General features: G+C 32.0%; 2 protein-coding genes across 7 annotated transcripts; both read right to left on the bottom strand.

Annotated features, from left to right (window-relative positions):
* Positions 1–45,597: 45,597 nt before the first annotated feature.
* Positions 45,598–113,008, bottom strand: LOC113397984 (uncharacterized). Of its 6 annotated transcripts, none has more exons than XM_026636524.2 (9): positions 112,731–113,008; positions 70,939–71,031; positions 50,703–50,786; positions 49,012–49,122; positions 48,355–48,468; positions 47,789–47,912; positions 47,209–47,296; positions 46,346–46,444; positions 45,599–46,058 (listed from the first exon to the last, which is right to left on the bottom strand). In XM_026636524.2, the coding sequence occupies exons 1-9, from the start codon at positions 112,789–112,791 to the stop codon at positions 45,735–45,737; spliced, it is 1,098 nt and encodes a 365-aa protein (XP_026492309.2). In that variant the 5' UTR covers positions 112,792–113,008; the 3' UTR covers positions 45,599–45,734. The 6 variants fall into 6 exon arrangements, with proteins under 6 accessions (XP_026492312.2, XP_064072767.1, XP_026492309.2 ...); XM_026636526.2 differs by having other exon boundaries at positions 47,804–47,912; XM_026636525.2 differs by having other exon boundaries at positions 50,712–50,786.
* A 5,501-nt stretch (positions 113,009–118,509) lies between these two features.
* Positions 118,510–120,304, bottom strand: LOC113404385 (uncharacterized). The gene is made up of 2 exons (XM_064216672.1): positions 118,856–120,304; positions 118,510–118,521 (listed from the first exon to the last, which is right to left on the bottom strand). Exons 1-2 carry the CDS (start codon positions 120,155–120,157, stop codon positions 118,510–118,512), a joined length of 1,314 nt encoding a protein of 437 aa, XP_064072742.1. The 5' UTR covers positions 120,158–120,304.
* Positions 120,305–144,179: the final 23,875 nt, after the last annotated feature.

Genomic DNA, 144,179 nt, shown 5'->3' with positions numbered 1-144,179 from the left:
GGGTACGACAATAGTCCAAGAGGTCAGGATCGATCCTGCGACTTTTTACATCGCTAGGTGGCCCGTAAACCATTGCGCTATTGACGCTTAAATATTATTTAGTAAATTTTTTTTGTAATACCTACATCTCAAATCTATACCTATGTCATATCCCATATCAGTGAATACAGGTGTTAACAGAAATAAAAAAATAAGGTATTTTTAAAATTATTATTTCAGCTTTTATGGTAAATAGGTATTTCCTGAGAAGGTATCATCATCAAATATTAATGCTGTTAAAAGCCGCTTGGATTGTTATGGAAACTTCGCAAACAAATTATTTATTTGTAATTTATGCCGCTACTGCCGTATTGTACATATTTATCGTTGGTTCAATTTAACCAACCGTATTTAATAGCTGTATAGCCGGAAAGAAAATAGTCAGTCAACGTACTTTTCTGGCCAACGCTGCTGAAACTACAAAACCCGTTTTTGAGAGATTTATCGTTTTATTTATAGACACGACAGGTTTTAATTAAAAAAATGGGTAAAACGAAATTGAAAATTATTGTATCTCCATCTATACGGTATGTATGTTTGAGTATATATTGAGTTAATCAATAACAATAATTTAGTATTTTCTGCAAACATTTGTTTTTACTTTGTCAAAGGTGAACCGGAAAAATAAAATCTACCTTCGAGTGTTGCTACATTTTGTATTGGTTCCGGTGTTTAGGGCAAGTGAGCCAGTTTTATTAGGTACAAGGGTAACAACGCATTAAATTATTATCTGCAAACATTTGTTTTTACTTTGTCAAAGGTGAACCGGAAAAATAAAATCTACCTTCGAGTGTTGCTACATTTTGTATTGGTTCCGGTGTTTAGGGCAAGTGAGCCAGTTTTATTAGGTACAAGGGTAACAACGCATTAAATTATTATCTGCAAACATTTGTTTTTACTTTGTCAAAGGTGAACCGGAAAAATAAAATCTACCTTCGAGTGTTGCTACACTTTGTATTGGTTCCGGTGTTTAGGGCAAGTGAGCCAGTTTTATTAGGTACAAGGGTAATAACGTCTTAAATTATTATCTGCAAACATTTGTTTTTACTTTGTCAAAGGTGAACCGGAAAAATAAAATCTACCTTCGAGTGTTGCTACACTTTGTATTGGTTCCGGTGTTTAGGGCAAGTGAGCCAGTTTTATTAGGTACAAGGGTAATAACGTCTTAAATTATTATCTGCAAACATTTGGTTTTACTTTGTCAAAGGTGAACCGGAAAAATAAAATCTACCTTCGAGTGTTGCTACACTTTGTATTGGTTCCGGTGTTTAGGGCAAGTGAGCCAGTTTTATTAGGTACAAGGGTAATAACGTCTTAAATTATTATCTGCAAACATTTGGTTTTACTATGTCAAAGGTGAACCGGAAAAATAAAATCTACCTTCGAGTGTTGCTACACTTTGTATTGGTTCCGGTGTTTAGGGCAAGTGAGCCAGTTTTATTAGGTACAAGGGTAACAACGCATTAAATTATTATCTGCAAACATTTGTTTTTACTTTGTCAAAGGTGAACCGGAAAAATAAAATCTACCTTCGAGTGTTGCTACACTTTGTATTGGTTCCGGTGTTTAGGGCGAGTGAGCCAGTTTTATTAGGTACAAGGGTAATAACGTCTTAATTTTATTGGCTAGTAATGCATTTTAATGTGATGTTTGGTTATTATTTATAATGGTGCCAGATTTAGTCATTTAAAATGACAAAGTCCTTGAAAGAGCCAATTGAATAAAGCATACTTTGATTTGATTAAATTGTACAAAATGAACATTATTCTTTAAAATTTTGTTACCGGAACATTATATTACATTAGATGTAAAACTAATACAATTAAAAAACACGTCAACCAATAAAATTTGTGATTTGATGTGATAGCATGTTTATTGATATAAAAAAAGAATCATTGATGAGGATTTTAACCAAATACGACTCATTTCGAAACGTCACGTCATATATAAACGTATTATTAATTCTATAAACGTGAAATTCGGTTGGTTTAATTGTAAAAAATAACGTTTAATCGATCGTAAGAAATATATAAACGAAGACCGGAGTTATCCTAATTAATTTTAAAATCACTTTGTCCAATCCAAGTTTGGCATTCAATTTTTTTTCGAATTGAAGTAGTCAGAAACGAATCCTCAAAAGCGTTCACTGAGTCAACATTGCAAATTGAGGTTCATCATTCAGAGACATGAAAAAGGAAATTATTTTAAAATGTTATTATAAGCCGACAAATCAAATTGCGCAGTTGACTTCGAATAGACGACGTTATTGGTTTTCTATTTTCTCGTATAATAGTGCGAAACAGCAATACATTTTTGTTCCATATTCCTGTAATTATACATCTCTACTTAGTATAAAACGAAGTCGCTTTCCGCCGTCTGTACGCTTAGATCTTTTAAACTATGCAACTGATTTTACGGCGGTCATCAATAAATAGAGTGATTCAAGGGGAAGATTTATATGTATAATGTATAATACATGCATAGTATACTACCGAAAAAAGATTTTTTATTTTTATGTTCGTGCTTAAATCTAAAAGGTGTATACCCGTTTGGTACGGGTTACATTAGCAGCCTGTAGATTTCCCACTGCTGGGCTAAGAGCCTCCTCTCCGTTTGAGGAGAAAGCTTGGAGCAAATTCCACCACGCTGCTCCAATGCGGGTTGGTGGAATACACATGTGGCAGAATTTCGTTGAAATTAGATTGAATTAGATTCCTCACGATGTTTTCCTTCCCGCCGAGCACGAGATGAATTATAAACACAAATAGAACACATGAAAATTCAGTGGTGCCTGCCTGGGTTTGAACCCGAAGTCATCGGTTAAGATGTATGCGTTCTAACCACTGGGCCATCTCGACTTACTATACTTATGGATCTCGACTTATGGTACGGGTTGCTAGTTATGAATTATTTGCGTGACACACGTAAGAAAAACTCGAGTCGTTTTTTATATAAAAGGAAGAACAGAAAAAAAAATACATAGCACATTTTTTAGGTTTACGATACAATTAATTCAGAATCAATAATAACATGGTAATTATTAAATTTTAATTACTCTGTCTGGATATAAAAACACTAAGCTCGATCAAAATAATAGAAAGCTTAGACAACACGTCGTCTAATCTCCCCTGAGAATGGTCGCCGTTGTCATCGGTAAGGAGTTGCAATGTTGATGCTAAATATACTGCAGAATGTCTTACAAAAGTCAAACATGGTCGCCCTTTGAACTGTCATGTCATTGAATTTTATGCATTTAATATCGAAATATCTCGATTATACGATTATTGCCCATATATAAAATAGTGTCGATTAAAAAAAAAATTGTTAACGTTCTATAATCGTGCATAGGTTTCGATAGGGTCTAACGTAGACTTGCACGAAATTATTAATGTAGATATTATTATATTAACATTTTCTTGGTGTCTTTGCATACAGAATAACATAGGATATAATTTGATATTATTGTATGACTAACTAACTATTCTATAGGATATTTTTATACCGTTTATATGAACGAAGCCGCAGACGAGACAGCATTTCATTAAAAATATCCTTATTATGAAATGTTTTAGTAAAATCAGATTTTAAAATGGAAATGTAATCAAGAATATAATTAAATTTCATATTACGTTCGAGTAAAGTGCGCAAAAAATGTATGTTATGTGAGAACCTAATTGAAATTAATTTCATATGCGCACTCACGAAATTGTAACCGCAATGATCACATGCAAATGATAATTTGGAAAAAAGACATCGTTGAGGTACGCGTAACATATGTAAAAAAAAGTGTTTCTTTTTTTAAATTTTTCGAATAAAGAAATTAGATGGCCAGTTACGTTTTTTTAACATCCACATTAGGATAGTGAATGAGTTTTACTTTTTCATATTGGGTAGTCATTTTATAGTCTGAGTTTTTCCTCCTAATCAATTATGTTATTCAAAGGATGTTTACTGACACAGAAGATATTATAGTCAATTTTAGTTGTAGTAGCATGTAGCATTATTTATTCCCTCCGCCTTATAATTCGATGGAACGGCAATTTGATACGACCGGAGAGAGTTTAGGCGCAGAACTAACAGCTTTCAGTACATTCTGAGCCACGGAAGTGATAACATTGCCAACTTCCAAACATTGGGCCAAACATCGATAATTTAGGGGACTTTTTTTCTTTTTGGTCTTAATCGGCGTTTGAACCCAGGCTCACGAGATCTGCAGTATTATGAGGCAGTCAAATTGTTTAAAACATTACATACTAATGATTGTGCATATTATTTTCTTAAACATCTTCTAATTAATTAGAATCAAGACTCAAGAAATTTCTAAAACAGATTTTTAAGCAAGAAAGCCGCCGTAATTAGAATTTAGTCTCGTATTTATTTTGACGAGGATAGATATTACGTTACGATATAATTAAGCTAAATAAATAGTGAAATTTTGCCACAGAAAAATTTCGGTGCCGAATTTTCATTATCGTTTCAAGATAATTAATTTTAGGGTTCGAAGTATAAATGAATTGCGAATTGCGAAGTAATCAATATTTATTTCAATTTCCCTTTGAATCGTCATGCTTGAATTAGCAGTATTGAATTGTATGTAAAGCGACTACCGGAATGACAATTCTCGCGTGCAGAAACGGCAAGAAACTTTTCGCCACCTATTTTTCAGATATGTTTATTAAATACGATTACATTTATTATTTAGCCAGAATGTTTTTTTTTTATCGCCTATATAGTATTTCTTTCTTGTCTATTGAGTAATAATGTTTTTTAAATGATATCAAATTTGTGAATTTGTGGCCCAGTGGTTAGAACGCGTGCATCTTAACCGATGATTGCGGGTTCAAACTTCATGTGCTTAATTTGTGTTTATAATTCATATCGTGGTCGGCAGTGAAGGAAAACCATCGTGAAGAAAACTTCCTTTGTCTAATTTCAACGAAATTCTGCCACGTGTGTAACCAACCCGCATTGGACCAGCTTGGTGGAATATGCTGCAAACCTTCTGCTCAAAGGGAGAGGAGGAGGAGATTAGTTAAGGACTCAGCAGTGGGAAATTTATAGGCTGATAATGTAATGTTAATGTAAAATTTGTTAATAGATGTTGATTACAAGAGATTTATGTAATCGCTGGTTTTTTATAAATCAATGTTAAACATAACTTAACTTAGTGTAAAGATTTTATGAAATAATGAGTTCTAAAAAAGCGAATTATTCTAAAACCCGCTTGAATTGAACTCGAACAATTGAACCACTATGCATAAACTTATAGCCGTTTTTTGGGAAAGGTTCAAATATATAATATTATGATATATGTAGCTACTAGCTTAAATTTCATGTTCTCGTATATTCTATAATTATTGTCAATGCGATTTGTTATATTTTCATACGCGATTTGTTCTGCTGACAAACTAAATAAAAGAAATATATAGGAGTCGCATGGTGAAATCATTTGTCTAGAGTTTTATACGAAAGCTGTCAGAATAAGGCTCTACAAAGTTAGATTTGTTGCTCACCAACAGCGAGTTGTAAAAGAAAACGAAAAAGAATAACAACGCAAGTCGAATCTTTTATTGATTCAATAATTGTGTTGTTTTGATTTGATTATAAGTCTGTTCAGACAGTTCAAATCGTTGTCGATGTGAAGTCTTATCGATTAAAAATAATCATCTGTCAACGTCATTTTTCATTCGATGGTGGTTCATCACGTGACCTATCGAAAATCTCAAGAAAATTTACTTGAAATTTAGAGTTGCTCTTTGGTCTTTTACACAGATAATTTTTATTTATTAGTGCTCAGATAGCAGATGTTTTCTGAACTATATTTTTAATAATACATTAATTAAGAGTAATAAAACATTCAATCATTTAATATAGGCTAACGACCCATTCAATCAGCCGAGTAAGGTAATTTTGCCCATAGCAACTGTAAGTAATATTAATCACTCCGCCAATACTTTGTCAACTATGGAAACTACGCTACTGCGACGTCTTCTATGCTTAGAATTACACTGGCTCACTCAATGTTTAGATCAAAACACAATATAATGATATTAATGATAGATTTGTTTAAAGTTCATAAAATGGAAAGTAAAAGTAAGATTACATTATTTTTAATTTCATAAATGTTATTTAATAGAAGTGATATTTAAAATAAATTGTTATTTAATTTGAAATATTGATTCTGTAAATAAAATATTTGCAAGTTGTTTTAATTTCTTAAATTCTTGCTAATATTTTTTAAATATTGCACTTCATTAATATCAATACTAACAAGTAATTCCAAGTTCCAAATTCCCAGACTGTTATGTGTGTGTAGAATTTTTCGATAAAAAACGCAATAACTTTTTAGTAGTTCAAACTGAAATTTGAAATACGAACCTCGGGATCTGTATCTTTATTTCTAGCCACAAGACCAACGAGGCAGTCCTAATAATATATAACAATATCATCAAAGTAGTTCGTACTTTCACCCGCTTTAAATCTATATCGTTGACGTGACAAGCTCGTGAACATTTAACAGTGTTTCAATTTATAGAAGATGCTTTCAGTTTTGATCGTTAAAACGTTACTCGTTACATTTTTGGGTCGAGGATATAAAATATCTTCAATTGTAACAGACAACATCAACACGTTATTTGTCATTCAACCGAATTTAGCTCTTATGTCTTTTGAATATGTATTAAAATTAAGTGTGTCAATATGCTTAGGATTCTTAAAAGTGTTCATAGTGTTTATTGCTTATTTTTTATTGCATTTCTGCTTTTGAGTGGAAAGTCGTATTTTATTGTTGTTACGATATCTCTTCATAGCCAAGTCGTTTATATTTTTAGGATAATAATACTTTTATGGAGAATTTGTTTTTAAAGATGTTTGCTTATAGCTTTTGTGCCTGTTGTTTTTAGATACTACAGAAATGGAAGTCACGATTTATGGAAAATTAAATATAATAATTTAAATATTTTTATGAATATGTGTAATTTCATTTTTGTATAATTTTTTCGTTACATTTGGATATTCCATGATAAATTTTGCTATGCGCAATTCTGTAGCATCAGTGCGTAGCTATCGGCGTCACGTAGCAGATGCTACGATTAGCGTAGCATTTACATAAATATTACTCCAATTTAGTCAGTTTTCGGAGAGCTATTACAAAATATATTATTTAATCCTGATGTATTTAGTATATAATAGTCAATTAAATTGTATATAAGGTTTATTTATTACAAACAAATAGGATAAAAAAAAGACATTTACAAATAATTAGGAAATCTTTTGCCTCTCAAATGTTCGTTACTTCTAAGTATTTGATCTTTATAGTGAACATTATTGGCTAGTGTAATGCTCAGGTATATTTTCAAGCCGCAAAATTTAAGCCATTGGAGTAAATATTGCATAAGTGCACAAGAGCAGCACTAATACTCGCCTAAGCCACAGAACTAACAGCTTTACTTTGTATCTAAGACCTGTCTAAAATCTGTGGAAAACTTAACAAAAGACAGCCTTTGTAGCGTTTCCTCTATTCGTCAACCGATTTGTTTCATTCAATTGATGAGCTTTATTATTATTAATAAAAACATTGGAAACAGAACTTTATTTATTTAGAACAGTTGATATAAATTATTGTCGACTTTCGAATCACTGGGCGAAGGTTTGTTTATAAAAAACCCGACTCTCTGATTTAAAATCAGGGCTTGAGGATCTGTAGTCATATTAACTGGCCACTAAACAACCAAGGAAGTTGAAAAATATTTGTTTTTTAGTCTATAAGTAATATGATATAACTAAATATTATAGTACTTTAATTGGTAGACATAGAACGTTTATAATTCGTAATTGTATTTTTTATTATCCACTTGCACGTGAATGTTGTAGGATGAATGATGCTATCTACAGTACTAGTTGTCACCCGCGGCTTAGATCGCGTTTTAAGGGGTTGGTCGTCAGGTTTTAGGTAGACAAAAGTAGCCTATGTAATCCTTGAGGTTCAGGCTTGTTTCAAACAAAATTTCGTGAAATATGGTTTAATGGTTTGGCCTTGAAAAAGCGGCAGGCAAAGTTACTTTCGCATTTATAATATTAGTATAATATATATTAGGTAAACGGTTTGTCCTCACCTCAAGTTTAGTAAACTACCAAGCTAGGTCTATAATAAACACAAACGAAACATTCCTGCCTTTGACGTGTTACTCCTTTAATATAAGTAACGTATGACGTATTAAATAAAAAGAAAAGTAATCAAATTTATATTGGGGATAAAATAAAGAGTAAGATAATTTTTAATTTTCAAAGTCAGGTCAAAAGTTATAATCTTCATATCTTGATACTCTATACTCTTGGGATGATGCATATTTGATAGCATGAAATTTAAACCCTTAGACTTGAGAATGAAGTAAAAATGATATATGCAGTTATATTTAATGTATTATACGTTTAATTCAAATTTACGAAACGAAACCACGGCTTCATAATAAAAATGTTTTGTTTTTGTTTAGGTTGCGTAATGTTTTTTTTTCTCTATTTTTTGTTAGATATATGTTTTTAATTTTAAAATATTTTATTAAGCTGTTAGTTAGTATTTCCGGCAGAAGTTTGGTCATCTTATTACTTTACCAGTTTTGATAAGGTTTGTGGTTATATCGTATAAAAATTATAAATACGATTCATAAATCCCCTACTAAGAACTATCAATGTAATTATTGAAAATGAAACTCTACCAATGTCTGGAAAAGGTGAATTTAAGTGGAAGATCTTCGAGTTCGCATACAGATTAATATCAAAGCGTACAAGCGCAAAATTTGTTTTCGATTTTATCCCTATTGGCATGTAAGATTGTCAATTGTATTATTGAATAAAATCCTTAGTAGTAGAACTTTGTGCAAGCCCGTCTGCGCAGGTAACACCTACAAATCAGATATTCTACCGCCACACGGCAGTATACGATTGTTGTATTCGGGTTTGAAGGGTGAGTGAGCCAGTGTAAGTACAGGTAGGGACATAATATCTCAGTTACCAAGATTTGTGGCGCATTGCTGATGTAAGAAATGGTTATTATTGGTGGAAGGACCACTTACCATCAGAAGGACAAGTTGCCTGGCTACCTATCGAAAAAAAAAAATGCCGTATCTGAAACAAAACCCGCGAAGTTTGAAGTGTATTTTGGATATGCTATTGTGTGTTTTGCGCAAAATTCCAGCTTAACATATTTTTATGCCATTTCTCTTTTTCACAGGCTTACTACAAAATTAGATTTTATAGAGATATAAATCTTGCCGCCAGAAATGCCTTTCATTTTTAACGGCGGCAAAAAGGAATCACAAAGGAGTCGTCGGAGAGAAATTGCTTCAGTAAATTTTGATTTTTCTCCAACAGAAGGGAACTGTGTCTTAGGCAGGATTATTATTTGAACTTATGATTTATCGAATATTCTTTCTATTTTTAAATTTAGTAATTAAATCGTATTTTTTGCGGTTTGAACTGTAACGACTCCTCTATTTATCAAGAATGAATTTTTGACTGAAATTATGACACAGGTTAGTTTATGGAGTTTGAGATTTTGTTTGGTTTAAACCGCAGAAGCAGTTATTCTATACTAATATTATAAATGTGGAAGTAACTCTATTTGTCTGTTGCTCTTTCACGGGCAAACTAATGAACCAAAATTGATGAAACTTACTTTAAAGCAAGCTTGAGTTGACGACTAACGAGAGAAGTCGCGGACGACAACTAGTATCTTATAAAATAAAATAAAAATATATTGTATTAAGTAAAGCAACCGAAGTTTTTACAAAATTCAAAATTATTTGTGCTAAAATTTGGAACGAATACTTTAATGAGAGATCGCTTGATAAGGGGATTTGGTATGAGACAATTCAATCCGAGCCTCCTCGGATACCGTGGTTTATAAATAGTAATATTAATAGAAGTAAGTTAGTTATAGCAGTCAGACTCAGATCTGGACACATTCGACTAGGCAAATTTAAGCATCTAATGAGGAAAAGTGACACTCCCAACAGTGAAGTATTTGGTGTATTAGAAGATGTCTCACACTTGTTATTGGCATGTGTCCGTAACCACAGTTTGAGAGAAACACTAAAATATGAACTAAATTTAAATTTGTTTAATATTGGTGCTTTTAATTCTATCCGTAGGGTTACTACGAGTATTTTAGCAATTAAAATCTATGAATTTGTTAGTGATTCTCTCAAACTGATTTAGTCATACTTTTTTAACTAATTTTGATTTAATTTAGCGTGTAACGATGGGGCCGAAATATAGGCTGCCTATAAAGGCCCTTTAAAATACTAGAATAAAAGAAAAAGTAAAGCTACTATCGGTTTGGAATGTAGATTCAACCGAGAAGGACCGGCAAAAATCTCAATAGTTACTCTTTTCCAACATTTGAAATACAAAGTCAAGTGTTTAATTACTGTAAATATATTGTGACGCAACTGTGAGCCCTATTTTGTTAAAAACATCCGAAGGGAGTCTCTAGCTCCGAGATTATAAATAAACCGGACAGCTAAGTAGAGCGGGCAGCAGCAATATTCTTAAGATAGTTTCTTTCTCAATGTAGATAACATTGTCCACGTGTAGACAGTAAGAAATAGAAGACAATATTAATCGCGAAAAGGGTCTGTTGTTTTATTTTATAAACGAATTCTATACAATTGCTTGCAAAACTCGGCAGACGCTGTTTTTTCTATTTTTATATATCAATTTTCATGGCGAACTAATTATCTACATAGAAATTGATGTGCTGCAGCGCCATCTTGCGAGTGCAACAAAGTCGATAATATAAACATATTTTTTATTATAAAAAATACATATTTACCAATTGCATGTTGATCGGTCAAACGATGTCAAAATCTATTAATATCAGATCAGATAGAGATAATCAGAACAAAAGCTGAAAAATTAAATTTAAAATATATTAATAGTAAAAACACACTTAAATGGCTTATTAAAGTATAAACATTCCGTGTATATTCTGTTATAAGTTGTGTTTTTTTTGGTTTGAAATCAATCTTGGGTTATCCATATTCATAATCATAAATCATAAATCATTATCCATAAATCAGGTCATGTTTTAAAGAATTTTAGTAACCTGACTTATATATCACGTTCAACGGTCGGTGTCGTATTTCGTTATACATATTATGTATTAAATAATTAAATAATTTACCGAGTTTGAGAATAATTGAATGTCAAGAGATAAATTTTTTATCAAAACTTCTGTGTGAATTAAAACAATAACAAAGAAATAGTTTAAATAATATGATATAAAACCATATGCAATAGAAAGAGAAAAGAAGAGGGGAAGGCCGTGCGGAGTGTGTTTAACGCTTAATGTGACGATTTCCATCACCAGAACTTCCAGTAAAGGAATTCGTTTTAAAACATCTGTAAAGACAGTGTCTATTCTTAGCCTATAAATTATTTTACATACCTAAAATATTTATAAATAATCATTAAAGGGCTTCTAGCTGTTGATTTATATTCAATCACAGAAATTATATAAATGTAATGAATACTTTTTGGTTTGACATTTTTATAAATTAAAGTAGAAAAAGAATATTTTTGACTTGGACATGGGAATTGTTTGAATCTGGGTCGAAAAACGGAAAATAATGGATGATTGTAACAAAAACTGGAAATATAAATATTGTATAGTATATTAAATATTGTTAATTATTTGACATTCCTGTTTACTTGAAGCTGGGTCTTCACTATGTTGAGGAGTTCCGTCGTCTAGAGCCAAGTCTAAGTGTAGAATCAGGTCAAGCTAATCATCGAAATGCATTTTTATCGCAACTGAATCAACGTCTCAAATTTCAATTCGCTAGGCTAAGGCCATTATTTCAATTCGGTTTTAACTTTGTAGTAAGTTTTGTGAAAAGAAATAAGGAGGAATAATTTTGTAGTTCTATTATTGTTACTACGAGCGACCATTTACCTTGATGTAGCAAATTGATATCTCGTGTTACCTGTAAGGTAAATGTCCTGCTTGGATTAGGGTTGTCAACATACCTTTTTCTAAGGCTTGCCATGTCGTTTGTTATCGGCTTAGAGGGTTTTATCTTTCTATGTCCTCGTGTTTAGAAGTGTGTCATAATTGTATGCATAACAAAACATGCACATGTATTTTTTTTATATATTATTAGATGTAAATAATTTTGAAATTATAATTTTAAGTATAAATATAATTGTAATTTTGGTAGGTAGGTATTTGTGTATTACGCTGTAATATCCAATGCACGGCGTTTTTGTGGCTTTCTGTGTTCCCTTTAAATAACCAACCGCTGCGCTAATATCTACTCTCCATTCGAGGAAGAGACTTTTTCCAACATGCTATTATTTTATCTTTTGTCATTGTTATTCACCAAGCAATGTTGTATTTTTAAATGTACATTAAAATCTTATTTTGCAATTCATATTTAAATGTGATTTAGTTGAGTAAAAAAACAAATTTGAATAAAGAAATCTATTTAAGGGGCATACGTATTCTCACCTGTTTTAATATTATACTGGCAGCCCTAGCTCTGGTCGTTTCCAGTTCGTTCGCATATGAACCTAATGTGTACCGACTATCGCTACGTTGGATACGACATCCTTGTCTGTGTATACTTCAAGGTAATTTAAGCTGGAACTACACGCTCTTAGTACAGACTATGAGAGTTTAATTTAAAAAACCAGGACACATATTGTGATGAAATAGTATATAAGAGTAAGCATATGAAATATAATATAGATCCCTTCACTCACGAAGGGTTGCCCCACCACTTAATAAATATAAGATAATTTGTATTTTTTACTGTCTTTAGACTTAGTGGTCCACTAATGCACGCCGATATTAATTTAACGTTACTAACAGTATTTAAAACGGGATATTTGTTCACAAGTCTCGTGAACAAGACATTCGTAGATAATGTCGAAATATCGAGCTCCACCAAATAAAAATAAAAAACATGGTAAATATCCCGTTTTAAATACTGTCAATAATAAAAATAACCATGTTAATTTAAAATATTAATTTAACGTTATTTTTTTTATTAGAATACAAGCAAATACTTGATGGCAAGTAGATAAAACGACGGTGTATTATATTAAGAAATCATTTGAATTATTACTCCACAGTATTTCAACGGCAAACGACATAAAAACATAATTTAGAATTAGAGATGAATAATTGCTCCGTTTACAACAATGAAATATCTTAGCGTATACACATCACATGGTCATTATTGAATATTATTATTCTTTCTATGAAACTATTGAAAATTTTGAAACTAAAATTCCAAATTCAAATAGACGGACAGGAAATGGATCAAAACAAAAAAAAATGGCTTCAGAGTTGCAGATCAAAATGTGAATTACGGTTGAACGGCGGCGGCAAGTCCTGTGGCACATTTCACGCGTGTGTCGTACTGGTAACATCTGTTCGGTTTCATGTAAATAAAATTTACCTAACACACTTTATTTTATTTTAAATACGAAGACTAAAGTTTTCTCTGAATATACTCAGTGGTAAGGCTTTTTAAGCCCAGAAATATTAAAAAGAAATCGTTGAAATAAAATGATGTATTAAAATAATTATAATGTTGGTAACGTTTTGGAAGTTAAAATGAAATAATGCGTAAACTTTAATCAGCCACGTGAACAACAATATATCATCAATTAGATTTATAATGAATCAACATTGCAAACATATATCATAATAGTGTGATTTATGCTAAATTGTTCTCATAATATGTTTGCAAAATTATCGAACAAAATGATGATATTAATAATTTATTAGTCCTTTATATAATAAAAAAATATATAGTGCCTAGTTTTGTTCCGCTATTTATATTTGTGTTTCTTTTATATATTTGTTTTATATAATATGTGTTGCTGATATCGATATTTTGATATCTAAGGGCTTATAGTAGTACAAAGTATCACGGGAGCGTGCGAGCGTTTAAGGATTGCTACTCGAGGCGGGTGGCTGGTTCCGACTAGGCCTCAGTTGGACATTCAGCGCAGACACCCTTGCAAGTTTTAGCGTATTATAATTATGTGTCCTGAGGGACGTTGCACTCCGCACAAGGCATACGCTGCACACGTATCAAACACTAGAAATATTTGAACCTGGCCGGACTGTAAGCTGGCACGCATACGACTAAACTCACTCAAGATATACTAAGACTTCATAGCGCTGTGTAGCTACTGATACTTGCAATTTCGCGTTGAACTTAAACTCTCCAGCTTAGTAATATCACCAGCTGTGTCCCACAAATACACAAAATCAAATTTATTTAAATCATCATACATTCCGATTTCATACAGTATCTCATACATACTACTAACAATCAAGTTATTATATTATTGTTTATAAATGAATTATTTTATTCAATATTATTTAATTCGGACTTGCAGTTCCTCATAGTAACGCCTTATATTATAAGACATCTCGAAATTTATGATAAAAACATATGTATGTCGGAGAACGGGTAACAAAATAAACGGTAAAACCAATTTATAAGTAAACAATGTATATTTAAAACGATAAGAATAAATTTTACTTATTCTTAAACACTAATTACAATGAATTCGATATAATATATAGAATAATTGAGATTAATTACAGAATAAGTACAAAGAAAAACAGTTCAGAGCTCCGATTGTGCCGTGTTCAACACTGAACCACTTCTGATCTCTTGACATCTGTCGAGCCTTTTTATAGCATCTTGTCCTTTTGAGTCAATAGCACAACCGTATTATAAGATCGGAACTTGATTAAAAATTATTATCTCCCACATGTATATGTAATTTGATTTAATGAGACCGTTTCCATGAGAGAGGATAGAAACAGTACGTATGATATAAACTGGAAATCTTGCTTATCTATGCTGATATTGTAAATGCGAAAGTAACTCTGTCTGTTAACCCCTCACGCTTAAGCAACTAAATCGTTTTAGGTGAAATTTAGTATGGTGATAGTTTGAGTCCCGGGGAAGGACAAAGGCGTTTTTTTTTAATTCACGCTTCGAAGGTATAAATTTGAGGCTGCTTTGGTAAAGTTTTAAAAATTTCGCGCTGGTAAAGCCGCAGGTTTATCTAGTATATTATAAATTCGAAAGTTTGATGGATGGGTATTTGTTACTCAATCAAGGCAGAGCAGCTGAACGGATCTGAATGAATTTTGGCACGGAGATGGATTACACTCTGGAATAGCACATAGGTTCTTTTTTATCCCTAACACCTGCATTCCTTCATCATCATAATTAATGACTTATTAACTAACAAAATACATTTTATTAGATAGAACTCACTTATTAATAAATTAAATCCATATTTTAATAAATGAAGTTTGTAGCAAACTATGGAAAGTTACATATATATAATCAAATGGAATATTACATATATATAATCGTTAGAAAACTTATGTTACTTCTGTTAAAGTAAAGCGTTTCGAATATTTTGTATTCGCGTGTGTTTCGTCTTTATCCATTCTTGGCCTTTGTTCAAGCGATACTCAATTTAGAGACGGAGAGCTAGGTCAAAGTTATGCTAGATAGTTATAAAAGTTGTGTATACAGCTGACTGACGGGAGTTCCACAATAGGTTCATGTTATTTACGATTAATATAAAATTAAAATGATTGTAAGTTTACTGTACGTAAATTATTGTACTTTACAATAATTTTCGAATTTAATAAATAAATTGCATTTTTTATTTTAACTACATTGGGACTGACTGACCAGCTCTGTTGTCATTCTCATTAAACTGACTGACGTACTGTGATCTATATGTAATATTAAATATCCAGCTTTAGTGAATTTTCATTAACGTCGCAATACGAGACTCCTCTTCCATGGTTCATTTGACTAACTACAGTATGTGTACATATCTAATATTACCAACTGACAGAAAATTAGCTACAGTCAATTCAGAGCATTTTATTACCTCAGCTCTTGGTCTATTATTGAAATATTGAATTCGAAGTTGATTCTTTGCATTTACTAGATATTGTATTATTGTATGGAACTAAAATGCGAATAAAATATGAAAAAGATTATTTTCCTTTCAGTGCAACTCAAGTTACGTTTGTATTTTCGTTTGATACTACTATTACTACTATTTTGATTTATATTGTTTATAAATAATTCATTTCTATGTATACACAAATCGGGTTGCAAGTATATTTAACAGCAGTGTGATTCAGAAAGAATTAATTTTGTGTCGCCGTCATGATATTTTGATAAACGACTTTCAGTGATTTATTTATTTATTTATTTATTTAATATGGAACTCCAACACAGGTACATATGTAATACAAAAAATACAAGTTTAGACAATAAAATATTAAATGTACCTCCAATTATAGGAGAACACAACCTGCACTTATAAAGTATTGAACTCTTAAACAAAACTTAAGAAATAAAAATAAAAGAAAAAGAAAAAACTAAAACTAATAATTACAAAACAATGAAATAAAATAATTTATCGAAAACTATTTAACAAATCTAAACTAAACAAAATGTAAACTAAACAAAATGAAAATAAGTTCATAAACAAATTATAGAAACAAATTTACTTTGATTAACAATTTGCATAAAAGGCATAACATTTCTTTTTGAAAGTGCTAAAAGTGTCGAAACCCATGTCGATAGTTGGTATTGCGTTATATAAGCGTGTCATTCGGGCTAATGGTGAATTTTTCCCAAGATTGGTTCTATTCTTACTCATTTTGAACAATGGACATGGGTTCCGAGGTGGTCTTCGTGGCACGTTTATATTAAGTTTTTCGAGCAAATATTTACTGTCCACTTTATTATGAAAAAGCTTATACAGAAAGGCTAAATCCAATAAGGATCTTCGCACACGAAGAGGTTGCATTTCGAAGTACTTAAGTCTATCGCTATAGCTTTTTACGTGTACCCTCATTCTATAACACAAGTGTCTCAATAATCGTTTTTGCACCTTTTCAATACGATCATCATATACCTTATATAACGGTGACCATACTTGACAACAATACTCAAGTTTACTCCTAACATAACAGTTATAAAGTCGAATCATGGTGGATGTCCTCCTGAAGTCTTTAGATTGTCTTATAATAAAACCCAGTGATTTCAACGCAGAAGTGACAATGCCATCAACGTGAGCATCGAAGCGGAGATTACTGTCAAATATAACGCCTAAATCACGTACCGTTTTTGACTCCTTTAGATGTTTTTCGGAGATTGTATATGAACTAATTATTGGATTTCTTTTTCTTGTGAATCTAATGAAACAGCACTTCAGGGGATTCAAATACACTTTATTTTTCTGACACCAGATTACTAGATTATTTAGGTCCTCTTGAAGTTCTAAGACATCAGACTGTTGCTTAATAATCTTAGTGATTTTGAGATCGTCTGCAAACATGTATACACGTGAGTGCTTCATTACCGTCATGAGATCATTTATGAACAATATAAAAAAGAGTGGACCCAAATTTGAGCCTTGAGGGACCCCGGAGGTGGCAATGTAGGGATATGATTCATAGCCATCGATGACGACTTTCGCTGGCCTATTACAAAGATAAGATTTACACCATGTCAATAAAGGATTGGAAATTCCGTGATGAGCCAGCTTAAGAAGCAATAGATCGTGGTCAACTTTGTCGAATGCCTTTGAAAAATCTGTATAGATAGAATCAATTTGCAAATTACTGTCCACTGCGTCTATAAGATCTGAAAGGTAGTTTAATAAATTTGTATTTGTGGACCGCATAGGAATGAATCCATGTTGATCGGGTGATAGAAGAGACTTGACATGATGAAAAATAAACGGGTAAATAAGGGTTTCAAAAACCTTCGACATTGCTGATAGGATCGATATTGGCCTGTAATTGCGTACACACTCCTTATTACCGTCCTTAAATATTGGTACTATTCTGGCCTCTTTCCACTTATCCGGGAATATTCCACTGTAAATAGAGGTATTATAGATAATTGCTAGTGGTAAAGATATAGAATCAGAACAGTTTTTCAAAAATATAGGTGGTATATTATCCGGTCCCGCAGTTTGATGCACATCAAGTCTTTTTAATTTAATTGCAACACTTTTTTGAGAAATATATATATATATATATATATATATATATAAATATATTTTCCATTTCGTTACAAGATGTTGATTTTGATACGTGTATCCTATAAATTTTATAATAATTATAGTCAATGTCGCATATCCCATCCTGACATTTGAGACTCTCGTTCTATGGTGAGTTTCGAGTTTCTTCTTACAGAATGCCTCAGCAGAAAATGAATTTTATATCACCTGTCAAGTCAGTTCGTACAATTAGTATAGTTTATGTAAGTTTATTCTTTACTTATTAAAGTGTTATTGAAATGAGAAACTAATGACGTAAAACAAAGTCGCTTTCCGCTGTCTGTCCCTACGTATGCTTAGATCTTAAAAACTACGCAACGGATTATGATGCGGTTTTTTTTTGCGATGGTATCTCTTAGGGATATGGGTTATATTGCACCCGTGCGAAGCCGGGGCGGGTTGCTAGTTTAAAATTTACAACATTTATTTATTTTTACTTTAAATGATACAGAATAAAAAATGTATTAATAGTAGTACGTTGTAAAAACTTGCATGACAAAATATTTTAAGTATTATAAATACCCTTCTCATTCTCGTTCATTTAGAAGAGAAAGGAAACAAATTTGTACACTCACAAAAAGTAAAAAATATAAAGCTTGCTCACGTAGCGTTTTATACTCTTTGTTGCACGCGCGGGAAAAGAATTCTAGTCAGAATTTTTTCACACAAACTTTACATAGCACCGTTGTATGTACCCAAAGTAAGTTTCGCTCCAACAAAATAACGAATTTTAAGTCATCTTGTTTTAATAAATCCGTGATTTTTCCACAACCGATGTGATAGATCGATTCATTAAATTATCGCTGAGATGGCCCAGTTTTGGAAGATTGTGGTGCAAAGCCCGGTATGCACCACCACACCATGTATGTTTAAATTATCAGGTTCTTAATTTGTGTTTGAAATGAATGGCGTGCTCGGCGGTGACAGAAAATATAAAGAGGAAATCAGCGTGAGTCGGATGAAAATTTACCAAATGTGCACGGACGTATATCAGAATAGCATAGTGGAATTAGCTTCAAGACCTCCTCCAGCTGAAAGGAGGGCTTAGTTTAACAGGGACATATTTTATTGCCTATAAAGTAACCAAATATCTGACTCGACTGGATAATTCAAACTTCTCTCTTTCGTACCAAGAACTTTGTTACTCAATTGTCATATTTTATAGAATTTAAATTATTTATTACTATAAAATTATTTGATTATATAGTACTGTTACGGGGCATTCTATACTATGAAGAAAATAAACGTTATATGACCTATATCGCTTAGTTTCTGAACTTCACGAAGCCGCAAATCGCTATTGTTTACAGAAACTTAATGGTAAATTATGGCGCGGTTTGAACTTCTAACGGCTTTATAAGACTAACGGTTTATGTTGCGAACCGAAAGTGTAAAGCATTATGTTTTCTTTATTTTTTTTTTAGAAAAACTGCTATTGGTACTATTTTCGCGAAGTATTTATTTGATTATTGGATAAATTCTTCCTCTGCCTGAAGAAACAAAAGATTTATGTATTACATGGGATGAAGAGTCCCGGGCCTAATACATATATGGCGCTTGTTCTATTTCATCCACTTCTTTTGTAGTTAGTACTAATCTTAAAAAGGTCACTGTTAAAATTTCATGATATTCTATTCATTAGTTTGTGAGTTATTGTACTAAGAGTGACGCTACTTTTGTTATTTTCAAAACAATGGATCAAACACATTTTCGTTTTTTTATTTTACACTGCTTCTTGACGAGAAAAAATAGCGTTCAGGCGAAGCAATGGCTTGGAAAGTGTTATGTTACTCTGCTCTATCAGAAACAACAATAAACCGTTGATTTGCTGACTTCAAACATGGTCGTAGAGACACCGATGATGCAGAACGCAGTGGACGTCCAAATGAGGCGGTAACACTAGAAAACATCCAAAAAATGCATAAAATCGTTTTGAATGATCATAAAAGTGAAGTTGCGTGAGTTAGCTGACATCGTAAAGATATCAAAAGAGAGTATTGGCTTTATATTGCATGAGCATTTGACTATGAGAAGGCTCTGTTCAAAATGACTGCCGCGCTTACTCACAGTTGACCAAAAACAAGAACGTGTTGATGTTTCTGAGCAGTGTTTGGCCATGTTTAAACGTAACAAACCGAATTTTTGCATCGATATGTGACAATCGATGATATATGGATCCATTATTTCACTCCGGAATCAAAACGATAGTCATCTCAGTGGACAGCAACTAGTGAACCTCGTCCAACGCGCCCGAAAACACAACAATCGGTTAGAAAGGTTATGGCCTCGATATTATGGGATGTGCATGGTGTAAACATTCACCGGCTATCGTGATAAGGGAAATAACATCAAGAGTGAATATTATATAGCGTTACTGAAGCGTCTGAAGGCCAAAATTGCAAAGAAATGTACGCACATGGCGAAGAAAAAAACGTTGTTTCATCAAGACAACGCACCGTGTCACAAGCCAATCAAAACAGTGGTAAAACTACAAGAATTGAACTTCGAATTGCTCCCATATCTACCATATACGCCAGATTTGGCTCCCAGCGACTACTGACTATTCGGAGATCTAAAAAAAATGCATGTCGGTAAGAAATTTCACTAAAGGCAAAAGATAAATCGTTTTACAAAAGTGGTATTGAAATGTTAGAGCGGCAGTGGAATTAATGCGTTGTTTTTCATGGAAATAACGTTGACAAAAAAAGCTAGTTTAAAAAAAAAAAAAACTTGTTTTCTTTGTCAGGCTTTTTTGTTAAAGTTTGTTACTTTTTAGTCCATGTGTTATATGTCGCAATTTTAATTTTACGCATTAAAAATGTATTGTTATTTTTTAAGACAAGGACGGGCAAATGGTGCACTTGGTGTTAGGTAGTCACCACCGACCAAATACATTGACGCTGTAGGAAGTATTATTTCTTTTATCACCAATGCGCCGCTTACAAGGTTAACAAGGGTTAACTACGATGTTATGTCACTGGCCCACTGACATACTGACAACAATACTGAGTATTGCTATTTAATGCTTACCACCAAATTATGGTACTCTCTCTCTCTCAGCCGAAGGACGTCCACTGCTGGAAATAGGCCTCCCCCAATGATCGCCACAACGACCGGTCTTGTGCAGCCCGCAACCAGCTGCTTATATTATGGTACTATTTCATATTAATTAGAATAAACTGTTCACAAATGTAATAATACAATTAAAATATTTAATCATATTTCCTGATTGAACCAAATAAACTTTATTTGCAGGAAAACTATGAATATTTAATTTTTGATTTCGGCAACCATGGATTTGATATATCTAACATATGTTTTTTTTTTTAAGATTGTTTAAACGACTTTTAAATAAAAAACGAGATGATTCTACTAAAATCATAAAACGATTATGCAGAGCCAAGTATGCGCGTGATTTTTGCACAATATTTTTGCCGCCTAATGCATCGATACCTTGTAGCGTAATACATTTAAAAAAAAAAAACGGGTGATCGCCTTTCACAGAGGCTTGGGTTTACTTTTTAGCGCGAAGTTTGGCTCAGACGTATTATTTCTGAATTAGTTCTCTAAGTATGCCGTTTTGGTTGGTTATTGTCATTAAATATTATTAATTTAAAGTAATTAATGTTATTGGTATTCACTTCTGATCGGTAAGAATATTTTAAATGATTTATAACGAACATGCGTTAAAAAATCCGTTGATTATCGATATTAATTATGATTATATACAAATATAACATAGTATTAATATACAAAAAATACTTTTAAGCAGGGTAACTATTAAGTTTTTTGTCATTCTCGGTAAAATCCACCTTTGGTGCTGTTTGACGATTTAAATATTGTCTCTTTAAATCTACAGGCTTATAAAATCGTTTGACCTGACTCACTATCATGGCACAGCCATAAATACTGATCATAGAATGCTGAATTATGGAACGTAAGTATCTGCTGAGATAATATTTTTGAAAATTTAAAATTTACGGGTATTACCCGTACGACGTTGGGGATGGTAGCTAGTTACAAAATAAGTTTTTATAGAATGTCTAATATCTATATATCTTATAATCGAGCCCTACCAGAAGCTTAATACAAATTTTATGAAAACAAATGTCCCGGATTTTTCAGAATTGATGCATATCGAATTTCACGGTAAAAGTGTTCATTGTGTGAAAAGCGAGGCGGCGAATTGATTGCTTTTTGAATACCTGTCTTTATCATATTTACATCTAGAACATTCGACGAAGTTCGAAATCGTAAACGAATTTGTGAAGATCGTCGCGCCCCTTAAATATATACGATTGTTTTACTGCTCTTGTATTTAATGATTTCCAATTACTCGGCTAAGGTGTCCGCTCTGTTTGGGTACAATATTTTGAGTTTTATTCCGCCTCGTTGCACCAATGCGGGTTGGTGGATAAACAAGTGGTAGATTCTAATTCAACTCATGTAGGTTCCTTATAAGATTTCCTTTAGCGAGCATGACATGAATAACAAACACAAATTAACTACTTGATAGCTGATAGAGTGATACTTGGCTCGGATTGAACCTGCAATTTTTGGTAAAGATAAACGTGTTCTAAACACTGAGACAGTTCGGCTTAAGGCTAAATCTTAATCTAGTTCGGATGTGCAATAAACAGAATTTCAAAGGTTTTAGTTAGAATTTATTTATTTAAATCGTATATAAGAAATAAATAAGAATAAATACCAATTGTATTTAACATTTAAAAGAAATCAAAAGACCTATTGGATTATGTCGGCGTAAATAAATTAATAGAATGTTTCAAAATTGAGGTTGTTAAAGTTTATCGAAGCTGACATAAATAATATTACATGAATATTAAAATTAAATTACGATTATTCACTGAATACTACATATATTTTAAGTTCTAAATAAATCGTGGTTCAGTTTAATTAAAGTTTAAAGTTAAATTACTGAATATGACATAGGTCTAACATATAATCTATCTTGATTAAAACAATTTATGCGATGAATGCAATATAGAGATAGTGTTCAATCGCTCTCGGTATTGAGATTGCTGATAAGTTTAATATATGCTGTAATTATTATCCCATAACCGCGTTACATGATATAAATTTTACTACATTCAAAAAAGTATTTAATTTGTCTTGCCTTGCACGTAAATAAACTATCACTAAAATGTTCTGCTTGCGAAGAAATAAAAATAATATAGATTTTTTTGTTTTAGTTAGTGAACTGTTTTGTCTTTCGTATTCATATACAATTAACAAGCAAAACCGTTACCAGACGTTGTCTGGTAAGTATTATGTACTAAAATCTTCTCCAAAACATGCTGTATCTTCTTAAAGATACCAAAAAACTACTGTATAATGTTTCCGATGCGATATCCGATCGGGTATACGGTTAATCATTCCATTCTGTTTCCTATCAGAACAATATCGAAGCCTATACCTTTATATACCTGTATGTTAATTTAATTTACATTACATTAGCAGCCTGTAAATTTCCCACTGTTGGGCTAAGGCCTCCTCTCCCTTTGGGGAGAAAGTTTGGAGCATATTCCACCACGCTGCTCCAATGCGGGTTGGTGGAGTACACATGTGACAGAATTTCGTTGAAATTAGACACATGCAGGTTTCCTCACGATGTTTTCCTTCACCGCCGAGCACGAGATGAATTATAAATACAAATTAAGCACATGAAAAATTCAGTGGTGGCTGCCTGGGTTTGAAACCGAAATGTTCGGTTAAGATTCGAAGAGATTAAGTTCTAATTTCATAATACATAAGAATTCTACATTAAATAAATGATAAGGTTTGTGTTCCCTAACGCAAAAAAAAAACTAATAAGTAATATTTATTCAAAATTTATACTAGATTTTTATCTGGTAAACGCGAGTCGGCGATGTTTTTAGCATACAATATTCTTGTAGGTGGAGGCGTTTCGCAGTTTCACGTACGGTAAATTGAGAATATTAACGTAAAAAGCGTTAACTTTACTTCTTGTAATACAATAAAAGACAAAAAATACAGCTAAGGCGCGTGTTGTACACGTAACGGCAACGAAACACCTTATTGCTTCAGCAGCGTTTAATTTGAAACGTTGGACCAACTTCAACCTTGAAGTTTGACTACCATTGCGCCCGAAAGAGTTTTACGTTAAAAGTTTCTATATGAATGATAACCGCATCCAATTGTGGCAAAAATGCTGGGAACGTTCTATCGTTGAATCGCAAATTCCAGTCGAGGTCGACGAATGTTACAGTTCCCTTGTCACTAGTGAAGGCAATAAATTGGGGAGTTAAATTTTCTTAGTAATATTTGGAATATTTCGATAGGAGATTAGTATTTGCGCCATGTGCTCAGCAATCGCAATGTGGTTTAATATATTACCAAAGTTTAACAATAATGCACATTGTCTGCGGTATTAATTGTTGTTGGTAAGTTCTGCCAGTTGGTCTTTCGAAGAGCGCCTCAAGCTCCGAAGCGCTATGGTTCCACAGGCTACCTAGTAGCAAACTACCACACAAGAAGCTTATGTGAAAAAAATCTCGCAGATTTCTATCTGTGTCACGAATGGTATGCGTAAGATTCCAAGATAATCGGTCACCCCTCTCGAACCCGTTTCGTAATAAAAATAGAAAAGCATACAGGACAGGCGAAAAAATTTTTTGTTATAAAATATTTATTCACGATGGAAAATAATTTCTAAAAAAATCTTTATCATGATTGAACCTACCGCTGTCAGTTTTCATATTTACTTCACTTTCTTCATAACGATGTAGCAATAATATTGTTTTTTTTTTCATAGCTATTTGAAGTAATATTACTTGGTAGCAATACATTATTATGACAATGTATTTCTTTTTTTTATGTCATTGGTGGTAAACGAACAGGAGGCTCACCTGATGGAAAGTGACTACCACCGCCCATTGATATCTGCAACACCGGGGGGCTTGCTGCGTTGCCGGCCTTTAAGGAAGGAGTACGCTCTTTTCTTGAAGGTTGCCAAGTCTACGCAAAATTTAAAATTAAAATTGTAAATTAGTTCCACAACATATTAGAAACAACAATTGGTTTACAAATTACGTATTTGTTCTCTTTTTTTATGAAATACATAAATTTGTCGAGGGAATTTGTCGGTTTCTGCGTCTGCGTTATATTTAAACGGGAAAATTGCGTAATAAATTCCTTTGGTCGACCCATTGAAAAACATTAAGGATTTTTAAACGCAAATTATTTGGAGCATTTTGGGAGTGCAATCAACACTAATTGCGGGACTTGAAAAAGAATTGTTTGTTTTTATGATTACGTAGACTAAGGGATCATTGAAATATTTCTTCTTCTGTTTATTATTCTTTGTATTGGCTCAACAACGATTATACATATAATATTACAAAATGTGTTTTAGTTATTATAAAATGAGGTTACTGTCACAACACAGTATAATTATAATAACGGGTGCATCGTTGGTCTTGTGACTAGACATATCAGATATCGAGGTCCTGATAGTAAATTCCAGGTCGGGCTGGTAAAAATTGCCTTGGAAAACACATAAAGAGTCATAAGAGTGAGAGAATTAAAAAGTGCACCTGTGCTTCCACATACACTTGTGTGACTTATTTTCGTGTTCCGGTTTGAAGGGTGAGTGAGCCAGTGTAACTGCAGCCACAAGGGACATAACATCTTAGCTCCCAAGGTTGGTGGCGCATTGGCAATGTAAGGAATGGTTAATATTTCTTATAGTACCATAGTACGGGCGGTGGTGAACACTTAGCATCAGTCGGCCTGTTTACTCGTTTTATATCATTAAAAAATAATCGATATCTGTCCCAAAATAATCACAAAACCGTTATCTATTTTTAAATCAAATTAAATTACTTTATTCAATAGAGATTCATTACAATTTTTAATTACGAAACTATAGACTAAACAAAAAAAATCATGTGATCAATATTGGGACACTAACTCATGGGTTATATTATAAACTTAATTTTAGCTAAAAATAGCTGTATAGCTATTCTGTACGAAGAAACTCGAAACTCATCGCAGAACACGAACGTAAAACGACGAATTAGACTATGTAATTATAAAATTTAAAAAATACATGTATTAAAATCACCGTGATTCAATTGTGAAAATATTACGAGTTAGATACGAAACTGTTTTTTTTACAGAATTGTAGCTGCGCTGTGTTATTCTATTAAAAGTCACTTCGTATCACACTCGTTCAATTAAAAACCTACTTTTTATCTTCCTTGTCACGATAAGTAAATAGTAGCAGTCGTTTTGAATGTTCTAGTCGTTATGCTCAAAGTCATTTGGTGAGTATCGAGTTCGTTCTTATGGAATAGCTCTACAGTCTTTATATGCATCATGGAAATTGCGGGCTTAGGGATAAGCTTACAAATTGGTAGCGAAGCGTGGACTGAATGTGAAATCGTGAGAAGATTTACGGGGACAGCTATTTTTTCTGATCGATGAATATTTTACTTAGTGGCTTGCAACATAAAACCTATTTGGTGTAATTATCATTATTGTTTCCACTAATTATCATTTGATGTACTTATATTTGAAGAGGATTTTGAGAACCACACGTTTAACTTTTTTCGAAGAGCGCTATCAGATACATTCCAAATACATAGAAAAATATTGTAATCTTATAATCTTTAAAACTCTATATAGAATGAACCCTGAGTTGCGATGGCCCAGTGGTTAGTACGCGAGCATTTTAAATGACTATTGCGGGTTCAAGCTCATGCAAGTGTTACTGATTTTCATGTGCTTAATTTGTATTTATAATTCATTTCGTGCTTGGTAAAGGAAAACATCTTACGTGAACCTGCATGTCTCACCAAGCCGCATTGCAGTAGTATGATGGAATAAGCTCCAAACCGGGGATGCCTGCCTTGGGACTAGTAACTGTAAAGTTACTTATTGTTATGCCTAAGTAATCGTTGGTCAATAAAGCTTAATTATTAAATAATTTTAACTTTTTTTTTAAATGTGGCTAGGTGGACGAATATATGGACCGGTGATAAGTGGTCACCTTTGCACATCGACAATGGCACTAAGAAATATTAACTATTCCTTACAATGCGCCACAAGCTTTAGGATTGTTGTTCACATGATTTTCGATAAATTTCAATTAGCTAAAACAAAGAAACTAACGCAATAAAGCCCCAAGGATGGTTAGCTACGAAACCGGGCATTCAAGTTAATTGAAATAAAATAGCCGAAAGAGAAATAAGGCCGACCCACGCAATTTAACACTCAGACATAATCTCAATTTGTGAAACGTAAAAGTACGTAACTAATCATCATTACAAACTCGAACACCTGTAACTGAGGAGCCTGGTTTTTATTTTACCGCAAATTCTTTGGGAAGTAAAATATAAATAAACACTTTAGATTCAACGCTTCAACAGTCGTTAAACGGTAATAATTTATTTTTTCGCGAATAATTGTTAAGATAATAAAAAATAATGTTGTTGCAATTTAGTCTACAATCATTTCTCGCCCTCAATTACATTGATCGTGATTTTCATATAGTTAATTGCCTTTCTGTGTTTCTGTTTCTGTTCGGTGTTCATTTGGTGTGAGCAAGGTTTGCAGTCAATAACATCATCACGTATATAGATTGATAGATATATCTAAAAATCACAGAATGCTGCAGTTGCTGTATATTTATATATGTTACAACCCGGTGACGATAGATGGCGCTAATTGAAAATGTCACTTTCCTGAATCGCGTTGTCTATATACTGTCTAGATAGATAGTAAATATACCTAAAATTACTATGAATACCCCACCGACTGCGTTCTGAGCCGAAGTGCGATCTCATAGGAGACGCCCTCAGGACGAACGTCACTCTCGAGCACAAAAGGGTTCACCTTAAGGCAGAGTTTTAACACTCGCCCCAACGTTCGGTGACGATGTAAAGGCCAGTAGGGCCAACAGCACTATTAAATCAAGATACAAAATACTATGAATTAAATTGGATTAATTATATATGTAAAACGTTAAATTTTATCAATATTTCGTAAAAAAAAACTGTAACACTGCTGACATAAAATACGTAACAGTACAAAAATATTTCTAAATCATTAAATTCTCTGTCGTATTACCTTCACTGGGGTAAGGAGAGCTGGTATATTTTTCGTCCAGAGAATCGGGAGTCTGATTCAACGTGAAAATGCTGCTAGGGTTCTTACCACCATTCCACGTGGTTCCATAATTTATATAAGTACGATTATTTTCGGTAGGATTCATATTCCATTAAATTGTAAAGTTGAAATTTTATTTCATCTCTTAAATTAAGATTAATAAGACCCAAGACAACATAGAAAACTAATGAACTTTTTCTATATCGAATCCGGGACCTCGGAGTGGCGTACCCATGAAAACCGGTGTACACACTACTAAACCACGGAGGTCGTCATATTTACGGAAATACAAACAGATAGACCACGATTGTGAAATTCTATACCCATAGTAAAAGTAAGTATTTTTATATGAGGAAATAGAAGAGCTATCGGTAGTCAAATTAATGTGCTTCATTAAAACGGTTCATTTTAATGTAAATTTTTACGCATCGTAAAAACATTCAATTGGTGTAAAAGCAATAAAACATTCTTTATATTGGGATATAATTTACATTTAAAGTAAATTGAATATGCTTTCGTTTCTCATCATTCAATTGTTGATGCTGCGTTTCATTCATCTGGATAAAGTTGGCAAAGGGTTGGAAAATGAAATAAAACCTATCTTAGTAATTGGATTTCGTTCTTTGTATGCTGTCTATTCTAGCTGGAAGTTATAAGTAGCTGGCTAAGTTATAAGTCGACACATATGACGTTGCAACTCTGAATATGTTATTTTATTAAAGCATCGTCGTCTCTGGTGAAAATATATTAAATTTTTAAAGTAATTAATATTGTTTTGTACATAGTAAAACAATTGAAAATAATGAGTTTATTTTCGCTTATTCTATTATAAATTCTAAAGTACTGAATCTTCTTCTCGGTATTTCTCGGCATAATTTACTTTTCGAACCGGCGATAGTTTTACATTTAATTCTAGATCGTAACATGACGATTCAAAAGTACTTTGAGTGTACTTGAATAAAGAATACTTTCATTTTGATTTTTTCATTTTAATAGCAAATACTAAAATGTGCAATTACCATATATTTTTAATATGTAGATTTATAAACTCAAAATATATGTAATATTATATTATCTACAGAATAATTTAATGTATTACTTTAATTTAAGACCTCTTTGTATACCACAATACCACATTTGTGGTTCGGGCTAGATCCACCAGACTGCTCGTAGAGCTAACTCTCGAACAAGCTATTTAAAACTGTCCATGCGAAAAAAGTCTTCTCTTAGGTCTACTTCGGCCATTTTAAAGATTTGACCTTTTGCTTTATTAATTGACGATGCAGAGTTTAAGTGCGAACTGTAACTTGAACTTAAAGGGATATTCTGATGGTATCAAAGATATTCTTCTAACTTTAAAAAATGACGGACTTCAAGACTAACCTATATATGAAATTTCAACTCCTATTTCAACCCTTAGGGGTAGAATATCCAGAAACGCGCATTTTTGTGCGCATTTCCACTTTGACAGTGTATCTAGACATATCTACTTATATATTAATAGCTTAAGCCGATTTCTGTCCCAGTGATTATATGACAATAGCTGCACATAAAAAATCGTCAGGTTATAATGAAATTACATCAAAACAAAACTGTCCTAGGTTTCGAAATTAGTAAAAATCTGTTGAATAAGCGCTAGGTTTCGCGTGCGACCCATTAGTAAATAATCAAAGATACAAATATTAACCGTACGACAACAGAAGATTTTCGAAAAAGCAAAAAATGTTCATTCGAAAAATGTACTGTCTAGAGACTACATTTTATGCAGCGGCAGCACTGCTCAAGAGTTTTGTTAGCATACTAAATTCATAGTCACTCTGCTTTAAGGGGTTGATTACTTTGTATAATTTGTGTTACTGGAAGATTGTAATACTTTGTTTTGGTAAAGGATTTGTTATTTGTTAATTGCCCAATCAAATGTACACTAACCAAGATAAATATTTTGTAGTAGTAATTGTTGAAATTTGTTTAAAATAATTTACAGATTTAAAAAAAAAAGTAATAATATGACGTTTATTCCCTGCTGAGCACGAGATGAATTATCGACAAATTAAATTAAAAAAAAAGTACTTACCTGTATTTGAACTCATCAACTTATGTTTACATCGTAATCTATATTTATATCATTTATTTGTTTCTGTATAGTACATGTTTTTTTAAATAAAATAACATATTTGCAAAAGTTTCTCGTATTAGCTTTTATCCAAAGATTTGCATTTACGATGTTCGTATGAATAAGTTTAATGCAACTAGTTATTTTACATACTGAGAAATATATTGCATGAATGTGTTTGGATATTACAATTTTGTAAAATATATGTATATTTTGGCAAGTTTAATTTCGTCCTGTCATGAATTTATTGCCATAAAACCGTTTGTACATCTGTTACTAAAAACGAAGTGAGATTTATATTACCATAACTTTAACGCAATTTTAACGAAAATATGCATATATTTTTTTCAAATTTATAGGCCTGGAAAATACTGTACGTTTGCCAAATCCGTATTGCAATACTTATTAATTAAATAAAGAGAAAAATTAAGTATCGAACAAAATTATTTTAATCCAATCAGATATTAACGTATTATTTTTTCAAACTCTTTGTAATGAGTTAAATAATATACAATTATATTATTTACGAAGAGTAACTGAAGTAGTAAATTGATGTCATTGGATCGTAAGTATTTGGTTCACATATAATCATAATCAAATATTTTTTTTATGGCAATAATATCAGTGAAAAATTAATGAGCAATTTTATACCGCCATTTCGCGCTTATCAAATAATACAACATCTATTCACTTATTTGAGGATTTTAACTTGACATTAATACAAAATAACTTTTTAATGGATAGGTATAATATTTCGAAAAACAACGCTCACGCGAATTCACACAATGGCAACACTCGTTCTAAGTATAATTATTAATGCTTATAAATGTCGAATTTGTTTTTTTTATTTTTTTTAATTGGACAACATCACATACTCTGATCCCAATGTAAGTAGCCAAAACACTTGTGTTATGGAAAATCAGAAGCAACGACGGTATCACACACACTCAGACCCAAGACAACATAGAAAACCAATGAACCCCTTCTACGTCGACCCGGCCGGGAATCGAACCCGGGACCTCGGAGCGGCGCACCCATGAAAACCGGTGCACACACTACTCGATCACGGAGGTCGTCACTTTCGTCAATTCGGATATAATGTTTCTTGCATTTAATAAAATAGTACAACAGTGCTTATATAATGTTATAATAATCTTCATTGTACTCATAAATAATTACTTAATTAATTTCACAAGCTATTTTAAGTCCATGAATGTAAATAATTGATTATCAGCTATTCATTACGACGGGAAGGACTGACTTGGCATGGGTCTGGCAGCACTGAGCCAAGTTGAGATTACAATGACGTTATCGGTGGCTGTCCGCAACGGATGCACGTTAACAATTTACGTTATGTACTATGTACACCATCAATATACTTTACTATTATAACCCGAGGCCGCCCAATAGCTGATAACGTTTAAATCTTAGTCGAATTTTCAGAAAAATATATTAGTGTTTTTTTTTATAAACTGAAGGTATTGTGATTTTTTAATATTTGTTGAAAAACAATGTTAAGTGTAAATATCAAAAGTTATATTTTTTTTTTACTCCTTTAAATCGTTCCTTTGCTGTCTGTATTTTTTATTTTATGAGCTCGTCGGTAATCCGAACTCATACGAATTTCCAACTTTAGCGGCGTCTCTGGGCACTGAAAAAATCCTTTCCCGCTATAGTTTTTTTTTATATCATTGGTACACTGACTGGCATTGGGTCACTTGATGGTATGTGATCACCACTGCTCAAAGACATTGAAGCCGTAGGAAACTTTAACCATTTTTTATATCGCCAATGCGACACCAACCACAAGAACTAAGCTGTTATGTCCTTTGAGTCTGGAGTAAAACACTCCTCAAACCTGAATGCAATAATATTATTGCTGCTTATCGGTAGAATATACTAGGAGTGGTGGTACCTTCCTTCAGTGAATATTTTCGATAAACAATTGTTAAATAAATAAAATGGCTCATTCATAGCAGAAAATTAATCTTATGTTTCAAGAAGATCTTCTCCTTTCTAAATTAATTTTCCAAATCTCTCCAGTGTAAAAACAGCGCTGACGATTTTACATGTTCGGTGACGAAAAAAAAAAGACTGGGACCTACTGGTCCATGTACAAGGAAGTCATAAATCTTCCACGGAGCAATCACGTCGCGGCGTAATGAAATAACGGTGCATTTTCTTCTGAGAGATTCACCATAAATTATATTATGTAAAAATCAAGTCACGTTTTGATTGCGGAGAGATAATAGAATCTTTATGTAACTCAATTTAGATCGATATTTTTGTGACGCACAGCTGATGCCATATGAGAATTTATTAATTTTCTTGGAGAAACGGGAGAATAGTCTTCATAATTGTAATTTATAATTTGAGGAAGTTTAATATTAATTTGAATGTTAAACTTCGCGTTAAATCTATCAACTAAGCGCAAAGAATCATCAAATGCTACAAAAATATATATATATATATTTTGACAAACAGATATCTTAAAGGCTCAAGATCTCAAGTCTTTAGGTATTAGATTCCATTTAGAAATAAGTATTTTCTAAACCAAAAAATACTTTAATTATTGTTTTAGAAAGATATAACTTTTCACTCATAGAAAACCAAGCGTTAAGAAAAATCAATATAAGTCACAGTATTAATAATTCATACATATTTTTAAGTACTGAGCCTGTAATTATTATTAATCAGTATTTCTTCAATATATTCATAATTCTATTAGTTTGATCGCAGACAAAAGTTAATTTTATAAATTATAATATAATTATTTTTACTTGTTTTAATAGACTCTCTTTTTTAGGAAATAATTTACAATAGAAATACAAAATGAGTATATATTTAATGTCAATGTCAACCAAATTGTTTTAATAATAGGTGCTTGATACTTATATTTATAATTTGGCTGTCAAATTTAACCTCGAAGGTATCACAGGGCCGTATTTCACACTGGGATCCCTCACTACACTTGAGTGGCATATTTATTTATGCGTTACAATCATATTTATGTTCAAATATTGCTTTATGAAATAAAACAAAAACAATTGAGTGTTTATTTTTGAAACACTAAATTGTTTTTGTATATAAAAGTTTGTTTTAATGGATTTCGTGTAAGAAATCATCAATCAATATTATGTACTTTCGGAATGTATAATATTTTACAGTAAATCTTACGACAAATTACCGTTATATACTATCAAATATTTGATGCGGATTGATAAATATTGCAGTCGATGAATCAGTATCGTGGAGTATTATGCTACTGCATAGGTTCATAATACTGATTTATAATTTTTCGATTTGATTTGATTTGACATAGTCCCACAGAGACACTTCCATGTCTGGCCAAGCTTTGTCAATTATTGCAATCGATGTTTGAGCCATTCCATTATTTTGATGGAAACAGTTTTTATAATGTATAATAATATTATAAAATCTATTAAACATTGTTTATCTTATGTATTTTTCATGTAACGAAAAGACGGAAAACATATTAGATTGGAGAAGAATAAAAATGGCGTGTGTTTTCTAACTAAAAATATTTACAGTAATTTATACGATATAAAGGGGTTTTCTATACACATTATAATTAATTTTTGAAAATATTATTGTTTTTTACATTAACAGCCTGAGGAGAAGGTTTATTTTCCTCTCCCTTTGAGGAATACGGGTTGGTGGAATACACATATGGCAGAATTTCCTTGAAAATTAGACACCTGCAGGTTTCCTCACGATGTTTTCCTTCACCGCCGAGCACGAGATGAATTATAAACACAAATTAAGCACATGAAAATTCAGTGGTGCTTGTCTGGGTTTGAACCCGAAATCATCGGTTAAGATGCACGCGTTCTAACCACGGGCCATCTCGGCTATATGATTGTTGCAAGCTATTATTAAAAAATGGTACATTATAAGTTGGAAAATTATAAATTACACGGTTTTTATTGAAAATATACCCTCGCTTTCGCGTTCATGTAATCCGATTTTGATATATTCGATGAAATACTGACGATTTTTTTTTATGTCATGCATTTAATATAACAAGTTTAGCGACACGTGAGAATGAAATATTAGGAAGTGTTGCTTGCGCAATACGGTTTTGAATTTTGATTATTTAACCTAATTTATTATGCTACTAAAATGATACTTTATAAAATAAGTATTTCTCCGTGGATCAGTTGTTATGAGATTTTATTGTACTTAGTTTATATATATTTGTTTTAAAGGCTTCCTTATTTTATCGATATCACTTAGTAGATGGAACTCACGCATCTTTACCTGATCGCATGTTCAAAATAATGTGTCACATGACATTTTGTCAAGGACTATTGATCGACCTAACTCGTAATGAGAAATTAGACGTATTTTTAGTAACACTGGTAAAGGATTCACCAAGTTCTCTACATTGTACGCTTAAAAATACATATTAATAAATCTCGACGAAACACGAGATGAACTTGAAATGAAAAATATATATTGGTATATTCACTTAACGTTTTTCTCAAAATGAGTCCGTACGTTTAATATGATTATGGCCGATAATGCCATAACTTAACATCAAAATTAAAATCCGTTCTTTACGTATGTTGTAAATTATGTAACGTATGTACGATATGTTGTAAATTTCGTATTTTTTTTCCTAGTTCCTAGTTCCAAGTTTCCAAATTTCATGTCTCTGTTTTAAAGTTCAGGTTTTGCATTCATACACAGTTAGTCAGAGATTTATTTATATGTTTATATTTATTTATTTATTTGCAACTAGTTTGAGTTGAGGATTCAAACTGCGATTGAACTGCTGAAAGTTATGCCTTTTTGCCAAAATAATTTTAGTAGTAGGCCAGAATTTGTCATGCATCAAAGCACTTGAATCCTACCGTTTTGACATTGCTGTCCCAATCCATTATGGGTGAGAGGGATTAGAGAATCCTTGTGTTAATGCACACAAGTTGCCAATTCTGTGTTGAGAATGGTCTCTTGTTCAAAAGTGGATCAAAATACATTATCATATTTATAAATAAGCGTAAATATTTTTCTCGAAACAACGTAAGTACTTTCATATAACTTATGCGGAAATCTTGGATTGAATTTTTCTTTTTCTTAAAACAACATTTTCTTGGGCAGCTTAACGTTACAACCCGGGTGTGATGCTTGAAATGGCGAAGTGTCCTTAAATCTTAATCTCAGAGATTTTTATCTCATATTTCTTCAAAGACTTTATGACATCTGTCAAGAGTTCTTATATTCTAGAATTATAAAACTAGAGCTTTATTTTAATTTCAAGATAATCAGATTGCATAATTTTGTATGTAGCTTTAGTAATATTAATAATTTCATGTATGTCAGTTAATAATAGAATATTCTTCTAGAAATTATGATACACAGACCATAATTACCAAGAACAAGCATAAATTAGTTAGGTATTATTTTAACTTCTTCTAGTCGGGTTATTTATACACTTTTGTACGATTATACAAAGGTTTTTGCAAAAATATCCCGAATATATTAATTTTAAATTAATAAAAAATGCAAAGAAAAGTTTGGTGTTGCAATATATTATAAATCAAATGTCTTTTTAAATGCTGACACACTTTGGTGCTGCCAGGTCATTTCAACTATTAAACACAAAAGCAAATAGAAACACCCTGCTCAGTTTCTTTCTCGATTAGTATCTATTATCTAATAAATTTATAAATTTCAAATAAATCACATTATTATATTTATAAACGCGCCTATATAGGATCTAAGCTTTTAATATTTATTTATATTGATAAGCCAGACATGAAATATTTGCAAATATTTGTGTAAATCTTATAATAAAAAAGTGCTTCCGCATTTACAAATATTTACGAATACTCTGCCCCACATTAAAGGATTGCTTTTATCCAATATAAATAAAGGTGATTAAACGATAAATATTTTCTGTAATGACTTTAAAAGTATAACGTTATTTCATATATGTGTCTAATAGTCCAAAAGAGAGTATCAAAGAATCTATCTTGTATAGTATACTCTCCAAAATGTCAAAAAAAAAAAAATAGTTTCACTTAAATATTGATGTCCAATTTTGCTACAAAAAAAAATAAAAATCTTCGAATAAATTCATTAATATTCGCCTTAAAGAAGAGCGGTAAGGGGAAAAATAAAGTAGGAGTTCACAGAAATATAAATAGTGATTAACTTGTTAACGAAATTAAATACAGAAATAACATATATATATCTATATCAAGTCGATTATTATCACACAAATCGAAATATATCAAGAGCTCTAACAATACTATGCTCCATACTATGCCAAGATTGGAAAGGGCTTCGGATATTCTATTTGGAGAGAATTAAGGAAAATCGTCTACACAATACGTTAAAGATCTTTTAATAAAAATGTAACTATAGGTACCGTGAATTGTATAAGGGATTATTAACTTTTTATATATATTTTGTGAGCCAAGCATCAAGTATTGGGAATTGCTCCAGATGAGATAGAAACGTTAAAAATATAAGTAATAACTGGTCTGATGCTATCTAACGACAAACATCTTCCGGTCTGTATAAACGCTACCGATTTCGTCAGATTTAACGGCGGGAATATTTTATACGTAAACATCAAACATTTCGTATACGTTTTAATTATTTATTATTAAATTTAGATATATATCAAAAACTATAGTCACGTGCATATGAACAGCATCGAATTCAGTAAAAAAAGGGAAAATTCTCAACATATGCGAAACTCGTAAACAAGAATATAAATTATTATTTTATTCATATTCCGCTGGAAAATCGTGACTACGTTATTTTCATAACTATTTTTTGTTACAGAGTATACAATGTGTATTAAGCGAAAGCTCCTATGCTCCACTCCTGCGTCAAATCTCCATTAAAATATTTAAAGAAATCACCCTGTGGTTACAAGAAACGTATTGATTTCAGTATAAGAGGAAATTGACTCTCAGGTAGATATTGGATGTGTTATCAAGGCCGCCATTTTTTTGTAAGTGGTTGGGCAAAACCGTTACCAAGGTAAGTGGTAACCTTGGGAACTAAAATGTTATGTCCCTTGTGCCTGTAGCTACACTGGTTCAATCACCCCTCAAACCGGAACACAACAAATTCAGTACTACTGTTTAGCGATAGAATATCTGATAAGTGGGTGGTACCTACCCTAGTTTATACATACCACCAACTTCAAATTAATGGGATAGCAGCAATCTAATAAACATGAATGATAATTACACGTGTATGAGCTTAAATGACTGCCAGACATATAAAATCATAACAAATAACAAAGCTTACTCAAAATTTATTCTTATGCCAATCACCAAATTGTGAGCTAAATATTAAGAGTTACCGTTGGTTGAGCCAATATCGTAAGCCCTGTTATGGGATATTTCTATTTTAAACTTAGGTTAGGTTTAGCACAGTGGTCAGTGTAATTTTGTCTTATGGTAACAGCGAACTGAATAATATTTAAGTGGATAGTAAACAAGTTATTTTATAATCATTATTTTATTTCTGATTCTTCGCAAGTGATCACGGGTTCAGTATATAGATTCTAACGAAAAGAATTGCCTAGTAACTCGTTTGTATATTTCAATATTGAATAATATAAACAACAGCGCCATTTTTGTGGCACTTTCTGCCTCGCGCAAACGCGTGAGGAACCAACATTAGACGGTGGTTTTTCTGAAAAGATATATTTTTTTGGGGACCATCAACAAAAGCGCCTACTCATTGATCAAAGGCCGGAAAAGTCCCTCGGTGTTGCAGATGTCCAGTCCAGGGCAGTTGCAGTCATTTTCCATCGGATGACTCCTTCGCAACGTTCCATCTATTATATAAAATAATAATAAACATATAACAGAATCTATCCTGCGTGATGATGACGAAAACTAATTTCACATCATTTATTATTTTTATACGTCGGAAATTTGACGATATCCGACATAAGTATAATAGGTATTAAGGGTCAAGGGATGGAGGGTATTCATTTTTGTTATCTCCTCGACTCCATTATCAAAAGAGAAATGTTTAGGAATATTAAGGTATTTGTAATATGAAATATGTACGATAAAATATCATTAATGTAATAATAATATATATTTCGTCCTAACCGTTTGTGGCCACGGCCAAACTCAAGGGAGACTAATCCCAAGACCAACTGCGCAGGACATAATAGTACACAAATGTGTATCCTCACTTTCATAATTCGATGGGACGAATCCGAAGCGTCATAAAAGAGATCAACTGCTTTACGTGCTTTCTGAGGCACGGGAGTGTACACACTTCCAATTTCCATACTCCGGATTGTTTCTGAGAATTTTTCGATTGAAAATTCCAATCACTTTTTTCGGCCCGATCTGGAGTTTGAACCAAGGACCTTGGGATCTACCGCCTTTTATCTAGCAATTGGACCAACGAGGCAGTCTATCATTCACGGAGGTAGGTAATCTGGGCAGACGAGAAGACTGATTGTCTTTTATATAATAAAATATCTACACATTAAAATGTTGTTATTTTTTGCTTAAAAATTATATGAACAATATCCTATGTAGGTATATTTTCAAGGTAACTTTTTATTGGTAGCTTTAAGTCATTGAAGGGTTCACTATTAAACTTCTGGTCACATAATCTAGCGTACGATATTACAAAATCTTTCATTCATCATCAATAAAAAAAGATTTTCAGCTAAAATATTAGGCACTGATTGGCTTTGGCAAGCTTCTCCACTTCAAAATAGAATAGCCCACTAAAACTCTGCCAATCGGCTTATCTAAGCTAACAAATAATTCTTGCCAACTTGAACTTTAGGCTATTAAGTTTCTGGACTTAAAATTACACTATTACATGCCAAAAGAAAAGATCGCATCGATATATTCTATTTCTGAAAAGAAATATTACTTAAAAATAATTTTTAATTTCCAAAATGTGCCTACATATACCTTTAATTTAAATACTTTGAATTAATAAATGTTTGCCTTTGTTATTGACGCAGACTCCCAAAACTCGATCTGTTTAAATTTTCTTCGACTGACTTTTCTTCTGCAATAATTGGAGAATGTTTGACATTCTCAAGACGTATATGAACGTTTTTTCATATCCGAAGGCTGCATGATAAAATTCTGTCTCAGAGTTTTTACTGCAATAAGATTTTTTTATTTTATTTTATCCACTTTGAAGACGTACATATATAAAAATAAATACCCGAGGAATCTAACTCAGTCGATTATAATTAAAGAAAACGAACGACTTAAAGTCATCTTAATTATGACACCTTGCTGAACATGTAAGGCTTTCTTAAATAATATTTGGGGAGTGATTTGTTAAATAATGTTATCTTCTTCTTTTGAATTTAGAATCAATAATGAAAGAAAGAGATAAGTAGCGTTTTACTAAACATCTGCTAAGCAAAGTTTATAATTAAAGCCGTCAAAATGTAAAGTAAACTCACATTCATTTATAATTGATTATTGCGAATTTTTTGTTCGGTCTGTACACATGCAGGCTCTTACAAGTAGTTTTGAAGCGTCCTTTATAATATTTGATTAAATTAGAATTTACTAAGGATATTGTTTTAAATTTATATGAATTACATGACAAAAATGTATATATTAATGGATATCGGGGACGAAAGCTAGTCAATGTGTACATCGCCAGATCGTTCTTGTATTCGCAGAGTATTTTTAATTCTTCATTTTTATTGTGCATATCAATATTAGTCTAGTTTAATAATATTCGTTGAGTTCGATCGTTACTTAAGATTGATAAGTTTTATTCATTTTTATAATATATATTCTAAGATATATAAATATAAAAATACATTAATATAATAAAAAAAATATAAGAGATAAAAGTACTTTTTAACCTCAATACCTTTTAAATTCCATACTAAATACATTTGACTTTTTGCAATTGCTTAATAAGGACATTATTATAAGTGTGTTTAGATTGTCATATAAATCTAAATTCAATCAACAATAGAATATATTTATAATACGATAAGGTATCATTTATACGGTCTCAAATGTTTAAAAGCTATTCGAAGCACGCGAGAAAAGTTGCCGGGTTTAAAGTTTATTGTCGATATAACATAGTTTCACAAGAACTCTAGTTAATATTTAAAATATATAAATTGAATAAAATATAAACTATGAAATAGTTTTAATACTGGATTTAATATATATAATATTTCATGTACGAATTTTACAAGTACAAGAGGACGCTTACGATCGATATCCTGAACAAAAAATCCTTTAGTCGGCTGCTATGACATCCATGAATTGAAATGTCCCCTTCTATCTGCTCTGCGGGAAACTGCTCTATTCATACGAGTACGTATTACCTACATATCGAGAGGTAAAAATATTATTAGTGAAAACACAGTATTTATTTTGAAAGATTTATTGATTTTGTTCAGATATGTTACATTGTTATTAAAAAAAAATATTACACAAACAAACAGGTTATTTCATTTTTTAGTAAATAAATTGTTGGAAACAAATTCTTAGGGGTAACCACTGGGAAACGGTACACGAGATCAGTGCTTTCAAACAATCAAAGATTTCAAAATATTAATATACATTGCATGTAAATACTTATCTATTGCTATAAAATTTTGATTTTAAGCTATTCGTAAGTTGAGTTTTAATGACATTTGATTTTGATTTTGGAAAATGACTAGACAGTAACACAAGCTTGGCGACTGCGAATATGTCTACTAAAATATTTTACACAATCTACACACGAAATAATATCATAACGATGTTTATATAAAAATGATTAGCCTCTACTTTTTTCTTCCACGAAATAATTAATAAAACGCTAAACATAAAAGAAAATATATCGATTGATAATTTGTAGTTGACATAAAAAAATGTAATGTAATTCTTTACTAAACATAGTCCCCGAATAAAGTGCACTAATATGTGTAAAAATAATTTCTTAGCGAGTGCGTACTTCATAAAATATATCTGTTTTATATATCGCTCTTTTTTATGATGTTTCACAGTAGATCCTGCGCAGATGATTAGATTTTAAGATTTGCTGCGTTGATCGAAACTAGTTAAATATAGAAAATAACTTCCATCAGTTGAAAAGAGAGCGAAATCCAATTTTAATTTTTTTTTTTTTAATAAATCTGTATATGGACCACGTGTTACATCTTAATGTTGGCTCTGACAGGTAAAACACGTCATTCAAACATATGTCGCTAAGCATTACATTATCAAAAGGAATTTAAACACTAGCTTTCAATAAAATAGAAAACCGAAGGTGAAATTAAAAAGGTAATCGAAGCGAAGTAAACAGTCCGAGAGAGTGAATGTGATAAAAACCTTTAGATTTATTGTATTTTTGTCTTAGTGTAGTTTGACCCTAATTCATAGAGTGCATATACTATATTTTTATGAAGTAAATCAGATCCATAAGTTTATATTTTCGAATACTCAAGTGGTATTTGTGTTATTGGTGTACTTTGATCGTCTTTTATTTAAATTTAATGACCTGATTAAGTAAGTATTATTATCATAATGACGTGTTATCTGCATTGTGTGAAAAATAGCCTTCGGGTTTAAGTGCCCTATTTGCAACTTCTTATGCAGCAGAGTTTTGAGTAAAATTTGTCTACATTTAAAAATATTTGATATCTTACACTCTCCATTTACGAAAATAGTGGTAAGCTTAAAGTAGGTAGTAGGCATACAAATGAAGTATTAAAGAATCCCCGTTGATACGTTACGTATGTTTAAAAAATATTTAATTTGAAAAGGTCAAAAGTATCGGTGCTTTGGATTTTATAATCAATGATTTATTATAAAAAAAAGTTTCGATAAAATTAAATATGATGCATTTCACTACAAAAATTTGTTGAAATTATTTTTTTCTTAGAAAACAAATATATTTTTCATTGACATTGTATTATTTTTTGGAATATTTTAAATTCTTTTTCAAAAACCATAGCAGTATAGCAGCGTCACAATTTTTTATATATACATATGTGTGTGTTCGAATATTACACAGCTTACATTAAAAACGCACACATTTTTATTAAAATAAACACATGTTTGATTGAGTACATTATTCATATTACAGATTACTATTTATCGGAAGTTTTAAATGAAATTATAAAATAACAATTTAATATCTAACATGTCAGGAATCATAATTGTATAAATAATTAGGTTAACATATAACATTATTAATTTTAAACGTAAAATATACAATAAATTAAATGTTTTTAAAAGCTTTTATTTAACTTGCAATGTATGTATATATGTATGTGCCGTTGGAATCTTGCTACTCAATTTTGAAGCGGATCTCTTTAACCGATTTGGCTGAAATTTTGTATACACGTTAAGTTTGGATGACAATACACGATGCTTGACGTCATTATAAGTCCAATATGGTGGAACATTCGAGATGGCAGAATAGTTATTTTTTTATGCACTTCTACAATATAGGTATCAAATGATAGGGCTTGTTGGGAGTAAATCGAAAAATAATGTGACGTCATTCTAATTCCAATATGGTGGAACATTCGAGATGGCAGAATAGTTATTTTTTTATGCACTTCTACAATATAGGTATCAAATGATAGGGCTTGTTGGGAGTAAATCGAAAAATAATGTGACGTCATTCTAATTCCAATATGGTGGAACATTCGAGATGGCAGAATAGTTATTTTTTTATGCACTTTTACAATATAGGTATCAAATGATAGGGCTCGATGTGAGTAATTCGAAAAAAAAACCTAGACAGTCATAACTAAAAAGTAAAAAATAAATTTAAAGCAAAAATACTTTTAAAAAAAAGTTTTTATTTAAATGCTCTAAAAAGAAGAAAATAAATTTTTCCTTTAAAATATTAACTATCAATTTATAACCTCATTATACACAATTTCTTTAATCATAAAAGCTTATCGCGAGATTGTCGTAAGTACATACATAGAAGTATTTAATTAAACTGAAATTAAAAAAAAAAAAATTAGCAAATTAAATTACTAAATTATATGGTACTAGTTAATTTACGCAAGTTTATTACGCGACAAGCTGTTATGATTAAAAAAATTGTGTATAATGAGGTTATAAATTGATAGTTAAAATTTTAAAGGAAAATTTTATTTTCTTCTTTTTAGAGCATTTAAATAAAAGCTTTTTGTAAAAAGTATTTTTGCTTTGAATTTATTTCTAATATCACTGTCACTATTAAATAAATATTTTGTGAAAATAATTATCGTTCTTTATATTGTTTGTACATCAATAAATATTTTAGGCACAATTTATTTGTAATTTAATATTGATACTATATATAATTACAAAATATATTTAATTTGGTCAAATTTAACACCGTTTGTGATTCGAATGTAAATTTTAAATAACACGCAGAAATATGATAAGGCAATTAATTTAGCTTAGTTTTATGGCACGGCCTGAACCAAGTCAATGTTAATATTGGTGGCATTTTTGATAATAGAGTAAATATGTGAATAACTATCAATTACCATAATCCAATTTTAATGTTAATATAATTCTAAATATCATTTGATACTTAAATATATACAAATTTATTTACAAAGATTGTTTTATTTGGCAATAAAATTATTTTAGAATAAGTTGAATAGAGAAAGGGAAAGTCTAGGATCTAAGCTAGGTCTAGGAAACATAGAGTTTTGTCAAACGAGGCACGAAGCTCTAAAAAAAAATTATAAAAATGTCACACGTATCAAACTGTTATCGCCGGGTTCCTATAATTAAGAAACGATTCGTTTTCCTATTGGTGTAACTGTCTAGAACGCGTAACTCTGAAATAAAAAAAAGGATTTCGTAAGTTTCAGAGTCGTTCAGAGACAATTTATAGGAACGCCTTTACTCGTCGTACAATATACATTAAGAATCGTTATATATAGGAACCGGCCATTCACGAATCATTAGTGATCAAAATATTATTATAAACTGATTTGTTATCTCTTATTGCGCTACGATAGAGCCCGTCGTTTGAATAATGTCGATATCAAGGAATACCCTTGATAAACGATATCATCATTATCAACAACAAAAGTTTTGATTCCATTGTGCGTATCGTTATGTAAGTATAAACATCACACAGCTAAGTTGAATTAAAAAAGTTTTTACAACTACAATTAAATAGTTCTACATATATGTAAATCTCATTTCACAAAACTCTGTATGTTGAAACGCAATTTAGTAATCGCTAGAAGTTAGGACGAATTTGACAGGGCTAAATTATACTAAGGTATCGATAGGTTAGATAGTTAAATAGTCTAGAAATGTTTGAAATATTAAATCGGAAGAAATAATTTGAATCTGAGCTAAAAATTAACTTGACACTGTCCTTTCCTTTGATGGATATGTACTTCAGTACCTTTTAAAATTGGCCAAAATTATATTAAGATTGTCCTGTCAGTTTTAATGACGTACTTCAGTGTCTTCAAAGTTAATTGTGTGTTTCGCTGATTTTATATATATCACCGTAGAATTGTAATCGCCGTTAAATTGTAATATATCTTGCGAGATTGTAAACTGCCGAAATATTATGAACGCTGATTTAACTCGAAATAAAACGTCAAAAATTTCGATGATATTTCGGTTAGGTTAGGTAAGTGTTTTTATAATTTTTAATTACCTTCGATAGATTATAATCTACCGAAAAGTATTGCGTTAATTTGTAAGCAGTATTTTACGGTTCACAATCTTTCGACAGTTCACAATATCGCGAGATAGATTATAATCTAACGGTATTTATAAATTTACGTTGACATATACATTAAAACAAATGCAAACATTGAATTAGAAACGGATATTGGAATTGAATTCAGTATCTCAAGATCTGTAGCCTTATAGCTAAGATGATCGATGCATTATCATGAGCATACACAAGCACTAGAAAACGTTACCAAGATACAGGAATGATACATTACAAACAATAGTGACGTCATAAGTAGCACCACACATCTACGTTGAAATAGAAATATTTAATCTGTACAGTTATTTTTTACTAATTACACAAGAAGAGATATGAGGGAAGATATATAAGGACGCTAATAATAATTTTAAAGATAGATAGATAGATTTAGAAGGATGATTAGTAAATCTTACGCATAAACTTAATCACAAAGATCGTTCATTAATCACCTTCGTTTTTATTGATAATAATTACATTATTAATAATTAAATTATACTTATTTTAAATATTTGAGACAATTGAAAAGCTAAATTTCACATTTACATCGAAATTAAAAGAAATATTGGTCTCAGTCAATGAAGCGAGTTCACTTGCGATATTACACATTAGTGATCGTTAAACGTCTCGGGCTTCTTGGTCTGTTCAGATTAGTCGCTGAACCTCGGACGTGGACCTGAACTGATCCTTGGGGCATGTCAACAGCCGAATGAAGACTCGCTGCTCTCGAGGTCCGGGGTGATGGAACACAGACTCTGAGGTCCACGGCGCTGTGGAGACTAGCGGCTCTTGAGGACCTAGGGGTACGCATCGGGTGGTCCGAGGGGGTTGTGAGTGCTGGGAGATCAGCAGCGGAACGCGATCTTCGCGGTGGACTCTCTGGTATCAATGCCATCCCACCCATGCTCCCGACGAAGACGGAATTCTAGAAAACGCAGGTAATGTCAGTTCCGTCGAGACATTATAAATTATATTATTAAATCAAGGTACAACTTTTTTTTTTTATTTTGTTTGCTAAGTTACTTATTGTCACAATAACGTTGTTTTTCTATTATATTTAGCATAACGTAATGTATCGTACCAGTGGATATTGTTCAATAAATAAATAAGTAGGTACATATCAGTAAAGTAATATGTTATCAAAATTGATCTTTTCAATTTCGGTAATCAAAAACAAATTTGTCAGCTTAATGAATAATGACTTCGTGTCACCTGTCTAGTTCGATGTCCCAGATAGCCACAGGGTTGATACGATGGAAATGTTCCCCCGCAGTCGTATGAAACACAACCTCTTGAAAGGGACGCTCGATGCTACGGTAAAAACATTAGGATTTTAATTCATTCGTTTCATGCGGTTTTTGTTATTTGATATAGGTTGGTTCATGCATTTTTTTCCTGTCTGGCAAATTGTCCGCCTGATGATGACGTCACTGTTCATAAAAATTAGGCTGTAAGAAATAGTAATTCTTTGCATCGTCAATGTGCTATCAATATTAGGTAGTAAGCTGTTATATCCCTTGTACCTATAGCTACACTCACCCTTGATACTGAAACACAACAATACTAAGTTTTCCTGTTTGACGATATAATCTATGATAACGTAGCTACACAGGAGGCTTGTACAAAGCCTTTAAATTTACGTTAATTTCACGTTAAACGTTACTGTTTCTGTGCCCATGTGCTTAGTTTGTGTCTACAATGATCCATTTCGAGTCGTAAGCTGAATGTGTCGGTCGATATTTGATGGACCTGCAATGAAACAGCATAAGCGCCATATCTTCTCATCAAAAGGCGACGTTTGCCCAACAGTAAAACATTTAGGAGCTCGTGTGATCTTTTTAAAATTTTAAAAAGAAATTTAAAATAACAATAAACATAAACGTTATAAGTATGAACACAATAATACATCAAATGTCATTTATAGCGTCAGACTTATGTTGTACTTCAATGCCATATTCATTTAAATAATAATAGATCATAGTAGAACAGTCTAGCAATTTCAGTGAAGATAATAACTCGTCTAATTTAAATAAATATACTGTGGAAATAGTTTAGAATAAGAAATTAGAACTTACATGAGGCGGGACGGACACAGAATTTTCCGCAAGAGCGCAACTTTGCCGATGTTGCTGTTGGAACTTTGGCTGATATGGTTCTAACATCCTACGAAGAAATAATTAAGGTACGTCATATTTTATGCGATGTTATTATCTTATATTTAGATTTGCATAATGATAAAAATCATTAATAAGAGAAATACGGATATCATACATTTCATTTAATATATTATTAATTAATTTGCATGAATTTAAAATAAATATCTACAATTACGAGCATATTTCAATTACATTTGCACCGATAGTGATAAAATTTATTAATAGGACACGTTCGAATATCATTAATTTTATTTCATATATCATTAATTCATTCGTATGAAGTTTAATGAAAAACAACTATTGTATTTAAATTCAAGAAGCATTTTTTTAATTATTTTTCTATGCGCACAAAAAAAAAAAAACTGTGAATGTACATATATTGCGAGCAAATTATACGATTCCACAGATATCATACTCATAACCAATAATAAAATTACAATAATTATTATATAGATAAATAAAGCGATTTTAAAAACGTGAAAGCAAGAAATCTACGTACAGTTTATAGACGCACCTGATCTTGCCCCAGCGGTTGAAGAAGAGCGCAATAGCGGCCACCCAAAGCAGTAACACGAACGCGACGATTAAAGCCTCCTCAGCTCGGACGACAACTCCACTCCCATCTAAGATTTAAAAATAACATCAAGGTATAAGCATACTTTAAATATTTAGTTATCTTTAATGTTCGAATAATAAAGAATAATGTTTGAAAAGTATTATATTATATAATTTTATTACTACAAGATAAAAAGTTGCAATTTAGCCATTGTATGACGTAATGAAACTGCACCATAAAAATGTAATTAGCAATGAAATATCGACAACGAGCGGAGGACAACAGTTTTTTGTAATATATTATAGATGAATCGTATTGATGATGTACGGAAGGTGGCCGGTAGAACATGGATGAGAAGGGCCGAAGATCGGGCTCAGAGGCGAGCATTGCGCGATGCCTACGTCCACAGTGGAATAACACAGGCTGATCATGATGATGATTATGATGAATCGTATCGATGACTAGCTCTGCGTACTGGTCAGCGTTAACTTAATATTCTTGATACTAACCAATATTAGCTAAAGACATATTGGCGATCATAATTTCGGGATGGGCTGGTTTTGTAGGGGGATGTAGCCGGCTAACTACTTCAGCGGGTGGACAATCGGTGAGTTTACTCCGCTCTGCAATAACAATAACAAATGTAACTACATACAGACCATGTGCGTCACTTGCGATGATTCTTAACTTCTAGATGATGGAATCAGCTAAGTCTTTCATTTTCGTCCAATGATATCAATTTTAAATATACTTACCAACATTTGAGAGTGTAATATGTTATTTTCAATTCAGCGTAAATTCTTTTATTCAATTATTTTTTACCCCTCCAATTAAGCTTAATGCTTAAAAATTAAGCTTAAGCAAGGGGTCAGGACCGAACCAGCGACTTTTTACTTCGCTAGGCTAAGCAGCCTGTAAACCATTACGTTAGACGCTTCATATTATAATGAAGAATTTTGTTTTTAATAAATAAAAGTGGAAAATTTTGAAAGCACTCACCAATTCTTGTCGATATACAAATGCTTGCACACGAAGAGGCCAATTAAGGATACTACCTCAATTTATAAATAGTCGAAATCGTTGAACGTTTGTTACTACAGATTGCTAATGATTTCGAGACCTTATTGATGTATATTATTTTAAAGATTGATAAATTGTCTGCTTACCGATTTCTGTTGATAGATTGAAGCGTGTGTGTGCGGGGTAAGCGGGTGTAGGTGAAGGATGTAACCGCAAGACTACTTCCGCTGGTGGTCCTCCAGTCACGCCGCTCCATTCTAGCAAAAGATTAAAAATACTTACTCTATATGTTTTTTTTTTATATTACCATTATTTTGATAAAGCAGTTATATATATAATCAAATTCTCAGTATTATTATCATGGGACACCCGTTTAGAACGAAGTTGTTTTCGCTATAGACTTGCATTAAATAACAGACACTATGAAATATATTAAAAGTGTTTGAGAATAAAATTAAATGATAAGAGCAAAATTGTCATTAAAACAGTAATAAGAATTAAGTTTAAATAATATTATATAAAACCTTATACGAGAAAGAGAGACAAAGGTCTGCCATTTCACTCGACTGCAAGCCGCGTAAAAGGAATTCGTTCCAGAAACAAAACACGATCATGAAGAAGCAAGAAACATTCTTATAATATTTGAATTAAACATACTCGGAGACTTTTATTATTGAAACTCTTAATATGAGAACAAATTCTATTTCGAATTACTTGGAAGGATGATTAAGTCAGTGTAACTAAATAAACAACGAAGAAAATATTTATCGTTCAATCATCTTTATTTATATTGGATAAAAGCTATCCTTAAATATGGAGCGGAGTATTCGTAAATATTTGTAAAAGCTGAAGCACTTTTTATTATAAGATTTTCACAAATTTTTGCAAATATTTGATGCCTCACTCATCATAATATATATAAATATTAAAAGCTTAGATCCTACGTAGATGCGTTTATAAATATAATAATGTGATTTATTTGAAATTGAATTTGAATAATTTTATTCATTCAGCGTCGATACCAATCGAGAAAGAAACTTGGCAGGGTGTTTCTATTTGCTTATATTTGAAATAACCTGGAGGCAATTATTGTGTATTTTCTAAAGTGTGTCGGCATTTAAAAAAGTCTTTTGATTAAAATATTTTGTAACACCCAAGGTTGCTTTGCATATGCACTTGGTGGAAGGCCTTTTTGAAAGCCCGTCTGTGTGCCGTTCACTCATCAGATATTCTACCGCCAAACAGCAGTACTCAGTATACAATGTTCCGGTTTGCAGGGTGAATGAGCCAGTGTAACTACAGGCACAAGGGACATACGATCTCACTTCACAAGACCGCTGGTGGTAATGTCAAAAATGGTTAAATTTTCTTACGGCGCCAATATCTATGGGCAGTGACCACTTATCATCAGGCTACATACAAAAAAATCTTAAATCATAACCTTTTGCTTTGCCGTAGACGTATAATTTAATTTACGCTTACAAGTATATTTTTATTTATAAAAGTATTTTCGAAAATAATTATCGACTAGCTTATCAATTTTTTGTTACTAAATTTATAATACGATACAATACTGTTTCACGTGACCTAGTTTGAATATATCCTTGACACACGTTCCTTTTTATTATTATTTTCGGAACGCGGATGAGAGATGAGGCATATGGTGATTTTCGTTCGCCTTCACCCCTTACTTGCGCTTGACCTACCATGAAAATTCAGATATATCTTTCTCCCTCTTTCAACAGCAATATAAGCAGCCTAGAAGAGTATAGATAGCTCTATCACTGAAAAACTCTGCTACGGCACTTGATTAAACCAATAATCATCAAATGATTACCACTCTCACCGGCGGAGATACGAGACGGATGCGCCGGTGATTTATGCGAACTTGTTTCCACTGGTCTCGTCTCGGTTGCACTATCTGCAAAAAAATATATCATATATTTTTTTTAATTGAAAGTAATTGTAGTAAAAAGTATGCAGTCCCATTTAAATATATATATATATATATACATAGAAAATCTTTAACACGTCAATTTTTTTTTTTAGTAGCATATCGTAATATTTTTATAAAAATTAGCTATAATTGTCTGTTTACATTTTTTTAGCTGTATGATCTTTGCATTGCATAAAACAATGAAACAAAAGTAATATTTTCTGATTTTCATAAAAAAAAAAAATAGATTTAAGGAAGAAAGTATTTAATAGAAAAACTATTATATTATACTGATTCCTTAACCATCATTGTCATCGTCATTAGCCAATTGCAATCCACTGCTGGACATATGCCTCTCGAAATCACCAAGGTGGAAGCTCCCGGTCTTCCACCTTCCGCATCCCTTCAGAATATGAAAATTACTCTTTGATAATTTATTTACTTTTAAATGTAGTTTACAAGTTCTTTGTCTGAATAGAAATAGTGTTAAAGGGTCGCCAAACTTAAAACAAACGATTTGGAATTTTCTTTCACTATCTATCCATCTATGAAATGAGCAATAAATAAACATAATAAGTTAATGTGTTTTGCGAATATTATCGTTAGAGCTCACTTTCCAATAGGATGTAGCTTTACATTGAATTAACATAATCAATCAACTTGAAGATCAACGATTCTGTTTGTAGGAATTTGTTTGAATAAAGTTGTTTTTAAAAATTCACATAATATTCCAAATGTCGGAGCTCCTGACATATAATTTAATATTCAATATTGAACGAAGCATTCTCGAGTGAGGGCATGACTATCATGTTAATGTACATATTACCTGACATCGTGTAATTGTCAGTTCAATATAGAAATATTCTTTTAATAGGAGTATATAAGTTGATTGTAAATTTTTATATATACCAAAAACAAATATAAGTAATTAAAAAGGGCCTATAATTGAACCCGGCGAGAGATTTTTATGTATGTACATAAAATAATTTTAATAATATTTATTTATTTATTGGAAAGTTTTTTTATTCGTTTTAAAGTATATTTATTATAAACGACCAGTAGATATTAGATATATTTTTTTGTTAGTTTTTTATTTATTTACAGATTTTATAAAGATGTAATCGAACGATGCTAAAAAGTCCTAAAGTATGAACGTAATTAAAACTTTGTTAACAACTGAAGTTTTGAACAAGGCCGTGACTCATTTATAACTTTTATCATTGTGTTTTACAAACAGCGTTTAAAAGGAGAAGTTTTGTCTTCTTGTTTTCGAATAGTTATCAAATTGTCCCCTTGTGTTTTTACTCTTTATTTTTTTTTGCGTTTTGCTTGTATTTCATACGTTATATAATTCTACCTTTTATGGCATAGTTTGGCAATGGAACGGTCACCACTGCCCATAGACATCGATGCCAAATGAAATTTTAACTATTTCTTACATAACCAATGTGCCATCAACCTCGGTAACTAAGTGATATCCCTTGTGTCTGCAATTATACTGACTCACTCACCCATCATACTGGAACACAAAAATACGAAGTATTGCCGCTTGGCGGTAGAATATGTGTTGATTGTGTGGGTATTTATCTTTTCCTTATAATTTCAATTAGAATTATTTTTTAGTTTTTTTTTTTTTGTTTTTGTTATTTATTTTATTTAATAAGCACAGTAGTTTTTTTGTCTGTTGTCTTTTCTTTTTAATATATTTGTCCATTATATTCTTCTTACGATGTACTAATGCTATAAACATAAAATTCACGTTTGATGATTTACTAGATTAACGCAAATTCATTATTAAAATAGATGGTTATAGATAGAAATAAGTATAGCTATATATTAAATTTCAATGCATATTAAACTGATCTATGAGCATACGTTGTCTCGCAAATTAATTTTAAGATTTTCGCCCGAACCGATGAGGTTTAAATTTGAGGCTACACACACGAATCACTTTGATGCTAGTGACAAAATAAGTGAGTTCTAAATATTGCAATTTGTTTAAAATCATCATCGTCATTAACAGCTTGTAAATTTGCCACTGCTGGGTTTAGGCCTCCTATCCCTTTGAGGTGAACGTTTGGAGCATATTTCGGGTTGGTGGAATACACATGTGGCAGAATTTCGTTGAAATTAGACACATGCAGGCTTCCTCACGATGTTTCCCTTCACCGCCGAGCGCGAGATGAATTATAAACACAAATTAAGCACATGAAAATTCAGTAGTGCTTGCCTGGGCTTGAACCCGCAATCATCGGTTAATATGCGCGCGTTCTAACCCCTGGACCATCTCGGCTCCGGTGTTTAAATTGGCTTACAAATAAAAAAACTCAAAATGTACTTTATTTAAGTAGGGAAGCACTTTTGAATTGACTTTTTACAAAACTATTATATATTAAGTAAAGTCACCAACTTAGCTTAGGCTTCAAATACTGAAATAAACAATTTTGAAACTACTAAAATATTCTCTCTTTTAATGCTTTATCCATGAATTCCATGCATTTCAGACATTAGCTATGTTGTATGGCTCCTTTTATATTATAGTTCTTTAGGTGAATGAACTAGCTTCGTTAAAGTATTGAGTGTCTTTCATATGTTTGTTAACAATATTAAATTAAAATCTACGTCAAAGAATTCAATTTAAAGTTTAAAATAGTATTTGTGATATTTTTAATCTTTAGCGTAATTGTTCAGATTATTTTTCTTACAAATTACAATACAGGCATAATTTATTCATTTCAAAAAATGTGTTCGAAATAATAAATAAAAGTATAAAGCTCGAATGATATTATGTTTTCACGAAATACCGCTTACAGATTTTATTTTTAATCGAAATTTGTACACCGACATAATAAAAACTTTAGTAACTACTTATAAAAAAAAAAAACACTATAAAATTTATTTTCTTTTTTTTTCTTTAAAATATTGGACAACGGCACATACATTACTCTGATCCCATTTTCTTTATATTATCGGTAGGCGGCCGAGCAAATGGACCACCTGATGGTAAATGATCACCACCGCCAATAGACAATGGCGTTGTAAGAAATATTAACCATTCCTTACATAACCAATGCGCCACCAAGCTTGGGAACTAAGATGTTACGTTCCTTGTGCCCAACAATACTGAGTATTGCTGTTTGACGGTAGAATATCTGATGAGTGTGGTACCTACCCAGGCGGGCTTGCACAAAGCGCTACCACCAAGGATTTTCTATCGTTATCAACTATTTGTATTATGTTGATTTACTATTTATTTTTTATCAATAGATATCAAGTAATTTGTCTTCATTTACATATTTAACATTGAATTCAATTAACTAAATTACTCAGTATGCAATTACATTCAAAATCTTCTTGTGTTCAGTTTCAACTTGCAAATATCATAGAGTTATTTAACTAGTCTAAACAAGATCTCCCGAACTATCTACAAATTTAAACTTCGCGGAGGTTGGGAAGTAGACAGCATGCTAAGTATCGTAATTAATAGGATATTCTAACATCGTAAACTATTTCTATATATTTAGAGAGCCGAGATGGCCCAGTGGTTAGAACGCGTGTATCTTAGCCGATGATTTCGGGTTCAAACCCAGGCAGGCACCACTGAATTTTCATGTGCTTAATTTGTGTTTATAATTCATCTCATGCTCGGCGGTGAAGAAAAACATCGTGACGAAACCTGCGTGTGTCTAATTTCAACGAAATTCTGCCACATGTGTATTCCAGCAACCCGCATTGGAGCAGCGTGGTGGAATTCGAGCTTTTACAGTACCTTACCAACTGTTGGAAATGGACAACTACAGAATTTTTAACCGGTTCTTCTCCGTAGAAGCTACAATCGGAACCGGTTGCAGTTTTACATACAATTCTGTAAAATGACGATTAAAAATCGCTTTTAAAAACTTACTTGATTCATGTTTGGTTTAATTTGATTTGACACATTATTTCTTAATTATCCTTAGGTTACAAAGTAGATTCCAAGACCCTGGATTGAAACTCCAGCCGATATAATTATTGTTGAGTGTTTCGGTTATACAAAAATTAGTTGCAATCAAAAATTAGGATATTGACACTGTTAACACCGTGCCTCGGAGCTCATCGCGTAAAGGCCCTGTTTTAACTCCCTGCAGTCGTTTCGGATTGCTGTACCATCGGGTTATGAAATTAAGAGACTTGTGAGGGTGTGTTTGTGCAGCTAAGCACTATAAGATATCCTGTGCTCTTAGTTAGTTGGCTATTGGTCAGGAAGCCTCATCATCATTATTTGTTATTACTCAGATGACCTTGTGAAATCTAAAATCTTTTAACTAAATATTTATTATGTCCCTAGATTAAAAAACAAATGATAATATATTTTATTCAGGTAGAGTTTTTACAAATGCTTTCGAATCATTTTATAAGGTTACTTGGTGGTAGGGCTTTGTGCATGCCCGTCTGGGTAGGTACCACCCATTCTACAGATATTCTACCGCCAAATAATAGTACTCTGTATTGTTGTGTTCCGGTTAGAAGGGTGAGTGAGCCAGTGTAATCACAGGCACATGGGACATAACATCTTAGTTCCCAAGGTTGGTGGCGCATAGGTGATGTAAGGATTGGTTAATATTTCTTACAGCGCCTTTATCTATGGGCGGTGGTGTCCATTTACCATCAGGTGACCCATACGCTCGTCCGCCAACCAATGCCATAAAAAAAAAAAATTAAACATCAAGCTACCATCGGTACGGAATTTTCTATTAAAATAGCGACACTGTTATTGCTGTTATTGATGCATTTCTGTTGTGAGCTGTAAACTTATAATCATTAGAAGCAGATGCGACGTAAGTCTTATTTCTCATGGATGTCTATGGGCTAATGAACGGTGAACACTTACCACCAGTTGGCTAATTTGATGCCTTGTGGTATTGTTCGATTTCTATAAAACATAATAAAGGCATTTATCGTTTGAAAAATTTATAATTTAGTTGTTATTTTATTTTTATATATTTTTTATAATTAATTATAATAAATTGCAGCGATAAAAAAGTAGGTTTCACGTAAAGCTAGCGTTATTTAATGATTAATTAAGTACAGCACGCATAAAATAATTATAAATTAAAAACAAGATAAAAAAACAAGTTTATATTATTTTATAATGTACTTTAGTACTAGTAGGAATATAAATTTATATGTTTATATTTTTAAACAATTAATAATATTTATACCTAATATAATATAATATTATTACGTGTGTAGCATTAGTTTATTGTTATACTTTAATATAAATATTTTAATGTTATAGTTATTATCTCCTCTTTCATATCAGCACTTACCTTTTATCTTACAAAATTTCTTTCACAGAAGTTTGTCTGTGACATATCGGCAGAAGCGATAAGACCGCCTTGCGCACCATGTGTTAAATATTATTATTTTTTATTTTGTTTACTTAAATGATGTGCAATAAAGCATTTAAATAAATAAAGTGTTAATAAGTGTGTTTAATAAGTGTTAATAACCTTATAACATTTGAGATATATATCCCATGTATCCTGCGAATTTCAATGTTATACGAATATATTTAAAGCTTACATTGCACTCTTATGCAGGCTACGTTATGTACATTATCTTAATGTGTTCCGTCACTGATACATTTCAAGACTGCCTTTGTTTTACAATCAAGGATAAAATTATATTTGATTGTAAAATGACTGTCCATTGGTAGAACATTTTCGTACATTTTTACTTACTAATAATTAAACCGTTACGCCTTTTAAGGGTTTGGCATGTTGACCCGTGTGTGCGATTTCATTGAAAAATTCCCTTGGCTCTAAGAGGTGGGTTGTAATACGTATATTATTTAATTAAAATGAATAATATTTCTGGTAATTTCCGGAGTCTCTTAATAAATGAATTTTTCTATTAATAAATTTACGGAACTTAAGTATAGTCGGGTAAAATAATATGTTTTTGTAGTTGAAAGGTTAATAACATATGTTGTCCGCGATGTTAATGTGGAAGCTAATTAATATTGTGGTTCCGTAACATCTGTCTTTCGTTTATGAAATAAAAGGAATATTAGGAGAAAACATATTTTTTATAGTATAAGTATGTAGTCACCACCGCCCATAGTCATCAATCATTCCTCACATCACCAATATCCCAAGGTTGGGAACTCAGATGTTATGTCCCTTATGCCTGTAGTCACACTGGCTCACTCATCCTACGTATCGGAACACAACATCACTGAGTACTGCTGTTTGGCGGTAGAATATCTGATGAGGGGGTGGTACCCACCCGAACGGGCTTGCACAAAGCCGTACCACCAAGTAGAAATGATTATTGTATTTTTAAGTGACATATTTATAAAATATCAATATTTTAATACTATACATTAATCTTGATCAAAAATGTTATTCAAAGTTGGCCAAAAAAACGCGAAATTCCTTACTCAGTGCACTTCATCGTGGCAAATCAATGTTCCTAAAAAAAAAACTATTAAATTAAACTTCAAATAATAATCACCTTGTCACCAAAGAGAATGAATTGTATAAATTAGAAGATATAACATAGCTAAACTGTTCGTTACATTGTACTATAAATAATACACCGTCCGTCGTTTTCGTTCGAACACTGTCGCTATAAAATTAATTGGAAGTCCATTTCAATCGATTTATGACCCAAGGACTCACAGTCACGTGAGACGCTGACCTTGGACAATCGAAGTAAATATCATATATGATATTGTTCAAATGAATAATCACGAAGTATTTCTTGTAGTTATTTTCTATTTAACTACGGCTTATGAACAAGTGTTAATTTTTTGGGAGGGAGTAAACAGCTTCGTTACGTAGCGCGTTACGGCTCTAGCGAGTCTGGTTTCTCGTTCTCTTACGCATCCGGCAGCAATTACTTTAAGTTATCACTCCGGGTGTCCCGAGATGCATAGATTTTTTTTTCAACTGCATTTTAAGCCGTTTGCAATCAAATATTATGCCCAGGTTGTTTGTTCTGGTGGCAATACAATTTATAATTTAAGTTTACTACAGTATATAAAGACACAAAGTCACTTTTCTAACTTGAATATTTCCGACGATTTTCTGGGAACCTGTTTTTTGAGCGTATATATTATCCAAAATAATCATTGGCCCTTGTGTAGTCACTGACCGAAGTATCCAGATTTTACAATAAGAAGTTATTCTTCTATACACTCGGCGATACGACGATACTACCCAGAAGAGCTTGCAGAAAATCCAAATACCAAGTTATTTTGACAACCGTGAATTTTCAGAATATTAATACTGTAAAAAATATTAAGCCAATGAAGGGAATACCGGTGTGTGTGTATGTTTTTTAATTAACAATTTATTCCAGCAAGGAGTTAATCTTCAAGAAATTTGGCTCTGGGACTACTATGAGTATTTTATTGTATTTTTGATTATGGATTCTAACGACAATAAAAGCGTCACCACAGTAAACGACTTATTTATTTGCACAGCTAAGCGGCTTTGAAACGTAACAACGTGCTGTCTACGTATTAATACGTCATTATTCAGTAGGTGCGCATTTAAGGTCGTCGTCCATTACATTATGCTCGGCGGTGAAGGAAAACATTATGAGGAAACCTGCATGTGTCTAATTTCAATGAAATTCTGCCACATGTGTATTCCACCAACCCGCATGGGAGCAGCAGGTGGAATATGCTCCAAACCTTCTACTCAAAGGAGAGAAGGCCTTAGCTCAGCAGTGGGACATTTGCAGGCTGTTAAAGTAATGTAATGTAAAAAAATACAGTCCAAATCAATATATATTATTACCGAATATATTCTACTAACTTTACTTATTAAGTAGTTATTAAATTAAAGTTCAATGAAGTTTCAGAACAAAGGTTTTGCATATACAAAACTACATTCATATTGTACTGTTACCTGCCTACTACAGAGTTGAAGCGTCTTCTCACGTCTTTGTCAGCCGTGTGCCAACATCCGAAATATTCCAGCTGTTCTAGTTATATCAACCGACAATCTAAATGGCTGCTTTCAAATGTGAATTATACGTTTTAATTATTGATAGATTATCAAACTGAGAACGCTTTAAAAAAATTGTGGTTAAAGGTTGGTCACTAAGTACACGAACACTAATAAAGTAGTTTGATGTTTGACGAGTGACAAGTGTAGCTAATACGTACACCAATATAATGAAGTTGGCACGTTTGTTCTAGTTCCTTGGTACTGTGAAACTTTTTCTTGATATACGAATAAATAGCCTTTGCTCGTGACTTAGGTCGCGTAGAAGTCGAAATATTTGTAGCCTAAGTATATTTAGCAGCTGTTTTAGGTACATTCCAATTTTATCATAAACTTCTGAATGTTTTGTAAGAAGATATGATTTGGTAATAAGACTCAGTACGGGTCTCATAATCTTATTCTGTAGGTAAATTGATTTAGTAAGTAGGTAATCCTGTAGGTAATTCATTTAGTAAGTATTGATCATTATTTTGTTGCGGAGTTATTTTATATCTATTGTATTTTTTAAGAGCAATTTGATGAATATTGTATTTATTTGGATAAGAACAAAGAGGAGGGACACGAAAAAATATATTTCATTCGTAAATTTGAATTACTTAAAAAAAGGTTTACTAAGCTTAAAAGTTTTTTAGAACTCTTAAAGAGAAACAATTCTGTCATATATAATATGATGATGATGATTGAGACATGACTTTCGCAAAAAAATAATAAAAAACGGGGACGTACGTGAAAGCTTTTTATCCCGTTTCTGCAAGATTTTTTATTGATCCGCTCCTATTAGTCATGACGTTATAGCCTTTTTCAATAAATTAACTATGTAATACTGAAAGATTTTTTCGAATCGAACCATTTATAATATTAGTATAGATCTACGAATAAACGTATAACCGGACAGACTTTCTACTCGTGTCCTCTTGATCGATTTGAGCCACGGCAGCAACTTTCAAGAGCGTTTAAAAAAGGAACACCGACACGACCGAAAAGAGTTTAGATGTCGGAACAACAGCTTTACGTGCCTTACGAGGCACGAGTGTCAATACTAACATCCTCCAGATTCCAGACTGCTACACGATTTGTAATGCAATAAGTTGTCAACTGACTGAATAAGTGTCAGTTGAGCTTGAGATGGCCCAGTGGTTAGAACGCGTGCATCTTAAACGATGATTGCGGGTTCAAACCCAGGCAAGCATCACTGAATTTTTATGTGCTTAATTTGTGTTTATAATTCATCTCGTTCTCGACGGTGAAGGAAATCATCTTGAGGAAACCTGCATGTGTCTAATTTCAACGAAATTCTGCCACATGTGTATCAGCCAAACCGCATCGGAGCAGAGTGTTGGAATATGCTCCAAACCTTCTCCTCAAAGGGAAATGAGGCCTTAGCGCAGCGGTGGGAACTTTACAGGCTGTTAATGTTGTAAGTATATAGTAGGAAAATCGATTCCTGATCGTGTAGCTCTTAAGACAGATTGTGTAATCCGTCAATGTTCGTGTAATAATGACCGGCGGCCGCAAATTCTACTTCGTTTTTCGTCTTTTGGTGATTGGAGTATATATCTGCAGGAAAACTAATAAAAAATCGCTTAACTATAATCAATCCGAATGTCTCCATTCTCCTATAGATAAGGTTAGTAACGGTTATTCATCAGGATTTAGTTTTAAGAATGTAGAATTTTAAAAACTTCTTATACTATACTAGCTGTTACCCGCGGCTTTGCCCGCGTAGAATATGAATATATTTACGAATTAACTTAAAATGTTACGTTAATGTAATACCTCTTTGTATACCACATTGGTGTGTATTTCAGCCCTTAGGGTAGAATATCCAGAAACGCTTAAATGCGAATCAACTGATTTTTAATTGGTAGCCCGAAAATAAAATTTCGACCTTCTAACTTCAAAATGATAGACTTCCAGACTAACCTGAATACGAAATGTTAATACATATTTTTCCCTTTAGGCCTAAAATATCAAGAAACGCTTAAATATGTATCTACTCATTTTTAATCAGTAGCTCAAAAATAAAGTTACATGCTTCTAACTTCAAAAATGACGGACTTACAGGCTATCCTATATACGAAATGTCAATCCAATTTCTCTCCTTAGGCGTAAAATATCCAAAAACGCTTAAATGCAATTCAACTCATTTTTAGTCGGTAGCCCAAAAATAAAATTTCATGCTTCTAACTTAAAAATAACGGACTTCCAGAATAACCTGTATACGAAATGTCAACCCCTACTTTTTCCCTTTAGGCGTGAAATATCAAGAAACGCTTAAATACGTATCTACTCATTTTTAATCGGTATCCTAAAAAAACAGTTTTTTGTTTTTAATTTAAAAAATGACGGACTTCCATAAAAACTTTCACCCCCTCAGAGGTAGAATATCAAGAAACGCTTAAATACGTATCTACTCATTTTTAATCAGTAGCCCATAAAGAAAGTTTCATGTTTCTAACTTAAAAAAATCCATACGAACGTTCAACCCCTATTTCACCCATTTAGGGGTAGAATCCTAAATTCCCTCCTGAGTGAGTGTCATGATATGTTATTTTATAAGCGTACAACCTAAAATATAAGTTTTATGCTTCTAGTTCTAAAAATTCTAAACATGACAATACTTTCAACAACTTGCAACCTTACATCCCCCTTTTCAACCCTTTACAGAGTTTTTTCCAAATAAAAAGTATATATTTGTCCTTTCTCAGGCTCTAGACTATTCTTGTACCAAATTTCATTTAAATCGGTCCAGTAGTTTTGGCGTGAAAGCGAGACAGACAGACAGAGTTACTTTCGCATTTATAATATTAGTATGGAAGTATGGATTGTTATTTCCCTCGCTAGAGAGCTCCGATAATAACCGCGTCCGATCGCGCGATCGCCGCTAAATTCGAAGTGCTACAGGGAGAACGCGGCCTCCGATGCGCCTATAGCACGCTCCCGCCGCCCCGTCCGGCCGGTACCACCGCAAACGCTACGTTCCGCAATTTTTAAATCTGTAATATCTTCGAAAATATTCATTTAATTTACATGCTGTAAAGGGCAATATTGTTCTATATTGAATGCACGATTTATTTAAGGTACCTAATTGGATAAGGATTAATGCTATATTGCTTAAAATCGCTTCGAAAATAAGCCATTATTTCTCGTAAAAAGTAAAGGATAAAAAATGCTTATTGTGGGTTATCCCTAAGAGATAGACATATATCATGGCAAATTTTTTTGAAGAACTTTGTAAGGTGTACAATACTGTAGTAGATGATTTTGATCTATCTTGTAGGGTTCAACCAGCATTGGCAATGTGAGCGCAAAAAAATATGTTTATTTACGACATCACTTTCGAATCCTCTAAAATAATCAGTGTTACTCTACTATTTTGTGTATGTATTGTAAACATATAAAACGATCTCTTGAATCAATCAATCTAGTAAAAAAAACCGCATCAAAATCCGTTGTGTAATTTTAAAGATCTAACCATACACAGACAGACATCGGTGAGCAACTTTGTTTGATACTATGTAATGATTTTGATGAAGATGCACACTTGTATACTGTACTGTCTTATTGATAATAAAATGATGTTTGTGATTTAAACTTGTCATTTTCACTATTTGAGAATTAAATACTCAATATGCCATATTGGGTATTCGATACATCTTATTCTTTACAGATATTCGTGTCCATTGCGTCTTTTTATCTGTACCAAGATATAACGTCAGTAGAAGAAGACGTATGGTTAATTGTACAGAATTAAAACAGATTCAACTGTTCGCAAATGAAGTTGGCAAGTAACAAATGCGTAATTCAATTCGCTAGTGACAAGATTAATTGAGATCTGTTGAAACAAAGCTGTCACACGCATTACAATGAAATTTCGGTTAATAATATTTATTATCAACAATAATCTGTGTCTTAAAGGTAATTTATGAATATATGTATATTTTATTTACATAAGATATAATTACATTAAGGCTTTGACTGAATACAATTAAGGCCAAAAATAGTAAATGTACAAATCATGACCGCGTGGAATAGTGGCAAGAATGCTAGCAGCAATTCCCTGTTGAATGGGAATTCCGATCCTCTGGAGAAAAAATGTACTCTCCTGATTCCATTGGATAAATGTTTATATCACCAACATTTTCTTCATGTTATTGGGTAATAAGGAGTTCTACACACAGTCATATCAGACATACGTAAGTTAATTTGGCATGATTTCACTCAACAGCTGTATGTCATCATTGCGCAAATCTTTCAACAAAGCATTACGATACAATACGTAGATAAAAGAATACATAATCAACCAATCGCTGTCACAGACATTACATCTACGAAATTGTTGCCTTAGACATAATTTAATTGAAGATCATGTTTTATTTTACAAGTGAACGTCATACAAGATTTTTTATTAGTTTTATAGAAAATAGAAAAAACTGTATCATATTAATCTCGTCAACCTCGATCATACCTGAGGATACCTCGTCAACTATATTTTTGTACTCAAAACAGATTATACAATGTCCTAAATAAAATACTAGTTGACAACCTCGCCTTCACTCGCGTTTTGGGGATTGGTCGTCAGGTGGTAGGAATAAAAAATACCATATCCTTGCTTGGGGTTTAAGCTAAAAAAGCTACCAAATTTTGTCAAATAAAGTTAATTTAACATTGATTCTCTGATTTGATTTGACATTGATTTTCTGATATTTGATGGAGTCAGCGTATCAATGCACGTAGAGTCCCATTCTAGGGCCCATCCTCGTTCCCAGCGAATCAATGTCAGTCCATCAGGTCTATGGACTGACATTAGTCGTGTATAATAATCACGACTAATTCCTGAGAGCTCAATAAGACCAGGAATGTCTATAGTGGTAAGATCTCTTTTTATTGTATCATTAAGAGAACCGTGTCGTATAAGCCTACCTGAACTCTTTGTACAAGAGAGACCATGTAATACGAAAGAGTCCACCTATTTTCAACACGTGCTTCTGTGCTCAAAGCACAGCGGTGTTCTCCGTCGGAGATCAATTGATATGAACATTCATTGTCTCATAGTGTTGCAAGATTTTGGTTTAAACACATTGGAGTAGCAATTGCAAAATACTTCGTTAAATATAACAGCTCGTCTTAAAGTTTCGACTGGTGACAGAAGAGCTGAATAATATTTTGCCAAGAGGATCGGAATTATGATTCAACAGGGAAATGCTGCTAGCATTCTTGCCACAACTTCACGCGATCATGAAACGTAATTATTTTTAAATCTTATTTGTATAAAGTAAGGATTTAATGTTAAAAATCCTTATATAAATAAAGTTTTATTTAATTACGACAACAGTGTTTATCTAACAATTTCGTTTAATATATTCGTGTAGTGTGTTATATGTTGGTACACGTGTGTGCATGTGTCTTATTTGATAAGTTTTGTACTTAGTGTTATTTTAAATGATACTGTTTAAATATAAAATTAATATTCAAAGTTTTCTCAGCAGCCAGTGCGATATTGTTAAAGTTGAAATAGTCTTTATGAAGTTTTAGGCCTCATGATCTAATATTTAACTTTTTTCTGAAAATTTCAAAGTCGTAATACCTGTATAACTTTGAGGTGGCTTCGTGGCCTTCGTATTTAAAGATGAAGAATTTTAAATAATAAAGAGCCTTTGGTCTGCAATGGTGCATTATAAGATAATATAGGTTTAAAAATACATACGCTTCATACAAAAAAAAAATGAGCTCTTAGTCCCAATTTCGCAATCTTGAGGCTTTATTCTGACACAATTGCCTGGATTGGATAAGACACATTGTTAAATTCTGCTCGTCTGTGGCTTCGCTGTCACAGATAACAAGTATTTAATCTTCGTCGTGTAGTTGTCTTCAATTCACAGTTTCTCGATCTTGTCTATTATTCTAAATTTAAATTTACTCTTTAATTTCACTTGTAATTCGTCTAGTTAAGTAATGAGTAATGGCCTTGACTATCAGAATATAATGTCGCAACGAATAGTGATAAATAATCAATATGGCATCAAGTATCATCACCAATACAAAATATTATCTATTATAATTATTTGGTGGTAGAGCTTTGTATTTGTGTTTACAATTCACCTCGTGCTCGGCAGTGAAGAAAAACATCGTGAGGAAACCTGCATGTGTCTAAATTCAACGAAATTCTGCCAAATGTGTATTCCACCAACCGACATTGGAGCAGCGTGGTGGAATATGCTCCAAAAACCTTCTCCTCAAAGGGAGGAAGGCCTTAGCCCAGCAGTGGGAAATTTACAGGCTGATTATGTTTATGTTATGTAAACCTATGCGACCTAAATTCGATAACTATTACTTGTATCGTACAATTAAACATTTTTATTCGCCTTTTCTCTATTCCTTTCAATTACGCTGCCTTGTTTGTTTATTTATATTAACGTTTAACATGTCAAGATAACTGATATAATCATAGGTTTATACTATTATAACTTGTACAAGTTAGGAAGTCACTATCATTTTAATTCAAAGGAATATATCAATTACACTAACTGTGGTAAATTATGATACTCTATTATAACTTATTATAAAAACCTTTATAGCTGACTGACAATATTATTGTCTCAAAAGGATCGCCAAAGGCGCAGGCGTAAGAGATAAATTGGTATTAAAATTCTAATCGCAATTTAATTTATTTTTATTTTATTTAACGGCCTTGTCAAGGGAATTTCATTGCAGATCGTGCGGTTCAAATGCACGAAGCTTGTCACAGAGGCGACCAGTGGCGCGAACTGCGGATGTTACCGCGCGAATAGCACGACTGTCGGACGATGCAACGGAAGATAAAAATACAAAATAATTAAAAGTTGTTAAATGACCAACACATTTAATTACACACAGTTAAAATACGTAATATCAAGACCGCGTAACTACGTATTAAGAATTAAATTATCAGATATTTATTATTTAATAGGCTTAGCTGCACCATTCATGCATAAAAATCATAAATAAATATAAACAGTAAAAACGTAGTATTTATTCACGTCAAAATAATCCGGGAAACCGAATCAAACGTACCGTGCTTACGTGAAACTTCTAGAGGAATTTCGTAAATATGTAGATTTGCTGGTAACACCGACCACACTATTGTTTTGTAGTATAGTTTCAATAGAAAAAAAATCTAATTGGTTAATTAAAATTTCAAATCAAATCAGAGATGATGATGATGAGCTGAGATGGCCCAATGGTTAGAACGCGTGCATCTTAACCGATGATTTCGGGTTCAAACCCAGGCAGGCACCACTGAATTTTCATGTGCTTAATTTGTGTTTATAATTCATCTCGTTCTCGACGGTGAAGGAAATCATGAGGAAACCTGCATGTGTCTAATTTCAACGAAATTCTGCCACATGTGTATTCCACCAACCCGCATTGGAGCAGCGTGGTGGAATATGCTCCATACCTTCTCCTCAACGGGAGAGGAGGCCTTAGCCCAGCAGTGGGAAATTTACAGGCTGATTATGTTTATGTTTTATGTAATCAAATCATTTTTTTTTTCAATATAGAAGCATTATACTTACTTATTCTATTCTTACTTCTATTTTTCATATATATTGCTGTATTTTATATAAACATAACATACATAACGTATTTTATATAACGAAATATTATTATATAATATTATATGGGATCGTATATCGTCCGAGCTCTTTTAAACATACGAAATTGTAACCGGTAGTTGGTACCTGCAAGACAGGCATTGCGGGACCACTGGATGTTTAGTGACTATGTTCACTTTTCACTTCAATAAATTTATTTTAATTTTATTTATTGATTGTCAAATTAAACACTACCATCGGTCCGAAAAAGAAAATACCCTGACCCGAGTAGAACAGGCAACAGAACCAGCGGGATCTTCGTCAATATTCGATTGTTTATAAATATCTTATATTACAAAGAGCGTATATAATTGCACGAGATCTAGCATAAGCGTATTCTCTATAAGGACTTGTTGGTGCGATATTTGCACAGCTCTTCGGCGGCTTTACATGCGCGACGACCATATATCACTATATATTGTAAGTATGATACTGATATCATGATTAATGTGCAAAGTATTAGTGTTCGTGTATCGAAATAGATGCCCCGTCACTATTTTTGATTGTGTAATGATGTTACGTCAAAATAGATTAATAGCGTCGTGTCTGTGAGTGTACATTTGTAATTGAATTCTTTCTATTATTTTTTTTTCATAATATATTTACGCATATTATATATCGCAATACGATATATAGTTAAAGTTTAATTTTTCTTAAAATATTAATTATTTTTATTTTTATTTTACGAGATTTTTTTTTTGTCATAATTTATTAATTATGATTATTCGTCTTTATATTATATAATAGTTAACATATAAGCTTTTACTCGAAATAACATTTCTTCTGTCACCAGTGGAAGTACTATCACAGGGTGTTATATATTTAAACTATACTTTGGCATTATTGTTCCATGGCTCAAGTGTTTAAACGACGCGTATATATACTTTGGAATTAGAGAAGAAATTCTCTGCTTGTTTATCCGTTGTCAGCATATCCGTGCCGGTACCGTCCTTTAAAAAAGAGCTGTCGGCCCAGTGGCTAGTACGCATGCACCTTAAGCAATGATTTCTGGTTCACGCCCAGGCAACCACCACTGAGTTCTCGTTAGAGGTTGGTTACCGAAACGTTGGTGGAGTTTAAATATTGACGATTCAAAAATACTTTATTGTAAAGTTTACTTGAATAGGATACATTTAATTTAAGGCATTTTTATATATTTATTTGTTATATCTCACTTAACAATTCACTCACGGTTTCTTTTTTATATATTGATTTTGACTTCATATTTAGTAAGCGCACGAGTGAAACACAATTTATGAATTGTTATGTCAGTTCTACGTGACAATTAAAGATATTTGAGTTCAGGTTGAAGAAAAGATATATATATATATATATATTTTTTTTTTTTTTTAATTTTCAACTTAAGTTTAATGCATAATTTGTCAATGAATATTTATTTATAATATATTGTTCATTTTCATTTACGTTTGGGAAATTAATGAAAAAAAAAAATAAGAAAAAAATACATTTTTACAAAATTTTAAATTTTTGATATTGTATAAAGAATAAAAACTTCACGACAATGTTATCTCCAAGAATAACAGAGGGTTATTTGCTAGGCTGAACATCGTATCGTGTAATAAATATATCTTATGTACATTGTTAGCGTTCAACGGCTCGGCGAAATTCGTATACAGGCGATTGCAGATAATAGTATCATATTACCTGCTTCATTAACGAGAATATTGTCGGAATTTTCAACATATTGATATGAAAATATTTTACTTGAGGCTCAGGCGAGGCTGATTCGCTGGGGGTAAGGCTGATTCGTGCCATTACTACAGCTCTTTTTTACCGTAATAGAGAGCGAATTATATGTATTTATTTATTGTTTTAATAATATCTATAATATTCCAAAGATATATATATCAATGTCAAGTAAGTTTTATCGACTCTCATTATATAAAACGCAAACTTATACTTTGAGTAATATATATCGTATTTACATAAGTTAGTTCAAATATACGGTTAATTGGAGTCGTGCGTAACACGAGCGAAGGAAGACCAAATATTTAGTTACATTTTTTATTTGTAGCTCCACATAAAAGTAGTCCGTGTCGCGTCTTTTATTGTATGTTATGTTTTATTTTTATTTTCTTATAATTTATGTTAATGTGCCTGAATGTTTTTTTCAGCAGGCAGCATACCAAAGTTTGAGGATTATTTTTTATCGAAATATGGTATTTATATGCAATATTTTTTTTATCATCTGTCAATATAAGTATCTATCTATATTAGAAGTCCGACGACAATCATTATTGTTTCGAAATGTGTCGTTATAGGGTGTTACTAAATTAAAAAGTAGGCTTGTGACTTGATGGTAGGGCTTTGTGAAGGCCCCTACTAGATACCGACCACTCATCACTTATTCTACTGCCAAAATCGTAATTGTTGTATTCCAGTTTGAAGGGTAAGTTAGTCAAGGAACATAACTTCATATGTCCCAAAGTTAGGGACGCATTGACAATATATGGGATGGTCAACATTTCTTAAAGCGCCAATATCTATTAGAGTTTTAGAACCACTTACTAACAAGCGGTCCATTTTCTAGTACGTTTATAAATAGTCATTATAAACTAAAACTAAAGTCATTTAGATGTTCACAGCTGTACATGCTACACTTAATAGGATTCAATATGTACTGTTTCAGCATACGATATAATACGTTTTAATACTTAAAGCCTTGCAACGAACTTGCCACCTTTTACGATCGTGTATTGTTTTACGTATTATTTTTATCGTAATGTTAGGCTCAGTACGATTGCCAAAAACTACTGCATTTGAATTAATCTGATTAGATTTTTGTTTAAGGCAAATATAATATACTAACAGTATTTAAAACGGGATATTTACCATGTTTTTTATTTTTATTTGGTGGAGCTCGATATTTCGACATTATCTACGAATGTCTTGTTCACGAGACTGACGTTTGCGGGTAGATGTTGACGGCATTAGAAGTGTCCATATCGGACTACCTGCTTTCTCGTACGTTTGCTGCGTAAACACTGGTTACCACTACCACTGTCACTTTCACCCCTACTATTTGTTTTATTTACACTCGAAACTCGATCCCGTGTTTTACAAACGAAACTCACCGTATCGATTCGCGATTTTTTTATATATAAATATAATATATTTATTATACTTTTTAGAAAAAAAACGACTCGATTTAGGCTCGGGTTACATCACAGGACTGATTGAACAATAATTGTGATACAGCAGCATTGTAAATCTGTTTATTTGAAAGGAGCAACTATGCGAATTTGTTGCCGTTTCTTCTCGCTAAAGGCTACTTTTCGAGACGGTGGTAGTGTTTAAATATTGACAACTCCAAAACGCTTCACTGTAAAGTTTACTTGAATAAAATGCATTTGATTTGATTTGAATTGTTTTTGTCGTGTGTTCAGTGTGATTGGTATGAGAAGTATTTTTCTTGATGCATTTAATTCTAAGTTGTTTTGTCACGAACACAGTTTACATTTATATTTCATGTCAATCACTTTATATTATAAACAAGTTCACGTCTGTCTGTTTGTCTGAACGTGATTAACCCGAAACCTACCAGATTCCTACTAATACTAGCTACCAGACCCGGCTCCCGGTTTCGCCCGGTTAGAATAACGGTCCGCATAGAACGTTTACATCACTATACATACATACATACTATTTGTTTGATTTTTTTTTTGTTTGCTTTTATATTCCTCATTTTATCTTTGTTTTGTCTTAATTTCATTTATTATTTAATTATTAAAATTTTATTTTATATTTTATATAGGTTAGTTTGGTTTATATTTTTGAAGGTCAATTGTTGTTTATACCTTTTAAGACGTATCGCTTTGAATGTTAATTATATCAGTTATTCATTTTAAGTGCTTAGTGATTAGTTGATGGTGTATATTTTTGATCGGCATATTTTTTTCATCACCACCATCATAATTCAGATATTTGAATCACCGTTCATTAGTAAAACTGTATATAAACCCGTTTATTAGTTAACCGCGTAAAACTGCGGATGAATTAATTTCATAATATGTAGTGATTTCTGGTCATTGCAAATATTTGCCTTGTTTGACTGTGTTGTGTTTGAACCAGAAACTGAATAGAAAATTGTCACGAAAACATAACTTTGCTATTTATTTATTTTACAAACGAATCAAATATATAGGAATAAAGATTATGAAACAGTATTTCTATTTACTTTACCAATTATAGTTGAGTTCATGTACTCTTTTAAAAATAAGTCGTAATAGACATTTTATCGACGTTAAGGATAATAATCCTAAAAATACCCACAACTGGGAGAAAGAACTCTTCTAATTGGACGTGTAGGGGTCTGATTAATCCGTTTGGTAGCTTTGCTTCGAATTAGAGATATGTTACATTTGTTTTTTTTAACTTTAAGGGTCTCTTTTTTTATGACTTATCAGTTAATTATTCTAACCTTTAAAGTTTTAGCTGTATCAGTTCCTTAGCAAAATATTATTAACGACAGATTCTACTTACCGATTTCTCGTCTTGCTCTCTCTTTCCTAATTCCATATTTCGATCCTTTTCTTGCACGTAGAATTTCTTTCCTTTTAACCCATCCTTCGCCATCTGCAATGAAAATTAATGATCTCAGATAAAATTGATTTAAAAATTCCTTCTATATTAAACGTTAACGTTTTTAATATGTGTTGTTATTCGTATTAATGCGTCTTATGTGTTTGTAGGAATTTAATTTAAGAGTTCGTTGAGAAACGGTCCCGAAATTTAATTTAAGAAATTTCCCCTAAATCAGTATCTAGGTTTTTTGTTAAAAATCAATAAGCTATTTAATATAATGATTGGTTTTTAAATGTCAATCATTTACCTGAATGTCAATCAAAGTGTAATTAATTTGAATAATTAATCATAGATTTGTAGTATTCAGGATATTAAAATATATTATGACAACAACGACAACAGAAATTAAAATGGCGGACGATAATTTAATAGCAAAACATATTATTAAAGTTTATACTTTGATCTAATTTGTAGACGAAGTTTGATTTTCTTTTTAAATTAAATATTTTTATAATAATAATTATGGATAAAAAAGTATCCTATGTCCTTCCTTGCTGATCAAGCTCGTTTGATATGAAATTTTATCAAATTTGTTTCAGTGTTTTGGCCGTGAAAGAGTGACAGACCGACAAGCTGAGTTACTTTCGCATTTATAATACTAGTATAGATAAACAAAACAAAAGAGCTTAGTACAAAAACAAAAGGTTAGTTGACTTTTTTAGTATGTGTGTACCAATCATGTTCTGAAGAATATATCAAATGAAAAAAAGCTTATCAATAAGAGATTTCTTCCAACCATCCTAGACTCTCCGTTAGGTCCTATTGGTTAAGGACATTATCATTTCTTAATTTCTCAGGTTAGGTGCTATTTTGCAGTGGAAAAAAAAGGATATTAATAACAAAATTGCTGGAGCTCAATTACTCAGATGAGGCGCTAATTTGTGCAGTTTATGACGCTATTTGCTGTAACTGCTTGATGTTTTACATTATAAATGTTGGTTGCATTGCTTTCATCTTAAGAATTGCAGTAGCAATCGCTTGTGTATTTTTTTACGATATAGGACGAGCAAATGGTCCATCTTATAGTAAGTCACTAACTCCATGAATATTAACGCTGTTAGGAATATTAACCATTCCTTACATCGCCAATGTGCCACCAACCTTGGGAGTTAAGCACAATTCCCTATACTGACGATTCAAACTGGAACACAGTAATTTTAAGTATTGCTGCTAGGCGGTAGACTATGTGAAGACTAGGTGTTACCTACCTAGAAACTCCCAACCACCAACAGGTAGATTTTCTTTCCCAAATTGCTACCTTATTTTCCGGCCAATCCTTATAAAGACGAAGAGACAATAATTATTTCAAAATATCAGAGCAAGAATTACTTAATTTGCATTCAAATTTAATCAAAACAAATGTATTTTATTCAAGTTAACTTTATAATAAGCGTGTTTGAATCGTCAATGTTTTAACTCTACCACCGTTTTGGAAAGTAGCCACTGTTGCAGTTTTATTATGTATAGAAAATATATTATTGTCAGGGTAGCGAAATCGTCTAACAGCGTATCTGATGCAGTTAGTTAAGATCGCGTGTCCGAACTTACTAAAGTTGAACTTACATAAACATAACTCGACTTGTTTCTTCAACTTCCATACATAAGTATAACTATCCAGCTCTTATCGTTATTAAATCTTTAACGACATTATATAATTTAATAATAATACATTTTATTTCAGATAAGTAGCAATTTGGTTTTGAGTTATATTTTTTATAAATTAAAGAAAAAAAAACAAACGAACGCGGTTAATTAGGAATACGCTGTTATTTTATTTCGTACAGTTATAACTGAGAGGTGAATTACAAAGCGAAGCGAAAGCCATAATATATATCAACTGATAAAGTATTTATAAAATGAAATAATCTAGTAGATAGTTCTCAGCGATTCGAACGATGACCCTGTGAATTGAAAATGTGATTGTTTCTTATCCAAAACGAGCAATATTTTATATATCTTGGATACATTTTAATAAATCTTTTTAAATGTACAGTGTTATATAGTAAATAAAAACTCGTTGGATATAATGGAATGAGACGACAGTTTTGCTTATAATAATGTTTATTACAATGTAGATATTTAATTTGTTTACAGTTATATTCAATTTAGTTACAGTGGTTAAATCGTTCTGTAACTAAAAAAAAATATGCCAGCTAGACTCAGCGTGGGTCACTCGGGACAAAAGGATCGTTTGAAAAATCAATGAACTATGAAATAAAATAAGTTATCTGATTTAATATTAATATTTAGGCCCCACTGACGATTAAATGACTATAATTATACTAATCGAGTACACCGTTCGCCAGGCCGGTGTAAATTAAGTTTGTATATAAAAAAATAAAGTAATAGTTTATATATTTAAATAAGTGCAATTTTAACAGCAAATTATCTTAGAAAATACAACAGACATCGTAACATATTATATTAACTCGTCTCCTTTGATAAGGAACGTATAAACTTTTATTATTCTACGTCTAGACATAGTGCGCTGAATGCTTGACTGATTTTAATTTTAATTTACAAATTAACTATTGTATCAATATTGCTTCGTTTTGATTCAAAACTCCATGGATTCGGTACAATTAGTACGAATGTACTCTTAGAATATTCGGTGATTTTGTTAATAATATTTTCTATATTACTACAGACATATTATACATGTGTACAAAGTCATTTCCCGTCGTCTGTTGGTAGCTTCGTTGGTCTTGGCTATATATAGGGCCACAAATCACAAGGTTCTGAGTTCAAACTCCAGGTAGAGTCAAAATATAAAGTTATTTTTCGTTCAAAAAATTTTCAGTAACAGCCCAAAGTCTGCATGTTGGAAGTTCGTACAATCCCGTACCTCGGAAAGTACGTAAAGCCGTTAGTCCTGCACCTGAACTGTTTCCTAATTTTATGATAAATGGTAGAACAATGTTGAAGTTTAATCTCAATGTTATGTACCAACAATATTTTTATATATTGTATAGATGTCTAGATTGCAACAAATTTAAAAAATACACAATGACATTGTTCAAACGTGCTTATATGAAAAAAAATCACGGCTCGGTTTCTCCAAAAACCGATCGACCCAACAGGCCATCTCTACAATCATAATCACAATCTCTGCTAAATCAATTGGCTGGAAAGTCTAGAAATTACGATAGAAAAACACTTATTTCGTAATTTTCTATATATATTTTTATAACAAATTGTTTAGTTAAGTTTGCAGAATTCGATGTAGTTTTTAAAAATGAAAATAAAAAGATTTACTATAAAAAATCAATCAGGCCGATTTTTTGAAGTCATATGAAAGAAAAACATAAGTACTTGGTGGTAGGGCTTCGTGCAAGTTCGTCTGGGTAGGTACCACCCACTCATCAGATATTCTACCGCCAAACAGCAGTACTCATTATCGTTGTGTTCCAGTTTGAAGGGTGAGTGAGTCAGTTTAACTACAGGCACAAGGGACATAACATCTTATTTCCTAAGGTTGGTGGCGCATTGCTCGTATATCATAAAATAAAAAATAAATAAAAAAAATAGTACAATTTTTATTGTTCAAATATCTTCGAAACAGCTCAACCGATTGACCCCAAATCCAATCAGATCTAAGTCTCGATAAACCCTACCAAAGGCTGTGGATCTCGTTCGGTTGAATCTTTCTTGAGATATCTTTCGTCACAAAACATTTACACACGACAGGCAGTCTGTGTGCGTATGGATATACGCACACAGACTGCCTGTCGTCAAGCTGTAAATATTCAGAACGGCTTCGTGGGACCTAAAGCCGTGGAGAGAGGGAGAGAGATGTTAAAATATAAGAAATGATTCAATCGATTCATGACTATTTTTATATTTTTAATTGTTCGTATATAATGTGATCCCTTGCAATTACATTTAATGGACGATTTCACCATTTTACGCGACGCGCTTTAATGTTAAGAAGAATAAAGATACGGCTGATACGATTGCAATAGTCGCGTAAAAATTATAAGGGGATATGTTTTTATATACATACATTTCATCAAAAATTATATATAGTGGATTATGAAGTATATTCAAGTGCGTCATTTGCTTTATTAATGATATTCTCCCACACAAGGAGCGGGTTACTGGAACATACAAAAATCAACGTAACTATTTCTTACAATTTTGTTTCTAATAAAATTATTACACAATAATATCTTAAAATAGTATGCTGCGATAAATAATAATAGCTGTCACAAATTAACACGCCAATATAGCCTTAAATTGTGTTTTGGGCAAATCTACACGATGACATACGTAGGTCTTCAAAAAATTGAATTCGATAAATAAATATGAAGTACCTTGTTCCTCTAATAACATTGGTTCCATTACAAACTGTTACACACCAATACAAAGTATTGGCGTTTGACAATAGAATATGTTATGACTGTGTGGTACCTAGACGAGCTTGAATCCCTACCTCTATCCCAAAGTAAACTCGAGTCAATTAACATAACTTTGGTATAAAAAATGATTAATAACATTCCCCACAGTTTAATCCAATGCATTAGTCCGTTCAGAGATTACATGACACTGAGTTATTAAGACTTCTCGATCTTCTTTGGATTTTATCATTTCCCTTCATAATAATTACAAAACTTTCGTTTCTTAAACCTCAAATTTTATAAGTAAAAAAGTAGAAGCATTTAATTCGATTAATCAAATTTTTTTGAGTCATTCATTAATATGTACATTTCTACTTGGTGGAAGGGTTTTGTGCAAACCCGTCTGGGTAGGTACCACCCACTCATCAGATATTCTACCTAAGGTTTCGGAGCAGGTACCACCTACATGTCACATGCCAAGGTTGGTGGTGCAAAGGGGGCTGCACTATCTATTGGCAGTGGTGATTAACCATCAGGTGGTCCATTTGCTCGTTTTCCGACACAAAATATAAAATGAAAAAAAAAGCACATTAAATCTACGCATATCTAGGACATAAGCCGAGATGGCCCAGTGGTTAGAACGCGTGCATCTTAACCGATGATTTCGGGTTCAAACCCAGGCAGGCACCACTGAATTTACATGTGCTTAATTTGTTTATAATTCATCTCGTGCTCGGCGGTGAAGGAAAACATCGTGAGGAAACCTGCATGTGTCTAATTTCAACGAAATTCTGCCACATGTGTATTCCACCAACCCGCATTGGAGCAGCGTGGTGGAATATGCTCCATACCTTCTCCTCAACGGGAGAGGAGGCCTTAGCCCAGCAGTGGGAAATTTACAGGCTGATTATGTTTATGTTTATATCTAGGACAAGACTTGTGACATAAAAAAAAACGATTCGTTATTTAATAGTGTTACCGAGCTGGACAAAATAATTTATTCGGGCCAATCGCGGCAAGCTGACTCTTGAGAGGTCCAACGACTCCATTCAAATCAGCAAGGTCGGATTTTCAATTTCCAGCCAGTCTTGAAGTGCTCGTTGGTGCGGCTTGTTTGTGAAAATTTTGCATAACGTATAACGTTTGTGTAATACAAAAAATTACATACATATAATTTTATATATATTCAACATACATTTATCAACTAAATATTTGTATTTATATAATATCTTAATATGCCAGATACTATGATAACATGGTTCAAGTGATTTATATATTTATGTTTTTGTGAGTTTCACGTAATTCGTTGGTGGTAGAGCTTTGTGCAAACCCGTCTGGGTAGGTACCACCCACTCATCAGATATTCTACCGCCAACCAACAGTAATCAGTATTGTTGTGTTCCGGTTTGAGGGGTGAGTGAGCCAGTGTAACTACAAGGGACATAACATCTTAGTTGCCAAGGTTGGTGGCGCATTGGCGATGTAAGGAATGGTTATTTCTTACAGCGTCATTGTGTATGGGCGGTGGTAACCACTTACCATCAGGTGGCCCATATGCTTGTCCGTCAAGCTATACCATAAGAAAATAAAATGTTGCTGGTATAACGCCTTTACCAGTTTCCCCCTAATGAAGTGGGTATACGGTGTTGCCAATCCCACATACCACTTGTTAGTAGCGCTCACTGGCGCCAACTACACCAGAATACCCACTAAATAGCCAGCAGTACCCAATCCGTCTTTTCGGGTATCGACACGGGATCGCTGGATCATACTACCCTGTCAACGTTCATCTGCCTCTAATCTTATAAAAAAATATTAATTAGAATTCTTCCAGCGACCAAATATATTATAACTTATACATTACGTTCTTACGAGAATTTCCTTCAACTCGAAAGTAATTCAGAAAGTACAATTGAATTCGATTATCCTACAACATCTTTAAAAGAAAATTCTCTGACTAAGGACGAAGCTTCGTTGATGGCTTGGGGAAATCTTGAGGCTGAATGTTTTATGGATGGAGTTTAAAAGATCAGTGAAAGGCTGGAAGTACACATATAACTATGTATAATATTAGACATATATACCTACGGTTTAATGTCTATGATAAAATAAAGAGGGATCATGGGACAGTCGGTTAAAATAAAGTTGCTTTCGCTAAAAAATAGATTTAAATGACAGGCACAATGAAATAAATTAACATTGTTTGAGAATAACATAATCTGAAATAAAATTGTTATTTGTAATTCCTGTTGAATTAAAACAATAACAAAAAAATAGTATAAATTATGTTACACAAAACAATGCATAACAGAAAGAGACAGAGATAAAACCAGAAAGAAAAAGATCGCCTGGAGGGTGCATAACGCTTTTTTCTTACGTGACGATTTTTGCTAGTTCACTCTACCGTAAGTCTCGTAAAAGAAGTTCGTTCCAAAAGAAGAGTTTTGTCTATGTCTATATTTGTTTAAATATTAATATTACTGATACGCATTCCAAAAATAAAATGAAAATATATATTTTTAAGGTGCACTCTAGTAAGCGCCTTTGAATCGTAAGAAATAAAGGAATTATCGAGATAAACTGATGATAATTTCATTAGTACTTATATTTATTAGTAGTAGACATCTGCAGCTTCGCTCGCGTTTTTTAAGTTGGTCGTCAAGTGTTTATACGTAAAAAAGTAGCCTTCCTTCCTTGGAGTTCAAGCTTGCTTTATACCAAATATTATAAATTCGGTTCAGTAGTTTGGCTGTGAAAAAATTACTTTCGCGTTTATAATATTAGTAAAGATAGTTTTATTAACTTTGCCTTAAGTTTCACTTTTTTTCATATCGATTGATAAAAATATTTATTGGACTTAAAATGATTTTAATTTACAATATTTGCTGCACAGATATTGCACTCCTCCTCACGCTCAGTGGCTAATATTTTAAATCAGGAGAGAAAGAAAGATGTCTTAATTGCTAACGAAATACGGAAAACGAAAGTTAAATACACATGAATTTATTAGATTTTGGGTGTACTTAGGCGGCCTCATTGCTATAAATAATCTCTTATATATTTACTTAGGAAAACATCCTATGTAAATATATAAAATTATTAAATAGATACTCGTAAATATTTATAAACACAAAATAAGGTAGTTACCTTATAGGTAACTGGAGGGTTTGTTTTTGCCCAGAGGATCGGAATTGCGATTCGGAATTGCGATTCGGAATTGCGATTGCGGTAGATTTAAACAGTGACTATTTTTAATTAATATTTATATGTATAAAAGGACCTAATATTAATATTTTTCATGTAAATAAATATACATCGTATACATAATACAAACACATATAATTTATATAAATGCTATGAATGCAATGACAGATAAACTACTTTATTAATGACACTTGACAATTGGTAAGGACTTATCAAGCTAATATAAGCAATATAACAAAATATACTTAATAATTCAAGCTAAAAGTAATAATCTTACAAACAGCTGGAATTATAGTCTAAGGAAGTCGGTAACAATTTGTTACAGCTTGTCCAAGAGTATGTAAGTTAGCAAGTTAGTAAGTTATATAACTTAATAGAAAATCTGACCGACTTAAGTATATAATTAAAACTAGGTGATCAGATTATAATTAGAAATGCGAAAGAGAGTTTGTTTGTTACGCTTTAACGTCTTAACTTAATCAAGCATCATTAAACTTTACACCCACTCGGTCACGTCCAGGATCATACTGGTGATTGGGTAATTAATACTTAAGTTCCCTCACACGCGAGGTAAGGCGGGTAAAAAAAGTAAGGCTATAAAAAAATAATAACTATTAAGTATTAAATAAAATATATATTTAATACTAATATTTTACAACCAACAACCAATATAATAGTTTTTTTTTTTAAGTAAGAACTAAATTCAATAACAATCATCTCAAAATCGATTTAAATGTCGAATCGAATTAACATATCTTAAGAGCAGACATAAAATTCTGACAAAGATTGTATTATTAAAAAAAAAAAAGGAAGATTAAGGCCTGTAAACTTTCTGCTCTGCTGAACTGAAGCTTCTATTTCTACCGTGTAGTAGATTTAGGGTTGGTAGAATATGTGGTATAATTTCCACGCGTTGTTTTCCATCACCGGCGTTCGTAAGATAATTATACACACAAATTAAGCATATGAAAACTCAGTGGTATTGAATCCGCAATCTTTGGTTAAGACTCGCGTATTCTACCCACTTGACTATCGGGGCTCAATATAAACTATATATGTTATTTATATCATTATAATAAATCATAACACGATTTAATAGGAGGCTGTAGTTTTATGTAAATATATTCGTGTTCATATAACATTATATTCAAACTCATTTGGCTCCTTACTTCGCCAATTATAATATTAAGGCAAGAGTTCCATTACAGAGTAAATTTTATGATTTATAATATAATATAAAATATAGTAATACGACAAAGAAAAACAATCGACTATCTGTACATATAGAATTTTTTTTTATTATAATCGTTCGTGCCTTCTCACGTGGATTATAAAATTTGCTAAATTAATGTACTTTTGCATTCATATTAGTATAGATATTTTTATTCAATTTGGCGAACTTTCTGTTAATTTGTAATATTTAAATTAAATTGATAATTTTCAATATTTGCTGTGCAGACGGATTACACTAGTGACCGGTCAATAGCTGAAGAAAGGAAGAAAAATGTCTGATAGGACGCTAAATACAGAAAAGGAAATTTAAATACACTTCACAATAATATATTTTGGGTGCACTTAGACGGTTTATGACTACAAATAATCTCTTACAGGAAATCTTTAATGTATGTTTAAAATGAAAAATAGTTTGTTAGGAAAATCTAAAACAAAGAAAATAAATCAACAAAAAAATCAATGAAAAATTCTTGTTATTTCGAACCAGTGGGTCAGTTGGTAGTATTCTGTAATAAGAAACTCGAATCTCACCGTAGAACACAAGTGTGAAATGAGAGAATATAATATGCGACATTGCGCCATCATTATTTTTAACTTTGCCGATTCATAAATTCAAGTCATTTTCCTATAAAAGTCTAAAACAAAGAAAATAAATCAACTATTTTTACATATAGAAAAAAAATCAACTCATTTTCTAAGTTGGTGGCGCATTAGCGATTTAAGGGATAGTTAAATATGTTTACAGTGCCAATGTCTCTCTGCGATGATACCACTTACCCTTAAGTGGTCCATTTGCCATTCTGCAATACATAAATAAAAAAATCTAATTGGTTGACCTGAAACTTAATTATCCAGTATCCCAATTTATATATTTCGATTAATTTATTAAACGCTATACATAAATAACATAAACTACCGTCCACTTTATATAATAAAATATTTAAAAAATATTCTTGCACCACATCTGACGGCTTTGCGATACTAACTGGGTTTGAATAAATACCTACATTTTGTTAAAAAAAAAACAGTTGGCTAAAGAAAAACTCGCTCGCTTGATGTATTGTTACTAGATTTTATAGAAAGAATACTATTGTTGAAATATTTTTTATGGTAAAATCAACAATAGGGTTATCTTCGCATTTAAATCTGTGCCAAGAAGAATATCATTACACAATCTGAAACTTCAGTGATTATTTTAATCCAACCATTCCTTAAAACAAAGCTTTCCGTAATAAAATTTTGCTGCATTTATTTTGGAATTGCATTTCATTTCTATGAACAAGATTTTCGTAATTTGAAAAAAAAACAAATTCTTTTTTTTTAATATACTAGTAGACGCCCGCGGCTTCACTCAGGTCTTAGAGCTTAGTCGTCGGGCTTTAGATATAAAAAGTAGTATATATCCTGCACATAAGCTACTTTTTACATATAAAACGTGACTTGAGGTTCGAGATTGCTTCATAGCAAATTTAATATAATTCCGTTCAATGTTGTTCATTAAAGAGTTACAAACAGACAGACGACATTACTTTTGAATTTTTATAATATTAGTATAGATTCAGAAATATAATATCCATTAATTAATTTCATATTCATAATAAAAAAAATAATAATAAATAAGACATGCATAAATTGTACAATTCTAACGATAAAAGATGGACTTGGAGTTAGTATTTGTCGATTTTCATATACGATTAATGAATTCTGCCACTGAATTACTTGCTATTCAATCTGACAGGCTACCACTTTAAATTGGTAGCATTATATTAAATGTAATCTAGCAAAATTATGATGAACATATTTTTGTATGCCGTCGCACAAAAAACACTTATAAAAACAAATAATTAATGATAAGCATTAAGGGGTACTTACGTACTTCTATAGGATACATAATAATTATTGGTTATTTTTAATTTAATAAATATTGAACATTCCTTAACAACATAACAAAACACTCGCAAAATTCGAACTTAATAACTACCAAAATCATTGGATCAGCTTCCGAGACCTACACAATACTAATCTTTGATGAGTAAATTGTCAACAACACATACTATAAAACGAGCAGATCATTTGACATTGTTCTATTGCCTCTATTTATGGACTTTGGCAATATCAGCGGTTGCGAATGGACGTTACTTCTACAATGCGCTGCCAACCGTATCATCAAAGGGAACTGACATTTTGTTTGTGTTTCGTGAATTGCGTCATTTATCCTCACAAAGTGTTGCTTGGTGCTAGAATTGTTATTTTTTTATATTATTAATGAACGGCATTTACAAAAACATGCACTAGTACTAATTATAATATTATTTATGTTATCATTGAAAGGTTATTGGAAAAGAGCAATATTTACTTTTATAAATCATTTTGATTTTAATGAAGAGTCGATATAGGCTAGTGGTTCAACAAGTAAATCTTAAACGAGTATTGTGGATTTAGCTCGTTTTTAATTCATCTCGACGAAGAAAGGAAACTTGGTGAAATTGTAACGGAGGAGAATCTATATCCTACGTGCATTGGAGTAGCGTGATGTAAAAAGCCTTCATCACAAAAAGAGGAGTGGCCTTAGCTCAGTGAAAGGACATTAATTTGTTATAAGACGTATATCGTTACTAAACATATATTTTATATTTAGGATGAAATTCATAAACAATTCCTTTATAAATAGCACTTAAAAAATATATACAAAAAAAATTGCCAATCCAATTAGTCAATTTAGGAATTATTGTTTAATTGGTGTTTTTGCTAAAAATACGTTCTCCGCGATACTGAATTACCATATTTTTTATATTTATATTTTTAAGTTGCAAATTTAGACTGAATAAAAAAAAACATATACCGAAAATGTTATCAATTTATTTTAAAGATAGTTTAAGAAATTGTTGGCAGAATACGGACTACGTGATACTGGATTGCCATATTTATGATATAGTTTTTTAAAGTAATACATTTTGGCTAAATATTCCGAATAGTCTAACTTAACCACCTATGAAACAAAACAATCTATCATAACAAACATATATGTGATCATTACGAACACGGAATTCGCTGTTTCAAATGTACTAAAGCTACCTTTGAACTTAGGGTTACAAGTTTCAACTTGAGTCTGACTTGAATGCTAATTTGCTTGGAAACTGACTCCTGACGTATTTTATCAAGGATATTCTAGCTTAGTGTAAGTTTGGGAGGAGATGACCCGGAGGAATTCGTACGTAGAATATCTTAAAGTTATGTATTATCTTCCGAAATATCTCGATTATTTGTTTTATATGAAAGATTGTTAGATTTATTTTTATTTTGTCCAAGTTTAGTGAGAGTTGTTGCGTTCTTAAATGAAACTCGTTTACGCAAAAGATTGCGCGATCCATTTTTATTTCATTATCCTTCCGGCTTCGCACAAATAGAATAAGGCTAAAAATAAAACTTTTATTTTAGACAACAAACAAGTAGATGAAAAATTCTTGTTATTTCGGGCCAGTAGGGCTATTCTGTAATAAGAAACTCGAATCTCACCATAGAACATGAGTGTGAAATGTGAGAATGTAATATGCTACACTGCGACATAATTATTTTTAACTTTGCCGATTTATAAATAATTTGTAAAAAATACATTAATAAGAAAGGGATATTATTCAATACAGGGTTTTATAGATGACAGAAAAGCGTTTAGCTAATACTTGTTGACTTCAAGCCAGGGTATATAATAATATACATAACTTTGTATTTTAAATGTTGAAAAAGAGTTACTACTGGGTTTCTTGCCGCTAATATAGTTTGTAAAATGATGATTCAAAAGCGCTTGTAAAAGCCTACATGAATAAAGTATATTTTGAATTTTGACTATAATACTTATAAAATGTATGGGATACACGTATCAAAATGGCGTATCACTGTCAGTTGTCAAAATTTCACGAGTGAGATACGTAATGATTAACAGAAACGCCGTACTGAATTTAATGTCGGTAGTCTTCCTTATTTAAAGTTACCATTTAAATATGTAACACCCGAGTTCCAACCAAAACAAACACCATAGAGTTTTCATGTGGTTTTTGTTTATGATTCATCTTTTGCTTACAAACACGTACGCTTAATATGTTGCAAAACGTAGTAACTGAATATTTAAACCGAGCATTAATTATTTCTTGCACGTTACCGTAACGTATACATATACGTTTCATACAATAAATACGTTTTCTCTTGGCACAGCGACAATTTATTACACTTCGTAGATTATAAATTCGATAGAAACACGGGCATTTAAATATAAAGTTTGTTTACGGTCAACTGTAAAAATATTTACAGCGCGTATCTGATACTAGCTGAATTAATTAATTTATGCATGACATTTTTACAAGTTTTCGCTATCTAACATGCAAATAAGTTAAATTAAATTCCATCAAATGGCAACTGAACTGAACTGCTACTTACAACTGTAAGCAGCAGTCAGTTCAGTGATGATTCAGTTCAGTTACGATTATTATACGTTAATAATCGTTTAAATAATCGTTTAAATAATCGTTTAAATAATCGTTTTCTACAAGAAAGTTTATATAATTGTGAAATAAAAATAGTAACTAAGTTTTTTGTCTTCATTTTAAGCGACTCCCGTTATATATGTTTGAAAAACTACGTGATATTATAACATACTAATGTTAGGAAGGTACTAATACAAACATATTAATCGATAGCAAAGTATATAAAATTTTTAAATAATAACTTTTATACATGATCGATTGTGAGGGCAAAATTCATAAATAGCACAAATCTGTATTAGTTTTTAAAAAAAGGTACCAACAGTAAAAGGTATGGTTTACCTTGACCATCATTGATCACGTAATACCAAACATAGTTAAGGCGTGAAAAGAAGACAAAACAGATACAGTTCCACGCAGAAAAATTATACAGAATTTAAAAAAAAAAAACCTTATTTAGAACGAATCTATTTACATTTTGTTAACAATTACTACAAAGTTTTTGTTTACATTCATTTATACTAAAACTACAAGTGTTAAAGTAACTCTGTCTGCCTGTCTGTACGCCCTCACGCTAAACAAATGAACCTCACTTGATGAAATGGTATGAAGCATCTTGAACGCCAAGGAACGACCTAATACCTGACCACATCCCCTAAACCGAAGCGAAGCTGTCTAACTAGTTATATAAATGTCATATAAAAATTACGAAACGATTATGATATTTAAATCTTTACTTCTTTATAAATAATATTAGATTTACAGAGAGAAACAAAAATATAATGAATACTTCAATACCTAAAACCCAACTCTTCTCCTCACACGCAGACGAACCCGCAGGCGAAAACAAGTATCTTCACGTACAGCAGACAAGTATTCAAAAAAAAAACTCGCGTTCTATTAGGCTTAAATGGAAATTCTTTAAACTTTCAATTTAACATTGAATTTTCTGCATGTACAAAAAACAGTTTTGCTTTCTTTTGAAGATGTTAGTTCGTTCTTTGTTTCACTTGTATAAACGTTAGCCTGTTCTATATTACATGAATACGGAGGAGTTTCTACGTACGCGAAGTTTTCTTTGTAGTATTATGGTTATAGCAATCGTTTACACAATGCTGAGTGAAAACAGCAGCTTCTAAGTTAGTTAGTCTAAGATAATTTGTAAACAAATCGACATTTCACTTTAAATCAGTTTAAAAATATACATATATTCAATATAAATAATATCAAAATGTATATTAAGATTTAAAATAGAATATTTTGAAATGAAAAATTCCTATGAATGGGCAATCCGCTTCGTTACGTAACGCGTTACGGCGCGACTATTTAAGGCTTCCCTTTCTCTTCTACATTCTTAGTTACTTGTTACTAAGAATAAAATATATTTCATAATCAATAAAAGATTCTATTAAGAAATAACCTTACATAATCATATTAATACACATCAAATTTAAGTAATAACCTAAGCTACACTCAAGATAAAAAAAAAATCAATATTAAATAGTTCAATTTAGATTAGTTTAAGTTAACACTTCTTTCGGGCGTCCCGAAACGCACACGTATTTTTTTCAAATGACTTGTATCGCGTATTATATCGTTTCCCCTTTTTAAAAATAATATAGTACGTAGTAATATGCGGTTGGAAGTTTAGCTATTTTAGTCATCAATACATTAAGTACAGCAGTTAAAAAAAAAGGTTTCAAATCGAATTTTTGTTTCTCAGCTATACCTACCCATATAATATATGATGGGTCTTCTGAGATCGGGCGTTTTATTCTTCAATGGCTCCCACTAGGAGAGTCTGAATTTAAATGAACGAATGAATACTTCGAATCTAAAACGGGTTATAGCCTCTGTAAACTAATTATTCAGAACTACTAACATATTTACTAAATTAAATAAATGTTTATAGAAAATGTACCTCCGCAAAATATTCTATATTAATAATATAAATGTAAAAATGTACTCTGTTTTCTCTTCACGCTTAAATCGCTGAATAGATTTATATGAAACTTAGAAATATTTTGAGTCTCAGGTAAGGTTAGGCAACCTTTTTAAATTCACCCCTCGACTGACTAAATAGGAGTTGACGGTTTGTCTACTATAAGTAAAGTTTTATAAATTACGCGCGGGTAAAGCCGCAGGTTCAGCTATTATTGTGTAAACACTTATTACAGTATATTTGAACAATATTTAAACCTTTTGTTCGGTTCATTTAGCTTCACTTTAGTCGGGTTTATTTTTAAATACATTCAATGAATAAATACTATATAAATTATTAAATATCATAGAATAATTATTGTCCCGAGGTTTTATAAGTTTTTACAGAAAATCGTATCGTACAATACTACTTGAATGACTACATTGACAATTAAAAAAAAAAGTTTTCCAAGTATGCTTCGGAATGCTTACTTTATATTAAGGTCAACCTATGTTTTGACTGTACGTTCAATGTCAGTTAGGACAAATGTTTATATAAGTACGTAGATAAATTGCGTTGGAAATGGGATAGTATTATGTTGATACGATGTTTAAGCACTCGAGTTATGAAACAATATATGTATGACTAACACCATACATTGCAATATATACCTAGATCTAGTTATGCACACTCCAATTTAACATTGTAGACATAAAAAATACAATGTGTATATAAACATACTAAACTATATAATATATAAAAAACATAGTATATTATATATGTTTATATGTGGTTAGTATATAATATGTGGTTTGCCAAGTTCTTTCATATATAAATTTTGAATAGACATCGTAGACTCAGTCAGCTGTTTCTATTGTATATTCAAATATAAAATAACCATTCCCGATCACGTCAGGTATATTTATGTCTACTGAAAATAGGGATTCAATTCTCAAAATGGCATTCTGTACGGCAGTTAGGTTTTATGTGATGGTAATAATGATCATTTCGCGTTGCATTACCAAACACTTTCAAGTTAAATAGCGCATTTCGAAAGACCAATCGCTACAACAAAATTCAATGATTTATTCGAAGAATTCATAAATAAAAACCGTTAATTTCGAACGTTATTTAAAACTTTATTGTTACAATCGTCTTTATATCTTGCGCTAAGAAGGTCGACGATGTTCCACGTAACGCGATAAAACAAGAAAGAAACCCTTCATTGACATAAACTGAATAAATAATATTAATTTAAATTTAACGTATAATATTTGTAGCAAACGGATATATCGGAAATAGATCACGCAAAATCAATAAACGATTCATTATACAAACATAAGAGACAGTAACATCAAAGTGGACCTAAAGAACAGAGGTTGTGATTTTCGTAAATATGACTGAAACCGAGGGTTTGCTTTACCTATTTATTTTAACGTTACTCCGCGGCGTGGGGACCTCGGCTGTCAATAGAAAGAGTAAATAATATCACAGTAAATTTTTATATTTACTTCGTTTTCAAGATAAATAATAATGTTATGTATGTACATATATTTTTATTTCTTTTTTTTTTTGTATAATTAGGCGGACGAGCAAATGGGCTACCTGATGGTCAGTGATCATTACCGCCCATGTATAATTTCGATGTGAGAAATATTAACCATTCCTTACATCGCCAATGCGCAAACCTTAGGAACTAAAAGGTTATATTGCTTGTGCCTGTAGTTACACTGATTCATTCGTCTTTAGAACCAGAACAACCCTGAGTACTGCTGTTTGGCGGTAGAATATCTGATGAGTGGATACCTATCCAGGCGAGCTTGCACAAAGCGTATCACCAAGTATTGTACATATATACTACAAAGACAACAGAAAACAGCAAATTAATTTTGTTATAAATTTATAATTACATAATCATTTATATATAAATAAGTGAACTTGAAGAAATTTAGAGGTTAATCTGAAAACGGAATCCCAAAAAATGTGAATCCATTTGCGTTTCCTTCCCATCTCGCAATTTGTAAGATATCATCACCTGTGCGTACTTTGACGTTGACTAATAACGTCAATGTGACTGGAGGTATTTGAAAATCCACACGTTCGTAATGTTATTTAAATGTATGATCGTAAGGTTTATTGAAGAGAAAGTTCAAGGTCGAATTAGAGCACTATGTTTCCACATGTAACGTTTGAGTACCTTTGTTTGTAACTTTTGACTATTGCGAGAGTTTAAGGTTTTGATCTGAGCTAATTTATAATATATTGGTGGCGACATGGGTAAATATTATGCTATGAATAAATGCATGTTTAAAATGCATTCAGCAGAATATTGCAATGCCGCTATTTAATATTATAATCCATATTTTATTTATTTTTTCTCTCTGCATAAACGGATTAAACTTTTCCCTCCCGTGAAGTGGGGAAGTATGTGGGACTCGCCGATGCCCGGGACGGCCAGTGCACCCTAGTAAACTATTATAGGCCCTAAAAAACCAGCGCTAACCTCTCCGTCTCTTCGGCGGGTCCTACGGGATCGCTTTCACCTGCTACCGTGATGATCTAATACCGGCCCGAGCTCCAAAATACTTTATAATAATTCACTAGCCGCTGTAAGTCATCGTGGTGAACCCATCCAGGTCTTAGGTGAAAATCTGTCATTTGTATATCCTTCGTCCCACGAGAACTTCTCCAAGCCGTGAGCAGAGCACAGTATGAGAGGGGCCGCGAATGCGTTATATCGTGAAGGGATCTGATGTTTGAAAATCTATATTCTTCTTAAAATAAGAAGATGCTTTAAATTCAGCAGCAGGACGTTTACAGGCTGCTAATTTTATTTATGATATACAAGTATTATACAAGCGTCCCTCACGAAGATTTATTTTCTGATCATCTATTGCAAAATATTAATTTTATAATCCAATTCGATAGAAGTTCGTCAAACTCTCTAATTTATTCATGAAAAGGACGAAGTGATTTACATTCTACTAACAAAAACAAAACAAAACATAATATTTCAAATACATTTTCTATAAAAACAATATATATTTCAGGATTGCCTGCGCATTATGTGGATAATTCTATACTAGATTCAGAGTTTTAATCCCGTGATTAAAACTCTGGACCTCGACCTAATGTTAGACTAAATGTTATTAGGTGTTGTTATTGTTATTTGCAAAAAATCCTCAGTAACAGCTCTTAGGTAATAAATACTGTATCACAGTCTTGTCTTGTCGGATAGCGGGAGTGGACAATTTACTAAATGGTTACAATTTAACAAAGAATTAATTTTAGAGAGCGGATAAAAGTTACTTGCCGGTTAGAGAGCGGTACTACGGCTGTATAAGAATAAAAATGAAAAAGTAAACATTCGAAATGAACTATTAAACAAACAACTTTAACTTAATACATTTTATATTAAAAATTTCATTTAATAGAGGTTTATTCTTTTTAGCGTCAAATATGACAATTTACAATGAAATGAAATCAAAGAAAATCTATCATAGATTTCGAAATTCCTAAATTTTTTTTTGAATAAACGTGAAGTTTCGCGGTAGTACATTATTCAGTCGGGAAAACCTCAACATATGTTACTCTGAAATCAGAATGCTCTTATAACTTGTATTAAATGTAGAATCATTGTAATTTTAGCTTTAAATTTCAAAGGTCGTTAGGATAAAATAACTATGAATAAATATACTCGTATGTTAATGAATCTTTTGAGTCTTAGCGCATACAAAGAGTAGGGGAATATCTCTTTGACTTTAATATATTATGTATTCCAAGTAATGCTAGCCATATGGCGTTAATGTACTCCACACACTCGAGAGTGGCAAAAGAAAATAGGCTTTTGTGATTATTCATAAGAATTAATTACTCGAAAGATACTTTTTGTAGTAATAATTATTTCTCACTCTTGGACTAAAGCCTCTTATTATGAAGATCAAAGTCTGGTCAAAATCTGATCAAGTAGTTTCATTATAAGCTATCAGCAAACGATTTAAAAAAAAATCTAATTTTGAAAATTGGAATAGCGTGGAGTACGTCCGTTTCTCTTAGAGTAGCTTGTTTTTTTTTTTCTTGTACGTTATAAGAGCAAACAATATTAAGAAAATTAATAGACACAGGCTAGGTGTTTAAGATTTAAGGCAATTACGATTACGCTTTATAAAAAAATTACCTGCACACATAATGGTTTATACTATTTATCCCTTTAAATATAAACTCAACTTTAGACTTACAATAAATTTATAAAACAAATAAACCATACCAATTATTTTTTTTAATATCAAAACAACGAAAAAATGAACACTAACCGCACCGTAATAAAATATTCAATCATAAATTCGCAAATAAAACTTTTTACGAGAATACCTCGAGGAATTCACATTACTGAATGACACTTTAGAAATGTCGATATAAGATTTTTATGAGGACACAAAATATTTGAATAATTCAGAAGCTAAAGGACCGACTACAGTGATTTTGACCTATCAAATTAACAGCATATACGTTCTTTTAAAAAAAACATTGTAACTAGAGTCACAAGGGTCAATGTCCTTACCATCAGGTAGCAAAATGGACCGTCCGCATGCATATTTCTTAAAAAACATCAAGCTTCTTATTCCCACTATATTTAAAACCTATTCATGGAAATTATCACTAATTATTATAAGCAACTATGCTTCACTATCCTGTCGTGTATAGTGTGCGTTCTTGAATAAATTATAGTATTATAGTAATATATAGTAGCATTATTCACAAATAATTGCATATTACTTAGTCTGGGGATCTATTCATTAATGAGTGAGTGACGGTCGTGCTTACAAGATGTCTTGTGTGCGTGTGACGACTGCAAGAGTAACTGAAGAGTAACGACAGCAGAAAAAATACAAATTATATTAAGTTTATTTTATTAAACGAAAATAATTGAATGTGAGCGGGAATAAATAGATCTATACATATTTGTATTTATATTTGTTTTTATATTTACGTATTTTAAAGTCAATATATTATTTTGGATAGAATGTTAAAGAATAAAATTTATACGAAGTGTTTTGAATGTTAAACTTTAAAAACTATTTCCTTTACTACATAAGGTGGTCAAGCCACCAATATAAATCTATATATATATCTTGCTTTCACGCTGTGAATAGCCTTTCGATTGAATTTCTGTTTATTTGAAAACGTTTTACCGAATGTGTACGTAAAGCTCTCGCCCTCGGGTCTTAGCGATAAACGAGATAATGCCTGCTGTACACACTCGTAGTACCTTGAGACGAAGCGCAATCGAGTGTAAACTTTGTATATAAATATTTTATTATATTAGCTTTTGTTTCAGTTTATCTGTTTTAATCATATAACAGGTTTTAACTAAAGTTAAAAGTTTGACAGCTGAGCGAGGCCCTCTCTCAAGTTGAGGATAAGGCTTTAAGAACATATTTCACCACGATTCTTCAATGTGAGTTGGTTAATACACATTCAGATTTCCTCACGATGTTTTCCTTCGCCGTTCCAATATAAAACAATCTATAGATGTCTAACACCAAAATGATAATAGATAATATAATAGATTTAAAAAACTAAAAGGACACTTAATAGAATAACATTTACTGACTCTTAGAAGACTCTACGCAGTTCCTGGCTAGAATAAGAGGACAAAATTATTAAATTATTCTATAATCATCGGTGATCAGTACTGTTTCATTATTAAAGTTCATCAGACGTCTTAAATATGATATATTTTTTTTATGAGATCGGTAGGCGGACTAGCGAATAGGTCACCTGATGGTAAGTGGTGACTACCGCCCATAGAAAATGGCGCTGTAAGAAATATTAACCATTCCTTACATCACCAATGCGCCACCAACCTCGGGAACTAAGATGTTATGTCCCTTGTGCCTGTAGTTACACTGGCTCACTCACCCTTCAAACCGGAACGCAACAATACTAAGTACTGCAGTTTGGCGGTAGAATATCTGATGAGTGGGTGGTACTTACCCAGACGGGCTTGCACAAAGCCCTACCACCAAGAACTCAAGTTGCACGATTCCTTTACAGATTAGGCTAATGAAAGCTTAAAGATATGCACGTAATATTATAGATATATTTCAAAAGAACAGCTAATGAAATTACACGCTACATTGAATTTAAACACACATTATTTCTTCGCTACTATTGATTCAGTGGTCATTAGCTCGATAAACAAACATTTTATTAGTCGAATAAGGGTTTTGCATTCAATTTTGAACTTTATTACTCAAAAGATAAAGTTAATGGTTGTAATGAATGAATGGCTAGTGAAATTGATGGTTCGTTTTCCACGACATGAAGGACATTAGAAGCTTTTATTGGTTATTTGGGAAGGGTTAGAAAATATATGTATACAAATTCCTACAGAGATTCATGATATGATGGGATACAATAACTTTTGGTGGGGTTTATTGGTTACCGATACTATACGAAACTAAATCGAAATGATAGATGATAGATAGACAAGATAGACAAGATGGCCCGGTGAATGTTACACGTAGTTCTTAAACTAACACGCTGGTTCAATTTCAGGTAAGTAGTATTTTGATTTTTGTTTAAAAGTGATTTGAATTTAACTGTGAATTACATTAAAGAATAATAAATATTTTACAAATATGAAATTCTTAAAAGTACGGACGTAAAAATCTTTTGAGAAAGAAATAAATGTAAAAAATATATGAATGAAAATGTTACACATACATTCGGCATAAGCCGCCAGTAAAATATCCTTGTGCAATAAAATCCTTCGAGAAGATTGATGCCCTCGACAATCCTTGTATTTTACACAGCAGTGAGATATTTACAGGAAAAGAAATATCTCCGATAGCGATATTATTTTCGAGATATTAAAGTTAATTTATTCATGCAAAATAATATACTTTCTTTAGTTATGGGACTGAAATTAATAAATATAATAATACTAGCTACCCGAATCAGCATCACACGGGTGTCATATAGGTCTATATATCCCACTTTTTAGATTGAAAACTAACATTAAAAAAAACTTTTATCCTGCTAAAAAACATTCAATTCGCAATTATCTTGAATCACCCTGTATATTGATGAAAACCACAATAAAATCCGTTGAGTAGCTTAAAAGATTTAAGCATACAGACGATGGGAAGTGACTTTGTTCTATATAGGGAAGCGTTTTCTAGGTCATCTAAGTTAGAATCATTTTGCCTTGTGTTCATTGTTTCTTAAGTAAGTTCACTCGGGTAGAATTTCAAATACTAGCATAAAAGGGATGAATGAAATGAAATAAAAGATGTGATAAAAGAATGCCCATGACTAATTTTCGATTTTCATTCTATAAATTTTTCCTTTGATGTAAAATATTTTTGAAACATTCTCTGTGGCTTAACACGTTCTCTGCGGAATAATTTGTTTTATTTTTTCCATTCCTGCGGTACGGGGCGTTTAAGACCTCGTATGAAAACTATCATAATACCGGTACGGGGCTTATTAGCCCCCTAACTTTTAATAAAATCTAACCCTTGATGTGATGTGATCGAATTTTATTTCTTCAGTGCGGTACATGGTCAAGGAGACCCCGTATTAAGTAGTTACACCATAGCATTCTGTTTTCAATAGACATCATATAATTATATTTATCACTTTCCTGCAATATACATATATATATCAAATAGACGTTACGGCCTCCGCACGACAGAGAGGCCTATGATTTTCTTAGCCGCAGCATAAGGAAGATGCATACGAGGCGCATTCGACCTCGTTCCGCATTGAATGTGTTAAGCAATGTCACATCATCGACATTACCATCAACGTTATAATATACATATATACTTTATCACGTATAACGCCGATATATATTTAGTATATTAAAATAATATACGTTGATTTTCTATTCCAGGGTGACTGGTTGGTTGGCTATTGTAACAGATTAAAAATCTTAAATACCGATCTTAGTATTAACATTAAAAATAATTGTCTACATTTTTTACAATTTCAATCTTCTAAACAAAATCGCATCTTCTATTAAAGTTTTATTAACTAAAATTTATGCTTATTTAAATTTTGTAAAATTGTAATTTAAAAATCAAATGATAAAAATATTACTATGATAATTCACAAGCTATCTGTAAAGCTATGTAATATCTATCTTAACCGTAGATATGCCTATCCTTACCCTCAAGGGTACTTGACTCAAGTATAAGGCCCTAAAATGCCGAAACCTAGTCGTTTTGTGATTTCTAGAAGAGCCATTCAAAAGCTCTGTTATTCAATACGACCTTGGTCGTATAGAAAAAGTGGCTAAACATGCTTTTAACAAAGATCAAACAACCCTGTACATGTAAACAAAATTTCTTCTATCCAATGAGCCAGGAAGATAATTAATATTGTAATGAAAATGTATTTAATTTAAAAGATTTGTATAAGGGAATTATTTTCGGATTTAACAAAGCGATGACAATTAAAATGGGCCTTGGGCGTTGGAATAGGTCTCTCGATTTAAAGATTGTCTCCTACTAAAGTATAGTGACGTGTAGCACGTGTTGTGCATGGCTGCGTTTCTTACTTTTTAATTTATGACATCAATGACAATGTGGATCGCATGACACTGCAACCGATCCAAGGTCTCCATTAAGTACTTAGCGGAACCATCCCAGAGGTGTGCTACGTACGCTAGAAGATCGCCTGTGGACCGTTTTGGTTAAAACTCGTACCGATGATTAGACAATAAGTGATCTTCTAGCTAATGGATCAATCGGTTGTTTAATATCCGTTCTATCACCTTACAAATTATTGAAGTGATAGCTATTGGTCAGTTAGCCGAGTCAGACCGACCTCCTTTTTGGTAGGCGGTGGTAGCGAAGTTTGGCAGAAGTTGTTTTGCACAGACTCGGTCAGACGCCAAAATCTACGGGATCTCGTAGGATGCGACACATAGTCATGGTCAATCTGCACAATGCGTTGTGCGTCCACTCTTATATAGTTACCACTAAGTAGATATGTATATAAGGCATTGAATGTTTTTTTTATATGTGTATGTGCATTGGCGGCCGAGATGGCCCAGTGGTTAGAACGCGTGCATCTTAACTGATGACTTCGAGTTCAACCCTAGGCAGGCACCACTGAATTTTCATGTGCTTAATTTGTGTTTATAATTCATCTCGTGCTCGGCGGTGAAAGAAAACATCGTGAGGAAACTTAATTGTAACTGTCTAATTTCAATGAAATTCTGCCACATGTGTATCCACCAACCCGCATTGGAGCAGCGTAATGCATTATGCTCCAAACCTTCTCCTCAAAGTGAGAGGATGCCTTAGACCAGCAGTGGGAAATTTACAGGCTGTTAATTTTAATGTAAAAAATGTGCTTTCCAGTGTCACATTTCCTCCTGATTCCAGCGATATAGAAGTACGCTTCCCTGTATCGACTAACTTCTAGCCGTCGTGAGTCAAACAAAAGCAGGCGCAATATAAACCAAAGTAAAAGTGTCTGAACTTTGTTTTTACTGATTTCAGTGTGAGATAAAAGCCTGTCCCACTTTTTGGCAAAGGTTATTATTGAGAATATAATATTATCTTAATCTACTTGATATTAGTACGACTTTTCAATGACCAAAATTAATAAAATAAATCGTTATGTATTAGCGTTTAACGACAAAAAGGTTTAACGACAGGCAGGCGATCAGCTATAAAACGCTGCTAAATCCGTCGCATGCCGTGCGCCTGAAAACGACAATTGGGATAAAGACAAGAGAATGTTGATGGTAACGATAGTGCTTATCACACATAATTATATTAGTTGAAAGGAAAAATATCAGCCAGTAAATATCTCAATGCTATTGTATTGAGAAGGTTTCTAGCTTAATTCATTCCGCTCTTCTAAGCAGGTTGGTCAACACGTATGACCGAATTGCGTCTTTTCTTGAAAATATCTTCCTTTACCGTCGAATATGAGATAAATAAATCCACAACAGCGCGATTTTTAAGATACTTTCTGCCTCGCACAACCACTCTGTGGAACCAGCTTTCGCCGGCGGTTTTTCTGAACAGATACGACTTAGAAACCTTCAAGAAAAGAGCGTACTCTTTCCTGAAAGGCCGGCAACGCACCTGCAAGCCTCCCGGTGTTGCAGATGTCCATGGACGGTGGTAGTCACTTTCCATCAGGTGAGCCTCCTGCTCGTTTGCCACCTCTTAATATATAAAAAAAAAAAAACACGTATTGAGCACATGAACGTTCATGTTCGCCTATGTTTTTTAATAAGATCTATGTATTATAATTATTATTAGACAAATGTATTTATTTACGTAACAATATTTAATATCAAACAATCAAATTAAATAGACGGACCAATAGAGTTTCCAGTATTAAATGATTCATAAAATTAGAATATGCCAAATTGTATTAACCGTTAAAGTCATTCCTATACAATGTCGCCATTTAGCGACTTTGTAATGTTTTCTTATAAACATTTGAATTGCTCTTCGTAAATAATCCTGTCATCCACATGAAAAAAAATTCGTTTCTTAAATATAGTACATATAACCAAGGACACATTTTTAGTATCTTTTTATTTAAATCTACCTTGCATAAGGAATTTTCTTTTTTATTAATTGCTGTAAAGTTGTTTATTTATTTATCTCCTTTATAGTTTCGTATAGCATCACACATTCCCTGGACGTCCACTTTTGTTACGTATCAGTTAATTGAATATTCTTGTACTATTGTTCCAGGATGCTACGGCTATAATGCCTGTGCCGGTACATTTAATATTAGTGAGAGAAAAGCTGAATAGCGTTGGAACTTTTGTAGTAAATTACAAATACTCGGCCGTAATTGTACTTAAAAATTCCAATTCACATCGGCAGAGTCAGGAATTACGTAATCAGTGAATCACACAGAAGCACCTAAATACCTCAAATAATACATATACATCTACATATACACACATACATACACAAGCTTGTACATAAACATATATACATTGATTTTAAGGGCAAATTTACTTGGTGGTATGACTGTGTGCAAGTTTGGAAATTACACCTACTTCTTCCGCCAAGCAGTAGTATTTGTATCCAGTTTGAAAATGAGATTGAGGCAGTGCAACTAAAGGCACAAGGAGTTAGTGCTAAATTGACGACGTAAGGTATAGTTAATTTCTCTTACAATGCCAATGATAAGTGATAGCCACTTACAGAAACCTGTCACATCTGTGTCAGGTGTACCTACTTATTTAAATTAATGAAAAAATGAGTCATCAAACATCGCTACCATCCGTACATTGTCATTGTGGTCAATCACGACTCACACTGCCAATACACCGCTAATGATGTTAACTCTTGTGCCTGTAATTACCCGAATTCACTCATCCTTAAAATTGGAATTGAAAAGTACGAAGTGTTACTGTTTGTTTTTATTTATATATTCCTATGTTCTGTACGATCACATCATGAGATAATGTTCCCAAGTTTATGAAAACGGCGGACGAGCAAATGTGCCACCTGATCGTAAATGATAACCACTGCCCGTAAACATGGGTACTAAATGGGTAAGAAAATATTTCTCATTCCTTACATCGCTAATGCGTCGCCATCCTTGGACCTTTGGACCTGTGGTTACACTGGCTCACTCACTTTTGAAACCTGAATATAACAATAATAAGTATTGCTGTTTGGCGGTAGAATATCTAATGAGTTGGTACCTGACCAAACGGGGTTACACAAAGCCCTACAACCAAGTAAAACATAATTCTTTTTAATATCATAAATTACATCGTGATCGATTACATTACATAGCGAAAACGAAACAAATTTACTTTTATGACCTTTATTATATAAATTTGGTGAAACCTAACATTATTTTTTTAATTTTTGCATATAACAGCTAATATAACAACGAACTATGTATATATGCTATATCTATAAAATATTCTTTGCAAATCACAAAAAGGATGTTTCTTAAAATGACTCATAAACCAATTTTTATGATACCTAGTACTTCCTTATTGAAGCGCAACGTCGGCTCTCTAAACAGGAAACCATTTGTCGAGTGTGCAATGAAAACAAAACGACATGAAGATAATTTAAAAAAGAAAATTATTTAATCCAATATCATATTATCATACATGTGTCATATAGTACTTAGTGTAAATTTAAATAGTATATTTATATAATTAAAGTTTATTTGCATTTATATATATTTTTTATAAATATTTTATTACTTATATTTAATATTTTGTGTCAATATATAGTCGTTTCTTTATAATGTTTTAAATTACATAACATTACATTAAAGTCTCATTAAATATCAAAATAGAGCTTATTCTTTGAAAAAATCTTATACATAAAATAAAAAAATAATTCATATTATGTATGGAATAGCATTATTTTAATTGGGACCTACGATGTACATTATAATGTCTCACACGAATCCGGTATTCGCGTAGCCTTATTATATTATTGAGGGAGTAGAGGGAACTTCGGTACGAGTACATCTGTGTTACATCACCATATAAATTGCAATACGGATCATTACAGTTAGTATCTTATTAATAAATGCAAACTATCACTTGAATTAGTTTCCTGACGATTGCACATTGTTCATGCGTTAAATACAGTCGTTTGTTTACAAGCGTTCGTATGTTTTGTTAAATGGTCATTAAGACTATGCTTAACAGTTGAGATAAATGTGTAGATTTTCCTAACCAGGTCACAGACTGAATATTAACAGCTACTCGATAAGTAATAAATTCAATGATATTCATTTTAATTATTTTAAAGTTTATGTTTATTTATTTTCTTAGGTTTTTCAATTGATTGCCTCATTGGTCTGTTATAGCTTAGAAAGTCTCCGATTATGTAACGATACCGGTTCATAATTTTACTAAGTTGAACCAAAAACAATAAAGTAGTTGATAGAAAGTACCTAGTAACAGCCTGTTAATATACCCTGCTGGGCAAAAACCTCACTCAAGGTTGGGAACGCACTCCACCACGCTGCCGCTGCTATAATGCGAGTTGCGTGGCAGTTTTTCTTCCATAACGTGCAGGTTTCCTCACGACGTCATTCTTCACCGGATAGTATAAGATGAATTATAAATACAAGTTATGCTTACGACATTTATTTTTCAAATTAAAAAATAATAATATAAGAATTACTTACAACTTATTGATTAAAATGATCATTCGTTCCACGAACTTGCAATTTTATCAGATATATATATTCTGATACAGAATAAGATGTATCTAGGGAATATACTTTTGAAAATGTTAAACCGAGACCGTAATCTATAGTACTAATTCATCGTAGGTTGAAAGCGGCTTTCATTACGACATTCTCTGCATTCAATCCTTGCATAGCGAACGACGGACGTGCTCGAATTTTTATATTCTTGTTTAACTATTGTTAATTCTAGTATTCTCATTTAAAATTGTAATTATTTAGGTTTTTCAAAGAGAGTACAATCTCTCTTGATAAAAGATAATATCCTTTCTAACTGACTATGTAAGTAGGTACATAGTTGTCGAAAGCCGAGATGACTTAATGGTTAGGACACATACTTAACCGATGATTGCAGGTTCAACGAGCTCCACAGAATATCCATATGATGAATTCGTGTTTATAAATCATCTCGTGTTCGGCAGTGAAAGGAAACATCGTGAAGAAAATCTTCTTTGTCCAATTTCAATGAAATTTGGAAATATACCTTTACTAACTCGCATAGGAGCAGCGTGCTCGAATTAGTTACAAACCTCCTCAAAGGGAGAAGTGGTCCGAGCCAAGAAATAGAGAAAAAAGTAAAACGTAATCTTCTTAAGTCTTTTGGCGATTAGTCAAAATTCATCCACTTCTGTCCAATGTATGTTCTACTAAGCTTACATTATTAATTGCAATAAATAAATTATAAGGTAACGTGCTATATTTAAATGAAAATATAAACAAAGAGATTTGTACCCAATACAGAGAACTCAATTAATTCTGTGGTATATATTTACGGCTATATGATAGTTGTCTAGTTTTTCTAATCTCCTGTTCTCAACAAGGACCTTCATTAATCTATGCCTTTTATATGTCCAAGTGTGGCCGCAATGCCACGCAATTCAAGTTTTTCTATGTAATTCCCGAGCAATTCATATAAGCTTCTACTTGGTTTTATTTATTGTGCGGAAGTATTTAATTACACGGCATAATAGTTTTCGTTGTTAACAGATATTCTATTACCAAACAGCAATACTTATTTTTGTGTTCTGGTAGGAATCGTGAGTGAGCTAGTGGACAGGAACACTTGACATAACCTCTTAATTCCCAAGATTGCTGGCGCATTGGTGATGTAAGGATTGGTTAATATTTCTTAAATCACAAACATCCAGACCCAAGACATCATAGAAAATTAATGAACATTTTCTATCGAATCGACTCGGCCGGGAATCGAACCCGGGACCTCGGAGTAGCGTACCCATGAAAACCGGTGTACACACTACTCGACCACGGAGGTCGTCAAATAAACAACTATTCATAGGTATTAATATTTTAATTTTTGACGGAAATTTAATATTAGAGAATTTGCATATGACATATTCTATTTCGATTCTTAATATTGCATTCTTATTGCTAATTTCTGAAACCTTGGTTCAGAGCAATGTCCACTACATCGAATAATGTATGCTCTGCTCTAGCGCTCATTTTTCCAATGACTTCGCGGACCACTTCGCGTGCTTTCAGGAAAAACCAGTGGACGATCAGGGGACGATCTGTTAAGAACCAGCGGTTTATATGAAGCAGTGAATACTACCCATAATGTAGGGTATTTGGTTCTCCGTTCGCGTAAATAAAAACAATATGGGGATACTCCCAATGAATAACATAATACGAAATTATGTTAAAATTCACGACGTGCAACATATCCTTCATAGTGAAGTATAAAGCGTCAGAAAGCAAAGAACAGAGAATGATGTATGTTGTATGTAATCTAGAATGCTTGATACGTGCTAAATATTTAGTAGAGAAAGGAAATTTTTGTATTACAACAAGTCTACTTATACTCAAACAAGTCCCTTATTACTGCATTCCTTGTCCACATTCCGAGAATATCTGCAAACGCCAGACGTGCGTTAATTTCGTTTGTGTTTAATTGTTGTGAACATTTTATATATAACATTTATTCATTGCCCTTCGTTTTAGTCAAGCTTTATTAATATCGGTATTACTTTTATGGTTTGTATTTTGATGTTGGACACCAAATAATTTAGTTTTTCTGATATTAGATTCTCAGTAGCAGTCCGTACTATGGAGATTGTTAGAGTAAATGACGACCTCGGGAAACACCGGATTCTGGTCTGACTAAATATGGTCGTGTTACATTTGCCATGCCTTCGGATTATGGGGATGGAAGAGTTCACATGTCCTGCGCAGTTGGCAGTCTTTCTTGAGAACAGCCGGCCTTACTGAAATCGGCCAGTGATTATCATCACCATCATCAACGGTGAACATAAAATTGTGGAATTTGCAATTTTTTTTTTAATATTTGCCATCGCGTTTAAAGAAGTTTCACTTCAAAACATTCTCTTTAAAGTACATGAATATCAAGACTAATTATTGAGCATCGCTGCTTAAAAATATAAGAATTTGGACTTGATATCCAATAATATCTCATAAAAATATATCCATTAAAATTATATAATGTAACAGCCATTATAAACCCCGGAAGACTTGCTGACTTCCCATTAAAATGATCTTATATGCTTCGGCCTGAGTGTTTTACCGACATATAATTTAACAAAAAATATTAAAATCGTTTAATAAATAAACTTTTTCCTGGTTGGCAACCTCGATCGCTTAAATCGAATCAAATCAAAATATTCTCTATCTAAGTTGACACAAGGAGCACTTTTGAATAACATACGCCGTATTAAGACAAGGTCTTAAATATGCTGTCTCTTTCTTTTTACACAAAAACTCGTTTAAAATAACGAAGACAAAACAAATAATAATAGAAATTCAATTTAAGAATTTCAATAAACTATAATAGAATAAGCATTTTCAACTAATGTGTTGAAATTCGCCGCTATTAAATTTCGCTAAAGTTGAAGAAACAAAACCAATTTAATAGAGCTCAGAAAGTGAAGATATACGGAACATCATATTAAACTAACTTTTTTATAAAACAACTTCATAACTCATCTCAAGTTAGGAAGCGGAGACAAAGTTTTTTTCTGATAAATTGGAAAAACTAACCTATGGGATGAATTTGATACTTCTAAAAAAATATTTGATTATCTGACGTACTAGTAGTTTCCGCCCGTGGTTTCGCGCGTGTGTGTGGTTCTGGTGTTACATACATTTTACATGAAAAAGAGCCTATGTGCTATTCCAGACTGAACATTGTGCCGAACATTCAAATCCGTTAAGCCGTTCGGGCATCATTGATACAACCAAACCTTCACATTTATAATATTACTAAAATAATTACTGTCTGCTTGTTCTAATAACTAGACAAGGCTACAGATACCGAGGTTTTTGATGGAGAAACACATCTACGCGTCACCCGTACACTCACAGTTATTTGGCCACGGTAATACAAGAAGACATAACTACACAACATATTACATTTGAGCTTATAATATCCAATAAATAAACATTAATAAAATATTAAAGTATTTCATAGTGATATCGTCCTAACGGATTTCAAACACGGCACAGCTTATAGAAACATTTATAGTATTATTGTAATTACTAGTTGCATAGTAGAGTAATTTCGATCCAAGAATGTCTTAATTTGTGCAATATTTAAATTGTGTATTATTCAGAAGAGTCAGCGATTTCGATCCCAATTTGGGTCGACGTTGAGTCAAGCTAGGAGCCGAGCTATATCTAAATTTGTACGAACTAACAATAGATGATGAAATATAAATTGAACTAGATTTAGCAACTACAAAACGCAACCTTTATATTAAATACAAACCGTGAAAGACGGAAAAACAAACAAGACACCGCGTAGATGACAGGTTTAATACGAGTTCTAAACCAGGACCTAGGTTCCATGCGGAAAGATCGTCTTCCAAGAACTCATAACATTAATTTAACTTGCTTTGTTTAAATCAAGTCAACTGTCAAATACACTAGAACTGTGAACTAGTGTGTGCGCAAACACAGATGTACTCTCAATTCCTACACTCTCATAATCCGATGGGATGGGCATTCCCACAAGACGAGGAAGAGTTCAGTGCAAGACCGAAAACTTTTAGCTATAGTTTTATGTGTTTTGCGATTACGAAAGTGTATACGCTTCCAAATTCCAGAGCTGTTACTGATAATTCTTTGACTGAAAAACCAAAAAAATATTTATCAGCCCGAACTGGGATTTGAACCCAAAACCTCGGGATCAACTATATAATTAGACTGTAGTCCAATGAGACAGTAAAGGAAGGATGATTGAATTTGTGTAGACGGAAATAAGGGGCTCAATATAAATATAGTTATTACGCCCCATACCTCTGTCTAGGATACATCACACCAATTGACTGTGAATATTACAATTATTTAATATTACGTGTGTAATAATATTGTATTATCGTTTATAAAACTCGGAAAACAATAGCTTAATATGACGAATAAAAAGTAGCGTTAGAATAACAATGACGATGACATAAAGGCTCGTCCTCCAATTCTCTGAATCATAATTATCATCATAATACATATTTAATGCTCAGATTATAAAACAAAAGACAGATAGAGCGTGCGAAATATTATTTTGAAGCAACAAAGCGAATACAAAATCAAAGGCGAATGGAAATTCGAATAGATGTTCAAATTTTGATTTGAATTTAATATACTTATTTTAGTCATTAAGCTTATTTAAATTTAGGACTTCAAATTATTACATATAGATGATTACATATGATCAAATTTCGACCACTGTTCGAAGTCATTTAAATTTTACAAATTATGAATTATCTCGTACAAGCGTGTACTAAAATTAGTGTTGGTATATCACTAATAATCAAGTTATTCATTAAAGTTAGGTAATGTAGTTAAATGTTGTGTTAATTCAGTTACCGGAGGCGTTAAAACGTTAGGTTCGTTATCATAGGAACCGCTGGTATTCACTTCAAGTAGATTTGAGATGGTAGCTACTAATGTTTTAATGAATATCACAAAATCGTATTCTTTTGTCTTAGTGCGCTAATTAAAATATTTCCTTGAACGGCGATTGATATTAAGACAAAAGTGCACCTTAGAGGAAGAATTTCTTAAAATCCTTTTTACATTTTCTCTTGGCGTTACAAAGTAAGGATATTTTCTATACGTCTATGCCTTACATAATATATATTATTGCAGAAATAATTATTAAATAAGACATCATTCTTGATATCAGATTTTCACATTTAGCAAAGGGTAAAATTATCTGACATCAAGAATTGTACATAAACTAAACGCCACTTTGGGTACAAAGCGGTGTTTGTTATAAATTTACGTTGTTATTGTTGTACAAGTTTACGTAATTATAATTGAAATGTATCCCGCAATATGACGCGCATGAGCATGTGTAACATCGTTCTTGAAATAATTTATTATGAAAGAAAACTAATAAAAACAAATCATTTCGTTGGTAAAATTTATATATTTCTCGTATTATAGTAACAATGTTTATCAATGAAGTGCTTGTCGCTCTACGAATTTTTTATTTTTATTTTATTTTATTTTTTTAGGGAAACAAACAATGATATGACACTTATGGCTTAAAAATATACAATATTACATACATCAGCTAAGTTTCCACTGATACTAATAACACAGTTATTAAAATTAAAAAAATAAGACTAACATACATAAAATCAAATAGGTAACATTATACAATTAATGCGATCAATAAACATATACTAAGGGAAATCTTAAACAATTATGAATAGGCAGGCACCACTGAATTCTCATGTGCTTTATTTGTGTTTATAATTCATTTCGTGCTCGATGGTGAAGGAAAACATCGTGTCTAATTTCAATGATATTCTGCCACATGTGTATTCCACCAACCCGCATTGGAACAGCTTGGTGGAATATGCTCCAAACCTTCTCCTCATAGAGGGCTAATGTAAAGCAATATACATATTAAGAAAATGAATTTAATTCTTTTGAAGTTTGAATAAAGAAATCTAATAACATTTCTTTAATCTATGACATGTAAGACAGTTCGGGTCAGACGACATACAATGGACACATCAAAGACAAGGTTCCAAGCGTTCAAAGCAACGTCGCTTACAAGTTACATGTATCGATCTAATGAATTAAATATCAAAATTACCGTATTTGACGTTTGTCGGTAGTTATCGATTTATCTTTTCATATATGTATTTTTTATCTGTATGAATATAAGTTTTGGCACACATGACCATTTTTCATTGTAGCATTATCTGAAAATTATTTATATATTATAATTTCCATACGGTATATAGAAGTATTCCTTTGTTTCCCAAATTTTTCATCAATTTTTCAATTTCGCAATGTCAATACACTGTTCGTTAAACTGTGTATTCGATAAAATACGACAGATCAGACAACTTTTTCTAATTATAAAATTTAAAGCCCGTAAAATATATATTAAAATATGGACATACTCGTATTATTGATTAATTATATGCACGAACACAATACATTTCTTTGACAATACACCAATATTTATATTACGAAAGCATTTTTAAATTCAATATTAGCATACAAATTCAATGCTTACAAAACCCAACTACAATATATTATATAAATCAATACTTAAACTCAATAGCATATGTGAAACTGTATACCTTTACAATACTGATACGTTCTAAGCAAAACGCTGCGTGCTCCTTTGATCTTTGCGGCAAATTAACAAAAGCAAGACACTACAGAATTATAAGATTTTAAATTAACATGGTTATTTTTATTACTAATCAGTTTTTAAAACGGGATATTTACCATGTTTTTCATTATTATTTGGTGGAGCTCGATATTTCGACATTATCTACGAATGTCTTGTTCACGAGACTGAAGTTTGCGGGTAGACCTATTAAATAAGGATAGGGAATAGGGAAGATGGGTTTCAACTGTCGAAAGTATGGAAACCAGTGATAAAGTTATGCAAACCCTTGAACAATAATATACAAAATTCGCGAATCGATACGGTGAGTTTCGTTTGTAAAACACGGGATCGAGTTTCGAGTGCACATAAAACAAATAGTAGGGGTGAAAGTGACAGTGGTAGTATGAATAGGTGAACACGCAAATGGGTCATCTAACAGTAAGTGGTTACCACCGCTCATAGAAATATTAACCATTATTTTATGAACCTTACATCGCCAATGCCTTACCATACTTATCCCCCTCTCCTAATCACGTACTATGGGAATACAAAAATACTAAGTATTGTTGTTTCGAGGTAATATATTTGTGTTTGATACCTACCCAGAAGGGCTCGCAACAGCTCTACCAAAATAATTTTAGAAGGATAAAGTTTAATATTTATAAATTCAATTAAGTTTTAATAAAATGTTGGAATCTATTTTGTTTCGTACCCTTTTATGTCAACGTCAAAACGAATACATAAATTAATTAACCGAGGTTTACAATGTTTATATCGTCCCGTTTTAATAAAATCGTTTCACACAGATCTTGTCATATTCATTCTTTGACTATGATGTTATGTTCGCCTCTAACGCTTATGCCATAATGTCACTAGAAGATATATTTTCGTATTTAGAATTGACACAATTTAAAAGACCTTTCGATTGCAACGTCTACAGATTAAAATAGCCTAGAACCTTCTACTGAGAAAAACCGGTAAGCAATATAGTAGTTACTATTTTTCATCAATCGTATATAATAATAATTAATTATTAAATATCTGACAAGGGCTCATCGATCGTTTGAATGATGAATACTAAATTATTATCCGGCTTTAAAAATAAATAACCTTTACTAACTCTCAAATATTATAGATGCAGAAGTAACTCTGACTGTATCACCTTCACAGTCATCACCACCAAATCAATGTTGATAAAGTTTCGTACAAAGCAAGCTTGAACCCCCAAAGACATACATAGACTAAACAGATGAGGGCCCGTAAGTCAGTTCTTGTAGGCTTATCTTCACAAATTGAATTTCACGCAGATGACGCGGATAGAAACATATAAACAGAAACAACGCTTGATCAAATTATTATTATTTCTAGAAAATAATACAAGTTATTCATAAATAGTTATATAGTTTCGTCAATAGCGCTATAGTTAACGGGCCGCCTAGCGATGCAAAAATATCGATGTGCTATTGTCGTACCCACTCCTAACACAAGTGATAAGCTTAAAGCTTATCACTTGTGTTAGGTTAGGAATATTAGTAATTCCTTAATTAATTTATGGGCATTGCTGGTAATATTTTAAAGATTCGATTATGTACGACAATTCTTATTATACTAAACATGTTTTTTTACTCTATATAAATTATATGATATTATTGTCATTTTGGAAAATGATTACCAACGTCGTGAACATTTGTAGCACCGCTGGAAGTCTCGCAGTTACTGGCCGTTAAGATATGAGTATGTCCACTTTCTAAAGGTTACCAAGTCGGTATGACTACAATGTATATATTTGTGTACTTTGTTTATGTATTTTGATACAAATATTCTTACCAAACTTATTTGTTGGTTGTCTGATATTGCATTCAGACTGCCTTTTTCTAGCTACTCTGATGTCATCTGTTCTTAACAGTAACAACCTTTAAGTACAAAGACTGGATTGGCCGTATTGGAATACACATTTAATAGAACCACATCCGACACAAAAGGGTTTTTCTCAGGAAGTTTTCCTTCACCGCCAAATTTAGTTGTACTTGCCCGGGTTTGAATTTGCAATTATCAGTTAAGATTCATGTGTTATAGCCGCTGGGTCATAGCTCTATTCTTTATATGTTAGTAAAAAAAAACCGACTTCACAAAATTATCTAACAAAATAAATTATAAATATGTAATACTTAAAAATATTATAAATGAGACCAAACGGCAAATGTGTCCTCTTTTCTATAGCGGTTCAACGCTTTAATATAAGAACAACCAATACGATCCGATAAAACTTTTTTTTAAAATAGGTTATAAATTACATAACTTTAGAATAAATTAAACAGCCCTGAAGTTTTTTTTTTCGTTCAAAGAAGTTTTTACGTATCATAAATTCAAATAATAGACGTGTGTCATTTATTATTGTGCCTTATTATTATTATGTACCGTATAATATTATTAATATACCTAGTTTTAGTACTCTACAAACTTTTATTATAGAAAATTGCTTAGGACTAAATAAATAAAATTGTGCTGTACAACACACAATAAAAATATGAAATACCCCGTCGCCCACGATATTCCATACCAATAGATTTTCTGAATACTAAATGTATTTCAAAGGTCGTTTCGAACATTGCGTGACCATGTTATACGCTCGATACAATTGTTCCAATTTTGAAATTGTGTAATTCTTTTTCTAATTATTGTTATTTTATTTTATAATTACTTCAAATGTTTATTTTGATATTTCATTTATATAGGCCTCGACGAGAGACTATTATTTTTTAATTGTCATTTATAGAACCAAAATTATGAGACAAAGAAATTTAAAAATAGAACACTGTTTGGTTTTTCGTTTAAAAATTCTTTGGGCACGATCGGACTATTTTCAGGTCAAATGAAAGTTTACTTCTTTTATTTTTTTATTGCGCATCTTATTTTACAAAAATATATTAAAACAGTACGGAAACGATGTATTCAAATGAGGAGGGTAAATATAAAATATTTGCATCTGTGATTCTGTTTGAAACGATTAACATACACAAACAATGTTTTTTGTAGGCTGTTTAATAAAAAGTTATAGCGTTTATTAGTCGGAATAACAAAAAAATATATATATTGTATGTGTTCATTGTATAAATCGTAATCAGCCCAGTACTACAAGTATGGTGCTCAGTTAATACTCTCAATTTAACAGTTATTATACTGCCGTGCATTAACATTGTGTAGTGTTTACGATAGATAGTTTGAATATATAGCGAGACAGCTTAAGTACAGGCACAAGGAATATAATTTTACCCATCTTAAATCCCATGGTTAACAATTTCAAACCGAATCACTGAAATGCAAGGTATATATTTAGAGGTTGAATAACTGATGAGTTAGAATCAGTAGTTGAATGCTACGTTAGTCTAGTAACAAAATATTCGAATCTAAAGTGTCAGTAAAAATTATGTCACTATTGATTTATGCAGTTATGATTCTATTCGCGCGATATGAAAAAAATATGAGAATGTTTTTTTATGATGCGCGTACACGGGCATGAAAACTCCACGATAAAGTTGCTCGCTAAGCCGCCAATTCAATGTCGAGTCGCTCGATATATACAAATACCATACGTTATCTTATTTAACAATGTTTGTTTTATTACAAATTTCATATGTGAATGTTAAATTTGTGAATGAAATAATGGTGAAAAATAAGAATTATAAAAATAAAATGAATCTTTAATTACTTACAAGTAGATTACTATTGTATTTATTATAATTAATAATGTTTCTAAACGTGTTATTGATTTTTCATTTGAAACAGTTTCTGCAATAGATATCATATAAGTATTTAAAACCCTCAATATTAAAAAAAAACTAACGACATATGGGGCATTTTGGTAAAATTTGTGAATAATATCATATACGATTTTGCTCCGTATATAGTAGTAATTCTTAACAAGAGTTTGGTAAAATGGAGTAAGTTTTACCACTTTTTAAGACTGGAAACAGAAGCGATCCCATTAATTACAGACCTATTTCATCTTTAAGTAAAATATTCGATAAATATTTTAAATCGACTTCTCGTCCGTTTCGGTACAAATACTATTTTGCATAGTGAGCAATTCGTTTTTACAAGAGATCGCTTGACAACTGATGCGGGAATAATTAATTAATTAAATAATTCTCTAACATATTTACAATGCTTGGGAAAAATCACAGTATGCTATTGGAGTATTCTGTGATTTGTCTAAAGCATTTGATTGTGTAGAACACAAGACGCTTCTTTATAAGCTCAAATACTACGGTATTAAAGGTAAAGCTCTTGATCTCATTGCTTCATACTTAAGTCTAAGAGACCAGCAAGTTTCCATTTATGGAATAAAGTCTTCTGGATCTACATTAAAAATGGGTGTTCCACAAGGATAAATTTTGGGTCCCTTTCTATTTCTGGTATATATAAATGATCTTCCTTTCTTTGTTAAAGGTATTTGTGATATAGTGTTGTTTGCTGACAATACTTCTCTGATTTTTAGTTCGACAGGAAAAAAACTGGCTATGACGATGTGAACGGTGCATTATCACAAATACACGATGACTTTACAGTAAATAATTTAGTTTTGAATGCTCAAAAAACAAAATGTACTAGACATTTTTTTTTCTTAAAGTATCAATCTTGAGAACTAAATTGTTACGTCCCTTATGCCTGCCACATTGGTTCACTCACCTTTCAAACCGAAACACAACAATACAAAAATTTGCTTCTGGGTGGTAGAATAAATGATAAGTGAGTAATAACTACCCAGCAAGGCTAACACAAAGAATACAAAGCCCTACCACCAAGTAAAAGCAACTTATTCTTAGTCATATGTGATCGTATGGAGTTAAAAAAAGTTAACTTTTTTTTATTATATCGGTAGGCAGACGAGCAAATGGGCCACCGCCCATAAACAATGGCGATGTAATAAATATTAACCATTCCTTACATCACCAATGCGCCACCAACCTTGGGAACTATGATGTTATGACCTTTGTGCCTGTCGTTACAGTGGCTCACTCACCCTTCAAACTGGAACACAATAATACTGAGTACTGCTATTTGGCGGTAGAATACCTGGTGAGTGGATGGTACCTAACCAGACTTACACAAAGCCAGACCACCAAGTGAAAAATCTCATAATATTTCTGTTATTATGTTAAAGATGTCTTTGTAAAGAATTTATAAGGGTTATAATATTGTAATAAATAATATTAAATTATAATAAAACAGGTATACTCGTAGTAGCAATCTCAGGTATATAAAGGTATATAATTCTTAATGTTAAATATATTTAAACCATATAAACCTAATTTTTCATAGTTATAGGTGGTTAATTAAAGCTAAGCTCTATTAAAGTCTGTAGTTTCTAAATGTGCCTGGAATATAAAAAAAATCGCACGACAATTGGTGGTTATACGCTTAAGTTAACGCGAATGTATCTACAAATTAAGATAGCAATCTTTTACCTTACTATAAAACTTTCAACGCTGAAACGGGAATATGAAATCGGCCCTGCGTGATAATTCATAGTCTTTACAATTCCTTTCGAATTTGATGAGTGGCTGTCTGATTTCAATTTTAGAGGTATTTTTATGTTCGCGTTCGGTTTACAATGGATTCTTGCCTGGGGCGTATGTACGGGAAAAATACTATGTACTACGTAATGCTTGTACGTTTTTACGATTTGGTAACGAATGAAAGGTTTTATGACCAATCTTAATGATTCAAATCAATGTCAAACGAGATGTTAAAGTTTATGACTGGAACGCAATCTTAACATAATTAAGATTACAATATTTTTTACTAAAGCTTAAATTGTAGAAAATAGGCGTGCAAGACAATTTATTAATCGTGAGAATTATTGTCATTCCTAAAAATAAGGATTTTACGGTCGAGAATGTATGCGCACTTTGGACACGAACAGTAACTTATTTTGTAAGTTCTTGCTTTCCATGACTAACTTCTGACAAGGCGATTATGTCAAATGAATAGCTCTTGATTCTTCTGCTTGCTAGGTGAGGACCTAGTAACCTTTTTTGAGATATTTTGGTCCCGAAGTAGACACGATGGTGTTACTCTACTGCAAGTACCAACGACTTTTTCCAGAGGCAATTGGGTGCAATTAAGATAATTATCTTCCACGCTGAGGTGAGATCTAACTAGTGCGCAAAAAGCAGCACGAGTCCTTCTCTCTTCGTTCTAACATGCAAAAGGAGTTGGATATTTTTCGAAGATTTATTACGCATAGAAAAATAGAAAAAATTGGTTGTTAAACAAAAAGGCTAAATGAGTTTAATGCACTCGATCATTTCCGATTATTTATTAATATTGCTACTGTAAGGAACATAAACAGTCAAAAGCAGCAATGCACACTCAATTAGTAGTATTCAAAAATGTAACGTATCTAACAAAAAAAAAACGTAATATTTAAAATAATGAAATGATTCCCTATTTAATAAGCTTTAAATGCTCTTATACACAAAAATGCTGTAATTTTACGATTATTGAATTCTAATATTTAATTTTATAGGAAATTGAAATAAATATTAGACCTTAAAATTTAAACCAAAACTAAACAAATTATATAAGTGTAATAATATATGTTACATGTATTTTACAAGTCATATAAATATATTAGAATAAATAATAACGTTATACCATATTGTTTATAATCTTGAAAGACTTACTTTTATCTTCGTTTGAAATTCTACCTTCATTCTTCAATATACTCAGTAAACCTTCACTCATTTTAAACTTATTCAAAATAAAATAAATCGAAAACAATTTATTAAAAAACTTTTTTTTTCCAATAATTATAACTTATACTTCACTTTATAAGGAATAAATTAAGTAAGTCACAGTGAAGTTAAAAAAAACTTATTGATTTAAGTAGTTTAAATCTTCAGCGTTTTCGTATTATATTACGTAGCACACGCGCTACGAACGCGGCGTGCGGCTACGCCAATCTTCGACGTAGCACTGACTGCAAGAATAAAACATCTCCGCGTTAAACCACTATAGTGGTAAGTGGCTAAAGCGCTATAATTAATGTAAAAATACCAACTGCGAGTAGGAATTCGTACAAAGATGAAGTTTTGTAACGGGGCGCACTTGTATGTTACTTTATATTCTTACCAAAGTGATATATATACATATATTTTCCTCATTACTTTTATTTATATTTAAATCTTTCTCAACTATATTTCAATTAAGGAAATTTTTTTTCTTATAATAACAATAAAAGATTTTTATTTCCTCGTCGTTCATTTTCCTTCTCGATTCAACGAAATAAATGTGTCGTATCCAATGACACGAACATGACGTGTCGTTTAAATGACAGAGAACCTTTGCAAATATGCGAGAGGAACGAATTCTTGTTAACGTATACAAAATGTTAGAAAAGTTTTAGTTTCGTATGGTACCCACAAAATTCATTTGGTTCAGTATATTTTTTTTTTAGTAAATCCAGTCACGCTTTCGCAAATTAAAAAACATTGAACATATTTTATGTAAATAAATCACAGTGTTTTTAAAAGGATTTCGTGCATGATATTTATGATGTATTATATTTAAGATAAATTCATACTAGAAAGTCATAACTGCAGGTGGGTAGGTACTATTAATAGCATTTGGACCGATTGTCGTATGTTGATTTTGAACATCTACATGAAATGTATATTTTGTAATCAAAATCAAAATATACTTTACAAATAAGTATTCAAAGGTACTCACAAAAGCATGTTTGAATCGTGATTTTACAAGACTAAATTAAATTGAAAGATATCACCAACTCGGAATGGATATTCGACTCAGTAGCTACTCTTTTCTGACAATCAGTTGTTAAGATAGATTACTGAATTAACATTGTTTTTATATTGTATAGGTAAACGGACGAGCACATGGGCCACCTGATGGTAAGCGCTCACCACCCAAAGACATGGGTGGTAACACGCCTTATTAATTAGTACAAAGTATTCTTAACTTGTGATTTAAATATATAATAATGCCAAAGCTAAAAGTATTTCAGGAAATTTAGTATAAAGTTTTAAACCTGTTGTTACATTATTTTTTATTAATTTATGAACTAATTACATAGAAAAAGACTCATAACAAAAAAGTTAAGGTTTACTTGTGTTTGCGAATGCAATTTCGCACTGACTCGTTAGTCTTGGCTTAAGAATAGCAACCGTAAGAGAAATCGCGACTAACTAATACAAATTGTCTGTTGAAGAGATATCTTGTTACCAACATCTTCTATTTTAGAGACTGCTCTTGATTTTGTTCTGTTGATACACACTAAACGAACACTAATAGGTATTATTCAGAACTATAATGCATAACATGACAATGTATGTGTTTAGAATGGTATTAACACTAGCTCTTGTAGCCAGTGACCAGTATAGTTGATAGTTACTCGGTATAATTAAGTCGTACGTATAGTCGTTGAGCTTGTAGTAAAGGACGTTGACTTACATTTGTAAACGTTTTACTATTATTTTTATATTTAAAATAAAACAGAACACATATCATACAGTACTTTTATTTTTACAAATCACATTTAAACATTAATACATTTTAACTTAATAATACAATGAACATTATAATCAGTACAATAATCTTACCTTAAATTACTTTCGCCATTAAAGCCCCAAACGAACTGAGAGCTAATCTATTCACACAGTGCTTTTAAAAGCCGTAACCCTTCTTACATTTACAATTTATTTGTCTACCCGCCTTGCTGACTTTCTCACATTTTAATAAATATAGTCAAATCATGACCATATTTATGTACAACACATATTACTTATTTTTAAATAGCTTACAACTCGTCCATCCTGACAAACTTCTCACGTCCTCGTGAGCAAAATTATCAAATAATATATATATTTTTTTTTTTACATATTTAATTCCTTTTAGTTATCTTAATTAAAAAAAAAAATACTGTGAACATAGTTCGAAAATTAGAATCTAATTAATGAAATCAATTAAGTACAATTTAAATATATATATATAATATTGTTATTCATATTATTTAAACGTTCAAGTTTATAGTATACTAACCAAATCACATCTCATAAATTAATATTTACATATATCAAATACATCTGATATCACATATCATGTTACATTACATCATTTTAAATCATAAATTGTATTTTACATCTATATCATATAACTCCTCATATATCTTATCGCTTCACATCACATATCATATCATATCGTATCATATCGTATCATATCCGTATCATATCCGTATCATATCATATCCATATCATATCCGTATCATATCCAAATCATATCCAAATCATATCCATATCATATCCATATCATATCCATATCATATCCATATCATATCGTATCATATCGTGTCATATGTCGTGTCATGTCATGTCGTATGGCGTCATGTCATCACGTCGTGTCATATCATGTTATATTATATCAAGTCATTTCATCATATCCCTTCGTATATTATATCCTTTCAAATTATATATTTATCATATTTCATATACCGTGAAATATAATATTCATTTGTTGTGTATTATTCAGAGTACAAATATAAATAATCTAAATACTCTTACTTCTCATTACTATTATAACTACTATCACTATCACTACTACTTTTTATATCATCATCGTTAGCACTTTTAAAACTTAGCCATGGATATATACGTTCTACTGGATATATACCTTCATAAACTGCTTTACCCTTTCGTTTAGTAATTGGAGTATCACCTATTAAATACCTATCATTTGGAAAAACTTTCAATATTCTGTAAGGACCAGAACACTTTGGTATTAATTTTTTACTTTTTCCGGGACAAGTAACAGATTTTTCAATTCTTACTAGTTCACCTACGTTAAATTTTCGTGGCTTAGATCTTGATTTGTCAAATAACTGCTTTTGTTTTTCCTGATTGTTAATTATACGTTTGTCTACTTCCGACCTAATTTTTATTAAATTTGTATTATCTTTATTCCTATCATTATCCAAAACCGACGTTAATTTACTATCTGACATCCCTGTTAATTTTACACCAAACAATACTTCTGCTGGAGAATAACCTATACTTTTATTAACCGTGTTATTAAGACCCCACTGTACGTCTAAAATTTTACTATCCCATAATGTTTCATCATGTCCATGATTCATAGCAGTTAAAGCGTCAAGTACGGTACGATTGTATCTTTCCACTTGCCCGTTGGCACGTGGCGTAGATACTGCATTCATAATATGTTGAATGCCCAATTCTGTCAAGAATTGTTTTACCTTTTTTCCCGTGAAACTTGAATATCTATCAGTTATCAATCTTTGAGGAACACCAAACGTTCTAAAGAACTCCTTAAAGACACTAATAGTAGTTTTTGCTTTTGTGTTTTTAACAGGTTTTAGAGATATATATTTGCTATACGCGTCAATGATTAGTAAAATGTATTTATTTTTATTCTTACTAACATTAAAAGGGCCTAAATGGTCAGCATGAACTGTGTGAAATGGCTTAGACACTTTTGGTATTGGATGAAGATACCCAGATTTTTTTCCCGACGGTACTTTACTATGTGCACATTGCAAACATGATTGTACATATTTTTTAATAAATTTTCTCATTTTCGGAAACCAATAATTATTTTTTATTTTTGAAAAAGTTTTCTCATACGAAAAATGTCCAATATCGTCATGATTTGTTTTTAAAATTTGCCACCGAACACTTTTAGGAACTAACCATTTAAGACCTTCGTCAGTGACTTTGAATACACTATTATTTTTAAGACAGTAATTCTTTTTAATATTTATTATATCGTTACTTTTTGAGTCGAGTAGTATACTTTTAATACGTTCAATTTCGCTATCACATGATTGAACAGTCTTTAACCAATTGTCATCAATTTTATTAATAGAAGGTAAGTTCATATTTATTTCATTATTTATGTTTGGTACAGGGTTTCTGCTTAGTGCATCGACGTGACACATTTTTAAGCCAGATTTATAAACGAAAGTGCAATCAAATTCTTGAATAAGAGACCACCAACGGGCAACCCTTGAAATTATATCTCTTTTTAGAAAAGTAGCACGTAAAGAATTGCAGTCTGTAACGATAGTAAAATGGATTCCTAAGAGATATGACCGTAATCTAACTAGAGCAGACACAACTGCTAATGTCTCTAATTCGTAGGATGAGAAATGTTGTTCTTCTGGAGAAGTCTGACGACTAAAATATGCTACAGGCTTAAGTTCATTGGTTTTTTGCATTTGAAATAGTATCGCACCTATTCCTCGCTTGCTAGCATCGGTGTGCAACTCTGTATCGAGGGATGGGTCATACAAGGCAAGTATTGGTCGTGTTACTAAAATGTTTTTTAATTCGTCAAATGCTTGTTGTTGTTCTTTATCCCAAGTCCATATAGAATTCTTTTTAAGCAAACCTGTAAGTGGTTTAGCTAAGGATGCAAAATTTTTAACAAATTTTCTAAAAAAACTTGCTAATCCTAAAAATTGCCTAACACAATGAACAGTTTTTGGTGTAGGAAACTTTTGAACGGCCTCGATTTTATTTTTCCCTGGCCTAATACCTTCAGATGTTATTTGAAATCCTAAATAATCAATAGAAGTAGTGAAGAACAAACATTTTGATAATTTTAATGTCAAGTTTGCATCTTTAAATTTTTGAAATATAATTTTTAATTTCTCTAAGCCTTCATCGATAGTTACAGATGGTATTAAAATATCGTCCATGTACACTACAGCAGTATTGAACCTATGTGTTCCTAAAGCTTTATGAACAGTCCTTTGAAAGACGGCTGGTGCATTAGCTAAACCAAAAGGCATTCTATTAAATTCCCACTGGCCGTCTGGAGTTACGAAAGCAGTTTTAGGTTTTGATTCTTCCGTTAACTCTATCTGGTAATAACCACTAGCTAAATCGAGCGTTGAATAGTATTGATATCCCGAAAGTCTATGCATTTGATCTTCCATAGAGGGTAAGGGGTAATGTTGCTTAATGGTTTTTCTATTTAACGCACGGAAATCGATACAGAGTCGCTTATCACCGGTTTTTTTTCGCACAATTATGATTGGACTGGCATACGGAGAATTTGATTCACGTATTATACCATTTCCACTTAAGTCCTCTATCATATTTTGTACTTCGTGACGTTCACTGTGAGACAATCTATACGGTCTGTAAATAACTGGCTGATCATCTTTCAGATCAATAGACATCTTTTCTATCGAGGTACAGCCTAATTCGCTCAAATTATTCGCAAAACAATCACGATACGAATTTATTAATTCCAAAAGTTTCAATTTATAATTATAAGGGATTTCTCCAACATTTATTTGATCTAAATTAAATGGCATTAATGTTGAATTTGTTTCAATTCTATTTATTTCAATTAACCCAAAAGACTCTAATACTAATTCTACTCTGGCTATAAGTTCTCCTTTTATAAATTGGATTGGTGTGGACACTACGGGTGTAACTAAAACAAAACCATGACCATTTTCAATTTTAAAAATACCTTCCTGAATTACATACTCGTTATTTGGGCGTCCCCGGTAACTACTTTTTACATAAATTGATCCGTGTACATTTGGGTCACTCATGACTTCAACCATTTCTGTTTGTTTAATTGTAACGTTAGAAGCAACTTTTAATTCTACCTTTATTTTATTTTTATTGCAATCATCATAATTGCTGATAATAATTAGTTTATCGTTTGTCTTTAAAATATTAATATGTGGTTGCTCCGTATAAGTTTGGCCTATAAGTAAAGAATACTTTAATAATGAATCTGATACTATATAACAACGTACCTTAGCATTAACGCCCTGAATACTAACATTAGCTATACCCGATCCCAACGAGTGGATAACCGTGCCACCGAATCCTACCATAGGCCTATTATCAGTGCTATCCCATTGTTTAAAAATTTCTTTTGCGTCCGATTCACGTATTAATGTTAAATCACTCCCTAAGTCAATAAATCCGACTTTTCTAATGCTATTTATATATATATCTTGTACATATTTATCTAATTCATTACTTCGAAAATCTTTGTTTATCAAAAGAACTTTTCTTTTTTGCTCATTTTTTTTATTACTAAAGCATTCACTATCCAAGTGTCCTAACATTGAACATTTTATGCATTTTTTTAAGGGTTTTTGACATTTAGAGGCTGGATGGCCTTCTTCTTTACAATTATAACACTTAATTGAAGTTTTATTGCTATAAGTATTTGTTTTAATATCTTTGCTATCTTTTTTCACACTTTTGTCAAATTTTCTAGTTGATACATTTCGTAAATAAGCTAACAATTTATCTGGATTATCAAATTGTGCCGCCTCTGCACCTAAACGAATCGACCTATCCTCTATCCCGTGCAACACACATTCTACAGCTCTTTTCCCTTTAATATCACAACGATTTATTAACGCTACTTTATCGTAAAAGTAATCCTCTAAAGAGTCTCCAAATTTAGCTTTCTTTTCTAACATATCCGATAACATTTGACCATAATTTTCATCTGATGGAAATGCATTTAAGAGTTTCGTTTGCCACTCTGCCCAAGTAAACAAAACTGTAGGTAAACCTTCATACCATTTTTTTGCTACACCACTTAGCTTAGGTAACGCATAATGTATAATCTGTCTATCACTCCATCCATACAAAATAGCACACTCATTAACCTTAGTTAACCAATTACTTATTGTCTGATTTTTTTGAGAGGGATCGAACTCTGGGACAACATTTGAATTCGCAAAGTGCTCTTTACTGTGACTGCCATTTATACTCTGAATAATATCAGTAAATTTCGAAATTAACTCACTGTGTATATCAGCTGTATCCATGTACCCTCCACGAGTGCGAGATCGATTTCGTGTTGCTGGTCTCGAAGTACGATGCCGCTCCCTGCTGACATTACGCGTTCTATGACCGCTACAACGGCCCCGGCTACAACTGCGACTTCGACTTCGAGGTTCGATTTCTCTTGCTTGTCGACTACGACGCGGCGGCGTGCAAACAACTCTGCCACAGGCCTCCTTGCTTCGATGTCGCTTGGCAATGTTTAACACTGGAGATCTTGACTGACGAATTTGTTCCATTGGGTCATTCATTATTCTTGCTGCAACATATTTAAAAAAAAATCGGACATAATTTGTTACATACTAACACAAAAAAAACTTTCTACCTATTTTGAGCGTGAAGAGTTATCCCGCTTCTGAATTTGTAAACGTTTTACTATTATTTTTATATTTAAAATAAAACAGAACACATATCATACAGTACTTTTATTTTTACAAATCACATTTAAACATTAATACATTTTAACTTAATAATACAATGAACATTATAATCAGTACAATAATCTTACCTTAAATTACTTTCGCCATTAAAGCCCCAAACGAACTGAGAGCTAATCTATTCACACAGTGCTTTTAAAAGCCGTAACCCTTCTTACATTTACAATTTATTTGTCTACCCGCCTTGCTGACTTTCTCACATTTTAATAAATATAGTCAAATCATGACCATATTTATGTACAACACATATTACTTATTTTTAAATAGCTTACACAGTCAAACTCGTTACAGTAATTGTCAATACAAGCAATCAAAGTTTAAATTATTAGCCAGGCCGGTGGTTTATTGATTTTAAATATTAATCATTACATTACATAAAACGAAGTCGCTTACCGCTGTCTGTCCCTATGTATACTTAGATCTTTAATTACATAACGAATTTTGATGCGGTTTTTTTTAATAGATAGATTGATTCAAGAGGAAGATTTATATGTATAATACGTGCACAATATAGTAGACAATATATAGTTAATTGTAGAGGTTTCTGAAGTGATATCGTAAATAAAAACATTATTTTTGCGCTTACTTTGCAAACGCTGGCTGAACGTTACGAGATAAATCAAAATAATGTACTGCAATGTTGTACACCTTAAAAAGGTCTTCAAAAAAATCCATAATAGTATATGTCTATCTCTTAGGGATAACCCACAATAAACATTTTTTATCCTTTAGTTTTTACGAGAAATAATGGCTTACTGTCGAAGCGATTTTAAGTAATACAGCATTAATCTTTATCCAATTAAGTACCTTAAATACATTGTGCATTTAATATAGATCAATATGACCCTTTACAGCATGTAATTTAAATAAATATTTTCAAAGATATTACAGATTTAAAACGCAGGGACATAGCCGTTTGTGTTGTCTAACGACTGAAAAACTGTGAACGTTGTACATTCTGTAGTATATTTAGTATCAGCATTGCAACCGTGCGAAGCCGGGGCCAGTCGCTAGTAAAACGATAAATCAAATAAATTGGATGTTTTTGGGTCGTTACTTCAAAGATACATTAAATTTAAAACTACTACTATCCCATTTGAATCAGAATATTTTTATTTCTTTTACTTTACTATATAAAAATCGTAGCCGTGATAAGAACTATAAAATCCACCATGTTGCCTTTTCTTGTGGCAATTTTTTATCCGACGTATTAAACCTCACGGTTTTTTACCGCCGAGCAGTAATTATTATAAACAAATAAAACACATAAAAAAAACAGTTGTGTTTCTTCGGATTTGAACGCGCAATCTTCGACTGAGATTTACGTGTTTGTACCACAAGGCCATCTCGGTATATTTTTCTTAAAAAATCATATTTCCTCGCTTAAATGTTACATTATAATTTAAACTAGTACAATAGCAAAATAATAATTTCACCAAAAATTTGATTTGTATCACAATTTTTGCCAACACAATAACGGCTTGGCAGCTGCCTTGCTCTCAAGCGTTTTAATACTTTAAGACAATTTTTACAACTTCGTCGTCATTTTTATTAAAAATTTAACAATATTTTTCGTTATACGATGTAATAAAAGTTAATTATAATTATATAATTTTGGATTTTTATCATAATAATACTTATTAATAGTGAGATCATATTTAAGACCATATTTTCCTAAGACTTATTCGCACGGAAACAATATATCTTAACAATTTTAAAATGTTGTTATTGTATTTGTCTCAGAACCAATTCAATGCAGCAGACGCATTATGTTCTAGAATATAAATTAGAACATTTGTTTTATTTTTGTTTTATAGGAACAAATGTACAATCCATTTTTAGTAATAAATTCGTAACGCAAAGTTGTTGGATAACTTTATACGCGGCCTACTTCACAAATAAACGAAGTTATTACCCTAACGAGATCGAATATAGAAAATTCAGTAACAGTTAGGACGAAAAGTCAACGTTTTGTGCAGACGTTGCCGGACTCAAGTTTTTTTGTATGAGCCCATTTTTTACAAAGAAACGTGAGCGTGGCTTACTTAAATTTCATATATTATAGCATTTTTTAATTCCATGAAATAAGTCGTTGTTAAAAGTTAATCAAAATGGAATTCGAAAAACGAAATGGATATTTAATTATCAAAGGCACCAGTTTAAACTTATCGTTGTAGATTTTGATGATTACTGAAAACAAGGGCAGACGTAAAACACCAAGTTGGAACGTAGTTTCTATCACTGCATAAATAACAGATACAATGAAATATATTAACAATAATTGAGTTGTGCCTACGTATTATCTTTTATTAATGTAAGCAAAAATCACTGTCCATAATGGCACCTAGAAACAAGTCGATATTCGATATGCTACATCGTCAATTAATACATTATTACATGTTCTGTCGCCAGTCGCCATGCTAACATCGCACTGTAATATCGTCGTAACAATTAAATATTGTAAATTATATTACAATACATATATCTATACTCAATTGCCTTTCATTACATCATCCACAAGACATAAAGGCAAAGAGTCATTAAATGAAAAATATAAATCTAAATACCTACATATTTAGACATAGGTCAGTGTTTAAACACACACATTATAGCAAAAAATGTCCTGACGGGTGAATTCTTACTGTAATTTCGGCCTCGTTCTCATTCGCCAAGTGTAACGTATGACAGAACGTCATACCGAAAATTGCCAGTGCGAGAACTTTTTTAGTTTAGGTATGACCTAGGCGGGCCACGGACGATAGTTTCCTCGTACCACAGGATACATTATTTGCACGTCTGAAATAATATAATATTTTTAATTTTATTTATCAATGCGTTTCCATTAACGGAACTATGTTTTGTTGGACTTTTTTCTCCGTACGATAAATAGTAACTGTAGCTCGAAGTTTACCAGAAAAGAGTTATAAATTGATCGATTCTTGCAATCATTAGCATAATTTATTAAGTAATGTTAAAAATTTAACATAAAGGTATGATAAAAATTAAAAACAACACTTAACATATCTTGTAAAATGACTTGAAATAAAGAATCTGAAGTAGGCTCTTGAATGAAGAATATTTTGATTGTTTATTAAACTGGGTCACCTAGTTTTGTACTGTTTATTATTGTTCAAACACAATGTTAAGTATTACAGTTTTATGACAGCTCTTTAACATAGCCATATCAAGTTCGTAGAGTCCCTGAAGAAACGCATTAAATATGACTCAATCCAGGGTGCACGGTTTCCGGGCGCCTCGACGAAGATGGTCGAGTCTTGGATCATTGAAACTGGACCATTGAATTATTTTTGGGCAAGGAGAGATCACAAAAACACTACTTGGACCCAGGCGCTTGTTGTGCTTAAGACGGGATCCTGTTAATATAATGACACTATCAAAACATAAACATTAACTTCGTCTAAGCTATGGATCAAAGTTGACAATATAATACTGGAGATTTTGTTTTAGAACAGTGTAAAATTAATGTTAAATAAATTCATACAGAGTGACGTTGGCGTCGTGACGTATCGAAACAGAGATCGAGATCTAAAATAAAAAAAAATATAACATTGACACAAACATAATAGTATTGCTCAGTCAGTTTACGCAGGCGCTTCATTGTTACATTCGCATATTTAAACGAAGTAATTATACATCAAATTGTTAAATATAATATAGAATGATCTTGTACATTTTTGCTTTCATTTAAACTCTGAGAACAAATAAATGTTAGGTAAGTTCTGCCTTGTTAAAATGTTATAAAATGTTAATAATATACATTACTCGTCAATGCTTCCAAAAAACCATGTGAGCTACGTTGATAGTTGCGCCATGTTATAAGTGCAAGGTATTCCTTATCCAAATCATAATCCTAAAAAATCCTCAGATTTTTTTATTTGTCTTTTAAGACGGTATCAAATCGACTTGGAATATTAGTAATGTTTTAAAATATACTACTAAATTGTTTTGTAAATAAAGGAGAGAATCATATAAAGTGTGGATAAACAGACGGGAAGAAAATAAAACTCAATGCGGAAGAGAACTAAGATAATAGTAATAGATCCTCTCACAGATTAAGATCGCTACCCCAATATAGTGAAAAAAGGTTTTATATCTCCCGGAAATGTGCTTCCCTTTTAGGTAGCGACTTGCGTGTGATATACGAGTATGTTTCAATACCACTGACGTCATTGTGCCCTCATATAATGCTTTCTGGGACTGATAATCCTTTTACCATATGGATACATACGCATTGCATTAGCAGCCTGTAAATTTCCCACAGCTGGGCTAAGGCCTCCTCTTCCTTTGAGGAGAAGGTTTGAAGCATATTCCACCACGCTGCTCCAATGCGGGTCGGTGGAATACACATGTGGCAGAATTTCGTTGAAATTAGACACATGCAGGTTTCCTCACGATGTTTTCCTTCACCGCCGAGCACGAGATGAATTATAAACACAAATTTAGCACATGAAATTCAGTGGTGCTTGCCTGGGTTTGAACCCGAAATTATCGGTCAAGATGCACGCGTTCTAACCACTGGGCCATCTCGGCTCACACGTCTCATACATAGATAATTTAATATCCTCTAATTGTATACTAAACACTTCAAAGAAATGCAGCATAATACATTACAACTTACTTGTCTAGCAATTGCTATACATAATATGAAATTAGCTAAATCTATATATGTATTTACAAATATTATACTCTTTGCAATCGGTAGAACGGTTTGCAAGTTTGAACAAAGTGATTAACATAAAAACCTCTTTCATGAAAAATACAATATATGTGCCAATTTTCATGGTGATCGGTCAAACGGTGTTGATGTTAGACATTCAGTTTTATATATAAGATTAGTTGTATAAAAAAAAACGTGTTAAAGGTCGCTAACATTAAAGAGCTTTTATTAAAATATAAGTTTATAAAACCATCTTTGCTCGCTCAGCACGAATGAATTTTAATGGATTAAGATAATGGAATGGATGGCAAGAATATATTTTTTACAAGATGATTGCGAACTTGAAATTAAATAAATCTTTTACAGTATTTACATTTTGATGAAAGGAGTCAATGGTTGTAGATCGAGATATGTTTAATAGGATTTTACTATTAGAACAAAGTTTATGTTTATAAATAATTTATTTAAAATTTAAATATAGAATACTTTCACTGTAAGTAACTTATTGGTTTACGAGTATAAAATCGTGTTCATTCATGCTAGAGCTCTAAACGTAATATTATTTCCCAATAGTTGTTTCCTATATATCTTGATAATACTTTGTTTTGAATCTATAACAGGCATGCCCATATTTCTGTTACCGATATACACTGACTCCAACAACGTAGAATACATAGAATCTGAAGCACATTATACCCAATAGACCCTGAATATTTTATATGAAAATTTAGCATCGTGCGTGACACTCATCTTAGTCAACTTCATTTCACTGACAACCTTCTTCTTCGTGTGCTACTTAACTCGTTCAACCTAACTCGAACTTTCCCCGCTAAGTCCTTCCAGACTAAGGCTATTAATACTTTTTCTCGTGTTGCAATGTAGCAATCTTTGTACACAATTTCTTCTCGCATTTTGTTTCCCCCTTTCATTTGATTTAATTAATTTTTCTCTAATCTTTTTTGTGTGTATTTATATTGTTTTTACTTTTGTTTTTTGCAGTTGAAACACTTGGAAATTGGAATAGTTGTGCAAAAACCATTAAAACTAAAACATCTCGCCTGACTGCCTTCACTGCTGATAGGAGGGTTAATTTTTTTCCCAGAAGATCGAAATTACGATTCAACGGGTACATGTTGCTGGCATTCTCACCATCATTACACGCGGCAATGATTTATATAGTTACTATTTAATTATTATTTGTATATAACCATATAACCTTAATCGAGGCCTTAATAATAATAATTCTTATGTTTATAAAATTATTGTTCTTCTGTCATAAAATATATTAGCTTGTGGAATTTGTACGTGTTTCATTGTCGTTTTTTTTTTTTTATTTTCACCATATATTCTTTGTTATGTTAGGGTCGTATTGAATAAAATGGCTTTTGGCATAATGTCTACCTTTGTATAATTTGTGTAAGTGCAAATAAATAAATTCAAAGGCCTTCCGGGTAGAATAACGGCACAACTCTCACCGGTGCATAATTTTCAACGTCATATAAACAAAATTTTTATAATGGAGATAAGCTTACTTAAATAATTTTACATCAGAAATTTATTTTTATGAAATAATATAATTTTTTTATTAAACAGTTGAAATTTTCACATGATTATTAAACTTATTTTTTCTACGCAATAGTCTCTATATTTCGTAGAAAATATTACCTCTGGTAATGTGTGAGAACTTCCAAACCAAAACTAGCTACGAAGATTTTCTAATTAAATTTTAACTTCAAGATCCAGGATTAGGACTATGAATCTCAGTAACTGAACTGTAATAAACTAATTAATAACACCATCGATGTTTTTATCTAATTTCACTTTATATCGTGTCTATCAAAACCAACGTCAACAATATTTACTTATATTATATATATATATATATATATATATATATATATATATGTCGGAGGAAGATATGAGTCGGGTTGATAGATGTTTGCATGTAGAACAGACAATATTATTTGTTTACATAATAATATCTTTTAAAATTCTAGAGTTAATTATATTTGATTTGTTACATTGTTTTAAGAAGTTATAAACCATATTAATTTTATAAAAATTATGAATATTGTATTTCTTGTAACGACCAAACAGAGCGAAGGATTTGCCTCGAGCGGGGTCGAGGCGCCATCTGGTTGACAGAGATTGAGACAGTTTTGACGGATACATTTTGTTTAATTAGAAAAAGGGACAGATCGAGTTGGATCTTGAAAAGTGTAGAAGACTGCCTATAAAAGGTCTGCAGCTCCGCAACCCGCAGCTCGGTGTTGTTACTCGTTAAAGTGTTAATTTGTTGACTTTATATTAATTAAAATACTGTAATTACGCGATAGTTGTGTTTTGTGCTTGTTCTTTACCCTAATGACGCCCACTAATCCCGTAACCATTGACGACGATGTCAACAAGAATGATGTTCTCCGACATATATATATATATATATATATAATACTTATACATTTCACACGACACGTGGACGAAACACATCGTCAATATTAATTATATTATCGGCAACGTCTGTTGGGTGTCGTTAACTGTGAATAAATAGAATTGCATCAGTTACATTTCAGTTAGTTTAATATTAAATACAACTCATATTAAATTCCACGTAGGAGCGATTACGTGTTGATATATTAGACTGAATAAAAGCTTATTTATATCAAATAAATAATTAGTGGTACTTTTTCCGACTAAGCAAGGAATGCAATCAGCGGCTTTATCTTAAACAATCAAAATGGGTTAATTAACTGGAACTATTTCGGCTTTCGTAGGATTTATACCGTCATCAAAAATGTATAGCGCCATTGGGTATTATCGTGAAACATGGATAAGGGGCAGAACACACGAGCGAACAAGATAAAAGACACTGCAATGCGGTAGCCTCTATGCACCAAAACTACGAAACTATGACAAATTTAAATATTTTGAGTAAGTAGTTGCAAGGGTGTTTTATCCTTAAAATTGTGTAAAAGTAATACTATGTAAATGTCCCACTGTTGGGTTAAAGCATCCTCTCATTTTAGGGACAAAGTTAAACTTATTCCAACGCGGTGCTCCAACAGAGGTCGGTTAATATAAATGTCACAGAATTTTATTTGGCACAATGATGAAGATTTTCGAGATCGTAAAAGGTTTGCTTCGATCTGAAGGCTGAGTGTGCTAGTGTATGCTGAAACTTATATGAATACTTCTTATTTCCTTGGTATAATGCGTAAGAACATTGCTCATCAGAGATTTTACCACTAAACAGCAATACTTAGTATTCTTGTGCTCCGGTTTATGTCTATGGGCGATGGTGACCACTCACCATCAGGTGCCCCACTTGCCCGTTCACCTACTTATTATATAAAAAACACTATTTCTCCCAGCTGTAATTACGGTCAGTATAAGTATTCTGTAAGAAGAATCATGGACCAAGCAGTACGGACTTAATATCAACCCTGTTAAATCGCAGGTGATTGTTACTGGCAGTCAAGGTTTTCCTGTGATTTAAAGTAACGTAGTAACGCTTATCTTACTAGTGTTACACCCTGGTGTGCACTTAGATCCGACGTTATTATGGTTAGTGCAGTGAAATCAATAGGAAAATATTCGCTGCCTTAATCCCTCTATGGAACTTCCTATCAGCCCTCCCAGTTCTTACTAAAATCATGTTAATAGTTTATTTCAACTTATTTTTATGTTATAGGTGGCAAACTAGAAGGAGACTCACCTGATGAATAGTGACTATCACCGCTCATGGACATCTGAAACACCGGGGGGCTTGCAGATGCGTTGCCGGCCGGAAGGAGTACGCTCTTTTCTTGAAGGTATCATATGTAACTCTATTTATTTATTTCAAATAGTTTTGTTTATAATACATATCGTGCCGGTGACGGAAAACATTGTGAGGAAACCTGCATTTCAATGAAATTCTGCCTCATGTGTATCCAACTCGCACTGGAGCTGCGTGGTGGAATAACCTCCAAACCTTCTCCTCGATGCGAGAGGAGGACTAAGCCCAACAGCGGGACATAAGATTCAATAACTCCTTAAAATTTAAATTAACTAAAAATTAACATCACATACTATCTCAATATTAACTCGTCAAGAATAAATGTCCATAAATAGTATTCACTATAAAATTTAGCCTATAAATTATATGGGAAACTATAAGAATACCATAATGCGTCATAAATTTAATATTACTTTTATACGAGTAAAACATTAAATCTATTAATTGTGTTGAATTTAACTTAAATCTGGAAAATATATTTTTGGTAATAGAGCTTTGTGTCCGTTTTAAGGAGGTACCACCCTCTCATCACATATTCTATCGCCAAAAATAAATATCGTGTGTGTTTGAAGGGTGAGAGAGCCAGTGTAATTACAGACACAAGGGATATACAATCTTTGTTCCCAAGATCAGTGGCACTTTAGCGATGTAAGAAATGTTTAAATTTTCTACAGCGTCAAAGTTTATGGGCAGCGGTGACCACATACACTTCATGCTCATCCGCCCAACTATGCTATTAGGTAGAACCATACAAATAAAACCTTCCATGCCTTTATACCATAACCTTAGACTTAATACATTCCATTAGACCATGAATACTAAATTGAAATATTACTAAATTAGTCGTCGCCCGCGGCTTCGCTCGCTTTTTATGGGATTGGTCGTCTGCTAAACAAAGAAGTAGCCTATACCTTTCCTTTGGGTTCAAGCTCGCTTCATTCCAAATCTCATCAAATTCAGTTTTATGATTAGGCCATGTAAGAGCATCAGTCAGACAGTCAGAGTTACTTTCGCATTTATAACATAACTATAGATCAAATGCTACTGTATTTAAAACACTTTTATAATGAATTCTCAATGTCAATTTCTATTTGCCCTTATACTATTCGTCATATTTTAACACGTAAGGTTTTTAAGCAATAATAATATTTAATACTATGTTTCAGATTTTCGTCACAATTTGGACGCGATCCGAAAAATTATAAAACGATATTGATCATAAAGATGCTTTTACAAATAATATTATAAGTAAATAAATAAAAAAAAGCAAAGTTCAAAGAGAATTTTAGACATAGATTCAAAGGGAATCCATTAAACTTCAATAATCCATGGCTTTTTGCGAGTGATTTATTTTCATTCTATCTCTACCACGATAGTGCTCTGATTAGATTCTGATCCAGCTATAAATCTCCAATATGCACTGACGCTTCGTTGAATGAAGAAAATGGAATTTAATGTATGTGTATGTATTCGGTTCCAGTATGTATAAAATAACTAGTAGTCTCCGTATAAAAAGTAGCATATCATGACCTTCGTAGGGGTTAAAGCTTGCTTTGTACTAAATTTCATTAGATTAGGATCAATTGTTTGACCGTAAAAGCGTAACAGACGGAGTTACTTTCGCATATAGAACTTTCGATTTAGTATATATTCAAAAATTAATGATATTATTCAAAAACTGTTTGTATAATATATAAATCTAATCTATAACATTTCTTTATTTCTACTTATACTTCGATTGTATTTAAATTGTTGTTTCCATATATACTACGGTATTTTATTATTTGTATTAATATTGCTCATACATTAATTGTTGATACTTATATTTATGGTGTAAAAAATAACGTGATTCTATTGCGAGTATTACGAAAAAAAAAGATATAACTTCATTCTTTCCGTTGGATAACGTTCACTACCAAACTTAAGAACAACGGGACATTATGAACATTAATTGTTATCAGACTTGATTCGTTAAAAATTATAATGTACGGAAATATTAATTAGACAAATATAATTAATTTTCTGAAGCTTCAATTTAAACATTAACCGATATGTTACGCAAGGATACCCAAATTCGTCCATTGACGTACATGCAGCGTCCCCAAATTAATAAAGCAGGTGTACCTTTTGGTCTGGCAAAATATTAAATTGACGTAGCTTCAAGAACTTCTGAATTTAAATTAAATTTTGATGCAGATGAGGTACACGGCTTTCAGTAATATGACATAAAATCTATCATATATACTATATAATGTATAACCGATACGCTTTTGTAATGATTTTTTATATACTTTAGATAGGCGAGCGAATGGGCCATCTCATGTTAAGAGGTCACTTCGCCAATGTGCCTTGGGACCTAAGATGTTATGTCCCTTGTGTCTGTAGTTAAACTGGCTCACTTATCTATCTTTTGGCGTATTAAAATGAAATGACTAAGTTTATTAAAAAAAACAAATGCATATAAAAAAAATTGTTAATAATAAATAATTTCTATTAATATATATTATATAATAATAAACACTAGCCCTGTCTCTGATCATGGAATTAGTGTTAAAGGCCAGAACCGCCGCGGAAAAAACTGAAGCGAACAAACGATGTAAATATTCGCATCTTATTCCAAATTCTTTCGTGATTTGCAGTTGAAAGACTTGGACCTTCTTTTAGTAAGCATAAAACCTTTATTAAAAGTATACCACGCCTCATGGATTCAACTGGTCACAAGAAGGCAGGTTCATTTTTTGTCCAGAGGATCGGAGTTGCGATTCATTGTTGCCACCATTCCACGCGCTCATGATTTGTACGGTTACTATTTTTAATAATTTGTATATAATTAAGTACATAATATAAATAATAAGTTTTTCAGGAAAATGTCCATTGTTAATAAATTACACGTCACCATAGTAATAATACAAGCAAATGACATTGTCTTTTTTATGTATAACTTTATCTGGTGAATAATTTAATCACTATTTTTTTCACTAATAAAATGCAAATTCATAATCAAGACAGTCTTAAGTCGAGTTAGTATAGTATGATTAAGATAAGCATACATACCAACTTATGTGGAACAATCCCTTCAAGCTACTTACTCGATGTCCTAAAAACGATCTACAATGAATTAAAGAAAAGTCACGAAAAGGAAACTTAGTAAATATTTAAAAGAATATTCGAATTTAATATAAAAATATTTTGCATTTTATTTTTAAAAACTGTGACATTTATTGCCCTCAGTTTGATGTTACATATAAGGTTAAGCTTGAATGCACGATAGACTTGTAAGATGATGACGCTGAAGTACTTCTGAGTGGCAACTTGAATATGAATAAAATCTAACAATGAATTTTATCTCCACATCTAGCCCTATAACATAGTAAAGTATTGTATTACTTGTATTGATGTTTTCATAGTAAAATAAATTAAATCAAATCAAAATATACTTTATTCAAGTAGACTTTTACAAGCACTTTTGAATCGTCATTGAACAAACTATATTAAGTGAAGCTACCACCGGTTCAATTATCAACTCCCTGTACACACACACCGTCTCCACCGCGCGCCAATTTTTGTATGTATCATTTTCCCGGGCTTTTTTAGTGTGTGCCGCTCGAGATAACAGATGCATACACAGATAATATATATTCATATAAAATATTAATTTATAACTAATTAATATGTTACTAACAATTACCATAATCAAATAGGTACTATTTTTTCCTACTAATTTAATTCCCATAAGTTACTCCAATATTCCACCAACCCGCATTGGAGCAGCGTGATGTAATATGCTCCAAAACCTTCTCCACAAAGGGAGAGGACGCCTTAGCCCAGTAGTGGGAAATTTACAGACTGTTAATGTACTCCAATACTTGCGAAATGTTTTATGTTACGCCTAGTAAACAATTCTACAGTCCGTCAGCTAAGCTACTTGTTTGTTGAATATAGTAATCAGACATTAGTCAAATCCTGTGTACCTATACAAAAACATTATTCTTATAAATAAACACGCTGATTAAACATTCGTCTATTTGTAGTTCTAATAGAAGTATTAGTCTAAGAGCCAGTGATCGGCAGACTTACGGTATAGTAGCCAACTCCATATTACTGCCAGGTATACTGCTTCACCTGCTGTTGGGGAAATGGAGGTTCACTATTCCTATCGAGGGTTCCTTTGAACGCGCCAAGAAGTCGAAAAGCATAAAAATTTACTTTCAAAACGTGATCTGCCATTTTGATATCTTAAAATATATTAGGATAAATATATAAATATCAGTCTATATTTTAAGAAGAAATTCTAAATTCACTGCAGGATACGAATGTCAAAATTACATCGACAATAATAATTATAAAATTTATAGGATACGCATATCAAAATGCGGTATCACCGTAAGTCGATTGTCAATATTTCACGAGTGAGATACGAAGTGAATTCTTATAGACTCGCACAGCAGGTGTTTGCCTAGAAATGTGATATTAACAGACAATTACTCGAACACTCTCAAGTATATCATCATACTCAACATAAAAATATTATTTTCTAATATGAACACAATTATTTTTCATGCATTTAAAAAAACTTATCAACGAATATACTTAATAACGTTATTGTTGATACGAATTATGAACAAACACACTAAAACCACGCATATAAATTGAATTTAAGTAAAATTAATCAAACTTGATGAATTCCTGATTGGTCTGCTAAACTCGATCACAAGGAAGTAAAAAGGGTACTTTTTTATAAGTGAAACCTACGAGTAACCCCTAATACGGGCGTAGCTGCGGGCGAGAACTAGTAATTTATATAGCCGTGTTCTATAAGCTGTCTTCCGGAGGAAACATTGTTCGTTTCGGAACTATGTAGTTGTATCAGCCTCAGATATATAATATGTATACGTACGGCATAAACGGTGAACAGGGAACAATCTCGAACAAGGCATCTCAGTAGAATATATTCAATAATGTAACGTCGCCGATACAGCGCTAGAGTGAATTCAATTAATAATCTGATATAGTACAGTAATAAAGTAAAGTAACAATCCATTAATGTCCTCACACTGGACAGTTTACTCGATCAGGGCAACCACGGATGTATAGCGGAGAGTGCGTACAAGATACGATTTGGCAAGATATTTAGTTTAGATTTTTTGGATTTTGTAATTTTTTTAATCATTATATTTTAATTGCATGGAATTCATTAAAAGTTTGTATTTAAATTCTTTTTTAAATGTACGTTTTTTTAATGTATTCGTGTGGAGTACACGAGTGAGGTTACACGATTTCAATGTTTCGACACGACTAAACATTTAATAAAAATAAAATGTTCAGGTCAAAGTAATCATCATCTATTATAAAATAAAATCCGACCACGGCGTCTGTATAAACGCGTCGAATTCAAAACTACCGAACAGATTTTACCAAAGATTGAGGTGTCATGTAAATTGGAGGATATATTGGAATTATATGTATTAGAAAGAAAGAAAAGTTTCTTTAGGATATGGCACAATTAAAAAAAAAGTTTACGCCGCCGAAGTCAGGTCTGATCTGGGTCTGTCGGGAACTGGGGCCTATTATCTTGTACATTTGCCATAGTAAATATTGCTGAGCCGTAAGAGGTCTTGTGGGGAGGACGCTGCTGCCCACCCCTGATTGACCCAGTCCCATAGTCGCCTCTGGAACCCACAGTAAGAGATAGAAAAGATCTGTTCTAACCTGACATTTCACGGAAATCTGAAGGTGGCAAGGCCCGACTGGTCGTGGAAACCGGAGAACCAACAGCTTTGGCGCACTTCGAAAGAAACCTATCTCCAGCAATGAATTGTGAATGGCTGATGATGATGATGATGATGAAGTTTTAGGTTATTTATTATTTTAAATGTAATGTTGCAATTAATTTGCGATGAAAATATGTATTTTTAACGAAGATAATATTTATATATATTGTTACATAGAATTTATTTCAGACTCGTAAATTAAATTAATTTTAATTGAACAGTAAGTGTTGAATTAAAGAAACATCAACTTAATGACGGCGCGTCAGAACTTCACAGACTTTAATCCGTTTTACATAAACATAGCTTACTTTTGAAGTAAAGTGATTCGTAAGCTTCTGCTTTGACCTTTCAAGAATTAAATGATTTATTAAGAATTTTTAATAGTTCATTTATAAATAATGTCACTCGAATATGTGTCTTAATATTAATTATTATAATTCAATAAACTTTTATTTTATACTAGCTGTCATTAAGGAAAACTAGGACTTTCTTTATGAACAAGAAAGACACAACATTCCGAGTTCATAAAGAAGTTATCGTCGTAGATGGAAATGAAACCTTATATGGTAATCTTTAAGATCTAAATTCATAAATGACGTAAATCAAAATGATTGAGAAAGACATTTTTCCATTTATTTTTTTCATAATTGAAAGAATACAAACTTGTAGTTGTAAAAGAAGGTTTGTCTTGATAATTTAATCTATTTATAACAAATAAAAATGTTTTAAATATTTTTTAACGAAACCAAAAGTCTACGAGATGGGATGGAATGCGAGAGCGTAATTCAAAGTTTCAGAAGAGAGGTATTATAGTGCCCATTTTCGAAAGTAAAATTACCGAAGTCAAGAATTTCACATACAATTTTTAAGCTATTCAAGCTAATTCAACGTTACATCAAAATTCCTAAAGTTTCTCCAGAATCTCGTATAAAATTCTTACCGACGTCAAGTCAAAAATTTTACTAAAATGTTAATAACTTTATTAATTCCAACATTACTGATACAATTAAGAATAGTTAAACTCCAGTCAATGCGGTCAGAGCCACAGTAAATAAACAAATATCATCGCAGATAATGGCAGGCTGTAACGGTGAGGTGACGCTTTTTTTAACTGAAATTAAGAGTTACACGCTCGGAAAAAGACCGCAGATGTACTAAAACTTTATATCATTTTACATTTCAAAACGAACTAATTTCGAAAAGATATATTTTATACATATTAAGTAGATTTTTAAAGTACAATATATCTTATTAAAGTTAATAATATCAAATGTACATATTCATATCATTTTATTTAATTATAACAGCATTTTCATTTTTATCATTCAAAATGTATATATTTACACATGGTAGCAAATGTTAGTACCTTTTAGGTTTATTTTACTATAAGTATTTATTAATATCTTGAAGTCAATTCTTGCAAGATAAATTAGAACCACTATTTTTCACATTAGAATAAAATCTTGTCATAACTAACTCCTTGTTGGATATCCTACGGAGTTTAAAATTTATATATTGGTTCAGTTCCAATTACAATGCACTTTTATGTTAAGCATGACCTAGTTCTACACCCAACATTGACTTCAGAAGAAGGAACTCCTTAACGGTAAACAACTTTCACCAAATAATTATATAAACATTTTTAAATTTTTAAAATCAAATATTATAACTATATCAAATCAAATAATATAACTTATCTGATATTTCACGCTCGAGTATCAGTTTTGATATTACAGAATATAGGATCAGCTCTATAGGATTCGATATTTTAAAAATACTAAACTACCGAAATTTTATACATTTAATTGCGAATTGATTACTTTGTTAAAAATGTAATCTGTTTCGAGTTTACAGTCTATCTAGATTTATTATAACCTAACGCTAAAATTATCTTTATTTTACGTATAGTCGAAGTTGGATTGGAGTAGAATCGAGAACGTTTTAATACATTACGGTTATGAGTTCATAGAATTAGCTCCCTAATCACTTAAAATCGGTGTGCACGAATACCTATTAATGACCAAATCAAGAATATTAGTCGTTAAGGATAAAAATGCCATAATTGTTTCACTTTATACGACGTCCATTAAAATGTCAACTACATCTAGGATTGCTTTAATGCAATCCATTCTCGGCCATTGCTGACCGATGTTCTTAACCTTACTTTTACGACCCTATTTTAAGGTTGTAAAGAGACTGTAATATTACTTAAACTCGAAGGCCAATGACGTAAATATTTTATAGCAACTAGATTCTGAAGCTTTTCCAATCAGAACGGAAATTTAATGGAAGATACATTTATCGTAATAAAATTGTAAGCGGGTAGCACCCGCAATTTTAATCTTAATCCTTTCGAGAATAAATTTCAGGAAGTTTCAATTTCATTTCATTTCATATCAATTTCATATCATCTTACAAAACATTCATAGGATGTTCTTAGGCTAACAATTATTTTATAATAAAAAGTATTCATATACCTATTTAAAAGAATATGTGTTACGCTATAATAAATTTAAAATTAAAATTGAAAACAGTAACTGAAAACATAACAGTATAATGGTGGCAATGAAGCATTTCCCCCCAATCGCAATTTCGATCCTCTGGAAAAAAAAAGAACCGCTTTTTATTAAATACAAAATATTATCAATTATAAAAGTCTTAATATTTTGTGCGTATTCAGAGAAACTATCGAACAATATATTGTGTTGAAAAAACCGAACAGTAATATTTTTCATTGACTATTATTTTATTTTATTGTATCAAAAATAATGATTGCAGTAACTTTTAAATTTTATAAAAGCGTGTACAGCTTTTATAGAACTAGTTCTACTGCGTCAAACGGAAGTAAAACGCATTTGTCAGCGAGAAGTTGCAATTTTGGCGCGGGTTAATAAAACTGTGTACTGTGGTTAAATAAAGATATGCATTAACATTTCACAGTATCCTTAAAATGGCGGTTCAGTTGCTTGAAAATGTGGTTTAAGCAAGTATTTGACAAGATAACAAAATAAACTTAAAAACCCTACTACGGAAAAAACCGAAACAATAAATTATTCTGCTTGTTTTGTAGTAGGTGCCCGCAGCACTAGCGAGCCCCACATATTCCCAAACTTCATGTTGGGCATACGAGTAAATGGGGTTTACCAGCGAAGTAAACAAAGGTATGCAATGTTGATTGGCCTCTGACATTTTTATGCCTAAAATATATAACAAAGTAACGGTAAATGCGAGACGGACTCACATGAGAAGTGTTTCTATCCCTTTCCCGTGTGAGTTTAGGAATTATAGTTCAGTTTTCTTGTAAAGGATGGGAGCCCGTTATTTTTCTATAAATTTTACAGGCTCTGCAATTTTAGAAACAATGTAGGTTGCAACGGTTAAATTTTTAAATTTTTTAAACTATTTTAAGTTCATAAACTTCCGGCTTCCTGTTGACTATAAGATGTCCTTTATTCCTCTTTAATTACAAGTTTTATTGTAGAAATAATAAATAAATAATTATCAATTCCATTTTCAATTTATTATGACATGCATTTCGAGAATATCGAAAATACAGATAAATAGTACTCACAGTGAAGTTAAAAAATCAATATTCATATTTAAAGCATGAACCTTCCGTTGTAAGGTATTCAGGGTAAGGTTCAGACATTGTATTATTAAGTAAATCGTTTGAATACATAACAAGCGACCTCTTACAAAACCTCATATTAAAAGAGACAATAATAGCAATAATTTGCTAACACCGATAATTCATAGAATACGTGTTCACTTTCCTAACTAATATTACGAATGTGAAGGTCTGTTTGTTTGTTACGCTTTCACGTCTTAATAAACCGAAAGTGATGACACTTTGCATCGATATAGTCTGGAGTACATAGAAGGGTGTCTGCCAGACTGATTTTGCCCACAGCGGCCAATGTCAAGTGAGATCAACAACTTCGCAAGACATATCGAAGTGCACAAGTGTGACCCAAACACGAAAAAAAATGTGGTTAGTTATAGGTAATTAACCACATTTTTTTTTTCGTGCAATGGAAACGTTCACGAAGGACCCCCAGAGGGGTCGGACACCGGATTATGTAAAAAAGGATACCGATAATTTGACCCCCTCTAGCGCGAGCGAAACGCGGCCAGAAAATATAACGCTAAATATATATAATATGTCTTTTATAATTTAATATATATAATTTTTATAAAAATACTAATAAAACTTGATACGTTTTAAGTTAGTCTAACGAGGCAGGTGGCGTATTAGCTCCAACGTAATTAAATTATGTTAGGTAAAATAAATGATATATTTTATATTCATAGATGGATTTAATTTGCTCAATTGTTTACATTGGCCAATAAATTAAAGCTCTTATATGAATGAAATATATGAAACATATGTACTGTACTAGATCGTATAGACGATTAAAGAGCTTGCATCTAGTCATTGATTTTTATACAGAATGCATAAAACTTGAACATGATTACATGGATATGGTAGACGGAAAATAGTAATTGATGAACTTCTGCGATTCTTGCGTATAAGATTTTTAATAGATGTGTTGAACGAAATTCTAAAACATCTACATATATTCGCAGTGGAGTAGTACAGTGGAATAAACCTACTACTGAGTTTCTTGATGTTTCATGTCGGTAAAATCTACATTCGAACCGGTGGTATTTACATTTTTTAAATTCCTGTAATATGGAGATTCAAATATGCGTCTTAAGGCCACTAGAATAAAGTAAATTTTTGTTTTGATCTTCGTAACAAGATTATTTGTTTAGAAATGGTCTACAGGCTGTTACGTTATACTTTTGTTATATTATAATCCATTTACCACCACGATAAATAATTGACATAATATTAATGTCATGCGACTAAAGCTGAAAAAATAAAAACGACGGCTCATCGCTGGCGCCATCTTTTAAATTGCGAGGAAACAAGATTTGACAACTAGTTGGTTTGGTGAGGCGTCGTATGATTGGCGGGTATATTGAACGTCGCCATTATTGTGGACTAGTCAACTGAAAATGCACCCACGTCTGCGACGAATCGCCTTTATTCCTCAACTTTATATTGTGGTATTTTAATTTGTAAAGAAAAGAATTAACAAAACGCTTGTACTGATAGAGGTGGAGATTTGCTTTTATACATTTAAATTTATAATTTAAATCAACTGAACACATATTCATATGAGATAAAACAAAATAAACACAAATAAATTAAATATAAAATTCCTAGCTAAGCATCACAAATACTTTTTTTTTCATATTCTTTCATTCGCAATACACGCTAAGAAAGACCGGGAGCTTTATTAGCATAATATATTTTTACATTAAATGAATGTTTGGACAGCGCGAATTAAATAATAATGACTGCCAGCCATTCCAACCTAAATAAACATTTGAAATGAAAATGTTTGCTTAATACTCGTTTATCAAGTCTTTGTGAGTCTTAAAGTAAGCGTAATAGTACACGTGTACGAATGCTATAAAGATAATTGCCAGATTAATTTCAAATACAAAGCAACTTCACAAATGAAATGAGAACTCCAAAAATTTAACTGAAACAAAAGTAGGTATATAAAAAACAAACTTCTATTTTGTTATTAAAGAATTGAATTTAGAACTTATGAATATTTGCTAATTAAACAATCAGAGTCAATAAACTATTAAAATAAGTGAATAATGAACATGCTTTTTATAAATGTTGAAAAAGAGTAACTACGGAGTTTCTTGCCGGTTGTTTTCGGTAGAATATGCATGCCGAACCGGTGGTAGCTTCACTATATAGTTTGTTAAATGACGATTCAAAAGTGCTTGTAAAAGCCTACTCGAATAAAGTATATTTTGATTTTGATTTTGATAGGGCTTTGTGCAAGCCCATCTGGGTAATTATCAATCACTCATTAGATATTCTGACGCCAAAGAGTTTAGTATTGTTGTGTTGCAGCTTGAAGGGTGAGAGCCAATGTAACTACAGGCATAAGTCACAATGTCTTAGCTCTATCAATTGTTGGCGCATTGGCAATGTAAAGAATGTTTAATTTTACTTACAGCGTTTATTTCTATTCATATACTCAATCTATAAAACATATTTCTAACAATTAACAAAAAAAAAAAAGCAAAAAAAAATTATTTAACCGCTACTGACGTAATTAACCGCTACTTCCGATAAATAAATCATATATTCAATTAGAAAATAATACTTAATATTACATATTAGACGAATTATTACATATTAACCTAACATTATAAATGTAGAAGTAACTTTGTCTGGCCGTCTGTTTGTCTGTTGCTCTTTCACGGTCTTGATATGAAGCAAGCAAATCAAGGAAGAAAATAGGCTTTACTTTTTTATAACTAACACCTGATGAGCAACCTCTAAAATGCAACCCAAGCCACGGGCGATAGCTATCTATATGTTACTGACAAATATCTGTCACATTATAATATTATTTTTTTTTATTCTGGCTTTTTTTTGTGCCAAGAGAGCACAGATTATTTCGCCAATGTCACGTGCGAATATTATCTTTTCAATCTGGCATTATGATCATTGACGTGTACGTCATGGCGGGTAAATTGTATATATTTTGATATTTTTTGCTGGATATCGAGTTTTACTATATTAATATAAAACTAGCTACCCTTGATCATAGCGGCTGCATACAGGTACTATCATTATAAGGGTCTGTATGAAACTGTTAGATTGAATAACAAATATAAAAAGAATAATTCTTGTTTTTTTTTTCTGGCCAGGAATGTTGAAATTCTCGGCTTTTCTTAACTATAATATGCATATATAAACCTTCCTCTTGAATCTCACTCGGCTTAAAGATAAAAACTGCATTAAAATCCCTTGCGTAGCTTAAAAGATTCAATCATACAGACAGCGGGAAAAAACTTTTTTTTACTATGTAGAGATCATATAAGAAATACAAAGTAACATATTTTTATATGTGAGTGGAGATCAAGTTCCTTCATATTTATGTTAGTATAATAATAATACAGTTTATTGCACATCGGGACAAAACAGTTGCAGTAGTAATGACTAATAAAATAGCAGATGATACAGCAGGCAGACTTATCGCTAGAGAGCGATCTCTTCCACGCAATTTTCGTAACTTAGTATACATCAAAGTGAAACATTTTTAATGACATAAATATAAATAATGTGTTTATCATTATATATTAGGATATTAAAAGTTTTCCTATACCATTTCAAAGGTAAAAAAAAAAACTATAAATAGTACTTTTATAGTTCTTGATTGAAACTTCATTTTGACATACAACCTTTGTCACTTCAGTACCAATACACATTTCATGATACTGTTCCTGTCAAACAAGTAAATGTCAATGGCATACTTGAAAAACTTTGCTGTGTGTAAAAAAACGGCTAGTCAATAAAGTTAATATGCCACGTTTTAGAAATTTAATTAAAAAACAACATGCACGAAAAACGGATTTTCAAAAAAGGAATATTAAACCTTGTTTCCAAAAAAAATTTTTTTTATATATTATTCGGGGCAAACGAGCAGGAGACTCACCTGATGGAAAGTGATAACCACCGCCCATGGACATCTGCAGCACTGGGGAGCTTTTTCTTGAAGGTTCCCAAGTCGTATGAAAATAATTTAAATTACCTTAATTTTACTTTTAATTCGCATAGACTTTAATATAATTTTACTATAACAATCATATTTCTCTATAGCTTGATGTCAAAAAATATTTATGTGCATTATTCGAGCTCATTTTCAGTGTATATTCTATGGGTAGTATGAAACTTGAAAGGGATATTATTCCTGAGATCTCTCATAAAAAACATTTATTTAATATAATTTCGTTAATTAATAAATTACACCCACGCATAGGCCGGGCGGGTCGCTAGCTATATTATATCCTTACATACATTAAATTATACAAAAAACGCTTAGTTAAGACTCAAAAAGAACTTTAAAAACACATAATACTGCACCTGGGTTTGTGTATTTATACTACGTAGATTTATATGTAGCAAATAAATCATTTTATTAATATTATTTCTTGTCTAGTCTCCGTATTCTGGAGTCTGGATCAAGATTAATGACTTTGTCGGTAAGTGAAAAATTTTCCACCCTGCGGTTTAACACCCTGCGGTTATCTGGTATCAACGCTTCTCATTCGTTAATTATTACTTTTTTCCTTGTTGTTCTTTTTTATTTTTGTAGCAACGCTATGATACGATGCCATACTTATAAGTTCAAAATCACATCACCCTAAATGAAATGTTCTGAATTAATAGAAATCCATACGTTAATAAGGCGCATAAGTTCTTTTAACTTGGCAAACTCTAATTAATGAATAAATAACATCATCAGTGAAGCAGGATCTCATGTATATTAAGATGAAATATGTAAAATGTTCTTATGTATAACATGATTTTGTTTAATGTTATAAATGAAATAAACTGTTAGTTCTGACAAAATTTAATTTCTTTATTAAACTAAGTTGCCGTTTCGAGAATATTAATAAATCTGAATTGTCGGATGCGTCCTTCTAGACGAGGTGTCATTTAAGAGCGAAAAGTCGTTAGGCAAAAGTAGCTACCAGATGCAATTTTTTACTTTGAACATCGTCAACGTGCTTCTCTTGCTTTTTTAAATTTCAAATACCTGATTGGATAATTTAATCCGGTTCTAAACGAATGAGACAATAATAAAAATCGTATTTTATTTAGCAATGTAAGCCACACGGGCAAAACCCAGCTGACGGTAAGTGGTCGCCTTCGCCCTTTGACATTGGTACTGCATGAAATATAGCCCACTCCTTCACCATCAATGCGCTGTCAACACACAACGGTACACAGTAACTCTGTATTGATATTAGACGGTAGAATAAATGATTAGTGGTCGGTACCCACCTAGACAGGCCTGCATAAAGCGGTTTACGGTTACATCTGAAAATTTATAATTAAACATTACCACTGAAATTTCTTGTGCTTAGTTTGTTTTTATAATATAAGAAGACGCCTTAGCTCAGCCGTGGGACATTAACAGGCTGGTACTTTTATATACAATTCATTTAAAATCCTCTATATATTAATATGTGTTTAAGTTATGTGTCTGAATCAGAATAGTTATGGACAACAATATACTGTTATTTAAAAATAACTGCATTTTTAAGATAACAGTGCTGCTTATTTAGTAATTGAAGGGAGTATTCGAATTTATCATTATAACTTTATTTCGTCAAAATCGTTTGATTCTTTCTAACGTTATGTATATATTTAATAACGCGGGTAAACTGTAAATAATATTTACAGTAAATTGACAATACTTTCATAAAAGGTTATTCTGTAAAACGCATATGGGTATGATTTTTTTGTCTGTTATTTCTTCGTTGTATTTTCATTAAATAAGGCCGAAAAGGTTGAAGCGTAAAACATTAGGGTCAATTTTAACAAAGGTCGCGAAGTAATATAAAATCTGTCATTTTCCAGTTCCTTTCTTGACTTACAATTCAACAATCCAGAAGGCATAGTCTTGGATGTTTGCCAAAAAGAAATCCGCAATACGATATAACTTTGTAAATTTATTTTCCTTTTTTTTTTGTTTACTTAAACTAAATGTTATTCCTTGAAAT

This window comes from Vanessa tameamea, chromosome 13 (genome assembly GCF_037043105.1).
Source record: "Vanessa tameamea isolate UH-Manoa-2023 chromosome 13, ilVanTame1 primary haplotype, whole genome shotgun sequence".
Lineage (NCBI taxonomy): Eukaryota > Metazoa > Arthropoda > Insecta > Lepidoptera > Nymphalidae > Vanessa > Vanessa tameamea.
The sequence above is the reverse complement of the archived record's forward strand: the minus strand, read 5'-3'. Positions and strand labels throughout refer to the sequence as shown.

Excerpts from the sequence above, each read along its gene's own strand:
- LOC113397984 (XM_026636524.2), bottom strand. The coding sequence starts at position 112,791 with ATGAGTGAAGGTTTACTGAGTATATTGAAGAATGAAGGTAGAATTTCA. Across the intron at positions 47,913-48,354 it reads TATGTCTTTAGCTAATATTG|ATGGGAGTGGAGTTGTCGTC; the intron begins GTTAGTATCAAG and ends TTTAAATCTTAG. Across the intron at positions 46,445-47,208 it reads CTGTGTCCGTCCCGCCTCAT|CATCGAGCGTCCCTTTCAAG; the intron begins GTAAGTTCTAAT and ends TTTTTACCGTAG.
- LOC113404385 (XM_064216672.1), bottom strand. The coding sequence starts at position 120,157 with ATGAATGACCCAATGGAACAAATTCGTCAGTCAAGATCTCCAGTGTTA.